The following is a 136556-nucleotide window of genomic DNA, read 5'->3' on the forward strand; positions in this document are numbered from 1 at the left end:
CATACATACATATACATATACACATACATACACATATATACACAAACATACACACATACATATACATACACACATACATATACATATACATATTCATATACATATACACATACATGTACACATACATACATATATTCTATCAGTTCTATTCTTATAGAAAACCTGAGTAATACCATAAGCACTCTACCTCTACCCCTCACCCCATTCTCTGGTTTTTAGAGACAGGGTTTCTCTGTGTAGCCCTGGGCTATCCTGAAACTTTCTCTGTAAACCAGACTGGCCTCTAATTCAGAGGTTTGCCTGCCCCTGAGTCCAAGCCAACAATAAAACTATGAACGGTGACAATGTCCCACTGTGGACAACCTGGGGTCTGGCTTTATGATTCCTGTTCATGAGGAAGGAGACGCCGGCTGCTTCAGGCTTGCACTAGGTCAAAGAGGTCCTTCAGAGCCAGATCAGGAGAGCCGGTGAGGGCAAGGATTTCAGGGCAGGCACCAGAACCTTGTTATGCAATGTTACACACCAGCTTGATTTTGTCCAAGGCTGTTGCTTTTCTATTTGAAGACAGGACAGAAGTTAGTATCAGTTCATGCCAGACATGCAATCTAGTAAAAATGGATTGTTTTATAAAAAAAAGGGGGGGGGGGCAAGGGAGTTCAAGGCAGAGCCTTGAAGGGAATACATTTCTCACGGATGTGATTTCTTTTTCTCTTTCTTTTTGTTTCCTAGACAGAGATTCAAACTGCCGCAAGCCCCGCCTGGACCTGGGATGGGATTTCAGGCCTGGATGCGTATGTTTCTTGGGTGACCAGGTACTGTATCGTGGTAATCTGTGATAAGGCAGAAAATGATATTCCAGGCTTCCACATTTAGCGTGCCTGAAAACTTTTGTCATCCAAAAGCCTGTGAGAACATAGGTACTGATGGAGCAGGTCTGGGAGAAACCAGGAGTCTAGCCTGCTCCCAAGGGAGGCTGCTCCTTCTGGGAACATGGTGAGTGACTGAGCAGCAACCTCAGCTGTGGAGGGCGGCCAGGGTCACATGATTAGGAAAAAAAAAAAAGGTGCTTAGTGCACCTTAATGTAAACCAGAATATAACTGCAAAGTGACATCTGAGAGTCTGACTGCATTGAGGAAGTAAGTCTGTCTGTCTGTCTGTCTGTCCAAAGAGAACTCGTAAGTTTGTTCAGTTTGTCTTCATTGTGTCTCCTTGTGGTCAGCATCCAATTCGTTCCTCCCAGCCTACACTACTCAAATAGAGAGAGCCAAGGAAAATCACCAGGCAGTGTATTTGAATGCTATGTCCTGCATTTTTCCTGAACGGGCGTCCGTTCAAAGGCTGTTGTTCCGTCTAGCACCTTCTGTGGGATCGTAAACCTTTATTTTTGATTCAGAAAATATGGTGCCTGAATTAGTTTTGGTGGGCTGCCCGGGGTTTCTGCTGTGGCACTTCACTAGTAAGCCTGGAATTAGCTGGACCAACCCTCCTTGTGGTTCAGACCCTGAGCCTCCATCCTGAGCCCTCTGAATTCTTAGGACGGAGAGAATGACCAGTATGGAGAATATTTGGCGCTCAGACAAATTCATTCTAGCCACATGGGATGAGACTGGCTCACTGGTGAGACCACCCCTGGGACAACCACCAGAGGGGCTATGTCTCTAGTTTATAGAGATGTGAAGACTCAGAAAATGTCAGTAAGCTGTTGATCAGAGAAAGAGCAGAATTCCAAAGGTCTGCAACCCCTCTACGTTGCAGATAAAGATCATTATTATACATTGTCTAGACAGATGTATGCATCGCTTGCTGGCATTTGTGTATACTCCTGTGCTGTGTGTGTGTGTGTGTGTGTGTGTGTCTAAGAAATACCAGAGCACCTGGTCACAGGAAACATCATGGCCCGAAGATACTCATGCCAGCGAGTATCTTCTGATCAGTTGCTGTTTGTTACTTCTGAATAAGGAACATGTAGCAGTCTGTTGCTTAAGGTTATCACTGAGCATCACAAGTGAGTAATTTATAAAGAAAATAAACTTATTTCTCAGCAAGGCAGAGGGCAGCCTCTGGGGAGGCCCCCTTGCCTGGCACTCCATGGCTAAGCCATCCTCTAAGTGAGAGAATACAGAGCCAGGCCGGCTGTCTCTCCAGCGCCCGGTACCTGGCACAAATTCCCGATCACCTCAAATCTTCCACTAGGCACCTTTTTCCACAGCAAAGAGACAAGGGACTGGGTTGTCAGCCTTTGACTGTTGAGGGACTTGTTTAAACCATGGCAGTAGCCATACCAAAAAATTCATTGACACCATCAGGATTGTTTGGTCTGCTTTTTTAAAAGATTTATTTATTTATTATAATACATGAGCATACACCATAACTGTCTTCAGACACTCCAGAAGAGGGCGTCTGATCTCGTTATGGATAACCATGTGAGCCACCATGTGGTTGCCTGGATTTGAACTCAGGACCTTTGGAAGAGCAGTCAGTGCTCTTAACCGCTGAGCCATCTCTCCAGCCCCTTGGTTTGCTTTTGTAATGGAGGGCAAAAGTGTCCTGTGATGGCCACCTTAGGTGGCATATCCAACTTAAATTCAAGTTGCCGCACAGGTCCGTGGGCCAGTACAGAATTCCCTCCATCTGACGTGAACAGCCTTCATTTCTAGTCTTAAGTTGAAACAGATGTTAATTGTGTTCTTGGTCTGTGTGGATTTGTGTGTGAAATAAAAACCCTGCTATATATATGTCAGCATGTTTAAGCAAACAGTGATTTTATTTCTTTTAGTTTGAAAGAATTAAGCCAACGGATGGGAAGGACTTTGGAAATTTAATTTGCATTCTGAAGAAAGCCACTTTTGGAAAAAAAAAAAATCTTAGGTGACATCCAAGATAGAGCAAATGACTTAAGCACAGACAGACATAAACCAGACATAAAGATGGGAATTGCCAGAGGACTCCACAGCTGTGGGTGGCTGTCCCCCACCCCCAACCCCCTTGGCCAGCAGAGGAGTCTGTTCTTGCTGTCTCTCAGAGTGAAGGAGCACATCACAGGGCACGCTGACATACAGTTTCAGATTTGCACACTTTCCACGGGACAAATATTTAGAATCAACCACTCCTGTTGAATGTCTTGTCATGACAAATACATGGTGTTAATACAGGTTGCAGAGAGAGCTCAGTGGTTAAGAGCATGGGCTGCTCTCCCAGAGGAGCCAGGTTCAATTCCCAGCACCATCGTGAATGTTTCAACTCCAGTTTTGTGGTATCTGGTGCCTTCCCCTGGCATCTGCAGTGTCTTAGAAGCTGGCTTCCATGCCCACTGTTTTTCTTACACCATCTTGGAATTCTCGGATGTAATTTCAGGGTCACCCGGAGCAGGCTCCCTGGGGCTGATAAGCCACCTTGGTGATGCTCTCCTCCTCCCTGGAACGCCCTTCCGTCAGGGATCCTTCCACACGGCCAGATTGTCACCCTTCATCTCACAGAGACTCTCTACCCATCTTGAGCCCTGAGAAATTCATAACCCTAATCTGCCTCCTTTTTGAGGGATTTGAAAATGACCTCTAGAGCCTGGGAACCAAGTGCTAAGCTCTAGCCTAGAACTTCTTTCAGCCTTCAACCTGAACAGAGAGTAGGTGCCTGATGTGTGTACTCTTGTACACACACACACACACACACACACACACACACGAAGCCCTCAGAATACCTGTATTGGCTGATTTTGTGTGTCAACTTGACACAAGCTGGAGTTATCACAGAGAAAGGAGCTTCAGTTGAGGAAAGGCCTCCTTAAGATCCAGCTGTGGGGCATTTTCTCAATTAGTGATTAGAAGGGAGGGCCCCTTGTGGGTGGTGCCATCCCTGGGCTGGTAGTCCTGAGTTCTATAGGAAAGCAAGCGGAACAAGGCAGGGGAAGCAAGCCAGTAAGAAACTGTACAGAGCCATATTGGGGTATCATGCCACCTGGTAGGAACTCGACAACGATCAAGATAAACTTCAACTCCCAGCCTTTGTTGAGCAGGGATTCCTGTGCTAGCCAGGATCCTGCTCCACCTAGGGTGGAGAAGCTCAGAGTGAAGGTTAAGTTCTTTGTTCCTCCAGGTCTACAAATTCCTGAATTAAGCAGGTGACCCACCCAGCTGACTGAGCAGTGGAGCCAACACCCAAGGAACAGCAAGACCAGTTCCCCGGAACACACCCTGGAGTTTGGGGGAAGGGACTCGCCCCAAACCCTTAAATTGTCAGACCCCAATTAAACTTTGGGCCTCGATCAGCAATTGGGTTGTCCCGGCCTTCTCTTCTAGGGACCCAGTTGGCTATGGCTGCGGGTAGTTACAAGTAACAGCCCTCCATGGCTTCTGCATCAGCTCCTGCTTCCTGACCTGCTTGAGTTCCAGTCCTGACTTCCTTTGGTGATGAACAGCAGTGTGGCAGTGTAAGCTGAATAAACCCTTTCCTCCCCAACTTGCTTCTTGGTGGTGATGTTTGTGCAGGAAGAGAAACCCTGACTAGGACACTACCCATGCCCTGGCTGCCCAGATAGGAGGAGCACTGTGCACAAGACCCTCTCTTCCCGGTGCTTCACCCAGTTCCACAAACATCCGGTACACAGGTTCCAGAATGCTGTGAGCTGAGGACCCAGGCCGGCGAGGGGCTCCAGCGTGGGCTTCATCATGGAGGTTAATCCCAACATCTAACAAGTCCCACATCCAATCCTGACATCTAACAAGTCTTCTGTTGATCACCGTCTAGCCCTCCAGTCCATCTCTTTCCTCTCCTCAAAGCCATTCAGAAATGTCCTGATTTCCACACCGTGGCTGTTCGGTCTCTGAATGACTCTCAAGTCCTTCCCTGGCTCCTTTTGATTGTCGCCATTTCTGCTGTCTCTCATGGGACACTGTGCCAGTCCCTAAAATGCACCAAGTTGTTTTCTTAGCGGGGGGGGGGGGGGGGGGGGGGCTTCCTCCATCTCTGCAATCCTTTTATCTCAACTGTCCCCAAGAGGCATCTTGTCAGCGGTACACACCGGCAGGAAGTTCGTCTCTGGCCCTGTCACACTGTCCTAGACACCCACGCATCTGGAGGCATTCAGTAAAGACTAGGCTTGGTATGGAGCTAGAGAACATCATACTAAGTGAGGTAACCCAGACTCAAAAGATCAATCATGGTATGCACTCACTAATAAGTGGATATTAACCTAGAAAACTGGAATACCCAAAACATAATCCACACATCAAATGAGGTACAAGAAGAAAGGAGGAGTGGCCCCTTGTTCTGGAAAGACTCAGTGAAGCAGTATTCGGCAAAACCAGAACGGGGAAGTGGGAAGGGGTGGGTGGGAGGACAGGGAAAGAGAAGGGGGCTTACGGGACTTTCGGGGAGTGGGGGGCTAGAAAAGGGGAAATCATTTGAATTGTAAATAAAAAATTATATCGAATAAAAAAAATCTGAAAAAAAATGCTCAACTTCATTAGTCATTAGGGAAATGCAAATCAAAACAACCCTGAGATTTCACCTTACACCAGTCAGAATGGCTAAGATTAAAAATTCTGGAGACAGCAGGTGTTGGAGAGGGTGTGGAGAAAGAGGAACACTCCTCCACTGCTGGTGGGGTTGCAAATTGGTACAACCACTCTGGAAATCAGTCTGGCGGTTCCTCCGAAAACTGGGCACCTCAAAAAAAAAAAAAAAAAAAGACTAGGCTTGGACCAACTCAGTGAACGCCACCCCCAACTTCCAGCCGGTGCCTCATGCATGTGAGGAGAACTTAACAAAGACTTAGAATGGAGGAAAGTCTTTATCTTTGACAGTAAGAATTGCACTGAGTAGGATAAAACCAGATTAAGCGGTGTCCACGAATAATTAAGAAATGGCTAAGAGGAAGTCTGTGTATATTTCACTTATTATGCATATATTTATAGATCTTAATATATCATAGATTGACCCTGATGGCAAAAATCACATCTGTTTACAAAGCACACATGTGCTTTTTTTTTTCTTTTTTTTCTCTTTGGTTTTTGGAGACTAGGTTTCTCTGTGTAGCCCTGGCTGTCCTGGAACTCACTCTGTAGACCAGGCTGGCTTTGAACTCAGAAATCCGCCTGCCTCTGCCTCCCAAGTGCTGGGATTAAAGGTGTGTGCCACCACTGCCCATCTCATATGTGCATTTTTAAATCGCCAACAATTTGACTTGAAATGAAATAATACCATTTGTGTAGAAAAGTGTCTTTACTCATTCAAAGCTGCATCTACCCTATGACAAGGCAGGTTTGATCAATCAGAGTGTTTCCAGTCTCAGGTCACAACAATAAAAACCCATGATCAAAATTATTGCAAGTTCACCATAAAGGATAGCGTGGCCCGAATCGACTCAACATAGATCATAATGAAGAAATTAATGATTTCAAGTCACAAGAATTCCAGAGTTATACTGTACCTCATAGTTGGCAAATAGCTTCTCTGGGCTATTTTCGTAGGCTAAAGAATTAATTTTTATAGCCACTTATTTATTTTTATTGTATGTGCATTGTCTGTGCATACAGTCTGTAGATGACCTGGAACTCGAGTTACAGACTGTTGTGAGCTACCATCTGGTTGCTGGGAATTGAACCTGGGTCTTCTGGAAGAGCAGTCAAGGTTCTTAACCACTGAGCCATCTCTCCAGCCCTGTGTTAACATTCTTTAAATGTCCTTAATTGCCTTATCTTATGGGTTTGTTCTTTTGAAGTTGGGTGCCTTGTAGCTGTCCTGGAGGTCACTGTGTAGTGCAGGCTAGCCTCATCATCTGGAAGCTAATGCCAACATCTAACCATTCTTTCCACGTTTGGTAGCGGTCTCCTGGTCCCATCAGCCACTCTCCTGTTGCTTGTAGGGATGCTTTTAGGGCTGACCATTTGGTGTTGGATGACTAGTTAAAGGGTGGCTATCCCTTGAAGAGACTGATTATGCAGTTTGTAAATATCACCCCAAGACACAGACAACAAGAGCAAAAGCTGACCGGTGAGATTCTACCAAACTCTCACGCTTCTGTACAAGAAAAGGTTCAATACACAGACTACAGAGACATTCGCAGAAGATGAAAACCTCTCTATACTGTTGGCTTAACTGTGAATCCACAGATCTCAACAACTCAAAGGAAACAAAACAAAACAAAAAACAACAAAAAACCAAAACCAACCAACCAAACAAACAACAACAAAGGGACCTGACTTAAAATGCACATTTTCTTTTGAACACTGAAGAGCTCCAAACTTGAGAATCTTCATCTGAATCCCTCTGGTTGTAGTTCTAGTTCTCACGTTCTAATGGAGACTGAGCTGGGTTGGCTCTTGAATCTGAGTTCCTCTCAGTGGTTACTGGGGTCCCAGACAGTCGTCTCAGCCGGTTAAGCCCGGTTTCCGTGTTTCTCTCTCCATCCCAGCACAGACCTGACCCTGCAGTCCCGTGCACCTCCTGCAACGCTTCCGGGGTGAATAGCCAGTCTCAGAGTCCTCATAGCGGAGGCTTGTCAATCCTGGCTGTGGCCTTCTCGTCCCGCCCCGCAGTTCATCACTCATGACGCTGCTCTCCAGTGCCGCATCTTTCTCTAAGCCTTGAACGGGCTCTGATGTGGCTCCAGCCTCATCCGCAGGAACCGGGGCCTGCAGAGCGTCCTGAGGCGCCCCCTGCTGGCTTCTTCCGGAATGTCTGTGAGGTCCATAGACTTCAGCATCCATCCCGGTTGGCCTGCGGTCTGAGGCAGCTGATGAACTGGGCCTTGAGGGATCAATAACACTGATCCCACGGAATCCAGCAGCTCAGCACATCGGAAAAGGAGATCAGGAAGACTGGAAGGGCGGTTCTCACCAGCACAGCACAAAGTCCCTACCAGATATCTGTAACCTGGAGGCCAGGACTCCCGGAACAAGGGCCTCCAGGTCCCGGTTGGGTATCCAGTCGCCCCTACGTCATTCTTTCGTGGAACCCCATTTCCACCAAGATTCTACTCTTCCCCACTTAACACAACAGAGGGCCAGGATGAAAGAAAGCCGGCTGTCTCCAGATAAGGCCCTGGGTCTCAAACCTTTTCTTGATCATTTATTTTGTTTTGCGACAAGGTACACCCAAGCTAGCCTCTAACTCAAGGCAATCCTCCTGCCTCTCCCTCCTTGGTTCTGAGCTTACAGATGTGTACCACCACCCCGGCCAGATTTTGAATCTTCCCAAAGTAGGAAACCTGGACCTTTATTTTAACAGCTCTGCTCTCCTCTCCCTCTTTCCCCTCCCTGCAAACAAAATAAAACAAAACAACAACAACAAAACAAACAAACAAACAAAAAACAACAAAGAAACTGTTCAATGGTCAGGAAGAAGAACCCGGAAGCGGAAGTGCCCTGACGGAAGGATGGTCTTTTTCACTTACTTAATCATTAATTATTCATACATTTCAGCCAGGGATACCGTTCAGTCAGTAAGGTACTTGCCATGCAAACACAGAGACCTGAGTTCAAATCCCCAGAACCAATCCAAAAAAATGCTGGAATTCCCCTAATGATCTCTCCGACATTACGCACGGGATCTCTGACATTTACTACACGGTGATCTCTGACATTCTCTTTACCGCTAGGAACGTTTTATATCTGTCTAGCATGTGAGATAGCTTCACACAGGTGACAGGAAATTTTTCTATTTTCTTTCTTTCCTGGGGGACTTACAATAAGGCTGTCACATGCCTTCTTTCACACATCTGAAGGCGCTGAGTTGAGTTAATCATGTCTTAACAGTGACGCACAGCTGCCCGGGATGTGGGATTGGAGTCACAGAGACCTGTTTGTCCGGCCCAGAAGACCAGAATCACCTGATTCTCACCGCTCTTGTGGAACTCGTCAAATTTAATTCTTAAAACAACTTCGACAGTACGTGCTGCCCCTGCCTGAAGAGAGCAAACCAGGAAACCATTTTCCTAGCTGTGCAGAACAGCTCTGTGTGGGGAGACTGCCCAAGAGTAGCTCTGGAGTCGGCAAACAGGCAGTGTCCAGCGATGGGGGTGACCTCGCCTTCACAGCTGTGTTCCTGAGTTGCAAAGGCACAGTACAACTTTGGCTTTGTTTAAATCCCCAGTTCCTCCCTGACCCCTTTGCCCAGTCATAGTACCATCACAGATATTCCTAGCATTGACAGAAAACCCATAATATTTGTAAGCCATCTCTCTTGACATTTTGAGCTCTCTGCTACTGATGCTGATGTCTTCCTGGACTTGGGATCACCGTGACTGGGGGTGGGGTTGTCCTATGAGGTATTTCCAGAGAGGTTCAACTGTGGAGGGAAGATCTACTCTGACTGTGAATGGTACCATCCCACAGTACTAGCCTGACTGCGGACCCCGTGAGACCAGCCGTCCAAGGCTCCTGCTACTGCTCCGACTCCCTCACAACGGCGTGATGCTCCATTAGACCATGAGTCAAACCAAACCGGTCCTTCCTAAAGCTGCTTCTGTCAGGGATTCTGCCATTGGCAAGGCACCGCCTTCCGGAGCTCCTTACAGTGTGCTGCCAAGCTACTCTTCTAGGGAAGACTACTCAGCTGACAAAAGACACCCACACAGGGACTGAGGGAGGGAGCAGTGTTTCCCTTCTGCCTGGCCACAGCCCCAGGCCTGCCTCCCGCTCCTTCCACGCCGCTTCTGTAAGAACTGGCCCACCATCTGACCCCAGTATGAGTCCCACTCTCCTTGGCCTCTGCAGTCTGGCTTTAGTCTTCTGGTGGGGATGACATAGAGGCATCCTGGTGGCGTGCATTAATCTTGCATCCCTTCAACTCTGATGGCATGGAGCGCCTCTGGGCAGCCCAGCTCCCAGCCCTGCCCTGCAGACTCCCTGATCTTTGCTTGTGGAAGTCGCTCTTCCACAAGATTCCCTGGGACTCCTCCCTACTCTGACAATCACAATCTCTTAAAAATCTGAGCCGGGCAGTGGTGGTGCACGCCTTTCTTTAATCCCAGCACTCGGGAGGCAGAGGCAGGTGGATTTCTGAGTTCGAGATCAGCCTGGTCTACAGAGTGAGTTCCAGGACAGCCAGGGCTACACAGAGAAACCCTGTCTCGAAAGACCAAATAAATAAATAAATAAATAAATAAATAAATAAACAAATAAACCAGAGACTTCTACGGTGATAGGGGAACTCAGAATTCGTCTTGTGTAGCCACTGTCTACTGTTTGCCCTTGACCCCGGGAGTTGATGACCAGAGCCCATAGAACACTGGCAGTTCCCCCACGCAGAGGACAGCACAGCTCCACCCAGACCGGATGGCCAGAGCTCTAGGCTGACCTCCTGTAGCTTCCTCCCCCTCCTCCACCCCGACCCCCATCCGCCGTCACAGAGAACAACCACCCCAAGGTCCCTCACCACCACCCCAAGGCTCTGTCCACTCCTCTCTTCCCCATATCCTCACAACGGAGGTTTCTTCTCTTCAGACAGCAGCCACACTTGGAGGCAGCTCACGGAATCCTCCCTAGCCATCCATTCACCCACCAGAGACTCTACGCTGCTCACCTCGGAGGCTCTATACAGAACTCCGCCCAGATCTCCCCCAGACAACTCGGTCCCTAGAATCCATAGCTGTGGGGTTGGCGAGACGCTGGCTCAGCAGTAAAGAGCGCTTGCATTGGTACCTTTAATTCCCCTGGATCCAATCCCCTCCTGACCTCTGAGGCACAGGCATACATGTGGACAAAACACATACGTAAAATAAAAATAAATTGAGAATGTCGGATTGTGTCCTCGGGACTCTGCAGTATCCCTTCCTTCTTGCTCAGGTTTCCCAGAAGGCTTCCCGGCACCCCACACTGTCTGAGCGTATGAGCCCAACATCAGCCCCCACACTCCAAAGACTAATAATGTTAATAGCAAGACAAAGCCCCTAAGTACAGGAGGCTTCACAAAACGGGCTCGGTATCGCCATCGTGTGGCCATGTGGAATACTGCAACTTCGGGCCAGCTGCACCGGTTTTTAACCTGGGCACGGAGGTTTCTTTGGTCCATATATTACCCTCGGGACAGCTGCTGCTTTGGCGACCATGCAGTTTTGTTGGTCCACAGCACCTGGGTGCTAATGCCTGGTAATTCAGTACCTAGGTCTTTCTCTCCTCCCTTAATTCACACCCTTTAGATAAGTATGAGAAGCAACCTTTCAAACTTTCAAACTTTCAATGCAACACACAAAATCCACACTCTCTGGTTTTGTTGCTAGGCAGACTGGGGTGTTTTGTAAATTCTTTCTTTTTATCGTGTGCACCTGCAGTGTTTGAAGGAATTCCCGGGTATCTCCGTGTTGCAGATCCACTGAGGTGTTAGTTTTCAATGACATCAATCTCTGATCTTTAGGAACATTATATTTCCCTACCTTTTCCCCACCCCTCGCTGTCCCTTACATTTACCCTCCCAACTGTCTAGTGAGCCTATCCGGCGAGCTCATAATTTCAGTCCATCCATTTTTATCCCAGATCTCCATCTTCATTTTGGGGATAGGGGAGATAGATGGTCTCTAGGCTGAAGCCTTGAACATACAACCTCTGCGTCCTGAATGCTGCAGTTATAGGTACGCACCACCACACCAGGCTTACACACGACTTTTTTTAATTAATTAATTAATTATTATATGTAAATATGCTGCAGCTGTCTTCAGACACACCAGAAGAGGGCGTCAGACCTCATTACAGATGGTTGTGAGCCACCATGTGGTTGCTGGGATTTGAACTCAGAACCTCTGGAAGAGCAGTCAGTGCTCTTAACCTCTGAGCCCTCTCTCCAAGCCCCAACTCATATTTTTTTATCAAGACTTATTTCCTGTACAGAAAATATGGGCTTCGTTATTCCATTCTACACCATGTACTTTATTTTAATCAGATGTAACAGTTTTCTGGTGGAGTATTGGGGGTGGAGGGATAGGAGGTCCCCCAATTATAGAATCATATCATCAACAACTAAAGATACCTCATCTTTTCCATTCCTATTTGTACCTCTCATTTCTTTCTCTTGCCCCTGTCTCCTCCGATTTTATCGTTTTTCCCCTGTTTAGTAAAATGGTCTCCGTGTGGATTTGTCATACAAAGTCCCTGTATTACGGTGAGGTGCGGCCCTTCCTTCTCCTAGTTGCCCAGGGTGTTTGCTATGAGAGAATGCTGAACCTCTCCTGTATCTATGAGATTACGGTGACCTTTGACCTTAGCTCCTTCCTGTTTTCTTGCATTGATTTTCTTTGCTGTGCCGCCTTTGCTTTCCCTGGGATGGCACCAGCTCGGCCGTGGTGCACGGATGCTCCTTTCATATGCTGTTCGATTCTGTTTGCAACTGCTGTATTGTCAATTTCTGCATGCATATTATCTCAGAGATGTTGTTCTTGAGATTTCGTTGTTGTTGTTGTTGTTTTGAGACCGGATTTCTCTGTATAGCCCTGGCTGTTCTGGAACTCTTTCTGTAGACCAGGCTGGCCACAAACTCAGAGATCTGTCTGCCTCTGCCTCCCAGGTCAAATTAAAGATTAAAGATGTGCACTCCCCCCGCCCCCCACTGTCACCTTCGGGATTAAAAAAATTATTTTTAGCTATATGTATATCTGTATGGGCATTTGTACACACAAGGATACAATGGAGGCCGGAGGTTTCGTGTCTTCTCCTTGGAGCCAGAGTTACACGCAAGTCGGAAACCGCCCAACGCGCATGCGCTGGGACTCGAACCTGGGTCCTCTGCACTTGTAACTACTTGGTCATCTCTCCAGCACCTACAGTTTTCTGTTGTTTCCTTGGCTCCCTTAGGTGTCAGGGTAACACTGGCGCTGTAGAAATATTTCCTGGTATTCTTTATCTTTCCTCATGTAGTAACCTGAGAAACACTGTGTTGTTCTTTAAGGGCTAACAGAATTCAGCAGCTATGCTCTGCAGCCTCGGGCGCTCTGCGGTTGGGAGACTATTCCTGTGTCCATCTCACGGACCATTACCCATGTGTTTAAGTTGTTTATTGTATCTTTTGATTTTAACTTTGGTAGTTTATATATATATATGAACATGCATATATATGTGTGTATATATATATATATTCAAACTTTATCTGGTTCTTATAGACAGTCTTGATTGATTGGAATTTAAGGTTTTTTGTTTTAAATTTTATTTTGTGGGAAAATGGCACACGTGTGGAAGTACCTAGGGTGGCCAGCAGGGGGCGTCAGCTCCCCGGAGCTGGCGTTACAGGCAGCTGTGATCCGGGCAGTGTGGGTGCTGCCACCGGAACTCTCCCCCACCAGGTTTGCTTTTTGAAGCAGACTGTGTGTGTGATAACAGCTAATGCATACCTTTCACCGCTGTTCACCCTCCCTGCCGGGTTGGAGTTCTGGCCGAGCATCCTGGCTTCAGCCCTCTGCTCTCAGGTGCTGGCCCCAGCTCCCCTGGGTCATAATATCCGCCATGTTTCCTCATTGGCACCAAGGTGAGTCTTTTTCCCCCCTCCTGTGCAGGTATTTTGTCTGTGGGTCTAAGTAACGTGTATTTATAATCGCAGGTGGTTTTGACAGATGCTCTGGGGATCAGGATATTCCAGGGGACAATCTCTGGAGCAGATCAAATAGAAGGACTCTTGCAAATCAAGTATTATTCAGGGAAACTACCTAGAAATTCTCGAGTTACTTCCAAACTTTGGTAGTGATGTGTGCATTTCGTGGGCTTTAAAATTAAATTAAATTTAAAAAGCCTGGCGGTGGTGGCCCAGGCCTGTAATCCCAGCACTTGGGAGGCAGAGGTAGGCAGATTTCTGAGTTCGAGGCCAGCCTGATCTACAGAGTGAGTTCCAGGACAGCCAGACCTATACAGAAAAACCCTGTCTCGAAAAAACCAAATCCAAAAAAAAAAAAAAAAAAAGACTTTTGAGCACACCTTTCGGTGCTAATGGTGTGTGTCCACTCCTCTAGCCTTCTGCCAATTAAAAGCCAAATGTCCAGGTGAAAACTGGAAGTACTTCAAAGTAAATGCGAGCTACCAGATCACGACGAGGAAAGCGCTGGAGGGATTCCATACAACCATGCAATGGTGCGATCAAGCAATCCAATGATCTCCCTGGATCCTTACCAAGGATTCCAAGCCAATAAAATGAAGACTAGTTATTTTCAGCAAACAGTGCTGGTTCAGACAGATACCCATTGCATAAAGGATGTTCGGATTCCCTTCCACGCACCACACAGAAAATCAACTGAAACAGACACGTCAACAATCAAGACATAAAAGCTCCAACCTCTTATGGAAAACACTGAAGTAAATCCTCACGACTTGGGCAGTAGTGGGTCCTTAGACACCAGAAACACAAGAAACAAATGGGAAAACTAATCAGGGTTATGAGATGACTCGGCGATGGAGACGCTTGCTGTACAAGTGAGGCGCTCTGCGTTCCAGCCCTGGAACCTACGTGAATGTGGGAGAAGAAAACAAACTCCAAAAAGCTTATCCTCCAATCTCCGCACTCACACTGTGGCACAGGTGCACACACAATATCAGCTCATTGTTTTTAGTTTAAAGGGCTAGAGAGGTGGCGCAGTGGTTAAGAGCACCGCTGCTCTCCTAGAGGACCTGGGTTTAATTCCCAGCACCCAAAGGCTGCTTCGCAACCATCTGCAGCTCCAGTCCCAGATGATCTGACACCTTCTTGCCTCCACCAGCACCGGGTACCACATGAGGTGGGCGCACTGACATGCATGTATATCCACAGGAAAAAATACTGATGGGGGGTAAGGGGGTGCCCATGTGTAGGGGGTTGGTCTGGTGCTGCTATGTATTCAAATGCTAAATACTGGCCCCCAAGATCTGCTGAGGAAATTCTCACATACACCAGCTTTTGTTGGGCAAACCTTGATCCCCCAAGTTAATAGGTCAATAAAAGACTAAAGCCCATGCTTGGGCAATAGATAGAAATGGGCAAGTTTTCAGCTACCTGACTAGGGGTTACAGGTAGAGATAGGGAAAAAGAAGAAAGGACAGCAAAGGGGGAAGAGGCCACTGTGAGAAGAGATGGACCAGGAGAAACAGGAAGGACCGAGGGACACACGGCTGGGAGGGAAGTCAGAATAGCTTCAAACCTGCCCAATCTAGGCTTCCAGCTTGTAAGTAAAATATCTAGATTGAATGGGCTAGCTAGGACTTATATATATTTTTCACACCCATACATATAATTTTTTTTAAAAAAATCAGTTTTAAAGAAAAAATAATAAATTAGACCTTGTTAGAATTTAAAGCCTCATACATCAAAGAACCCTCCAGGGGCAACGAGCTGGCTCAGATGGTAAAGGGAACCTGAGTTTAACCCCCTTTGAAGAAGAGAACCAACTTCAACAAGCTGCTCTCTGACCACACACACACACACTCATGCACACACATTTTTAATTTCTAAAATAAACTACCAGAAAAGAAAAGTAATAAACCCTAAACTCAGAGAAACATTTGCAAATCATATGCCCAACGAGGTATTTTTTTCTCTGAGTATATAGAGTCCTGACAACTCAACAATAAAACCAGGTTTTCGGGTCAGTAAAGTATTTGAATGGGCAGCCATTCTTCCCTGGGTAATGTAGAAATAGCCAATAAGGGCCCTGAGAGACACCATTTTCACTGGCCAATAGGGCAACACTATCAAAACCAGAATCAGGTGCCACCCATGTACACTGGTATCCTTAAAGCAAAGGAGAAGGAATTCCGGGTGAGGATGTGTATAAACCAGGAGCCTCCTGCATTGGCAATGGGATGAAAAACAGTATGGAAGTTAGAAAAGGCCTCAGGAATTCTTCTAACTATTAAACAGAGTCACTGTTCTGCTCAGAATCTCTACTCCTAGAAATAAATCCCCCCAAAAGGAAGATGAACATTCACATTCACGTGAAAATCTATACAAAGGTTCACAAATACAATGTGTGTGATGTTCCCCGCAGTAGAAATGGCTCCTATCTCTGCTGGAGGATAGTTGGAGAGACAAAACACAATGTTTCCATGCAGTGAAGTACTCAGTAGTAAGAAGAAATAACATTCTGTTACATGCTACAATCTGAGCTGAGTGCAATGTTGGAAATGTTGAAAGAGAGGGGCCAGTGGTAAGAGACCACACACCAGACGATTCTGCTGCTGAGGAATATCCAGAACGGGGTTGTTTAACTTTGGTCTCCTATCGCTGTGATAAACACCATGACCAAAAGAAAGCCGTGTTCCTTTCAGCTTACAGTTGTAGCTTGTCCTAAGCCGCGAAGTCAGGGCAGGGACTCAGGCAGGAACCCGGAGAGCAGAACTGAAGGAGAGACCACGGAGGAACATTGCTTATTATTCCCATGGCTTTCTCAGCCTGCTCTATATACCCCAGGGCCCTATGCCAAAGTACGGCACCACCTGCAGTGGCTTGGGCCTTTCTTTACCGATTGTCAGTCAAGAAAATGCACCACAGACTTGTCTATAGGCAATATGACAGAAGCCTTTTCTCAGCTAAGGCTGCTCTTCCAATTTTACTCTAGCTAGTTTTGTTAACATTGACAAAAGCAAACAGACAAAAAAACCCAACCAGGTCAGGCATAGGGAGAAGCAATGAAACAAAACAGACTCCATGGTTTGTTTGTGTATGTGTGTGTGTGTGTATGTGTGTGTGTTTGCTTTTTTGGGGGGTAGTTTTCATCTTAATGTTTTCTAGCTTTTTCTTTACTTTGGTTTTCATTTCTTATTTTTTGCTGTTTTTCCCCTCTTTTATTTTTTGAAACGGAGATAGAGGAAGAACAGGAATTGGGTGGGTTAGGGGGGTAGGAAGGGTCTGGAAGGAGTCAAGGGAGGAGAAAGAATATAATCAAAATATATAATAAAGATAATTTCCTCTGTGTGTTTAGTACATTAACAGCATGAATTGAAGTTTAGCTTTCATGATGCATTATTTTTTAAATTATGTTGTTTAAATTTTTTAATGGTCACTAATTTCTGGAAAATAAATCTCATACCTTGGGGGAAGGGGGGACTGGCAGATCTATGTGTTAATATAGAACGAGCTATAAATATAAGTGGTTAGGCCACAGAATTTGAATACAGTCTGTAGTTTAGTCCATAGGGCTATCCTGTGAGCTTCCTGGCCTGTTACTCTGAGGCAAAGCTGGGCAAAGTTTCCTTGTTATTCTTGCAACATTGTCAAAGATTAAACATACGGGGCCGGAGAGATGGCTCAGTGGTTAAGAGCACTGACTGCTCTTCCGAAGGTCCTGAGTTCAAATCCCAGCAATCACATGGTGGCTCACAGCCATCCGTAATGAGATCTGACGCCCTCTTCTGGTGTGTCTGAAGACAGCTACAGTGTACTTGCATGAAATCTGGATCTCTGAATAATGCACATCTAAGTAGGAAGGAGAAAGGAACTCCTGTGTGCGTGTGTGTGTGTGTGTGTGTATGTGTGTATCTATGCCTGTGTGTTTCTGTATGTCTGTGTCTGTGTGTGTCTGTACCTATGTGCCTGTGGGTGTCTGTGTGTCCCTGTCTGTGTCTGTAGGTGTCTGTGTGTGTCCCTGTCTGTGTGTCTGTGTCTATCTGTTTCTGTATGGTGTGTGTGTGTGTGTGTGCCTATGCCTGTGTGTGTCTGTTTGTATATCTGTGTTTATATGTCTGTGTGTGTGTCTGCATGTCCCTATCTGTCCTATGGGTGTCTCTGTGTCCCTGTCTGTGTCTATGTGTCTGTCTCTGTGTCTATCTGTCTGTCTATTTCTGTGGGGTGTGTGTCTGTCTGTCTTTGTGTGTGGAGTGTATGGGTGTGTGTGTGTCTCTGTGTGTTGGGTGTGTGTGTCTGTCTGTCTATCTCTGTGTGTAGGGTGTATGTGTGTGTGTAGTGGTGGGAATAACTTGCACTGTTTCCCATTCACCTCATCAAGTGCTCGCTACATGACTCATTGAAAACACTGCTCAGATTCATCGCATAATACATTGTTGAAAGGGAAGCACATGGGAAATGCAGCCCCAAGAACCCGACGAGTCTCCATGATCGTGCCCATCTCCCTAACCCTGCCCTGAGTTTCCAGAGTCAGTTTGTTGCTCAGAGGCTCCTGAACCACCTCAGGGGCTGCCAGAGCTCACTCTGCTGTTCTATCAATGGAAGGAAAAGAAGTCAGGTGAGACCCAGAGGTGGCATCCCCCAAGGACCATTTGTCACATGACGAGATTGCCGTTCTTTCATGAAGACGCCATCTGCCATTCAGGAAGGAGACCCTCTCTCTGGCCCACGCTAGTGTGAATGGGTTTTCTCAGCACAGGTAATTCATGGATTCCTTGGAAACGGTAGCTAGTCCCTAGCAACCACACATCATTTTCCCTAGGCATCTACAATCGCCCCGCAGAGACAGTTTCTTTCTGGCTTCGTTCTTTGTGTGAAGTAGACAGAAGAAAACCCCGGCATTTCCCTTATCTGGTCAGCATAGGCTTTTGTGTTCCGTGTCAAAGCTGGAACGCAGCCGTGGACTCAGGGCTGCAGATAGCCTGGTCACTCCTGTGTCGGAAGCCTAAGGGAACCCTGCAGGAGTCAGCTCCTGCCAGGAACCGACTTGGGTCCCAAAGCATAATAAGCCAAGTGGGGTGCCCGAGAGCAGTGTTCCTTCCTGATACTCATGTCAAAGATCCGATGACAGACACAGACACACACAAAGAGAGAAACACAGAAGGCAAGCTTCACAGCAACAACCATTTAGGAGATTGCGCAGGAGAAATTTGGACCTGGGTCCTGGCAAACCTTGCTCTAAACCAGTGGCTCCTGCCATGACTTCTGGTTCCTAGTACTCACACTAGCAACCTGTCCTTACCTTGCTGAAGCCCCTCCCCCCCCACCTCAGCTTTCAGCCCATCAGCTTGGGTCTTCCTGTTTCCGGTCCATCAGCTTGGGTCTTCCTGTTTCCGGTTCATCAGCTTGGGTCTTCCTGTTTCCGGTCTATAGACACTAGTTTCCAGGGATCTCATGCCAAGTCCTCTTTTCAGCAGACTACGGAAGTCTGTCTATGAGACTTCCCATTCTCTAACCTCCCATCACGCCCCAAATTTCCACCGTGGAGATTGTTCAGTGGGCAAACGGCCTGCCCCCCAAGCATGAGACTGAGTTCAGATTCCCAAAACCTGCCCGGAAAGGAAAAGCCAGATGGTGGTACAACAGTGTACACCTGTAACCCCGCCTCTAGGGAGGTGGATTTCCACTCATGTGCTCAAGTAACCAAGTGGGGACAGTGTGTCTCCAAGGCCGCTGAAGTGGTTGCTGGACAGGTGCATTTGAAAGTTGCTAGTTACTGCAGCCATACTATCCAGAACGTGCCCAATCGCATTTGAAAAAAATCCCCCGTTAGCCTCGAACTTGCCACCTAAATAGATCCCAGTCCTCTGACCCTCTCCTGAACATCCTCCAGCACACTGTAATGTGCCTCTGCCTGCCTGCACCTCCTGGCAGACCTGGTGCTAGTGTGAGCGAGCATTAGAGGCCGGAAGTCATGGTGGGAACCAGAATAAGACCCTGGCTTAGAGCGAGGTTTGCCAGGACACAGCTCCAGGTTCCTCTGCCTCAGTCTCCTAGGGGACTGTCACTGTGAATCTTGCCTTCTGAGCATCTCATTGGCTCTTTGACATCAGCACCGAGAAGACACTGTGCACCCTGCACCTCACTTGGCTTTATTATCCTTTAGCGCACACATAGATTCCTGGCAGGAGCTGACTCCTGAGGGCTTCCCTTAGATTTAGGGACCTCCCAGTGTTCCTCCCCTCCCCCCCCCCTCTCTCTCCTTCCATATGTTTCCTTCTTGACAGAAACCCTTCCTGTTCCAGGGAACAAGCCATGAAGGAACCTTTCCACCCAGCTCTACCACAGTCACCGCACGGAAGGCAGAAGCAAAGACGATCGCTGGGTGCCGCTGCCCAAGCTTCAGCAGCTGGGGCCATGGCCACATGCAGAACTCTCAGGGAGTCTCTGAGAGTCAGCAGGGAGCCTGCGAGGCAAGGGAGGGGGTGTCTGGAGCAAGTAGACACGGGCCACCAACTAGATCAACTAACGCGCCCTCACTGATCCAAAGCTAAGGATTTTCCGCTTATGTGGACAACATTCCGTGGTCTCGTTCCTTGAGTAATGGCTTCCAGAGATGCCCAGTGACCACAGTGTGAGAATTAGCACCTTCCCTCATTGCTAGACAAAGCCACTCTCCTCACAACACCGATCCTAATCACCTAAGTCTAAGAGGATTGAAGGAGAGCATGCCCTGGCGAAACTAAACTTCGGTTAAGTAAACGCTGGGTCTGAGACGCTCCTGAACCAGCATCGCTGCAGGGACCCCAGCGCAGCACAAAGGCATGAGCAACAAAGTTTCACTCCGAAACAAAGTTTCCAACAAAGCAACATAGTTTCACTCCTCCGCAGTGCTGAGCACAGACCTGGAATACAGAAGCCTAGTCACTTCTGGGAGGAGGGTATGTGACACATACTGGGTGACATGTGCCGAGACCAAAAGGAGACAGGAAGAAGATGAAGTCTGGAGGCCTCGGCACAAGGGCTCTTTGTGAGCTGGGAGGTCCATGGCAGACAGAGGCAGCCCAGGCTCTGGACCCAGATGTGAGTTAGAGATTGCATGTCCCACTTCTCGGTTCACATTGATTATGCATTTTTACTGAGCAGCTGTTCATCTCTGAGATGTTTTTCTCATTGGCAAAATGGGATTGGAAGAAATCTTGTGTGTTTATGAATATGTATACTATTTTTATGCATCTCAGTTAGCCATTAAAGACCACAAGTGTCCTATATGCTAATTTATATTGTATATGTGTATAAATATAAATGTGTATACATATATGTGTGAACATTCTATCAGTATACATATGTAGATATTATATATGCACTTCTAAATTTATGTTTATTGAAATAAAGAAGCCTAGTAGGTGCTGTGTGTGCATAAATGTGTGTATTTACATATGTGAATGTGTGCATATACACATATGTGGCCATTCTCTTGTAGCCTACCCCATCTGGTCCCCAAAATCACCCACAGCAATCCAGACAGTTATAGATATACAATTGTACTGTATATAATATATAAATATGTAAATGGACATGCACATATGTGCATATATTGTATAGGAATGAATATTTAAATGTGTACTGCAAAATGAATACATGTGTATGTATTAATATGAATAGTTTACATGTTTATGTGAAGATATGTATCTGTGCCTATACAAATGTATATGTTAACATGAATATATGTATTAATGTGCATGAAGTGTGCATGTTTACATGATTTTGATTTTTTTTTTTTTTGGTTTTTTTTGAGACAGGGTTTCTCTGTGTAGCCCTGGCTGTCCTGGAACTCACTCTGTAGACCAGGCTGGCCTTGAACTCAGAAATCTACCTGCCTCTGCCTCCCAAGTGCTGGGATTACAGGTGTGCGCCACCACGCCTGGCTTGTTTACATGAATATATGTCTATTTGAGTGTATGAAGGTGTATGTGCATGCATGTGTGAAATGTGTGCTGTGTTCACATAGATGTGTGTGTAAAGTACCCACAGCACTTCATATAGTGCAGTCTTTCCTTCCCCCCAACCCCCGAGAGAGAGACCTGAGGGGTTGTGCCATGCTCTGATGGACACAGCAATCTCTGCAGGAAATAGGAGCAGTCATGTCCCTGGGTGCTTAAGCTTGGCCTGACTGCCCCCTCCCCCAGAGAAGCCCCCAAAGCTGGCCCTCTCACCCCACACATCCCAGCTCACGCACTCCCGCGGGTCTCCGCCCCGCCCTGTGCCTGCCTTCACCACTCTCTAAACCCTGTACATTTAAACCTTCACAGCTGTGTTGATACATACATCACCGTGCTGACTCCTTCTATGTCAACTGGACTGGAGCTAAAGTCATCTGAGAGGAGGGAAGGAATCTCAGCTATAAAAATGTCTCCATAACATCAGGTTGTAGGCAAGCCTGCAGGACATTGCTTAACTGGTAATTGATGGGGGAGGGCCCAACCTATGTGGTGGGTGGTGCCATCCGTGGGTTGGCGGTTCTAGGTTCTAGAAGAAGGCAGGCTGAGCAAACCGTGAGGAGCAAGCCAGTAAGCAGCACCCCTCCACAGCCTCTGCATCAGCTCCTGCCTCCAGGTTCCTGCCCTGTTTGAGTTCCTGTCCTGACTTCCTCCAGTTATGGAAATGTAAGCCAAATAAATGCTTTCCTCCCCAAGTTGCTTTGGTCATAGTATTTTGTCACAGCAATGGAGACCCCAACAATGACATACAAAGACACGACAGAGACATATAATGAAGACAATGGCATTTGGTAGAATTAATCAAATGTATGTTTAAATGGCATAGATATTAAACACATATTTAAATGCACACTTACACAAGTTTGATGGTGTGTACTCCAGGAGGGTTGCAGTCAAAAGTGAACACATCCCTCACACCCAAACACGCTCTCCCGTGACCCATCTTTCCTCCCATCATGCTCTGCAAGCTACCACTTATGCCATCTCAACCAAATGAGCTTGTATTTTGTGAACCGTTAGACAGACATGACAGCATATATGTTAAACTGCATAGCTTCATATACACAAGCTAATCACCTTGAGATTCTTCCCTTTGTTGCAAATACCAATCCTCTATCCTTTCTCATTACTAAGAAGTATTTTACTGTGTGGGTACACCACAGTATGCTCAGATGTTTGTCTGTGATGGAGATTTAGGCTGGTGTGGGGGCTGAGTGTGCTAAAGGGTTGTGCAACGTGTGCATGCTACTGTTTCTGGAAAATAAAATTCCCCTTTTTGGGGGGATAGATGTCTTGGTCAGGGCTTCTACTGATGTGATAAAACACCATGACCAAAACCAACTTGGGAAAGAAAGGGTGGCAGTCTATCACTACGAAGGTCCAAGGCTGAGCTGGAGAGATGGCTCAGTGGTGAAGAGCACTGACTACTCTTCCAGAGGTCCTGAGTTCAAATCCCAACAACCACATGGTGGCTCACAACCATCCAGAATGAGATATGATGCTCTCTTCTGGGTGTCTGAAGACAGCTACTTACATATAATAAATAAATAAATAAATAAATAAATAAATAAATAAATAAATAAAGCTTTAAAAAATAACAAGAAAGTCAAGGCTGAAACCTGGAGAAGCAGAAGACATGGAGAAATACTGCTTTCTCTCCACGGCTTGTTTAGACCAGCCAGGACTGCCAGACCAAGGATAGCACCGCCCACAGTGGGCTGGCCCCTCCCACATCAACTATTAATCAAGAAGATACTCCACAGGTTTTCCCACAGGCAAATGTATGGAGGCGTGTTTTGTCAATTGAGCTTCCTCTTCTTTCTTGCTGTTTGTGTCAGCTTAACAGATAATATTACTCTTAAGCCATAACCTTTCCTTTCTTGTCCATCTGAATCTTTCATGTTAATATTAACATCACAATATAAAACACTTCATGTTGGAAGCACAGAGATCCTTGGGCTCACAGTTAGCACTAGGAAGACCAGGAGCATTAAATACCCAGAGCTCTTTTCAAAGGAAAAAAAAAAATCTTTTAAAGATCTATTTATTTCATACTAACCCATACTGAGTTAACCCAGTCTCAAAAGATCAATCATGGTATGCACTCTCTGATAAGTGGATATTAGCCTAGAAACGTGGAATACCCAAGTCATAATCCACATATCAAATGATGTCCAAGAAGAATGGAGGAGTAGCCCCTGGTTCTGGAAAGGCTCAGTGCAGCAGTATAGGGCAATACCAGAACAGGGAAGTGGGAAGGGGTGGATGGGGGAACAGGGGGCAGGGAAGAGGGCTTATGGGACTTTCAGGGAGTGGGGAGCCAGAAAAGGGAAAATCACTTGAAATGTAAATAAAAAATATATTGAATAAAAAATCTATTTATTTATATATTATTAAGATTTTTTAAAAGATACATTTATTTGCATTTATATGAGCACACTGTAGCTATCTTCAGGCACACCCCAGAAGAGGGCATCGGATCACATTACAGATGGTTGTGAGCCACCATGTGGTTGCTGGGAATTGAACTCAGGACCTTCTGAAGAGCAGCCAGTGCTCGGCTGAGCCATCTCTCCGGCCCTGAACTGGATAGTTTTAAGGCACACTTGGTAGATTCTGTCCTTCTGTATACCTTCTCTATCACCCTTATATGGCTCCAGCCTTAGCAACAATGGCCCCAGGGAGATGGCTCAGTGGGTAAGGTGCAAGGTGCCTGTTGGGCAAGTGTGGGGAGCTGAGTTCAAGTCCCCAGCACTTACATGGAACTGACTGTGGTAGCATGCTTGTAATGCCAGCACGCCTGTGGTAAGGCGGGAGACGGGGATGAGGAGATCAAGGAACAGCTAGCCTGATGTCTGCAAGAGTTAATAGCAAGAGACCCTGTCTCAAACCAGGTAGAAGGGGAGATGGATAACTGACGTTCTCTTCTGACCTCACGGTGCACATGCCTGAATTCACGCATAAACATCCAACACGAACATCAACCTTACACACGTATAAAGATTTAAAATAACAAAAACCACTGCGACTTCCATCAGCTCATCCTAATTACAGAAAGAAAGGGATAGGGGAAGAGGTGGTCAAAAGCAGTAGATGCGAGAGGCAGGGTTAGGGCCCAACCAAGTGAAGTAAAATAAGAAGAGTAATCAGGTAGAGTGCTGGTCACAGTGGTGCACCCTTTAATCCCAGCACCTGACCCAGAGGCAAGTGGGTCTCTGGGAGTTCAAGGCCAGCCTGATCTGCAAAGCAAGTCGGGGGACAGCCGGGGTTACAGAGAGAAACCATGTCTTGAAAAAAACCCAAAAAAACAAAAACCTGAAGATGAACTCTCACAAACTAGATCCAACAGGTATAGTAAGGAGAGAGCAAAGAACATGAAAACGGGAAACAGCCTCCCAAATGAAATGATAAACTAGTTACAAGCTTAAGATACTCTGTTTTGAAAGTGTGCTCTTAGCCGGGCGGTGGTGGCGCACGCCTGTAATTCCAGCAGCACTTGGGAGGCAGAGGTAAGTGGATTTCTGAGTTCAAGGCTAGCCTGGTCTACAGAGTGAGTTCCAGGACAGCCAGGTACACGGGGAAACCCTGTCTCAAAAACCAACAAAACAAAACAAAAGTGTGCTCTTTACATTGAGAAGCCCACAGTAGACACCAAATTTGACCCAATGACCCATAAGATACTGGAAAATAGTTGTAAAGAATTAAAAAAAAAAAAAAAAGCCAGATGGCAGTGGTGGTGCACACCTGTGATCCCAACACTCTGGGAGGCAGAGGCAGCAGATTTCTGAGTTTGAGACCAGCCTGGTTTACAGAGTGAGTTCCAGAACAGCTAGGGCTACACAGAGAAACCCTGTCTCCAAAAAAAAAAAAAAAAAAAAAAAAAAAAAAAAAAAAAAAAAAAAAAAAAGAATAAAAAAATGGCTGAATAGCTATCGTCCTGTGCCCAAAATAACAACCAGGGCTGTTCCCCACTCTGCATCAGTGGAGCATGGTCCACAGATGCCCCGCCAGAGAACAGGCTCTGCATGGACAGTGGGCTTTCACAGCCAGCCGAACTACTGAAATGTTGAAAGAAAAAAACAATCGAATCCCAGCAGGTTACTTTGTCCGTATAGAAAAGTTAATTCTAAACTTCAAATGGAGATGCAAAAGACCATAATGGCACTGGAAATAATAGTTAGACTATATATCTTCTATGACATCGATGCATAGACTAAAACCATCTGCACCAGTTCTGAATTGCCTGTTCAAAAATTGCATAACAAAATAAAGTGCTGAAGAAAGATACAAATACCCAGTGTACATATAAGCATTTCAGTAGGGCAGTGGTGGCACAGGCCTTTAATCCCAGCACTTGGGAGGCAGAGGCAGGTGGATTTCTGAGTTCAAGACCAGCCTGGTCTACAGAGTGAGTTCCAGGACAGCCAGGGCTACACAGAGAAACATTGTCTGGAAAAACAAAAAAAAACAAAACAAAAAAAAAAAGCAGATTAATAAACATAGGTTAAATTAATGAAAAATACATTTTATATAAAATCTATAATGCAAATAGAAAATCAAATTGCAGAAGGATTCTTCTGGAAATATCAGAGGACTTCAAGATTTAGCTGAGAAAAGAACAGAAGGTGAGTGTCTGTTATGGAAAGACATTGTGTCAGAAAGAGGAGTGGGCTATAAAGGAAATGAGCAGAAAAGACAGGCGACATGTGTGCGCCCAGCTGTCCTTGTCCTCAGTGGGGCAGAAATGAAGCAAGGCTCACAAAGCAATTCGCTGCAATCCAGACAACAGGGCCAGCACGCTTCTTGCAAACCTTTCACACATGGTGTGGACATGTTTCCAAATTCCCATGCTAGAACCAGTGCTTACTGGTTAGATAATAAAACCTGAAACTACAGGGCTGGTGAGGAGATGATGGCTCAGCAGTTAAGAGCACTGTCTGCTCTTCCAGAGGTCCTGAGTTCAATTCCCAGGAACAACATGGTGGCTCACAACCATCTCAAAGGGAGTCTGATGCCCTCTTCTGGCTTGCAGGTGTATATGCACCAGAGCAGTCAGACAATACATATTTTTTTTAAATTTAATAACAATTGACAGTCTTCTGTAAGTTCTGACAATGTTTGTAGTGTGAGCTTTGTTTACTGCGATTGTTTTGCTTTTAATGTTCTTAATCTATTAGCACTCTTGGAAAAAGAAACAAAGTTAGATTATTCCTAATTATAATATAAGTGTGCTCTTTCCTTAACTTCATCTCAATATATTAGATGGCAATATACAACCAAATTATGGTCATTTTAGTTCACAGGAATATTGCTCTTTGGACATCTTATTGAAGGTGCACATACTATCCAAAACCTTCTCCCAACCTGAAGTGAAAGATCAAAACCAGCCACACAAATGCTTGTTCGCAGCCTCTGCAAAGAGACATTTTACAAAGCCACCAAATACAAGTCACCGTTCAAGCCATGCTTAATTATCCAACCAGAAATAAATCAAAAACTACTATCACTGCTGCGTCGATAGACTCACCACCTCCTGCTTCCCAGTCTGCCTTCCATCAATCACTCGGACACAGGAATTTTCCTCAGTGCCCTCTGAACCATGTGTCCATGAGGACATTCTCCTACCTAGATGAGGAATGCCATGCATTTTCCACAGTTAGCCTCTAAGACCAGAGCACACAGCACCAGCCTCAGGCGGCAGCTGCCTGAATCCCAGACAGGGCAAGAAGCCAGGGCCACACTACACAGTGTGCTCACCACACTGCCAGACCCACGGTGCTCACAGAGGGACCTTTGTCTCTGTTTGGGACACTTCCTCACCGAAGCAGTACAAACCAACAAAATGTGCATAACAAAATTTTAGTCTTCGACAGGAAAGTGGCATTTCCACATATTAGACAGAAAAATCTCAGCTGTTTTATTTTCTAAGAGATTTTTGCTGGAAGTAGGTAAAATCTGGGCTGGAAAATAATTATTCTCAGACCAACGTGAAACTGTCTCTAGTCTGTATGTAACAACGTGGCAAATCACTTTAACTTGGCTTCTAACATATTAGTAAACAAAGTTACTCAGTGGGAAAATAAGGTAGAGATTTTTTGAATCAAGAAATGAGATGATACATCAAAGAAATTTTAAAAAAAAAGATTAAGAATGAAGCCACCACTTAAAATTACCATCTCCAGAAGGAACAAAAGGAGAAGGTCACCTCTATGGTGTTGGGGTCACAAGCAACCGTGCAGCCATGAAGCAGACGGCTACTCTGCTCACTGGAGAAACTTTTATAGTCAGATTCATATTCATATTCATATTCATATGTAAATGGAATTTATATTTACCTTGTTCAGCCTCTTACATCTTCTTTGAGATTGCTTGTGGTGGACCCACCACAAAGACAAGCAACCTAAGACTATGGCTCCCGTCCTGGCTGGTTTTGTGTGTCAACTTGGCACAGGCTGGAGTTATCACAGAGAAAGGAGCTTCAGTTGGGGAAGTGCCTCCATGAGACCCAGCTGTGGGGCATTTTCTCAATTAGTGATCAAGGGGGAAGGGCTCCTTGTGAGTGGAGCCATCCCTGGGCTGGTAGTCCTGGGTTCTGTAAGAGAGCAGGCTGAGCAAGCCAGGGGAAGCAAACCAGAAAGGAACATCCCTCCATGGCCTCTGCATCAGTTCCTGTGTCCTGACCTGCTTGAGTTCCAGTCTGGACTGTGATGAACAGCAATGTGGGAAGTGTAAGCTGAATAAACCCTTTCCTCCCCAACTTGCTTCTTGGTCATTGTTTTGTGCAGGAACAGAAACCTTGACTAAGCTCCCATATGTAAACTAATATGTACACACAGGGATAAATATCCAGATGTACACACACACACACAATCACCAAGCATTCAGAGTTGGATCCGACATGTAACTATAGGCTCATGGTTCAAATACTTGTCCCCCAGGAGGTAGTGAGATTTCAGTTGGGAAGACACAGGGTCTGCCTGCTAGGACTAGGCCGGCAGCGTGAAGTTTTGAAGGCTAAAGCCACCCCTGGCTCCAGCATGCACTCTCCCCTGCCTTCTGCCACATGCTTGTACTGAAGCACGCCAGATACCATGCCTTTCCACCACGAGGAACTCAGAAACCCCCATCCAAAATGAACCTATTCTCTCTTAAGGAATTCTGTCTGACATTTTGTAACAGCAGCGAGACGAGTAATTCATACAGGGAGTGCTTACCAGTAAAAGTGTTGTTGTTGTTGTTGCTGTTGTTGTTGTTACGATGTCTAAAGGTGTGTTCTTTGGGAACTACCGGTGAGAGTGGCATGGAAGACTTGAGAAATGAAGACTAGAACAGCCCTGGAATGCTGGATGCAAAGGTTTATGGGAAATTCTGGTGGGTTCTGGGTAATGAGACCACCAGTATCAGTGTGAAGCAAGGACTGCTCTGAAGGTTTCAGATGCAACATGACTCTACTGCAAGTTGTTCGACAGGCTACGCACATTAGGTCCTGACATAGGAGCTAGCTATCTGACCTCTGTCTAAAAAGGGAGGCGGAATTCAAAACAATGGATTTATTTGTGGTGGACTAAGTTTCAAGACAGTAACTGGGCACAGTTACGGCAGGCTGCTTTTAGACATATGTATAATGAGAGTCAAGAGGGAAATGTTGAACAAAGGGATTTGAAAATGGGAGTTATCAACACTATAGAAAAGTTTAATTGTTAGAAAGATGAATGATGGGGTTGGATACATGGCTCAGCAGTTAAGAGCCTTGTCTGCTCTTCCAGAGTTCCTGAGTTCAATTCCCAGCAACCACATGATGGCTCACAACCACCTATTCTGGGATCTGATGCCCTCTTCTGGTGTACAATGGTACATGCAGATAGAGCACCCATATACATAAAACAAATAAATCCTTTTAAAAAAAAAGATTAATGATACCATTGAGAGGATGAATTGCCATCAAAAGTCTCAGGGTACGAAAATGCAAATTCATTTGAGAGTGCCTGAAACAAACAAACAAACAAACAAACAAACAACAACAACAGAAAGACTCCAGGGCACCTGGCTAGATACTGTCCATATAGAGGAATGGTTTGAGGGTTCAGACACCGGCACTCAGAGGCCACTATAAGTTTGATAGGAAGCAACTCAGCTGTTTCTTGAACTGGCCACAGGATGTTGAAACATCTCTGTGATAGCTATTGGAAAGTGTTTATTCTGCCCCCAGGCAAGTGCCCTGGAGTCTCCAAAAGGACAGGATTCCTCTCAAGTAAAAGTTAACAGGGATGACTGGAAAAACCAAAGAACCTCTGAGCTAGATAAGGCTTAGGAAGAGTGCACTTGAATATACGGCTCTGAACAAACAGTTCTGATAAACCTTTCAGCAGAGAAAATATTCTACCACGTGAAGCCTTTCCCTCGTCCTTGTGCAGGGAAGACACCCCCAGACCTTGCCCCTGGGTTCACCCCCCACCACTCTATGATCTGATTCAAACTTGCTTTCATTTGTATTGTTCTTTTTTATTATTATTATTTGGTTTTTTGGATTTGGTTTTTGGATTTGGTTTTTGAGACAGGGTTTCTCTGTGTAGCCCTTGCTGTCCTGGAACTCACTCTGTAGATCAGGCTGGCCTCAAACTCAAAAATCCGCCTGCCTCTGCTTCCCAGAGTGCTGGGATTACAGGCGTGTACCACCACCTGTTCTTTTCTTTTCTTTTCTTTTTTTTAAGATTTATTTATTTATTTATTTCTATGAGTACACTGTAGCTGTCTCCAGACACATCAGAAGAGGGCTTCAGAGGGATTACAGATGGTGCTGGGAATTGAACTCAGGACCTCTGGAAGAGCAGCCAGTGCTCTTAACCATTGAGCCATCTCGCCAGCTTTTGTATTGTTTTTTAAAAGAATGTTTCTATCCATGTTAATAAACATCTTTAATTTGCTTTCCTTGTTTTTAGAATCAAGTTTGGGGACCAGAAAGGTGGCTCAGGGGTTAGAAGCACTTGCTGTTCTTAGGGGCCACCCGGGTTGAGTTCCCAGCATCCTCCCAAGCTTTAGACATTTGTCACTCTCCTAGGTATCTCTCTCAGGTGGCTTAGCTGGTCTGGGAATCCATGCATCAGTATCTCATCCCAAGACCCCATCAGCAGAGCTAGACTTACCGTTGTCCTGGAGTCAAAATCCTGCAACACTGGCACATCTGGCCTTCTGCCTATTCTTCAAAACTTCTCTCCCTTCTCACAGGCATGCTAAATACTTTCTCTCTGCTGTCACATGTACAGAGCCTGAAGTCTAGGAGGAGAAGACTAACCTCCTCAGGTCTCCACCAAGTAAAACGAACTAACAGGGAACTCCTCCCTCAGTCACAGAGGCTCCTGCCCACAGCAATCTCAGCCTAAAACATTCAGTGGAAAATTTCAGAAATGCCCCATTTATGAGGCTTAAACTGTGCACTGCTTTGAGTAATGTGATTTAAATCTTGTTCCGGAGGCTGGAGAGATGGCTCAGCAGTTAGTGCATGGGTCACTCTAGCAGAGGACCTGGATTCAGTTCCCAGCACCCATGTGGTGGCTCACAAGCATCTGGAACTCCAATTCCAGATGTAATACTCTCTTGTGGCCTCTGTGGGTACTGTACACACACGGTGTGCAGACGTGCATGCAGGCCAAGCACTCATAATCATAAAAGTAAATTAAAAATAAAAAGCAATCTTGCCCAAGCTTGACCCATCACACTGGGGTGAATCTTCCTTTTTTCCAGCCTTACACCCTACCCCAGCCCCTCCTAGACATCTGTGTAGACGTCAGGGTTACCCGACATACCAACACAGTGCTAATGATTAATCTTGACTCAGTAAGCAAATGAGTGGTGGTGACTTTATTATATTGTACTGTGATAACTGCTCACTTTAATTGCTATGTTTGTTAATCTCTTACAATGCCTACTTTTGGATGGGTGAGTGAATCAGTGATGGGCAGATGGACAGATGCATGGGGAAAACCATATGTACTCACACCACACATGGTTTTAGTCTTCTAACAGATCTTATTACATCACATCCCCTGTGGATGAAGGAAGATGGTTGAACTCAAATCCTGGTTCTTTCCATTGTATGGTCCCTTCTGTCTCCACTTTGTTACTGGAAAGATTGGATTATTAAAAAAACGGCTTCCATAACTGAAATCTGAATATGTTTATGAAGTTAAGCAGACTGGGAGCCATCCACGACTGTGCTTCAAACTTGCCCCACTATGACGCAAGGTTCATCTCAGAGAGGACAGAGGGCATCTCCTCAACTTACATCCCTAGGAATGACCTGCAGGCCCTTCAGTCCCAGCGGACACCACTGGGACAGTGACGGTCCTTAGAATAGAAGACCACACTCCCATCCGCAGAGTCAAGAGCATGATCACAAGATGGGACTCCATCCCAGGGTGGGAGGTGCTATCAGCATCCCCCAAGGCCATGCCCGCAATCTTAGCACCTGCTCCGGTGAGGACCCACAGTCAAAAACATAGTCTGTTTTGTTTTCCAGTTCTGGCAGTGGATTAATTAATTAATTAATACTCACCTAACATCTGGGCATGGGGAGTTCCACAGGATGCTTGTAGGCACAGCCCTCTCGGAAATGAATGCCAATTACACGGACAACACAGATCTTGACACTTAAATCCCACACACATCCCAGTGTTCAAGAAAGCAGCCACTTCCCATCCTCAAAGCTAGATGCCAATACTCCATCTCCAGCCAGGAAAGGGACCCAGAGATTCCGATTCTGGAACAGTGGGGTGATGAATTTTAATTCTCAGAGGATTGAGCCTGCCATCCTGCAACCTTGGTGGTCAGCATGTGGTCTGAAGAGGTCAGTGCTATGAGATGTACCCCCAACCCTCAGCCTCTTCCTAGTTCATTCTTAATGTGCGCATTTTCCGAGCAGGAGCCCTGCTTTACTGATGACCAAACTGGCCGGCCATCTGCAGCCTTAAGAAGGCAGAGGTTTAGATTAAACCAAAACCAGGGTCAGACTCCGGATGCTGCCAGCCACAGAGATTACCCCCAGGACACTGCAGCAATCTCCCCACTAATGGAAAAGAGCTGGCGATTCTAGGAGCCATGGGCAGACAGGTTCCTATGGCAACTATACTTAATATTAATCAACATTTATCAACTCATGTATGCCCTCTCTTGTAACAGGTGGCTATCCTGGATTTTACGACATTAGCAGGCTTCAATTCGGCCATGCACATTCGGCTATGATTCAACATTACTTAAAAAGTACATCGTTTCACTTTTTTAGCCATTAGATTGCATAAGGACACAAAAATGCATACCCTCAGTTTGGTAACTGAATTGGCTACAATATTAACACTCATAGCAGACTAAAATACACCTGGGGGAGAAAGCCAAATGAGACCCGTACAGAATAATCCACGAAGACCAGGTGCTGTATATTGCCTTTATTGTGCAGAAAAAGCTTTCTGCCGATTGTCTTTGGCTACTTTGTCAACAGAAAAAAAAAAAATCGCACCGTTGGCATCGCAATACAAAAAGCTACATGTGCTTAAAGCAGGCATCTTCCAGAGGGCAGAACAGTTTCCAGATCCATTACAATCTGCTGGCTGTGGTTTTTCTGTCCTCAGAGTTAACTATTCTAAAACAAGGGAGGACATTAGAAGTGTACCATGTGTCTCACTAAAGCAGGACAGGGAGTGGACACATTCCAGTATTTCAAAGTCACATATACATTGTAGAGAAACACGAGATATAGGACCCTAGCAAAGGGCTGTGTGCCTGTCACAGGAAATTGAACCACAGCCTCCTCTCTATCCCTGACTTCCCAATGCAGCACACACATCACAACTGCAGGTGTCAAAGCAAGAGGCTGTGGAACATGATAATAGGACATGTACTACTGTTCTTATTTGAAAATGGAGCTGTCAGGAGAAAGCTTTTATTTTATTTTTTCCCTTGTCCCAAGAGCCTGCCAGCTTGAGCCGAGAAGATCTGGTTGACACCGGTTGCTACGACAAGTCTCAGCCCGTGGAGGAAAGTTCAATTCACATGGACGGAGGTGACACGGGTGTCCACGAGGCTATGAGGAGGCTTTGGGCTGTGTCATACTGGCTGTCAGAAATGTCTGTGACTGTAGCAGCCCCTTCGTACATTGGAGAGCCAGAGGAGGAGGGCGTGGCAGCTGAGACCGTGTGCGTCAGGGGTGCATAAGGCGCAGGGGAGCCTCGAAAGAACTGAGCTCCCAGCCCGTTGGACACCCCAGCTGTCTGGGAGCCTGGGGTGATGGTACCATTGCTCACAGACCAGAGGCTGGGGTACTGGCTGAAATAAAGAACAAAGGCATCAGGGGCCTGGGAAGAAGCTGCAAATAAGCTACACATGGGTGAGATGAGGGGGAAGGACCAGTACTTAATTTCACCACATGGCTCTGCAGACTAGTTTTTTCATTATTACCACATGGATAGAAGCTACTGCATCAAACAAAAACAAGAAGGTGTCCACAAACACAGTGGAGTCCTGCTAAAAGAGACTCTGCCAAGTAACTCCGTGCTCATTGGCATACAGAATTTGTACCGAGCACCAAGGCTCATAGAGTAATGTGTTCCCAACCCATCCCACTGAAGAAATTATTCCTTAGAACGCCATCATTGCTGGCCCGGGCTCGTCCAGTGGACAGGGGTTAGCGTGTCAACATGGGGCAGTATGCTAGGGACTCCAGAGCTTGACCTTGCTCTGTGACTGTTTTTTCAGGGTGTCTTGTAATCTATAAGATAAGGGTGCCAGTGTTAATAAACCCTCTGGCCTAAACCCTAGAAATGAATTTCATTTCACTATGCTAAGGTTTTGTTGGGGAGAACACGTTCCTTAGAGTTCTTCTACAAACACATAATGTGATCTGATAAAAGATTATTTAACACACCATCCCATGTCTACAAAGGCATTTGAACTGGAGAGCAGGCCTGGGTAAATTAAGGCAGATTACTATTTTAAGCTAAGACACCAAACTGGGATGACTGGTCCGCCCTTGGCTGCCTGCAGATCATCTGGCTCCCTAAGCAATTCCCCAGGGCCATTGAGAAGTCTGTCATCTTATGTGTGTGTTTGCCTTAAGAGCAGGTTAAAGTGGAATTAGTAATACCTGCCAATAACCCCAACAGCTAAGGAGGTTGAGGCAGGAGAATCAAGACCTTGAGCTCTGAACTGTATATTGAGTTCAAAGCCAGCCGGAGACCCTATGTCAAAACCAAACAAAACCAACCAAACCACAAAGAAACACTAGGCAACTAAATTCTTATTAGTAAAGAGCTATCTCCAAAATTAAAGCAGCTAGGACCATAGACAGATGTTTAATATCCTAGACCACTAGTGCTCAATCTGTGTCTTGTGATCCCCTTTATCAGATATCCTGCATAGCAGGTATCCATACTATATTTCATAACAGAAAAAAATTACAGTTATGAAGTAGCCACAAAATACTTCTATGGTCGGGAGTCCCCACAATATGAGGAACTGTATTAAAGGGTCACAGCACCGGGAAGGTTGAGAACCACTGGTTTAGACATCTGAGGTCAAGGTTGCAGGGTGGCAGGCTCCCTCCTCTGAGAACTAACAGTTCATCATCACACGGTCCCTTTCCTGACTGGAGATGGAGTGTTGACATCTAGCTATGCAGTCCTTTGCTATTGTTTCAATACCCTGGTGGATTAATAAATCTGAAGGGAATGTATCACCAGCGGCTTATTCTATAATTTGTTGGACCGTCAAACCATCTTCATTCTTTACTGGTTCTCAGCATGGCCCCCTAAGGACTTTTATTCCTTTGTAAAAAGGAATAGCCAAGAAATGTGTTGCCTTCACTGAATAAAGGTTCTGCACTGTTACTTTAAACTACGCGTGTGTTACCAACTCCATCAGCCTGAGAGACACAGACTGAGGGCGGGCTGCCTAATATTGTTTTACACACAGTTGCTTGCCAGATATACATACCTAGAGCCAGTAGGTGGGCTGGTGTTATGACTCACAGGGAGCATGCTGGTGTGGGCAGGCACTCCGAGGCTAGACCAGTTGTCGTGGGACTGCAGCATGGATAGGCATGCTGAGGAATTGTCGGCATAGGCTAAGGGAGGTGGAGAAGAGAAGTTACCCAGCTGGTCTTTCGAAAGGGAAAAAAATGTGACAAAATGATACCAACTGAACCCGACCCAGCAAACAAAAGCAGCATGGGTAGATGCCAAGAGCAAACCTGCTTAGCTCATTGGCATGACGATGTTTATTGTCAGTGTTAATTATTAGAAAATATCCCGCTAAGGTGTCCTTCGAGACAGTGGTATTGCTATTTTTTTAATTATTATTTTTTGTGGTACTGCGGATCAGATTGGGAGCCTCTCAAATACTAGCTAGGCAAGTGCTGAGCCACTGTGTGACACCCTAGCCTGGAATGCTTAATTTTAGAAGTAAATTAAAAATATCTGCCACGTTAGCTCCACTCCACAATGACTCAGATAGGCTAAGGAAGCCCTGACCTCACCAAATTAAAAATATGATCTCCCCACCTCAGAGGCCAGCCTCTGAAGAGGAGTCTCCAAGGCCTTTCATTTTGAATCAGTTGTAATTGCTTAATTGTTTTATGGTGTTCTTTAGCCATTTTCTCCCCTCCCTTTGGAGCAGATAAAGATTGGTCTGAGCAGACAAGTGTTAAGAGAATCTGCCAGAGGTCTCAAGTTGTCCTGGGCCTGACAGTCCATCTTCTGGGTCCAGGGTGGACCTAAACTCTGTGTGGTTCTCAGGTGATACCCACACTGAGGGCCTGGGTTCTACACCTGCTAAGTCTTTGGTCTGGTCGGGAATATTTGTACCTGGCTAATCCAATATGGTCACTTTAGAGAGGTTTGTGGGACATCTAAACCTGGGACCAGTCTGGGGCAAGCTATGGCTGCGTGGGAAGGCCCAGATAGCTGTCTTCTGAAAAGCCTGGCACACGTTCTGAGGCACATAGATATTGAAAGGAAAGCCTCTGTGGGGATTCCTGGTTTAAACCAACACCTTGATCAAGTCTCTCCTGGAGTCAGGAGATGCTGGGTCTATCCTACACTCTAATAGAAATGCCTCTCCAGAGGGATCCGCCCCCGCCCCGCCCTGCCCCACCCCCCAGCCACTGAATGGAGGTACAGGACCTACTTGGAGAGTTGTTCCGATGAGCATAGGGGTTGGGGTAAGGTGATGACCGGTGGTTCCTTAGAGCCGGGTACCTCTCGCAGCCGTGTGTGGAGGGCAGGGACAGCGAGCCTCCAAACTGAGGGTGGGAGCTGGCAGGCGGGCAGAGGGTGCCAGCACCAGGAACAAGCCACCCCCCTGCTGTGAGAAAAGCATGCTGGGTAACTGGCCCTTGCTTGAGACTCAGCCCTGCCCTAGCTCTAACCCCGGGAGACTCCAGAACCGAAGAATAGCCAGAGTCCCTCCCCTCAGAGCAGACTAGTTTCCAAGTGTCCATTTGGAGTGGGCCGTCAGTGCAGTGGAGGGGCCTGAGCTCAGCCCATGGCCGTGTCTTCCAGGATTAGACCTAAGACCTCTCCCAACCTTTGTGAAATCTCAGTTCTGCAGACAGGTGGCTTCTGCAGACATGAGCAGGAATGAGATGTTAAAGGGATCTAGAATGATGAGAGAGGAACCTGGTGGGCCCAGACTGCTGAGGATGGCTCCGCCCACCGCCCCACCCCCGCCAGCTACTGAGGCCAATAGTCATGCTCCTGCCTCAAGAGTAAGTAGCTAGTGGATCCATTTCCTATTTCCATATCCATTTTCCCTGCTGTTTTGACTCCCCCACATTCTCTTCCCACTACACCTCCTAGATAGATCTGTCCACTAAAACCAGTTTTGCTCTCCACTTGACGAGACAGTTCTTCACACAGTACTTAAGGAGCATACAAGCGTCCACACTGGCTCCACACACCGTCCATTTCTTCCTGGTCAGGTGACTACCCAATGGGACACAATAGGAGCCCTGTTCATTCAATTCATTTGTTACATTTGTTTAGAAGATTCTCTAATATTGTTAATTCCTTACATTTGTTTAGAAGATATTCTAAGATGGTAAAATACCAGTTTAGAATAGCTGGTCGTAGTTTGAGGGCAGAACACTAGGCAGGTTTAGCAGCCACTGAATGGCCTGCAAGACCCTTCTACCCCTCAACAATGACTTCGATTGTTTGAAGATCCCTCCTTGGGAAAAAAAGGACAGAGACAGGCCTTTTCTCTCCCTGTGTGCCTGCATAGATCTGTACCCATTACTGCCCAGGAGAACTCCTAAAAGAGTAATTTTTAAAGAAGTAGCCACCATACAAGCCACCTAAGCCAGGAGCACCAGGAACTATGTGTCTCCAAAGATAGCCATTCCATTTTCAGCCACGAACAATGGAAGCCATCTCCAAAGGGGTGTGTGTAATAGCTGAACCTTCATCACACCCAAGTCTAAACTCCCGGGAGTCCACGCCACCCTGCCTGCTGCAGAACAAACCGAAACAAATCTAGAGTTATTTCGGCCTGCCAGCATCCAAAGCCCAAGATGGTTAGGCGGCTTCCAGAGCAAAGGACATGAGCCCAAGGCACAAAGCAGAGCCGTCCTGCTACCTCAACTCTTCCCAGAAGCCCAAAGCCTCCCCAGGGGTTCTGGTTTTAGCAAGTCTAGACCTGAAACAAGGCAGAGGGATTATGGAGGTGCAACAAACCGTACACTGGGAATACCCCGGCTGCTGGCAGTCCCCAGACTCCTCCACTACATCTTTGTGGTCGTTTCTGCCAAAAAAAAAAAAAAGGCATTTGGGATGGTCAAAAGAAGGCCTGCCAAAGGCAGTGGGTAGCCTTCTTCCCACAAGGTCCTTTGCCCCAGGAGTGCAGTTAGATCTCTCACCTTTCTTTGGCATCGAGGAAGGCTTTAGCAAATGGGTTGTATTTAATTTTAAGGGCTGTGATCTGAAAAACAAGAAAGTGTATTTCCTAATACAATGCTGGTTCCCACAGGATTTGATGGGGGAAGAAAAATGAAGAAGCATCCTAGGCCTGTCAGCCCAGGGATTAAGATGCTGAGGTAAGAGAACTGTGAACTGAAGGATATCCTGGGCTACATAGCAAGCATCAAATGGGGGTGGGGGTGGGGGGGGGACAACACTACCAAAGAAGAGAAAAAGGAAATTGAGAAGGAACAGAACCAAGTTAGAATGTGCAAATGAATCAGCCTTTGTTTTTCTATCTGTGTCTGAAAGCGCTGAGAAATTACAGAGAAAAGCAATTTCTGAGTGAAACTCCCAATAAACATATTCTCTCTCTCTCGTGGCTAGATATCATAACAGTACCAACACATCCTGGAGTTGCTGTGGTGTTAAGGTGAACAGCGGCAGCCCCAGGTGACTGATGACACATGTTCTGTGGTTTGGGGTTAGAAGTAAGGACCCTTGACAACTTTTGCTAGGAGTTCCTATTGCTGAGATTGGGGACTGTGCCCTGGCCTCTCCAGATCTTAAAACCGCAAAGTCGTGGTCCATGTTTCCTTCAAGCATGTTGTAGATGTGTCGTCTGAGACTAGCGACATGTTTGAATGAGTATTTTAAGCTTTTTCCCTCTTAGCCACAGAAGTGGAAAATCTGAACTAAATCTTGCCTGTCTTCGGTACTGTGGTTCTACCTCCGAGTCCCCAGGACTGACAGGCGGGGTGAGGGGACCCCCTTCGGAAGCCTCACCTCCTCATTCTGGTAGGCAGTCACAGCTATGAACTGGGTCTCGGGAAAGCAGTGGCTGGTGATCATGCGTTGCGGGCCCCCGACTCTCACGATGTGAATCCGTGGCTCATACTTATGCAAGGAGTTCAGCATGATCTGCAGGAGACAGCGAGAATGGAGAACTGTGCCTACCTTAAGGCCTGCAGCGTCCACAGGAACTGTGGATCCAGCCACAGAAAGTCTCCAGGAAATTGCCAGCAGTTATGCAGGGCATGGGGTGCATTTTCCACATCTGCTTCCCACAGATGGTCTGGAACTGGGATGCGAGGTATGCTACACACTATTAAACCCTGTCAGCAGAAGGCCACAAACTTTAAATGCCTGGCTTGGTGGCAACTTGGAGTGAGTTTTTCTGGAACAGGCCCGATTAAAGAGTTTTCAGAAGGGTGGCATGAGCATGCTTGTGTAGACTAACCAGTGTTCCCTTTGGACTTTTAAAGTGACCGAGAATCCAGAACCAAAGCTCACCTAGGGCCAGAGCCAGTTCCCAAGGACAGGCCTTCATTAACCCTTCCAGGGTGAAGGAGGACTCCCAGCTCCCTTCTCCAGGCCCTGGTCATCATCAGCTTAATATCACCCTCATCCGCTTAATATAAACAGTACTAAAGATTTAATTGGGGAAGGCGGCGGCCGGTGGCTTCTGTGGGGCTGACAAAGGCTCGGGGACTCTTCTTTCCAGGTTCCGGGCTCGGAGAGGTGAAGCCCTCCTCCCTCTGGCCTGGGGCCCAGCGGCTGTCGCCCGTGTTGGCTTACCTGTCCTCCCCCATTGAGTTTGTTGGTGAGTTTGACTTTGCTGAAAGACACCGGTGCCTTCATCCAGTGGGCCCCGAAATTGGGCGAGTCCGGGTGGATGTAGACGCAGCTGGGCGCCTGAGGCTCCGGCTTGCCCCCGGGCACCCACTCCCCGTTGACATATTTCCAGCGGTGGTTGTCGGCCGCCACAAAGTCCAGCAAGAAGGAGTACATGGCATTGGGGTCCAGACCTGACACATTGACCTTCAACACCGGGAACATCCTCCTGGAAAAGACAGCGCACGCCCGGCAGGAGGACCCATCCGTTGGAGAGAGGAAGCCCGCAGCAAGCGTTTGACGCCTGCCAGGCCACAGAGGACTCCCTGCAACCAGTCTCGCAAGCATCTTTGCCTGAGCTTTCTCAGTCCTTGAACCAAATCATCTGCGTCCCCCACCCCCGCGCCCACCAAACCCACGGGCTCTTGAGACAGCAGAGAGACAAATCCAGCCAAGGGTTTCGGCCCCCCAAGCAAATCTGGCCACACCAGTGTACACTTAGGAACCCTAGAGTTCGAATATCTCCTTCCTCCTCAGGTTTCGTCGGGGAAAGTTCCCGAGAAACCAAGGTTATGAATCCTCTGGGGTGGCTCAACTCAGCGGGAAGAAACGAAGTCGGCAGGTTGGGAAGAAAATATGCTCTCCCCGAGGGACACTCTCCAGCCCCCCACCCCCAGACTGCCGGCTAGCGGCACGCACCTACCTGCCGTTCTTGGTCACAATCATCTCGTTCGTTAGCTCTTTGAAGCGCAGCCACAGCTCGCTCTCCTCCAGCCCCACCCGTAGTTCGCGTTCGGTGGGGTCGCCCTTCTCGCTGCCCGCCTGCAGCTCGCTCTCCACGGCGCTGAGCAGGTGGTCCACTCGGTACTGCAGGCTCTTCCCTGCGCTCTCGGTGTCGGAGGAGCTCATCCTCCCGCCACCCCCTCCACCACCCAGGAGTCTTGACTCCCTACCCAACAGCCACCTTCACTTCTCTCGGCCACCGCTTTTCCAAGGGGGAAAAAAAAGATCACTCTGCGGAGCCCAAAGACCACACCTGGATCCCGGCACATTCGCCAAAGGAGGACCGGGACCGGGATGAGGGGGGAAGGGGGCGGGGATGGCGGAGAGGGGCTGGAGAGCCGTGGCTCCACTTGAACTCCCCGCAAGGCGCGACAAGAATAAGTCTCTGGAGGAGAGAAAATGGGTCCCCTCCCCATAAATACAGCCGAGGTGGCCTCGCAGGGGGGCGCGGCGGATTGGGCGGGACACCCTTTGAAGTACCGAGCGGCTGCCCATTGGTGGTGCGCGGCCATATCAGACCGGCCGGGCGGGCCCGGAGGCTGGGGGGCCAACAATGGGCTCCCGCGCGCGCTTCCTGTAAGGAAAGCGTCGGGCGCAGTCCCGACACCCCCGCCCTCCCCCAAATGTTTGCACCTCCATCAAAGCGGCGGGGCGGACCCTGGGGGTGGGGGGGAGGGCGAGAAGCCGGGCAGGAGTCACCCAGGCCCCAGAGCCGCTGCTAAACTCTCCACTCCCACGCGCTCTCCAAGCGCACCCCAGCGCCTGCGACTGGGCCCCGCGGAGTGTCCACGCTGCGCGCACCTGCGCGGGACTACGGCGGATCGGCGTCTCCCGGGTCTCCTTGACCTCTCCGAAGCCTCAGCCTCCCGAGGTGTGGAAGCTTCGGGACACGTCCCCCCCCCGTGGATTGCCACTAACTCCCACCTCGGCGACCGGGTCCCCCACGACCTTCACCTGCGTGGAGAGGGAAATAGACGAACAGATAGCGACCCCAGTAGGAGGTGTTCCTCGCGTCCCACTTAAAAGCTGGACTTGGACGGTGGATGCGCCTGCACCGGGCCCCGGGAGTCCCTGGTCTCTTTGCTCCGGGGATTGTTGGAACGCACGCTGCGCGCGTTTCCCTACCCGCCTGCCTCGCCATGCGGTGTAGGCAGCAGTTGGTTTATTACCTCTCGGTGAGAACCTCTGCCGGGAGAGTGAGGGGAAGGTGACAAAGAGCAGGAAATAGTTCAATGGGGTCTCTTTAAACAATAACATTCCTCTAAAACGGGAGCCCAGGAAGCGGAAAGGAAGGCAGAGCTCGCGCCTGACTCTTTAACGAGGGGTCTGGGTTCCAGCCTCCGTTTCCTCGTCTTCCACTCGCCCATCCCACCCCGAAGCTCCTTGGAAGAGGCCCCTGAATCAACTGGGGGCACTCAATTCTGAATTCGTTGCCTCTCTGAGAGTTTCCCTGGGAAGTCTTTTGGGGGTCAGAGTTGTGTATCAAGCTACCCCCCCCACACACACACACACACTCGGCTCCGGGTTCTACCTGCCCCTACTTCTGGGAGAGTTTTCCAGGCGCCAACGTCGGAAGGTGGGAGTGGGTACTCCGGAGTGGGTTGGGAACATGTCCCGGACTACCCGTTCTCCGCCCTTACCCACTGACCACTGGGTTGCTCCGCTGCTTTTCTGTAATCTAGGTTACAAAGAAATGTCGGGCTGAGCGGAGGGGCCACGCTTCCTTCTACAGAGACACCAAAAGGCTTGGGTTTGTGCCCAACCCCGACCCTCCAGCAACTCCCACCAGCCAGTTTGGGTTATGGATTTGCAGAAGTATACAGGGGAGATTCCACCTTTTCTCCCTTGGAGACGCTAAGGCCTGAGACTCCCCGGAACTTGGAATAAATCTAGAAGGAGCAGAACGTGAAAGTCGGGGGAGGCTGGGTCCGAAAGTGCCTGACGGGACGGTGTCTAAGCTCTGGTGTGAAGGCTGGTCTGGCCCCGGGGGATGTTGTTGCTCAAAGATGGATTTTCTCCGTCGTCCAGGAAGCTGGTGGAAGATTGCTCTGAACTGTTCTCCAAACAGGAGGAGGCAAATAAATAGTGTTACTTTTTCTACCGTGAGCAGTGAGATCTCTCCACCCCATAGTGAGTCAGTGAAGCCACATCCGTGCTCTAGGGCTAGAAGAGACTCTGATGAGGCTTTTGTCCCTACCCTCTTCTCTGATTAATTTCTGATCTTTGTCCCCAGAAAGTCGTCCACAGCCTTTTCAAGGAGGGCTGTGGTGCATGACAGTTTACAGCCAAAAACATCCCTGGCCAGTTGTAAAGAATTCCCAGTTAATAACCTGAGCTTCCTTGGTGAGAGGCGTGGCCAGGGTACAACTCGCTGCTTCTCTCTCTCAAGTTGGCCAGTCCTAGGGAAGCCTCAACTTTCCCAGGAAAGCTTTGTGCCTGGGCCTCCGCACGGCAACATTCCCACCAAGAGCAAACAAAGAAAAAGGCCCAGGAACCATAAATGTATGTCCGTGGCAATTCCTGGGGTGGGGTGGGGGGCAGTTTCCCAGGTCTCACTCCTTTTCAGACAACAAAGCCCCCTTTCCTTTGGAGCTGCTAAAGAGGAGAGGAGCCATCCTGGGTCCTAACCTCACAACTCCAGAGTTTTCTTTCTTGAAAGAAGGAGAAGGGGAGTGGATAACATATACCCATGTTGCAGAACACAGACACATGAGCCCTAATAACTTTAGGTTCCAGTATACCCACCTAGTCCTTCTCCACTTCCTGTTTCCCCAAGCTGACCAGACAGACACAGATTCCCCCCAAATCCCAGGTCAGAGCAGAGACATCTTCAACGAAAACAATCCTGTCACCAAACAATGAAAGAAAAAATCCGGTGGTGGCTTCGGTGAGGGCTTTTTAAAGGGCACAGTTCTTCAGACTGCTTAACACTGAACTTTAATGGGAACGTTAGGTTATCGTTGGTGGCTGTGGGTTTTGTAGAAAAGAAAATAGAAGGGCCTTTGAAATGAGCCAGCAGGACTATATGTCGCTGGTCACTGTGACTGTGGGGACAGAGTCCCCGGGCTCTAGAGGTTTTAAAACTGCAAGCAGGAGAGTGGTGCTGCCCTGTGCAAGGGCAGAACTGGGCGAGGGGCACCTGAAGAAGGTGTTCTCAGGTCCAGTCTTATCCTAGCTGTCCTCATGAGTCAGGGTTCTGGTGGTTCAGGGACAGGAGTTGACACATTGAAAACAAACCAGCCAACATTTCTTCCAGCACCTCCCCACTCTTTGAATCCAAGGCTCAAGAGGGGACTCTGTGGCCACTGGCTTGGCACATTCTAGGACAGGTAGTTTGAGTCTCTTCAGCTTCCACACCTAAGCTTTCCATGCCCAGTGGGTCCAGGATCCTTCAGGAGTAAGCCAAGTGCCTCATTCTTGTCTCCAAGGTCTCTGGGCAAGCCTCCAGGTCCTCTGTGCCTGGGAGTGGCAGCCCCTGCCTGTTTTCCATTTCTCCTGCTTCTCCCCTGAGGTGTTTCATCCCTGGTCCTTCTGCATGGATTGAATGATGTGTGAAGTATTTGCACCACACCACCCTGTCAATTTGTCTCTGAGTCACTCTTGGGTTTTACTGCCCCCCATGCGGATTTTATTTCTTTGCTGTCCCTTTGAGTTTCGGGCAGTGCTTGTCCCCCTAGTCTCTGCCATGCTGTTTATGCCATGGTCTTCTGTGTCAGCCTTTTGCTCCTCGAGGCCACCAGGTTCTGCCTTCTACTTAAGCCTGACAGCTGTTCTCAGGTGATCACTGTTGGCGATTTTCAAAAGTCTGCGCTCTTCTCCTGGCCCCTCCCCCAGCCTTTAGCCCTTTGGAGACACCATGTTGTCTCTCCATCTCCCACTCAACCCAGGCTTAAGGCTGAGATCATTGGATCTTGCACAAGCGACTCCACTCAGATGAGGTGCCTCATCTCTCATTAACTCTGCGGTGGTCATGGAAGGCAGATGTCACTGTTTCCAGGAGCAGCGGCCACTGTGCTAAGACCCACCCGCAAGTGGTGTGTGGACCACAGCCAGCCGACCCAGACCTGGAAGGCGTGCACGCCTTCTAAAGGCAGGTGCCACCGAGGTCCGTGTATTTGTATTTTTCCATCTGTGCTGTTGTTTCCTATTAACTGAGCCCTCCAGAAAGCTCTCTCAGAGAAAGCGGAGGTAGACAGAGGCAGGCTCACATATAAAGCTTCGCTAGGTCCCGGGGCCACTGGAATCCTCGACGCCTCGAGCTCTTGAGGAAGCTGAACACACACACACACACACACACACACCACCACCACCACCACCCAGAGGAGAACAGCAAACTGAGACGGAGCCTAATTTAAATGACAGAGAAGACTCAGCAGCAACCGAGAAAGAACTACAGAGGGGAGGTCGGAGCTGCAGATCTTTTTGGGAGACGCTTGAGAGCTGATAAAGGACAGGAAAGCTGAGGGAAGAGCCCAAAGTAGGACTCTCAGAGGGTAGACGCATCTCAGGCTTCTCCCACAGGGGGGATTTGGTGACCTCCCGGGTCCCGGTTGAAGGAATCTGAAGTCCCACAAAAATCCTGGAAGCACACCGATTTAGAGGCTTTCAGGAGGAATTTCCAGGGAGCATTCGAGTAACGGGAGCAGGAGAATGATGGAATTGGGAGAGTATCCCAGGTCCGCGACCAGCGGGGGAGGAGGGGCAGAAACCCGCCCGCAGCTTCGAGGAGGAGTGGGCGAGAGGAAGGAGGCTGCGCCCACCTGCAGACAGCCAGGCAACCGGAAGGGCCAAAGAGGAGGAGAGGTAGCGAATGCCCCCGGGGGAGCTTTGCCAAGCAGGAAGCCAAGCCGGAGGGTTAAGAGAAATCTCCCCACATATCAAGGGCAAGACTGATAAAAATGGGGAGGGGCCCTTGACACACTCCTGAGAACCGATTCAGAAGACTCCATCAAGCTGAAGAGCCCGGAGAGGAAAGCCCACTTGCAAGTCAGAATTAGCGCAAGCTACGACCCACCAGCCGCCTTCCAGACACCAGTCCCACCTCTGAACACCAGAAAGCCTGTTGTCTGCAAGGATGAAGCGGGTGCGTGTCATTTAGAGGAACAACCCCGAAAGAGGGCAACAGTCTTTCTGTAGATAAGGCGACTAAAGCTCTAGAGAAGAGTGGAAAATGAGAGGAAGTTTTCATTTCAAATTTATCTCCATTTAAATCTATTTTATTTCCACAGAAGCACCTTAAATATCTAGAAAAGTGAGGTTTCTTTGCCTAGCTCACCATGTTCACGCATATAGTTACAAATGGAATTTGACCTGCAGAAGGTAAAGGGAATGATGGACTTGGCTACTTATTTTTTTTTTTAAGACAGGCTCCCACTATGTAGCCCAGGCTAGCCTGAAACTCACAATACAAACTAGGCTAGCCTAGAACTGCCACTGCTTCCTGAATTCTATGATTAAAGATCTTTCCCATCATGTCCAGCGATTCCATTTATTTATTTATTTGTTTGTTTATTTATTTATTTATCTATTTATTTTTGGTTTTTAAAGAAAGTGTTTCTCTGTAGTCCTTGGCTGTCCTGGAACTAGCTCTGTAGACCAGGCTGGCCTCAAACTCACAAAGTTCCACCTGCCTCTGACTCCCCAGTGCTGAAATTAAAGGCGTGTGCCACCACCGCCCAGCTACCAGTGACTTCTTAAATCTTAAAAAAAAGGGGGGCGGGCAGTCTATGCTGTCCCCAAGGAAACAATTCCCAGAGCATCAGAAGATTTGATTTCACCTCAGTGATGCTGGTCTCCTCCTCCTCCTCCTCCTCCTCCTCCTCCTCCTCCTCCTCCTCCTCCTCTTCCTCCTCCTCCTCTTCCTCCTCCTCTTCCTCCTCTTCCCCCTTCTTCTTTTTTTGAGACAGAGTTTTTCTGTCCTGGAACTCACTCTGTAGACCAGGCTGGCCTTGAACTCAGAAATCCACCTGCCTCTGCCTCCCAGAGTGCTGGGATTACAGGTGTGCGCCACCACTGCCCTGCTGATGCTGCCACTGGTCTCTTCTCTCTCTCTCTCTCTCTCTCTCTCTCTCTCTCTCTCTCTCTCTCTCTCTCTCTCTCTCTCTCTCGTTTTTCTGAGATAGGGTTTCTCCGTGTAGCCCTGGCTGTCCTGGAACTCACTCTGTAGACCAGGCTGGCCTTGAACTCAGAAATCCGCCTGCCTCTGCCCCTGCCTCCCAAGTGCTGGGATGACAGGCGTGTGCCACCACTGCCAGGCTTGTTGGTCTCATCTTAATCACAGCTGATTCTTCAGCCCCACCGGCCTGAAACACAGAATCTTCATCGAGATATCGAATAAATGGCCGGAATAGTTTCTGCCTCCATCTGGAGCTTAGGGCCTCTGTGTATGCTCTACCGTCCCAGGCTCCCACAGGGCACAGAGCACTGAGCGGAGTGCTGAGTGCCTTTTCCAGCCCCAAATCCAAATACCACCAAACACACAGTTAGGCCTGTCGCAGCAAAGCCCCACTCCACCAATTTCTATATTAAAGTTTCTATTGCTGGGCTAAAACAGCAGGGCAAAAACCAATCTGAGGAGAAATGGTTTATTTCACTTGTGACTTGTACTCTACCCTCCAGGGGAGTCCGGGCAGGAGTCTGAAGGCTGGAGCTGAAGCAGAGCCCTTTGGGGGAGTGTGGCCTAGTGGTTTGCTCCTATATGACTTCCTCAGCTGGCTTATTTACACAATCCAGGAACACCAGCCCAGGGCCAGCATTGCCCTCCCTCGTCAATTATTAATGAAGACCACGCCCTAAAGGTTTGCCTACAGGCTGATTTTTATGGAGGCATTTTCTCAATTGATGGGAAAGTCATCCTCTTAGATGACTCTAAGGGCATCAGGTTTACAAACCAACTGGGGATAGTTCAAAAGACAACATCAGCAGGAAAACCTGTCTTCTCTCTTAACCATTATTTTTTTCATTTGTGTGTTTTATTTTTGATTATGCATGATGGTACCTGAATAGTGTGTGGGAGGGGCCCCGGATTAGACACAAATCACATCCAAAAAGACCAGTTTCCAACACAGAGTAATCCTTTATTAAGCAAGGCAAAGAGGCAAGGTGTCTGAATCTGGCTGGAGCAGCGGTAAACAGCTTTGCAGGAGTTAATTTGAAGAGGAAAGAAGAGAAAGTCTGTGTTGGGATGAGCTGGGTGGGTTGGTAGGCCCTGGCTGCGTATTTTAATTAAGGTAGCTAAATGGATGTGTTCTTGGTGGCTGGGCCTTGGTGAGGAGACCTGCGTCAAGATGAGGCAGCGGAAGACAGTGGTCAAATAAGGGAATAAGCCTTGGGAGGTAGCCTCAGGAATGTGATCTAACGGTTTAAGGGAAGGGCAAGGCCTGCCTGTGCTGTGCGTCCTGCTCAGGCCTGCGAGAACCCTTGAGTGTGTGTGTGTGTGTGTGTGTGGTATGGTGGTGTGTGTGTATGTGTGGGCAGTGTATATTGGACTGTGTATGTGTGTGTGTGGTATATGGTATGGAATGAGCGTGTATGGGTGTATGTGTATGTATGTAGTAGGGTGTGTATGTTACGGTGTGGTATGTGTGTATATGTGTGCATATGTGTATATGTGTGGTATGGTATGTGTGGTATGTGTGTGTGTTATGATGTGGTCTGTGTGTATGTGTGTGAGCATATGGTATGGTGTGGTGTGTGTATAGTGTGGTGTGTGTATGTGTGGTGTGTATAAGTGTGTGTGTTATGGTATGATATGGTGTAGTGTGTGTATTATGTGTATGTATAGTGTGTATGTGGTGTGGTGTCTATGTATATGTGGTATGTAATGTATATTGGACTGCATACATATGTGTGTGTGTGGTATACGGTATGGAATGTGTGTGTATGTGCATGTATGTATGTATGTAGTATATAGTAGGATGTGTATGTGTATATCTGTGTAAGCATGTGAGCATGCACTAGGGCACACAGGTGCCTACCAGAGGCATCAGTTCTCCCTGGAGCTGGAATTACAGGCAGTTTTGAGCTAACCTGGACACCGGGAACTGAACTCCTCTGCAGACTCCCAGAACTTGGTTTTAGAAAAGAATTCATCGGGTTGTTTGTTTGTTTGTTTGTTTGTTTGTTTGTCAATCATGGCAGTGCACAGGGCAGCAGAGGAGGCAGATCTCTGTGAGCCTGGGGCTAAGGCTGGTCTACACAGCCAGTTCCAAGCCATTCAGAGCTGTGTAAGGAGACATAACATTGTGTGCACATATGTGTGCATGTGTGTATTTATGTGTGTGGGCTCGGCACTCACTATGGAGGTGGAGAGTGCAAATTATGGGAGTCAGGTCTCTCGTTCTGCCTCGTGGACTCCAGGAATCAAATTCACACACCCCAGAGGAGAGCTTTAAATCCCCTGAAACTTAAGCCACGATCTGGCATGTGTGAGCTGGGACTCAAACCGAGTCCTCTAGAAGAGCCACTCCCCAGCCCCTCTGGCTTCAGTTTTAATTGACCATTGAACACCGCTTGGAGGTTTGTGCCTCTGTTGATGATCACACCACAAACAAATGACAGTCCAAAGAGGGCCCTGGGTCACCCCCCAGACCACTGGTAAGTGTGGGGGGTCCATGCCAGCTGGGGACCCAGAGGTCTTCAGAAACGGCATCAGGAGAGCCCGCTGAGGTTGCTCTCCTACCCAGCCACCATCTCTACACAGCCACGACAAGGTGGCTTTTTCTCGTTGTTGTGACCATTTTATAGTTTATTTTACCTTATTGTCCGTCTAAGTATTCTGCCTGTGTGGAAGGTAAGCGTATCATATGTAGTGTAGTGCCCACGGAGGTCAGAAGAGGGCGTCATGCTGGGTGGTGGTGGTGCACGCCTGTAATCCCAGCACTCTGGGAGGCAGAGGCAGGCGGATTTCTGACTTCGAGGCCAGCCTGGTCTATAGAGTGAGTCCCAGGACAGCCAGAGCTATACAGAGAAAGCCTGTCTCAAAAAAACCAAATCCAAAAAAACAGAAGAGGGCGTCAGACGCCTGGAGCTGGCCTTATAGATGGTTGTGAGCTGTTGAGCTATTGTGTGAGTGCTGGGAGTCGAACCCAGGGCTCTTTGCAAGAGAAAGAAATGCACTGAGACCTCTCTCCAGCCTCGGTGACAAGGGGTTTCGGAGACATTTGTTGAGAGATACGGAACCAATAAAGTCCATACAAATACTCCAAAGCCTAGAAGACTCATGTCATACACACCTCTGGTCACAAGCGCTTCAGCCAAGCGATCCTCGCCTTGCATCAACAGGCTTGGCTAGCTTTCGACCTTCTGGGGTCTGTGCTGTGTTTGCAGACCTCTGGTGTTCGGAACAGGGCTAACAGGCTATACTCAGACCAGTTCTTTTCTTGCTCACGGCTGGTGAGGAACCAATGTGGCAGCCTGCCTTCCTTCAGCTCCTCCCTCCTCCCACCTGTCCTCCCTTCTGTCTCTCCTTCCTCAGTACCATGTTGACCAGGCTGGTCTCAACTCATCTGGGATTCCTATTCATTTTCTCTCTCTCTCTCCCCTCTGCTCTCTCTCACCCCACCCACCTCTCTCTCTTTCCCTCCCACTCTTTTCCTTCTTTCCCCCACCCATCCTTCCCTTCCCTCCCTCCTTCCCTTTCTTTATCCTCGTTCTTCCTTCTTTTTCTCTCTTCTTTCTCCCTCCTTCCTTCCCTCCCACCCTGTCTCTCCCTCCCCCACCTCTCTCTCTCTCTCTCTCTCTCTCTCTCTCTCTCTCTCTCTCTCACACACACACACACACACACACACATACACTCTCACATACACACCCTTCATGAATATCCTTACTGAACCAATGACTTGCTGGCTGTACTCAATGTATTTATCAGCGTGGAATGAAGAAACTCTGCAGCCTTCTTATTTTCTGACCCCATTCCTAGCTCTACTGTGTAACTAGCTTTCAGATTTTCCAAAGAGCTCCGACAACCCGTCCATGGGAATATACACTTCTACAGATTACAACTGTTTCCAATAGGACTGTCAAGTTCATTTTCCTCGTTACATATTTATATCATTGTCCCTTCAACTTCATCAAAATCTTCCAAGGTGGCAGCTTTTCTTACTGTCTCTTAAGGTTAAGCACAGACAGTCTCCTCGAAGGTCTATACAATGAAGAGGGTGGTTCCAACCTCCAACCGTATTCCTGAAATGCCAGCTGGCTCCCAGGTGGCCAGTGGTGACGCGCCTCAGAAGGTGTGGGCAAGAATGCAGTCCCAGGAGCATGGCTGCTGCTTTCCTTCTGAGGAACCTGCAGGCGCCAGCTCCGAACTTGGGTCTGTCTTCTCCTCGGGACCTTCTGAGACTGAGACGAGAGCCTCATCTAAAGTTAAAAGGCACTCAAGTATCTTTAAAGTTCTATTTACTGGACTGGAGAGATGGCTCGGTGGTGCAGAGTATCTTTACTCTTGAGAGCAGCCAAGTTTGGTTCCCGGCACCCACACGGTCCCTAGTTCACAACCACCTGTGATTGCAACACCAGGAGATTGGATGTGTCTGGTCAATCACAGACACACACACACACACACACACACACACACATTTAAAAGTTAATATATCTTTTTAATTCTGTTTATTCATAGAAGAAATGTTTGCAATAATTTGTCCATTCCCCCACAGCATTGAACACAGCTAGGTTTTCCAGTAGCATGTAAACTGTATACGACGGAGCTGGAGAGATGGTTCAGAGGCCAAGCACACTGGCTGCTCTTCTAGGAGACCCAGACTCCATTCTCAGCCCTGACACATCAGCTTACAAGCACCTGTAGTCACAGTTCCAGGGGATCCCTCAGCCCCCTCAGGCACTGTGTGTATGTGGTTTGCAGATACCTGTACACATACAATAAAATAAAAATTCATAAATGGTGATAGTGTCATCCTTTTTTTTCCCTTGTGTGGGTCAAGCTTCTTGTACAATATTGCACAGGAGTGGAAATGAAGTGAAGCCTTGGGCTGTTCCTCACTTCAAAAGAAAGGCTACATTAACTCACTGTAGAACTCACCTGCAGTTTTTAACATATATTTAAATGCATGCTTAGTTCAAAGATTTCCTCCCCTCCTTTCAAAATTTGTTACTGTGTTTCTTTTATTTTTTTTCTTCTTCCTTTTTTTTAATCCTGAGAAGATGTTTCCAAGATGGGCAGAAGGTTAGTAGATTTGGTTGCTGGTTGCTACTGTGTTTTTAGGAGTGTTGCCTGCCTGGGTCATGAGGGACAACTGTGTAGCTCTGGCTTTGTGACTGAGGAAACGCTGCCCTCACAGGAGGAGCTGGGAAGCGCTGGTTCCTTAGGCCCTTTCTCCAGGGAATTTATGTTTGAGTTCTATTTGTCTCCTCTTTCTGCATCTGCAGGCTTTGATGGCTGAACCGGTGTACCTAACATTTTTTTTTTATTTTCTTAGAGGGTAACATTTTCTTATTTTCTTAGAGAAAAAAAATAGTGGGTTTGGCTGAATTGGTATAGGACCGCTAAGGGTTTCTACCTCTTAGAAAGATTCTCTAAGAAACTGCTGTTTCGCCCACGAGGGAGCTGTCTGCACTTTGGGGGCCATGCCTCGATGGGACCCGCCTATCTCTTTGGCTCCTTTAAGGACCTCCATTGCTCTTCTGAAAGCTTTTTTTCTTTCTTCTTTTTTCTTTTTTAATCCTCCCTCATTCCCAGTAGACTGGGCCTTCTAGCCAGGGGAACTCCCTCTATAAACCATGCTGGCCTCAAAATCAGAGATCCATCTGCCTCTGCCTCTGCCTCCTGAGTGCTGGGCCACGACACCTGGATGAATTTAAAAAACAAAAAACAAAAAAACTATTCATCTTTTACCCATATGATGTGTTGTCTGTGTACCGTGTGCATGCAGTACCCAGGGAAGCCAGAAGAGGGCATCAATCCCTTGTCACTGGAATCACACTGTGAGCCACCGTGTGGGTTGTGGGAACTGAATCCAGGTCCTCCGCAAGAGCAGCCAGGGCTTTTAAGTGCTGAGCTATCTCCTTGTACATTTCATTAGTATTCTTGAAATGCTGGGGATTGAGCCGGGCGGTAGTGGCACACGCCTGTAATCCCAGCACTCTGGGAGGCAGAGGCAGGCGGATTTCTGAGTTCGAGGCCAGCCTGATCTACAGAGTGAGTTCCAGGACAGCCAGGGCTACACAAAGAAACCCTGTCTCAAAAAAAAAAAAAAAACCCAAAAATCCAAAAAAACAAGAAAAACCAAAAACCCGAAATGCTGGGGATTCAACCCAGGGCCTTGAGCATCAAGTAAAGCACTCTTCCACTCAGCCACGCCCCCAGACGGTGCTGCCGTTTCTACTAGCATTTGTGATTGGGGCGGGGGGGGGGGTCCCCTAAATCTGAGGGTTGATATTTTTCACCCTTTCTGGAAATCCCTTTCTCTTCAGCACAGCGCCTTCCACCGCTTCCCCACCATCGCCGCTGGACCCAGGTTCATCTCCTCTGGGCTACTAAGGCCAGCACTTCGTCTCTTAGTGATACACACCCGATCACGTCTCTGGCCTCTCTGGCTCACGAATTCCATCTTCGGGGATGGAATCCATCCCTTGTTGGAATCTACTTCCGCTCGTTGTGACTTCTTACTTGTAATGCTCATTTCATTTCATCAAACGTCCTTTCTTTATTTTCATTCCTCCTTATCCTTACTCATAACTTGAAAGGTGTTTTAAAAATAATTTTTAAGGCCCTTCCAGAGGTCCTGAGTTCAAGTCCCAGCAACCACACGGTGGCTCACAACCATCTATAAAGAATTCTGGTGTCCTCTTCTGTCATGCCTGAACATAGAGCACTCATATGCATAAATAAATACATCTTTTTTAAAATTAAGAAAGAAAACAAACTTATTTTATTTAAGACCCTGCAAAGAGAGCACCAGGCAGAAGGACGTAAGTTAGAAGAAGTGACAGCCTTGGGCGGAGCCTCATGTTTGAGTGTCCTGGCTGGGTTTGTGTTAACTTGACACAGGCTGGAGTTATCACACAGAAAGGAGCTTCAGTTGGGGAAATGCCTCCATGAGATCCAGCTGTGGGGCATTTTCTCAATTAGTGATCAAGCAGGGAGGGCCCCTTGTGGGTGGTGCCATCCCTGGGCTGGTGGTCTTGGGTTCTATAAGAAAGCAGGCTGAGCAAGCCAGGGGAAGCAAGCCAGTAAGAAGCATCCCTCCATGGCCTCTGCATCAGCTCCTGCTTCCTGGCCTGCTTGAGTTCCAGTCCTGACTTCCTTTGGTGATGAACAGCAGTGTGGAAGGTGGAAGCTGAATAAACCCTTTCCTCCCCAATTGCTTCTTGGTCCTGATGTTTGTGCAGGAACAGAAACCCTGACTAAGACGTCGAGTCCGCTCAGCCTGCTGCTGCTGCCGCCGCCGCCGCCGCCCACTGTGCTGCCCGTCTGACCGGCTCCATCCTCCAAATTCACAGTTCAGGCTATGCATGGTGGTGTCACCTTTATGATGAAAGGAACGAAGTGCCAGGCATCTCAGGTCAGGAGCGTCTTTACCAGATCCCAACCTCACTGCTTATCATAATGCAGAACCAAGGAAAAAGAAAGCTGTCATTTCCTGTTTGGATTTTTATCTAATGGCTGTTTTAAAGAAAAGAAAATCTTATTCTTCATCCACATAGTTCACCCAGTATCGACTTGCAGCCTTGGCCTCCTACAGTGAATGAAAGGGAAAAAAAAGATAACAGGTATTTACATGAAGTCTTTTGTTGTTCCCAACAATACCCTCTGAGGGTTGCAGTGTGCGCTAACGTTGCTAATACACACTCGCCCAGAGTTATGGGCTCCAGCTTACCCAGGGAGTTGGAAGCTATTAGAGGGCTATTCATTCTTCTGTGGTGCCTACCATTAGCCTGACATCTTCCAAACTTTATCTCTAGGCTGCTGGCCCATCTAATCTCCAGCCTGGAAATCCTCAGAAATCTCACACTTGCTGTCCTCCTGCTCTGCCCCTGCCCAACCCCCTACCCTCCAGCCCCCTTCCAGCTTCTCCTGCTCTCATCTGCCCTTTGATCTCATGGAGAGCTATGGCCTCCACCCAGCTCAGGCAGAGAGAAAACAGGAACCTACCACCACGGGATGGGTCTGGATCGCGTATGCGAGGGTCAGGGGTGCTTTAGGTCTGGGATCTGGGGTCACCCCGGCACGAGCAAGCTTGCCTCTCACATGTTCTGCAGGCACTCTGGCAGGAGCAGGTGTGCCCCTCTCGTGTTCTGAAAGCTGGCTCCTAAAGGAAAGAGAGGAGAGGAGAGAGTCTCTTACAGATGACATTCAGACAGTTTTCTATACACAAACTCAAAATGCTCTTTTTTTGTTGGTTTGTTTGTTTTGTTTTTTGTTTTGTTTTGGATTTGGTTTATTTGAGACAGGGTTTCTCTGTATTGCCCAAACTGTCCTGAAACTCACTCTGTAGACCAGGCTGACCTCGAACTCAGAAATCCACCTGCCCCTGCCTCCCAAGTGCTGAGTTAAAGATGTGCGCCACCACTGCCCAGCCTCAAAATCCTCTTAACACCAGTGCAGACTGTAAATAAAAAGGTTTTTTACCCCTCCATATTATTCATCTTTATGACATTAACTTTTGGGACTCACAGACTTCCGCTATGTAGGTTTTCTTTTTTTTTAAGATTTATTTATTATATGCAAGTACACTGTAGCTGTCTTCAGATGCCCCAGAAGAGGGCATCAGATCCCAATACAGATGGTTATGAGTCACCATGTGGTTTCTGGGACTTGAACTCAGGACCTTCAGAAGAGCAGTCAGTGCTCTTAACCGCTGAGCCATCTCTCCAGCCCTCAATGTAGTTAAAAAACAATGTAATGTGTATGAACACTTGCCTGCATGCATGAACCTCACACATGCAGTGCCCATGGAAGCCAGAAGAGGGCGCTGAGTCCCCTGGAACTGGAGTAGTAAGCAGTCGTGTGCTGCCATGTGGGTGCCGGGAATCGACCCTGGATCCTCTGTAAGAGCAGCCAGTGGATGCTTTTAACTGTGGAGCCATCTCTCCAGCCCTGTCAATGCCATAATTTAAAAAAAAAATCCTCTCTCCAAGATAATAGCATCCACAATCAAATGGGGTATGTTTTAAGGAGGGTTTCTCCTCCCCAAGGCTATGGGACTTAACCATCTCACTCCCAGAGAGGCTCCTTGGTTCCTTTTTCCCTGGGCTCTAAGCTCTAAGCATCGCTCTCCTCGTGTGTCTGCATAGAGTATGACAACCACGGACTCTAACCTCTCTCTGAATAACTTCAACCCACCAGGATATTTAAGGCACAAACTGGAATTGGCCATGAACAAAGTCACAAGAACCCCAACTCTCACAAATCCGATAAAGTTTGTCCTGGTATTCTGTACTCAGTGGCAGATGGTTTGAGAGTCAAAGATGCTAAGATAATGCCTGCTTCTGGATCCTTCTTCCAATCCTCATCGGGGGTCCTTATCAGAGAAATGGAAGCAAATGTGAGAATAGCAAGTGTGAGAATAGGTGTCTGTGTGTGAAAGAGTATGTGCATATGTGTATGTGCGTGTGTGCGCATGTGAGGGCATATATCTACTGTATCTGTGTGTGTGTGTGTGTGTGTGTGTTTGTGAGGGCATATATCTATGTGTATCTGTGTGTGTGCGTCTGCATGTGTTTCTGTGAGTTACTTTATATTTCTGCATGTGTCTGGGTCTCTGTGTATGTGTTTGTGTATGTCTGCATGTGTGTATCTGTGTGTGCATGTGTGTGTGTGTATGTGTGTAAATATCAGCTGTCTTGAGACTTGCATGAAAATCCAAAGAAATGAGAGATTTTTTTTCCCCTCAGTTGTGTTGGCATAAACTTAAAGTCACTTTGTGTAGGTGACTCCTGGAGACCTTCTAGAGAAGAGTACCACAGGGTGATTTCTCACAAAGGCGGGCATCGGAGTCAAATTACTCTGGCCCTGCCTGTCCACAGTCACGGTGCTGCCAAGGAGCCCAAGAATGGGATCTATGTCACTTTGGAGACCAGAAATCAGAGTAGCTCTAGAATGGACAGGAACACTGGTCCCCACATGTCAGCACCTGCATGGTGCCAGGGCCTTGGTAGCACTTGGGACTCTCCTGTGCCGCCTAAAATAATCTGGCCAGAGAGCTGCGTTGATTTAATTTTTTTCAGATTTATTTTATGTGTATAAATGTATTCCTACCGGGTACGTGTATCACGTGCATGGATGGTGTCCTCAGAGGTCAGAAGAGGACATCTGATCCTCTGGAACTGGAGTTACAGATAACTGTGATTGTTGGGAGTTGAACTTGGTTCATCTGCAAGAATAGGGGCTCTTAACCCCCGGACCATCTCTCCAGCTCTGGCAAGCTGCTTTCTAAGGTTAAGAAGGTGTGTGATAGCTTCATTCTTGGTTCCAATGTGCTTTGCTGAAACGCCAGTTTTCCTCATTACACTCAATCTAGAAAGGATTCCAGACAGAAAAGCAGATGTGTGTTTCCTTGAGGACTGGAGAAAGCACTCTATTGAAAAGCTTTCCCAAGCCTCACTAGGCTGGAGTACAGCCAAAGTGGCTGCCCACAAAACCACCCTGCAGGGCATCAGAAGGCATCAGGGGCCAGACTGAGGCTTGGCAGGAAGAATTTGCTCAGACAGCACTCAAAATGAATGACCTGGGGGCTGGAGAGATGGTTAAGTGGTTAAGAGCATCAACTGCTCTTCTGAAGGTCCTGAGTTCAAATCCCAGCAACCACATAGTGGCTCACAACCATCCATAAATGAGATTGGTGTTATGGTTTTGGCACCAATGTTGTGATCATAAAAAGAGAGGTTTAGAGAATGTGGTATACGGTGTGGTGTTGGGGGAGGGGTGCCTCAGTGGACCCATACCAAGGCAATCCTTCCCCTGAGGAACCAGACACACACAGACATGGTATAGAGCGTATTCAGGGCAGAGGATGGGAGTTAATGGGGTAGTGGAGGCAAAGAGAGGCAGAGAGAAAGAGAGAGTAGAGAAGTGGAGAGAGGGGGAGGGGAGGAGAGACCAAGAGGGGAGTAAGAGAAAGAGAGAGCAAGAGAGGAAGAGAGAAAGAGCTAAGAGAGCAAGAGAGAGAGGAGGGGCTGCGCAGCCCTTTTTATAGTGAGCCAGGCCTACCTGGTTGTTGCCAGGTAATTGTGGGGTGGAGCTTAGACAGAACCTAGTGGGGGGAAGAGAGTGTGTTGGGTGGAAGCAGGGGGAAGGAAGAGGTGGGAGAAGGTTGGGGGTTTTAGGGGAGGGGAGATATCGGGAAAGGTTTTACCATTGGCAATGTAAACAAATACGATATTCAATAAAAAAAAAAAAATAATAAAAGAATCCTAACAATTGGATACCCTTTTCCGGTGCATCTGAAAACAGCCACAGTGTACTTACATATAATAAATAGATAAATCTTTTTTTAAAAAAAGGATCCTAAGTTCTACCTAGCAGCACTGTAATAGCAATTAAAATCAATCAATCAATTAATTAATAATTAATTAAGTTTTTCCACAAGATGGAGTTTCTCTGTGTCACTCTGACTGTCCTGGAATTCACTCTATAGGCCTCTATAAAACTAAAAGAATCTCACGGGGTGTCTCCCATGAGTAGGAGGTGTCAGGCAGGAGATGGCAGGTCACACACTTTAACTCGGGTATGAAAACCTGTTATGGAGTTTGGAGGCAGCAGGGATAGGTACCTGCCCAACCCAGGGCCCTTGGGAAGGACAGTGGAGAAAGTGTCTGAGGCTTGCAGAGTCCCAAAGTGGGGGGACCTGGGGGGTGAAATCCGAATTACTCACCTCTCATGTCTCCCCCACTCCAAATTCTTCTAAGGCCACGGGAGAGTTGTTTACAGTTCTGTGTTTACTCATTTACTTTGGCAAGGTTCTCACTTCTGACCTATTTTTTACATTTATTTAGTGCATGTGTGCATGTGTGTGTGTGCACTGTGTACATGTATGTGTGTGCATGCATATGTGTGCACATGCATGTATGTATGTGTGTGCATGCATGTGTGCATACCTGCATGTGTGTGCGTGTACATGTGTGTGTACATGTGTGTGATGTGCTTGTATATGTGTGTGCATACTTATGTGTGTACATGCCTACATGTGTGTGCATCTGTTTGTGGAGATACATATGTGTGCATATGTGTGTGTGTGTGTGTGTGTGTGTGTGTGTGTGTGTGTGTATACACCAGCATGTGTGCACAAGGATATGTGGAAGTCAGAGAGCGGCTTATGGGAGTTGGTTCCCTTTTCCCATCACGCGTGTTCCAGGGATCTCAGGTAATGAGGCCCGCAACAAACCCTCTGCCCTCTGAGCCACCTCCCCGGGTCTGTTCTCATGGCTTTGATGACTCACATGCCACACAGGGTCACTTGGGGTCTTCCTGTCTTCAGGTGGGGACTTCTCTGTGGCCTTCCTGGGCTCTGGCACTTCAGAAATCGGAGGGCAGGTCCTGCTGGAGGCTGCTGGCCGGGGGCTGGGGACCCCTCCTCCCCGGGTTCTCTTGGTGGGATATCTGCCTGTGGACGTCCTCTTGGGACCATGTAATCCAACTTGGGAAGGAAAAACACTTGCATTTTTGTCATCATCATTGGGAACATGAGAGATGGATCTCAGATCAGAACCGGGGTGGCAATGATCTATATATTCATATTTGAAATGTTTCGAAGTCTAATATGTGCCACTGTAAAAGCTATACCTTATCACCAACAGCTACTACTTGGGTCTTCCTTCATGCTTGCTACATGAGTCCACACGCACATGCACACACATGCATGCAGGCATGCACACACATAGGTATGCACACACATAAATGTGCACACATATACACACATACACAAGCACAACACATACACACATGCATGCAGGCATGCACACACATAGGTATGCACACACATAAATGTGCACACATATACACACATACACAAGCACAACATATACACACATACATGCACATGTATATACATGCACATGCACACACATATACATGTACACATGCATACATATGCACACATGCAGGCATGCACACACACGGTCTCTATAACCAGTCCTATTGACCCAGTGTAATGTGGGAAAGAGCAGAAGACCAGGGAAAAGTGGGGTGGTTTGGGCTCTGTACTGTTTTTTTAAGGTACACATGATAATTTTCTTTTGAGACAGAGTCCTCAGGTAGCCTAGGCTGGCCTCACATGCACTGTGTTGCTTAGGATGACTCTGAACTGTCAATTTTCCTGCCTCTACCTTTCCAAGTCCTAAGATTACAGGTACATGTCACCATGCCCTGTTCACATGACGCTGGGGTTTAGGCCCGAGGTTTCCTGCAAGGACTCGATTAACTCAGCTATATCTCCACCCCTAGATTTCAGATTCGACTTCACTACAACCCAAATGGACCTTTGTTTCTGTCCCTGGCCACTGCCACAAAAAATCCTGATTTGAGGGACAATTCCAGGAAAATGGAACTGGAACTTACAGCCAGGGGACAGTGTGCATTCTGTCCCAGCTCCCTCTCTACCTCCCAGATCTACGTCCAAGCAGGACTCGATGCCGTCGGTGCGACCCCTGGGCCCACAGGACACTGACCAGGCTTCCAGCCCTGCGCTCGGCGTCCATGTCTGTGAAGCGGCCATCTCTCTCCAGCAGTCTTCCCCGGGTGGTACCAAACAGAGAAAAGCAAACACAGAGGAAGCCGTCAGGCTCAGCACCCCTTGAGTACACAGAGGCTGTGGTCACATGTCCCCAGGCTGTGCGCCCTGGGCTGGGTCATCCTGCCGGGACAGCTCTCTCACAGCATGCAGTTAGTTATTCAGAACAAGTGGCTTGAATTTCAGGGGACATTTTTTTAACCATGTATTAAAAATAAGGTTTGTCATAAAAATGGGTGTCTTCAGGGAGAGTCTGCACACTGTGGTGGAGGGAAGGCTCCTAGAACAGACTCATGGGAGAGTGGCCTCTGAAATGGTTGACCGTGTGCTTTGACGGACCCTACTAGTTTCCCCAAGGCTAATTTCGGCTCTGCAGTGAATGAGGAGGGCTGCCTGACATTCTAAAAATGCTCAGATACAAGCTTGCCTCACGTGCCTCACGTGCCTCACATACTGTTTATCATGAAGGAAAGGTGCACCTGGCACTCAGCATTCCTCACCTATACTGAGCACACACACACACACACACACACACACTACTGTGCGTCTGTGTGGGTACATGTGTGCACAGATAGGTGCGCATGGATGAGTGTTTGTATATGCGTATGTGTGTGCAAGCAGGTGTATGCACTTGTGTGTAGGTACACGCATGTGCACCTACAGGCATGGTGGGGAATTTCTTTAATACCTTTGGCTAGCTCCAGGAATCAGGGGAACCTGCATAAGCCTCAGCTCTGTCCCAGGTTAAAGTATAGACTTCGTTGGGTAGTCTCAGGACGTCCCCCCATTAACAATCCTCCTGGGAGCTCTTACGGGTTCTCACACCAGCTCTGTGAAAATACAGGCTTACCAAACTGGGACTGGGTTTTTTTTTGTTGTTGTTGTTGTTGTTGTTTTGTTTTTTTCTGTTTGTTTTCATCAGAGAAGGTTCTCACTACATAGCCCCAGCTAGACTACTACTAACTATGTAGACCAGGCTGGCCTCAAACTCACAGAGACCTGCCTGCTTCTGCCTCTGGAGTGCTGGGATTAAAGGCCTCTCTGTGTTACCCTGCCAGGGCCCTGGGGCTGCTTTTGAGGTCCTAGGTTAGAGAACCCATAAATAACCACACTGTGTTTCTCGGCTGCGGGAGTGCAGCCACCGGGGACAAGGCTTGAGGATGCTTTCTGCTGTATCCCTCCTGTGCTGCTCCTAGTGCACCTGAGGCAAAGAAGCAGCCACCCATGCCCAAGGGGCTCAGCTGAGCTCACAACACAGCTGGGGGTCTCAGGGCTAATCTGTGGGGTCACCAGGGGGCAAAGGCAAGCCGTCTGGGCTGGATTCTGCTGAGCTAGGACAGGACAGGTGACATCTGCCCTTATACACAGGGAACACAGGGAACGGCAAACACCTAGCTGTTTGACAAACTGCTTTCCTCGGAGAAGACCCGCCTCTGGGAGGATGCTCGCTAATTAGGACCCTGGGTGGCTCCTTTGAGGGGCCTCACTGTCAGAGTCCCAGGGGTGGGTGGGAGAGCGCTGTCACGCAAGGCCTCAGAGGGTGGCCAGCTCCCATTTCCGGAGTGTCTGGAGGGAGGGAGGCACAACTGTCTACACAGACACAGAGACAAGAGTTGCCCGGGACCCAAAGTAGGCTAGGGCTGGAGCAGACCACAACTTCCTTTTCCCTCAGTGTGGTCACCAGAAGTCACTTCCATTCTCAAGAATCTCCCATCTTTATGTCCCTCTGTGCTCAGTGTAAGAAAATAGAAGCCGGAGCGCCAGCTTAAAAAAAAAAAAAAAAAAAAAAAAAAAAAAAAAAAGAAGAACATGGAAGATTTCTGAATATGCCCTCTTCCTTCTTTTTAACCTAAAACATGAAGCTTTTGTTCCTTTACCAAAGTAATAAAAGTCATTTACACTCCCAGATCGTGTAAAGTAATTACTGCCAAGAGCTGTACTTCATTCCGTGCCCTTGAAGGGGCCTTTTTACCTGTCGGGCTGTGAGCATGAAGTTTTTAGGCTATCAGCCTTCGAGTGGGCCCGTCCCTGGCCTCAGGCGCCTCTTGTGGGAAATGGGGATCGGTCAGCAGATTGGCTGTATGGCCTGGACCTGCTACGCAGATTGGCTTAATCCAGACAAAGAGAGTATTTTGACGGCACTGAAAGAAGTTCTGAGGGAAGCGGTGGCAATGGGCAGGGGTCCCCCAAGCCCCAAGCGCGGCTGCATCTGGGGCTCTCGCACGGAGGGGGCCTTCGAGGTGGACCTGGTAAGCGCTCCCAGACCAGACAGCAGCAGCTGCCTTTTCCCTCCTTCCAGCTGATTAAAGGACACCAGAGAACAACTCCTTAAATTGCAACAACAAAGGCTTGCTTTTTCGGTTCAATCAAAACAACTCGGCTGCCCGATTCAAATGCTAATAGTGGGGTCAGAATTGGTCCCCTAAACGAGGGGAAGCCCACCCAAGGCCCCACAAATGACCAGAGGCTTCTTTGCTACCAGAATCTGTTAAGCCCAGGTGTATGCTCTGTTAAATGTTTTCATGGGAAACACCGGTGAGAGAACAGATTTCCCAGAAAGGGGGTGGGGGTGGGGCGGTGGTGCCTCCATCCACACAAGCCTCTGACTGGAAAAGAACTTGATCTCCTGTAAGACCCCCTCCTACGCAGCAAACACAGGGCATTTTAACAGATTGGGTGAAGCTTTGTGGAGGAGGACCACAGCCCCAGTTTATCACAGATTCTGATGGCCTCTCATCTGTGGACTCTGATGAGGGACTCGGTTTCTCGGCTCTCTGGGAGCCAGCTCCCTATCTGTCACGGATACTGGTATCCACAGCCCAGGCCAGACTCACAAGGCCCAAGTTCAACTCCTAGGTGGCAGCTCGGGACAGGTCCTAGACCATACATTGGGGTTCACCGCATCTTTGGTCAGGCTGGGGAAAGCGAGGGCAGTGCCCGCATCTCTGTGCTGTTCCAGAAAAGTGCCCTCAGCCTGTGCAGAGGCTGCCTCTGCCTTCAGTACAGTGTGACTGCTTGTAAATACTTCGCTCACCTCTCTGCCTTGCCTATGACTACAAACGATGTGCCCTCTGACCTCACACCCTTTCGCCCCACTCAGCAGTCTGGGCTCCAGGGATCTGTGCACAGAAGTCCTGCTGGTGCGCAGGTAAGTTTGTGTCTGTCTCAGTGGTAAGTGCTTTCCACCACTGAGTGGGTACACAGCCTTCAAGTTCACATCAGGGAGCTTCTGTGATTCCCATTCTGGGTAATGATGAGCCCTGGCCTTCTCCTTCCCATATTCCTCACAGCTTCCCATGCTGAGAGAACCTTTGCTTCCATCTTTCACTAAGCCAGGCTCTCCCTCGCGATTAGATCATATGCTCTTTGTAAGAGGGCCGCTTGAAGGCTGTTTGGTGATGACAATTCCTTAGTGGCTATGTGGGGGGAAAAGGTGACTGTAAGGAGACATTGAAGCAGACACTAAGGCCCTTACCTATGTGAGCCTACCTTAGCCAGGCTTCGGGGTGGGGGGGCTGGAGAGGGGGAGGTTAGGAAGGAAGCAAAGAAGGAAGAAGGGAGGAAGAAAAGGAAAAGGGATGGGAGGGAGAACCTAAGGGCAGTGTTCACATCATAATTCAGTGGGATTTTGAGTTTGGGCTGCAGAGTGAACCCCCAAGACCCCGTCTCACAGGGGAAGGGAACTTACCTTCTGGAGAATTCCATGTTAGCAAGGGAAGTGAAATACATCTGATACAACCGGCTAAGGTACATCTTGCCCCGGGACTCAGTCTTTGTCTTACACATTATCTTGCTCTGTAAGATGCATTTCGCCACCGTGAGCACATCTCACAAATGCAGCTAGCATTTGAATGTGTCAAGCATCGGGGCAGACACAGACCCTTTTGTACTACCCTGGTAGAGCCTGGCAAGCAAGCCTCAGGCGGTAGCTGCCCCTGTCCTGCTTTTCATGACGGCTAAGTGGTGGCACGTCCTCTCTCTAGCTTCGGTTTATAGTGCCTGTGGTGTGTGGACATTTCACCCTCGCCTTTCTCCTGAGTCTCACATTCCTGGAGGTGTGATGTCAGTACTTAAGCGAGTCTGCCTTCATCTCAAAGGGCAGCACGAAGAGATGGAGCCCCCAGGGGCTCAAGAGAGCCCGCCCCAGCCTGACACTGGAAAGAACAAATGCCATTTTTTTTTTTTATGATGGCTAAAGGTAGCAGCCAGCGTGTTGTTTAGGATAGTATTTTAAAAAATCTAAACACACTGTGATGAGCTACACTGCTCTTTAAAAGGTGAGAACAATATTTATATTTATCTAAATATTTACTTTTGTTCCAGTGCTGGGGTATCAAACCCAGGGCTTCAAGCATGCTAAACCTCTACTCAAACACTGGGCTATGTCCCCACGCCAGAAATTGCTTAAAAAACAACAAAAGCAAAAATTGTGCATAATTAGGTTGCAAACGTAGACGGCTAGATGGGAGGATGGTCTAAAAATAAGAAAATAGATCTTGAAATTATGAGACTGTGAAGCTGAAGAGGAAGGGCAGAGGGAACAAATGCCTGAGCTGGGGAGTGTGGGGGTGTGTGCTCACACGCATGCACATGTATGTGTGTGTATGTATATGTGTGTATATTTATGTATATGTCTGTGTATGAATGTATTTGTGTATGTGTATGTGTATGCATGTATGCATATGTGTATATATGCATGTGTGAATGTATTTGTGTATGTGTATGCATGTATGTGCATGCATGTATGCATATGTGTATATATGCATGTGTGTATGTACGTATGTATGTGTATATGTATGTATGTGTATGTGTGTATTGTATGTATGTGTGTATGTGTATGCATGCATGCATACATGTGTTGTGTGTATGTGTGTATGTACGTGTGTATGTACGTGTGTATGTATATGTGTATGTATGTATATGTGTATGTATATGTGTATGTATGTGTGTATGTATATGTGTATGTATGTATGTGTGTATGTATATGTGTATGTATTATGTGTGTATGTATGTATGTATGTATGTAAGTAATAGGCATCCTCACTGAGACCTCTACCCTTTGCCAGGGCTAAACTTGTTCTCAAGGCTCAACAGGGAAGAGATCACCCACAGACGAGGTGGAGTCCCATACATTCACCTCCTCAGGTCCTCGATGCAGCCTCTGGGCAGCTTCACGCTGTCGGCATCGTTTTCCCCATTCCGTGAGCCGCACGAGAAGACTCTTGGAAGAAAACAAGAGACGTCTTCTTAAAAATGTCTCTGATGGGCCCTTTGCATCAGGCCTGGCAGCTATGTGCTGGCCCCTCCACCTCTGTCCCCTCATGACAGCCCCGCCCTCAATGCAGGACTCGAGGCTGTGTCCACCCTCACTGGGAGAAGTGAGCCGGCTAGACCCCACCTCAGAACATCAGAGAGGAAAGCGGGACATAGTAAGAGAGATGGGAACGGAGGGAAGAGATCTCATGGGCTCTTAGTGTCACACTAAGATACACATAAACACTTCCCACAGGGGCTGGGAGGGAAAGCAAGAAAAACTTAAAGCAATAGAACTCAATGAGAATACAAGACACAAGGTCAACACGCCATTTAGGGCAAATAGATCTTCTATAGAAATTCAACAAAGCACACAGAACACACATTTCAATGTTATAAAATGTTGCTGAAGAAATCTAAGATCTAAATATTAAAAAAAAAAAACAAACAAACAGCTAACTGTGTTCCTGGATTGGATCAATTAAATAAAATAGATCTATAGGCAGTCTATAAGAGTCTAGCTGGGAGCTGAGGAGATGTCTCAGTAGGTTAACTCCAGCCTCACAAACCTAGTTCAAATCCTGGAGCCCATATGCAAAGCTTGTATTTAGGGGTGCACACATCAATGGTGTACATCTGTAATCCCAGCATGCCTCAGGAAAACAGTGGGTGGAGTCAGGAAGACAAGCCATGGGCCAGCCACATAGCCTGAAGCACACAGCACAGCAGCAGCAAGACGAGGGAGACCCAGCCTCAAAAAGAACCAAGTCCTATCAGTTGCCCTGTTACCTCCACATGCACTCTGTGGCGTGCACACAAGTGTACACGTGCTTGCAGGCACACACATACACACATGCCCACATACACTCAGGCACACACATGCATGCACACGCATGCCCGTATGCACAGTGCACACACACATGCACACACACACACAGGCACACACACATACACATGTCCACACACATGTGTGCACATGCACACGCGCACACGCATGCAGGCACACACATGTACAGAGTGCACACACACACATGCACACATGCATATACACTAATGTATACACACACACTAAATACATAGATAATCTTGAAAAGATTCCAGCTCAATCTTTATAAACAAGACCAGTCTACTCTAATCTGTATGAAAAAGTAAAAGCCAGAAAGAGGATAAAAAAAATTAGAACAAAAAGGACAGGTGTCGTCCTTCCAACAGGAAAGTCACTGATGAGTACTGCATGACACACACACATATAAAGTAGAGACACACACATGAATGGGGGGGGGAGGAAGAAACGGACCATCCAGAATGAACCTATGAGCCATGTCCACGTGATAACATAGGCACACCCTTTCCCACAATGCACCTGTGAACTGTTCCCTTGTGACAACAAGGGCACATAGGCACATCCTTTCCCACAATGCACTTGTGAGCTGTGCCCACGTGTTAACAAAGGCACACCTTTTCCCACCAATTACACTTGAGCAAATGAGGAACCATGGACAAAGGTAAGCACATAGTTAAAACAAACAAACAAAACTTCAGCCAACTAGAAACCTGCCCAGATGTCCGCACCAGCGACCCCTCCACACCCACCCAGTCAACCCCGCCATGATGAACTGTATCTCCTTCAGCCATGAGCCGAAGTCAACCTCCATTTAGTTTCTTTAGCCAGGTTATTTTACCACACACTGGGGGGTTTCAGCAAGGGCGAAGGGAAGCCCCAGGCTTCTGGCTTGCAGATCAATCCTTTATCCTCCCACAGAAATTCTCACAACACAGTAATTCTCACAACACAGTAATTCTCACAACACTCCACCCTTCACCTTCTTGGGCTTAGGGTGAGACAGAAAATGGGGGCTCGGGGACTCCTGATGCAGTAGAACCTGTCAGACACAGATTTACCTCACAGGTCCTCAACGTTAGCAGCTCCCAGAAGTAAGTGTTGTTGAGTGCTCTCTCTGTCTCTCTCTCCCTCCTCCCCCTCTCCTCCCTCCATGCCTCCCTCTTCTTCCTCTCTTCCTCTCTTTCCCACCTCCTCTCCTTCTTTCTCCATCCCTCCCTTTCTCCTCCCTCCTCTCTCTATCCTCCTTTCTCCCCCTCCCCCTCCCTCTTTGTCCCCCCTCCTCCGTTCCCCTCCCCTCCCCCCAGACATTTCATGGTAAACTGTCAAAAAGTGACAAAGAAAACTAAACTCCTGGAATTCTTTTATAAACAGAAAAAAAAAAAAACCCACTACAAACATTGTAGAAAGGAAAGCTATCGACCATAAACTAAAACTCAGGTTTGAAATGAAGAAGAGAAATTGCACCACGGGCTCACAGTTCAATCCACTTGGTCACCAGCCCTCCTCCTGAGTTCAAGGAGGCCAAAAGCAGAGGAAATGCATGGGGAACATACAGGAAGAAAGCACGCCCAGCGGCATCTTCCGAGTTTAAACTCTGACTCCAGAGTGTTCCCTGCACACGCCTGTGCATTCTCAGTGTGTGGATGGCCCTAGCCAGGGCCCTTCTCTGGAACCTGTAGTCAAGTGTTCCCATGTGGTCAGCCCCGGGCTCCCGTGAGCCGCCATTCAGAGTGTATTAAACACTAAGGACGCAGACCTTGGGGACGGAAATGCATCCTTCCTTGTAAAGCTAGCTGGCAGTTGCTCTCAGCACAATAATACCTGGGCACCCGGCAAAGAGGAAAGGAAATGGTCAAAGTCATGCATTCGCAAACTTCAAAGGTCGCCCCTCCCCCTCTTTACATTTTACTGTCTGGGGAGCTAACTCGTCTGCAGCTGTCCTCAGAGACTGAGTCCCTGTGTCAAACCTGCCTCCTCCCGGGCTCATAAACTACAGCAGGGAGGTGGGGACAGGTGTGGAAGGGGAGGAAGGAGTGTCCTAGTGAAGTCCCTAACTCCTCCGGGAGGAGTTGTTGGAGGCTGGGGAGGGGGCGGGGCGGGTGCAGGCCTAGGAGGGCTGGAGAGGTATCACGCACACACTGTGCGCACTTGCGCGCACACACACACACACACACACACACTGTGCATCTACGTGCTGGGTTCAACCCTGTGTTACACCTGGAATAAGATAAAGATCCCGTCCTTCCCATGTCACACTCCACCCAGGCACAGTAGGACTCCTGTGTGCCTCCCGGTAGAAACCCCTTGCATGCAAACTTCTGAACCAAAGACCACTGGAGGCGGGCAGAAGCAGCCGCCAGAGATCTCAGAGGCTTCTCAGTCCAGGTTCTGAGATGGGTTGAGAGCAAGCACGAGTGCTGGATTGACATTCCTCAGCAAGAGACATGAGCTGAAGGGAGTGGCACCCCCACCCCACCCCCCGAATCCTAGCACTTGGGAGGCTGAAAGAAAGAATGTGAGTCCCAAGCCAGCCTGGGCTACATAGTGAGCCATCATCTATACACACACACACACACATACACACACACACATAGGAGAGAGAGAGACAGACAGACAGACTGAGACAGAGAGAGACAGAGAGACAGAGACAGGGAGACAGAGACAGAGATAGAGTCAGGGAGATGAGACAGAGACACAGAGAGACAGATACACAGAGACAGAGACAGACACAAAGAGATTTTAAAAATCAAATATGCATGTTTGCCAAGAAAGCAGGCTTATGCTGCTACTCACACAAAACCCTTTGCCTTTTTTCCAATAGAGAACCTGTACTTATGAACTAGCCACGAGCCTGCTGATAGGACATGTGGGTGGACTCTTGGCCATTATTTCTGACTCATTTGTGGATGTCTTGAGGGAGAAGAGAAGAGGGGAAAAGAGAAAACTGATTTATTTATAACACTATTTTTTTTTTTGATTTGGTTTTTTTCAAGGCAGGGTTTCTCTGTGTAGCCCTGGCTGTCCTGGAGCTCACTCTGTAGACCAGGGTGGCCTCGAACTTAGAAATCCACCTGCCTCTGCTCCCAGAGTGCTGGGATTACAGGCGTGCACCACCACCGCCCGGCTTATTTATAGCAGTATTAGAGTTCTTCACATTGGTTTTACTGGGAAGATTAAAAACGAAACATGTTTACTTCTTGTACACATTTTTATTTCTATTTGTTATTATAATTATTATTATTTAATTTTTTTTCAAGACAGGATTTCTCTGTGTGTAGCCCTGGCTGTCCTGGAACTTGCTCTGTAGACCAGGCTAGCCTTGAATCCCAAACACCATGCACCACCACCACCCAGCAATTTTTGATTCTTCTGAGAATTTCACATTAATACAGAGTGTTCACCCTCTGCTCCCCTCTTTACCCTTTTTCCCCAACTCCATTGCCTGATAGCCTCTTATTCTGTAATTATTATTCTCTCTCTCTCTCTCTCTCTCTCTCTCTCTCTCTCTCTCTCTCTCTCACACACACACACACACACACACACAACCTACCAAGTGTGTTTTGCTCTGCTTATATGTACATGTGATAAACATACTTCTGTCATGTGGGTGCTGGGGACCTGAGCTCCGTCCCATGCTTACCCCCCAGCAAGTGCTTTCTTTATCCTGTGAGCTATTGCCCAGGTCCTTCACTGACTCTGTCATTTCCTCAGACACATGACATTATTCCTAATGAAAATGTCACTCTGATGAGCATTTCACCAAGGTCCTGACTGACACGGACAGACCACATGGTCAGAACAAACCTATTTTGGATCATCTAAATCTCACCAAACGCCCTCAGGCACCCAACCCCTCCAACGACCCCCAGCCTCCACAGCCTCCCTCCCCCCAGCCTCCACAGCCTCCCTCCGTAGACCAGGCTGGCCTCAAACCAGAGATTCACCTGCCTCTGCCTCCTGAAAGCTGGGACTAAAGGTGTGCACCACCACACCCAGAAGATCATCCAAATTCATAAGGTCAATTGTTTCTAACTGCAGGGAATCACCAGGCCAGTTTCCCTTGGGGACAAGGCACGTTTCAGCTAAAACCGAGGACGCACCCATTTGTCACAGAAACCGTAGGCATAGCTTCTTCATTGTGCCTGCACAGCTTAAGCAAAGCTGCATCATTCCCTGCCAGGATAATGCAGAGAGTGAAGCCACCCGTGTCTGCTGAGAATCTGCACTCCAGCTCTCTATTACTTGGGGACAATCAGCCATTTGAACTTTTACATTAGCTTGAAGCACACCGGGTGTGAGTGGAGAGCCCCAAATTTTTGCAAAATTAAGGGAAAAGCTATCGGCCTCTATAGACCCAGAAGCAGAGACAATGGTAGGGAAAGGAAATCAAACAAGGAATTCATTTGAGGCTCTTCCTGGTTTTATGAACCATCTAGTCACCAAATACAAACGTAACGAAAACCATTTCCTGAGATCAGATGGACCGTGGTCGTCCTGTCTGAGAGCGGAATACCAGAAGTCCCTAAAAGCCATGGGGTCCCATTTGGCTTCTGTCTTTTCAGGTCACTAGTGCCATTTGTACTGTGAAGGACTATGGCACATCTCAGAGCCCTGGGACCCAACGGGGACCAGCACAGAGTTGCACAGTGTGATAGACCTATAGGGTCTGAGTCCCGGGCATTTTGTCCTCCACAATTAGGTGACTATCTATAAAAGTGCCCGACGGCAGCTGCGAGAGAGGGAGAACCAACAACTGGTTCTGAATCTGGTTAAGTGCCAGCAGATCTCAAAGCGACCACTGCCCCCATCTTCACAAAGCCCAAATCTCGACAGCCCCACGGGGGGGGGGGGGGGGGGGGTCTGTTGGGTTTCCGGGTTTGGTTTTTTTTTTTTTTTTTTTTTAAAGATTTGTTTTGTTTTGTTTGAGAGACAGGGTTTCTCTGTATAGCCCCTGGATGTCCTGGAACTCACTCTGTAGACCAGGCTGGCCTCGAACTCAGAAATCTGCCTGCCTCTGCCTCTGCTTCTGCCTCCCAGGGTGCTGGGATCACAGGCGTATGCCACCACTACCGGGCTGTTTCCAGGTTTGGAAAGAAGACGTGCTTCCAAATAGACTGTTCGTTCATGATACTGCCGGATACTGAGGGCATAGGAGGCTGCTAGCTGATGTCTGTTTCTTTGACTTTGGGGGGGAAATATTCAGAAACATGAGTGGAACTCTCTTTTTCTTTAAATGGTCTGAGGATTGATCCCAGGGCCCCCTCCCCACATGGGTGAGTGGTCCGTTGCATCCACGGGGTGTGGGGAGGATGTGTGCCCCGAGTGAACTGGTGTTAGTGCATCTGACCAGCAGGGTTGCTGGGCTTGCATCCTTGAAGCTGTAGCTCTGAGCCCAGCTGAGCATGGGAAGTTGAAAGGTCAAACAAACCATGGCTCTTTTGACTCAGTGAGGCCCTCTATCTAAGGCCCTCTGACCAGCGAGCACTCTCCACTCTGCTCACATAGGAAGGAATGGCCACATGATCAACTGCACAGGAAGCCCTCCTTTAAAGACAGGACCTAAGTACAGAAGCAGCTATGGCATTATCTGGAACCTGGGTTTATTCTGAGTTACCACAGCGCGGGGGCATGGGGAAGGGGTCCGGCAGGACCTCTCCTCTTGACTTTTCTTTCATTTTTCATTCCCCAGCCCAACCAAAAGTTGTGATAAATGTTGCTTGGCTTTCTTTTAAGTCGAAATAAGGTGTAGAACTACTAAAGGAAGTTCTTTGTATATGCTTTCTATAAATTGATGTGTTTATTAAACAGAGTATCCCAGTGGGAGTTCAGACCCTCAAAGGGCTAGTTAGTTCCCAAGTTAGACATAAGAAAACTGAAACCTGGAGGAAGCAGGGATCTGCCCAAGGTCTACAAAACCCTGCAGGAAGAACAATGGTGGAGGGAAAAAGCAGCTGGTCCTTCCTTCCTTCCTTCCTTCCTTCCTTCCTTCCTTCCTTCCTTCCTTCCTTCCTTCCTCGAATTCGGTTAATGGCTTATGAGCTGTGCTTGGCACTGTTATCATAGCAAAGGAAGAACCATCCCCAAATGAAGAACAGAAGTGTTAGGGCCCAGGAGGCCACACCAGGAGGCCATGACAGCAGGCCACTCTGAGCAGGTGTCTGCTTACCAACCATCTGAGAGGGACACTGTGTACTTGACAAAGCCAAAGCCAGCCACATGACCTTAGTCCCTTCTGAGCTCCCCTGTAACTAACTGACTGTGAGTGCATGGGAAAAGCCAGCAGGCCAGAGCCAGCGAAAGGTAAAGGCCCTGGCTGTGGCCTTGGAAATACCACTTCTCAATTACAATCCCCGGGATGCATACGGTGGTGGACCAGCATGAAGACTCTTCTGCCCTGGAAATATTTTCAGTCTAAATCAGATGATATGGGCTGAGGATGAAAGAGTGCATGGATAAAAATGAGGACCCTGCACAAGCAACAAGAGATAGAAAAGATCTCGGAAACAAAGAAACAATGATATACCAGCCTGGATACTGAGTGATGGGGACCTGGGGTCAGGAGCATGGATGCCCCCACATAAAGGACTCCAGGCCAGGTGGTGGTCCACACGCCTTTAATATCACGATTCCAGAGGCTGAGTCCCAGGACAGGGAAACCCTGTCTACAAACAATCAAATAAGGAGTGTGGGCAGGAGCCCCAGCCAGGCAATGTGTCTGGATGCTGTTCTGGGCTACTCTGGGATGATGCAAAGACCCATGGGAAACCAAGGGGCACACACCAGCCCAGGGACCACAAGAACCTTGAGGGGAGACGGAGTGTCCTTCCACCGGAGCCCACTGGGAAGGCTTGCAGAGGGACTAAGGTATGAGCATGGCCAGAGGACATCTGCAGGGGTAGGGAGGCAATGGCAGGCGGGGGCAGAGGGTGGGGACAGCTCCTTCACTTGGGGCAGCGGGTGACAGAAAGCCCTGCCCGCGCGCTGAACTTGTCTGTATCCTCATGCACACATGCAGACAGGGTATTTATGTGCAATTTATCTTATGCACACATGCAGACACAGTACATATGTGAAATGTATCTTATGCATACATGCATACATAGTACATATGTGAAATGTATCTTACACACACACATGCAGACATAGTACTTATATGAAATGTACCTCATGCATACATGCAGACATAGTACATATGTGAAATGTATCTTATGCATACATGTAGACATAGTACATATGTGAAATGTATCTTACACACACACATGCAGACATAGTACTTATATGAAATGTACCTCATGCATACATGCAGACATAGTACATATGTGAAATGTATCTTATGCATACATGCAGACATAGTACATATATGAAATGTATCTTCTGCACACACACACACCACACATGCACAATCATATATGCATCACATATTCTCACACATATGCAACACACTTGCACAGAGAATACCACACACAGAGAGAACACACACTCACATACACATAGCTCACACACAGCACATATAACACACACACAACACACACTCACACATTATACATATTCACACACACATACACATGTTCATACCCACACCACACACACACTCACATACACACCATACACACTCACACAACACATATCACACACATGTGCACACATATAAACACACATACACACATGTAGACACAGTACGTATGTGAAATTTTTCTTATGCATGCATACATACACAATATATATGTGAACAGAGATGCATCATCAAGGCACATTCTTATCATCTCTCTGGTCTTTGTGACATACAACGCTCAAATGCTGAATACCAGACCCCTCTCTGCACACTGGAAATACAGTGATAAAATGAACAACAAGGAAAATAGAATAAAATGTAAACTATGTCCAGAAGAGGTAAGAGCTAAAAAGGGAACTAAAGACGCAGATGGAAATCCATCCGCAACACAGGAGAAGGCGCCAAAGGAGGGAAGGAGTGGGCGGGGACACGTGGCATTTCCAGGCAAAGGACCCCCGTGTGCTAAGGTCCAGGGTGGAGGTTTGTTGGGAGAATGAGGAACAGCAAAGGGCAGACCGAGACCACAAAGAGCAGACAGCTAATGGGAATAGAGCACGAGGTCTGCAACCTAGGAGATGAGACCCCCAAAGGGACAGCCAGCAGCAAACCAAGCAGTGCTGACACAGCAATGGCATGACAAAGGGACCTCGCTTTCCGCTGCGATGCTAGGCCTGCGTAGACGCTCTTGATTCCTTTCCCAGAGCAGGGACGTCAGCTCAGTTCCATTCCTAATACAAGACATGAGCTGAGCGAGTGGGACAGACTGAGGTCTCTGCAGACCTTCTCTCAGGACCAGGGAGGCTCTGCAGGGCAAACACATTCTCTCTCTCCTCTCTCTCTCTCTCTCTCTCTCTCTCTCTCTCTCTCTCTCTCTCACACACACACACACACACACACACTACACACACACACACACACACTAACACTACACACACTCTCACACCACACATGCACAATATGCATCATATATTCTCACACATATACAACACACTTGCACAGAGAACACACACTCACATACACACAGCTCACACACAACACACACTCACACATTATACTATTCACACACATACATAGCATATACATGCTCATACCCACACCACACACACACACTCACATACACACCATACACACACTCACATACCACACATCACGCATACTCACACAACACATATCACATACATGTACACACATATACACACACATATACACACCACACATATAATCAACACACACCACACTCACCTATACACACACACATCAGACATACTCACACACACACCACACACACTGACACGCACACCACACACACCACACACCACACACACTCATGCAATAGACACCATATATACACCACATATACACTCAACTCTCTCTCTCTCTCTCTCTCTCTCTCTTTCTCTCTCTCTCTCACTCACACACACACACACACACACACACACTCCCTCCCCTCCACTGCCTCGCAAGCTGGTCTGGGGCCACAGTGTGCTCTCCTGAGCCACCTGGACCCCAGCTTTTTCTCAAGCAGAGAGTGGCCCAAGCTGTCTGTGAGAGGCAGGGAGCAAAGGTTCTCCTGTCAGGGCCTCTGCCCTGAGGAGTCAGGGAGGAAGACTGAACGGGGGTGGGGGGGTGGGGGAGTGGGGGGTGGGGGGGTGGGGGGGTGGGGGGGGTAGGGGGGTGGGGGGGTGGAGGGGTGGGGGGGGTGGGGGGGGTGGGGGTGGGGGGGGTCTGTGGGCAAACCGAATCACCTTAAGCTGAGGGTAAAGCACGGTGTAGTGCTTACGAGCTGAGGCAAGTGTCCAAAGATGCTGGGGGCATGGAGAACAGATGGTGCAGTGGAGAGGCAGGGGTGGGGTGGGGAGGCAGGGGTGGGATGGGGAGGGAGGGGAGGGGAGGCAGGGGTGGGGAGGCGAGCCAGGGGGTGGGGTGGGGAGGTAGGGATTGGGTGGGGAGGTAGGGGTAGGTAGGGAGGCAGGGGTGGGATGTGGAGGTAGGGGTGGAATAGGGAAGCAGGGGTGGGTGGAGGCAGGGGTGGGGTGGGAAGGCAGGGGTGGGGTGGGGAGGTAGGAGTGGAATAGGGAAGCAGGGGTGGGGAGGCAGGGATGGGGGAGGGGCCAGTGGGATTATAAACCTACATACCATATCTATTTTAAATGAGAGATTTTAAATATATATTATTCTTAAATGTTTATTTATTTGGGGGGGGGACACCACATGCATGTAGTTCTGCCTCTGCCTACAGAGTTCTGGACCGCAGAGCGTGACACTGAATGTCGCTTTTTACGTGAGTTACAGTGACCGATGTCAGACCACCAGGGTTGCAGACCAGCATTTTTGACCACTGAGCAGTTTCACTGGCTGTAAATGAGAGATTTTTAATGAATGAAGGCAAGGTATATACACAATGAGTATATAGGCAGGCTGATGGGCAGGGGACAGGGAGGCTGATGTGGGGACAAGTGGATAGATAAGTAGATATTCGAGTGGAGAGGAGGAGAGATTTGGATTTGACATTTTTATAATATTAGTAAATAAATGTTGATTAGGGCTTAGAGGAGAATCTGAATTATTTTAGAATGGCTGCCAACATACTTCTGCTATTATTGTGTGTATATAAAATACTTATACATATATATGTATATATCTACATACATATATATGTATATCACATATGCACTGAATATGTTATGTCCTGAAGGATCAAATATTCAATGTAGAATTAATTCTTTATGTAAAACAAATAAGGGACAATCTCATTAGTATGCAAATTTGTCTTTAATAAATAGTGACATGTGCTAACAAAAATTGTTAACATAAATGTCATTATGATTTACTATCTACAAATGAATTGTGTAAGGGCTTTAGGACTTATACACCCAGGATCATATAAAAGGTCTTGAGCAATAATGGATCACAAGAGGAAAAAGGTTTCTCTCTCTCTCTCTCTCTCTCTTTTGCATTTGTAGTATGTCCGCCTATGTATTTGCATGTGTGAGTGTGTGTGTATGTGAGTGTGTGTGTGCATGTGGGTATCTGTGTGTAAGAGTGTGTGTGTGTCTATGAATCTATGTGTCTGTTTGTGAGTGTCTGTGTATGTCTTTGTGTGTGTCTGGTCTGTGTATCGGTATTGTGTTTGTGTCCAGTGTGTATGTGTTTGTGTATGTCTAGTGTATGTGTCTATGTGTGTGACTGTGTGTCTGCTATGTGTCTATGTATGTGTGTGTGTACCTAATGTGTGTATGGTGTAATGTGCGCGCGCGCATGTGTGTGTGTGTGTGTGTATGTGTATATGTCTGTATGTATGTCTGACATGTGTGTGTGTGTGCCTAGTGCTTGTGTATGTGTGTCTATTGTTAGTGTGTGTGTGTCTAGTGCATGTGTGTGTGTAGATCATGAGACTAGAAAGGGTACAACACAAGAGAGGAAAGAGATCTGAAGGAAGGGCTGACTGGGTGTGGCTAATAGAATTCACAAGAAGCACAGAAGAGAGGACTTCTGGGAGAGGACAGGGCAGCCAGAGTGGGGGAGGGGAGCGAGTCGGATGGAGGACAGCAACGTGCAATGGCGCATGCGTGGAGAGGCAAGAAACCTGCTGCTTTGTATGCTGACTTAAAGTCTTCCCACTAGACAGGGTTTCTCTGCATAGACCAGGCTGGCCTTGAACTCCCAGATCTGCCTTCCTCTGCCTCCCAAGTGCAGGGGTTAAAGGCCTGCGCCACAGCCACCTGGCTTAAAATATGTAAAACAGCTTTTTAGTGTTGAACAAAATTCAAGGATGGACACAAGAAATAACATAATTAGAAAAGTTCATTTTTTTGTTTTGTTTTTACAGTTTCAAAACCATCAAATTTGTTAAGTACCGTGTTCTGAGCACACAATATAGTTAAGAGGAAATTGTTCCCATGAAACCCATCACTGCACAATGAATTTCCAACAAAACATAAACTATTAAATAAAGGAAGAAGGAACCTAACCACAGAAAGTCAGAAAATGGGGTAAAATCTGGCGTTAGGATACACAAGTTTAGCTGCTGCTGGTGGCGGTGCAAGCCTTTAAACCCAGCAATCAGGATGCAGAGGCAGGTGGACCTCTGTGAGTCTGAGGCCAGTTTGGTCTACAGAGTTAATTCCAGACAGCCAGGGCTACATGGAGAAACCCTGACTTGGGAGTTAGGAGGAAGATATGCAAGTTTATAAAATGACTACAGGCTCTGTCATCCTTGAGCCCCCCACAGACTCTCTGCAAGCAGGGTCTCCTCCCTGCCAGGAAACCGCGTGCCATGACTTTTTTTGGATGTTTTACTTTCTGATTGGGTCTTTCTATTTCAGTCTCTTCCTATTCCTTGCCCCAGAGTCTCCTCTCTCATCTGCCTAGCTTCTGGGCGGAGTGCCCCGTTGGGTTGTCTGTCTGAGCTACACACCATTCAGGAAACGGCGAGGGCAGAGCATTACTGGCCATGCGCACTGTGCTCTGACCTCACTGGCCTATCAATCTGAGGGAAGGGATGGAGATGAGAAATATCTGAGGCCAGGGGGCATGAGGCTACCCTCCATTTGATTTGGAAGCATACTGGAGCACTTTTAGTGACCAGTTTGGTCATTGTCCCTGTCTTCGTCAGGGTTTCTATTCCTGCACAAACATCATGACCAAGAAGCAAGTTGAGGAGGAAAAGTTTATTCAGCTTACACTTCCACACTGCTGTTCATCACCAATGGAAGTCAGGACTGGAACTCAAACAGGTCAGGAAGCAGGAGCTGATGCAGAGGCCATGGAGGGATGTTTCTTACTGGCTTGCTTCCCCTGGCTTGCTCAGCCTGCTCTCTTATAAAACCCAAGAATACCAGGCCAGAGATGGCACCACCCACAAGGGGCCCTCCCAACTTGATCACTAATTAAGAAAATGCCCCACAGCAGGATCTCAGGGAGGCACTTCCCCAACTGAAAGAGAAACTGGAGTTTCTCTGTGATAACTCCAGCCTGTGTCAACTTGACACAAAACCAGCCAGTACAGTCTCACTGTGCAGGCCATGTGCGGAAGGGCAGTGGCTGTGGTCTGACAGGTTGTCAGATCCACCTGTTGGAGGTAATGCCTGGTGCAGCAGCTGCTAAAGGTGGGACTCATCAGGAGGCGTTCGGACCACCAGGCTCTGCCCTTGGGAGTGGGTCAGTGGGGAACTGGCAGAAAGATTAGTGTGTGCACACAGGTGCCTTATTCTCTCTCTCTCTCTCTCTCTCTCTCACACACACACACACACACACATGCACGCACACACACACACCTTCTTCCAAAGAGATCAATGGATGCATCTAGAAAGTTCTCTCCATATGCAAGTCCCTTGACCTTGAACCTCCCAGCCTTCAGAAGTGTAAGGAATGAATGGGCTCAGATATTCCATGACAGCAACACAACACGGACACACACACACACACACACACAAGTGTAAGTCTCCCTCTGCTTTACACACACACAAACACAAATCTAAGTCTTTCTGTTTTACATGCACACATCCACAACACACACACACACAAGTCTAAGTCTCCCTCTATTTAACACACACACACATACAGACACAAATCTAAGTCTCCCTCTGCTTCACGCACATATACATACACATACACACACAAGTCTAAATCTGTTTTACATACACACACACACACAAAACATACATACAGGTCTAAGTCTCCTTTTGCTTCACACACACACACACACACAAATCTAAGTCTCTCTCTGTTTTATACACACACACACCCACAACACCCACACAAGTCTAAGTCTCTCTCTCTCTGTTTTACACACACACACACACATATACACACAAGTCTAAATCTCCTTCTGTTTTACACACACACATACACACACTCACACACAGGTGTAAGTCTCCTGCTTTACATACACAAACACACACACACAAAAGTCTAAATCTCCTTCTGTTTTACACACACACACAAAACACACAAAAACACACAAACAGGTCTAATTCTCCCTCTGCTTCACACACACACACACACACACACATACCCCACAAGTCTAAGTCTCCCCTTCCCTTCCACCCTAAGGTCTTTCAACACCCTGTGGCCACTGTCCCTCATACATTCTACATAAACTCACAGTCTTAGCTTTAGCCCAACAAAGCGACTTGGCCTCATGTGTACTAGAGGAAGGTGACTGATATATATGCTCAGTGACAGTGCAATTGGTTACCAAGGTGAGGTCCTACCATTGAAAACCAAAGCCACCAGTATTGCCGGTATTGCCAAGTCTTTTGCAGAGAATGCTGGGATGGGCCACACCCACAGTCCGGGGCTCCTTAGGCTGAGGCAAGGCGGCCAGTCTGGGAGACTGTCCAGTGAGACCTTTGTCTCAAAACCTGATGTAATGACAACTGAACACTTCCCTGGTGTGTCCCATTGACCCTAGGTTCCAGGACGGGGTGGGGGTGGGGTGGAGTACGGGAAAATCCACCAGTGAACAAGTATGTCGAGTGGACACGTATTTCGCCATTCCCCATGCAAGGCCAGGGACGTGTGACAGCAAAGCTTGAGAGGTGCTACACAGGGCTGCTGTGCAGAGCACAGAAGTCAGGCAACTGTCCTCATAGATCCAGAACAGAGCTCCCAATTCAAGGTGGTGTCTAATGCCTGAGCTGGCCTGGTGCCTAGCTAGGGTCACACAGCAGAAGTCTCTGGAGGGTTGGCCCAAGTCCCCAGTTTCAGACTCAGGAAGTTCGTGAAGCCAGCCTGAGGATTGACATTCTAACATAACCCAGGATCACTAATCCATATCACTCAACCATACTTTGTAGCATGTCCTGTAGGATTGGTGGACTTTAGGGCTACTGCCCCACCTGTGTAAATAGTGACCCCCTGTGCCATTTTCCTGTGTGAGGGCCACCTGCTCTAGGACAGGTATGTAGAGAACACCCCCCCAGGGGGTGACCAGCATTTGATCATCAGCTAAACTGGCCCAAGCTGCAGTTTGCTGCAAAAATGGCGGCTCTCTCCTTTAACATATCAAATTGACCCTCAACTGCAAAGGGCTGCTGGCAAGGTCGATGGGCACGCGCTGTTTGAAAGCAAAGCAATACCAAAGAGGTGACGGTGGTCACCAGTGAACACCGAAGTGCCATGCTCCCACAGTGGCGTGCACAGTTCCCACAGTGGATAGACACAGCAGGCAGGCAGACAGACAGACAGACAGACAGGTAGGTGATGGCTGCCCTCAGGCTCTCCGAACCATTGGCATCTTGCCTGCGTCTCTGCAGGTGAGGCGAGACGCGGCTTTCCCCGTGGGGACGTGGCCTCTGGTCCACACAGTCAGGCTTAAGCCTAGCACATAACGGGCACCATGGAAACCCTAATTCAGAAGCCCCGAGTCTTGGTGGTTACACCTCATTCAGACCTCAGGACACACAGACACAAATCTCATCTCTAATTGAAACCGCATCGAGCACCGAGGATTTAGACAACTTCGTGAGCCCACACACATGCGAAGGCGCACACGCTGTGAAAACATACCGCTGTGTCCCCTGGGTACTTGAGTGGATCCAAGCTAGGTTGGTGTGGGCCGCGTTTTTTTCTCTCCTTCTCCTCAGGGCTGTCCTCCACAGCTTCCTGTGCTCTCCCTGGATGGTCCTGGTTGTTGACAAGATGCCAGCCATTACCTTAAATTCATTTTGGATTTAATTTCAGAGGCACTTCTTCTCCTTTTCATGTTTAAAAGAGTCTTGCTTCATTTCAGTTTTATTTTTTCTCACCTTGCTGTGAACCATCCCCTCCTCCTGAGTCACCATGTGGACCCCAGATGTGTGTGCCTTACTCCTTCAGACCAAACAGGAGCCTGGCCTCCCGTGGGCCAGGCCAGATTAAAGGAGGGGAGGGGCACTTTCTCACAGTTTGGTGTGAGCTGCATCAGCCTCAGTATGGAAACTAATTTCAAATTCACCTGACTCTCCTCAGCAGGGAGGCTGAAGCAGAAAGCAATTTGAGGAAGGCCTCTCAGGCTTAAAAGACAGCTCTGAATGACTCATAAAGTTTGACATTGGAGACTGGAAAGAAGAGGGCTCAGTGGCTGAGAGCTTACTGTGCTTAAAAGGGACCAGAATCCAGTTCCCAGCACACACTGTGGCTCCAGCTCTGGGGGATCTGACACCCTCTCTTGGCTTCCTCATCAGGTTCCCTCATGCATATGCACATAGAAACACACACACACACACACACACACACACACACACAATCAATAAAATGCATCCTTAAAAATAAATAAATGCGGGGCTAGAGAGACAGCTCAGCGGTTAAGAGCCCTGGATGCTCTTCCAGAGGTCCTGAGTTCAATTCCCAGCAACCACATGATGGCTCACAACCCTCTGTAATGGGATCTGATACCCTCTTCTGGTGTGTCTGAAGAGAAAGAGGGAGAGTGTCCTCACATATATGAAATAAGTGGTTTTTTAAAAAAATAAATAAAATAATACATTGTTGGAATCATAAGCTCACAGTCAGTGTCCATGAGAAGTTTCCCACATGCGCTGTCCTGTGAATCTGGCAATCCCCACTGTGGGGAGACAGCACACAGTTAGGCCAGCCTATGGGCTTAGTGATAGGCTAGGTTTGAATCCAGGGCCATCTGTCATATGGTGACACGTGTGACCGGCTTCTCCCATGATCCTTTTCCTGGCCTCTAAAGTGAGCCTGCTAGAAATTTCAAGTACTCCACTTTCCAGGCTGAGAGGGCAGATTAACCAAGACAGTGTCCAAGGACCAGGCGTCTGCTCTTCAAACACTTATCCAGGACACCACTTATTTTTAATTTGTTATCCAGAGTCTTTTCCCAAAGCACTTTAATTATTATAGATGGTCCTTTAAGAAAACCCTATTTAAATTCTGAGGTAATAATAATATTAACATCCCATAGAAAGCAACTGAATTGAAGTTGGTTATGATGACACAGGCCTGACATCCCAGCTAAGACAAGAGGACCAAAGGTTAGAGGTCATGGGGTGGAGAAATGACTCAGATGTTAAAGGCAGCTGCGGCCTCACCAGAAGACCTGGGTTTGGTTTTCAGAACCCACTAAGAGGCTCACAAGTGTTTGCAATCCATTTCCAGAGGCTCTGACAGGTCTTCTGGCCTCTGTAGACAGTGCATGTTCCTGGTGTCCCCACATCTATGCAGGCAAAACACGTGCACATATAAACTAAAAAGAAAAATAAATAAATCTAAAAAAAACTGATTAATGAGTTATACAGCATTAAAAAGGATATATCTTGGGCTGGAGATATAGATGGCTCAGCAGTTAAAAGCACTGACTGCTCTTCCAGAGGAGTCAGGTTCAATTCCCAGCACCTACATAGTAGGTCACAGTTGTCTGTAACTCCAGTTACAACTCCAGTAATTTCCAGGGGACCCGACCCCCTCACACAGACATCCATGCAGGCAAAACACCAATGCACAGAAAATAAAAATAAATTATTTAAAAACATACATATCTTATCCATGAAGTTTCTTTTTGCAGCAGGCGGAGACCATTTCAGAAATTCCCTGATGGTCAAAACACAGGGAACAGCTGACCAGCCCTTAGCGGTACATCTACAACGTAGCTCCTACAGCCAATGCTCAGAGAGTATCACAGACAGCAGGGTGGAAGGAGTGTCAGAGCCACAGGCCTGGGACATCGCTGCAAGATCGAGTCTTGTCTATTCAGCAGGGAAGCTGCACCCTTGAAATCTCAACCATAGGGTCACCTCACCAAATGATGACATCTCCAGCTGACAGGCCAACATAAAGACGCCATCACCATTTGACGTGCCAATCTGAATGGGGAAAATCTCCCAAGGTCCCACCCCTAGAACTGTAGGTAATTTACAGGTGCTAAGACAGATGTATTAGGACACCACATTATATGTTCATTTTTCTAGTTGCTTCTGTCTTATATCTAAGTTATTACACATTTTGAATTAGATGAAGCTTTAAGGGACTCTTCCTGTCATAACACTATGCTCTGGGGGGGAGGGAAGTATACCCACAACCACAGGGTCAAAGTCAGCCTGGCCAAGGACCCCACCCAGCCCTCTTTGTGAGACACAGTCTCATTCTATAGCCCAGGCTGTCCTGGAACTCTTGCCTCTGCCTTCCAAGTGCTGGGCTTAAAGGCCCTTGCCAGTTGTCAATAAACAAAAGAGAACCCCGCCCATATTGATCTGAAATCCCCTGACCTTCCCATGGGCCCGCTTTCTGGTCTCTGAATCTGACCCAGGATGAAGAAAGACTCATGCAATGTGTATAGTGGACTCTTGTCTTAGCTCCAGCGGCCATCACGGGCTGGGTTGTTTAAATGGCAGGAATCTGTTCTCTCATAGTTCAAAAGGTGGAAGTCAAAGATCATGGAGCCAGCGGAGAAGGTCATAGGGATGGCGACAGGCGCTGCCCCACTGTGTGCTGGCATGTAGATGATGGGGAGAGCAAGACTCCCCTTCTGAGGACTCCCATCATAACCTCACACCCCCACCTACTCCCAGTCACCTCCCACCCACCGGCCTCCAAACCGCATCTGCTGAGATTTCTACAAAGATGCTCAAGATGGTGATTGTCTTCAGCTAGTGCCTGTTCCTACCACTCGTGGAGAAAACCACCTTTCCTGAACTCTAAGAGTTATTTTGTTTCAAAATTACTAGACGATCTTGGTCTATAGTCAAGGGCCTGTCTGACCTCTTCCAGCAACTGCAGTGGGTAAGTAAACTAAAGCTGTGTCTGTAAGTTAAACCTTCAGCCAATTCAGCCACATGACAGACTGCCCCTCCTCAATACGGTCTGTGTGGCAGACTGAAGATGAGGTGTTCCTTGCACCCGAGTGTGAAGCTGTCTTCTACAAGAGCATGGCTGAGCTGTGCTTGCAGACTGGACAGGACAGAGTGTGTCTAAGTGTGTTGGCTCCCTCTTGGGCTAAAATAGCTTTCTGGTAGAGAAGTTCAAAACACAACACATTGAGTTAATAAGATTATTTAAGCTAAGTATCATGGCACCCATCTACAACCCTGACATTTGGGACGCTGAGACAGGAGGATTGCAATTTTGAGGTCCAACCTAGGGCTATGGAACCCCTATCTCAAAAAAAAAAAATCAAAGTTCACACAAACATCCTGTGGATGAAAAAAATATCCTCAGTGACAATTCGGTCTTCATGCTTATCCTATAAGCATGGTATTTCCATTTTACTTGCTTAAATTTTAGCCTATACACGTGTGGTGACATGTATAGGAAAGGTGGTTTTCTCCATGAGTGGTAGGAACAGGCACTAGCTGAAGACAATCACCATCTTGAGCATCTTTGTAGAAATCTCAGCAGATGCGGTTTGGAGGCCGGTGGTTGGGAGCAGTTGATACTAGGACTTTTGCATGTGGGCCCCTCTTACAAGGACCTGATTTACTTATCTATTTATTTACTTACTTATTTCTTTGCTTTGTTTTTTGAGACAGGGTTTTATTGTGTAGCCTTGGCTGTCCTAGAACTCATTCTGTAGGCAAGGCTGGGTTTCAAACTCATAGATCTGCCTGCCTCCCAAGTACTGGGATTAAAGGCCACTCTCTGCAGACACCACCACTTGATTTTTTTTTTTTTTTTTTGGATTTGGTTTTTTGAAGACAGGGTTTCTCTGTATAGCCCTAGCTGTCCTGGAACTCACTCTGTAGACCAGGCTGGCCTCGAACTCAGAAATCCGTCTGCCTCTGCCTCCCAGAGTGTTGGGATTACAGGCGTGTGCCACCATCGCCCGGCTACCACCACTTGATTTTAAGAGAACCTTTTAAACAGACAATATTTCTGTACCTCTAGGAAGACATGCTGTGGGGGTCACGACCCAAACCACCTGTCAGGGAGCAAGGTCAAAGGTCAAACTCAGATCTCCTTCCCCAGGACTAGGTTTCTCCATCGTCACCACACGTGTATAAGCTAAAATTTAAGCAAGTAAAATGGAAATACCACTGTCAAGCGCAGCCTGGACACACATGCATGGTCCACACTGACTCCTGAGAGTCTTTAGTCTTCAGTATCCAAACTGTGGCCCTGAGGCTCCTTAGTGCGGTGTCAGTTAGCTGGAGGGAACGGAGATACAGAGAACAGCTGGGTAGGGTGAGGCTGGAGGCTTGTAGCGGATCAGATCACCAGCCCCATGTCCTGCAGCAAAGTTGTGTGTGTGTGTGTGTGTGTGTGTGTCCCCACCTGCATGTGCACAGTGCCCACAGAGGCCAGAAGGCATCCAATCTCTTGCAGTGGGGGTTGCAAGCAGTTGTGATCTACCTGATGTAGATGCTGGGAACTGAACTAGTGGTCTCCTGTAAAAGCAGCAAGTTCTCTTAACCACTGAGTGTTTCTCCACCCCCAAGAGGGCTTCCTGGACTTCTTGTACTATGGTTTTATAGAATAAAAACCTGAACAATCTTCTTTCCAAACAATTGCTGTCAGTCGACCGCTGTGGTGGTTTGACTATGACAGGTTCCCCATAAGACGTTCATGGTGCTCATTCCCTGGCTGCCAGCATTATTGGAGAGATTGTGGGCCATTTGAGAAAGCAGTGCCTGGCTGTTGGCAGTATTGTCCCCAGGGATGGGGCTCTGAAGTTTCCCCTGGGTTCAGCTGATCTCAGCTTCCTGGTCATCCATGATGGGAACCGCCTCACCACAGGCTGTCTCCGACGTGAGCATCATGCCCTCCCCACCGCGGTGGACCCAGAGTCACAAGAAGTACGTATTCTGTTCCATTGTGTCTGATGTTTTGGTCCTAGTGACGTCGAAGTAACTAACTCACACTGATCTTGCTAACCTGACCCCTTCCCTGAGTCACTTTGATTCCGTGTTTTTTTTTTTTTCTCCCAAGATGCACCAGGAAGGCGGGAATCAAGAATGTTTTTGTTGTACGTTCTTCACATGAAATTAGGTAGGCGATGTAAAAGCATTATTTCTCAAGTAGTAAGAATTTTAAAATGCAGGTCACTCCAATTGCTTCCTTAAATGGCTATTTTACTGCTAAACAAAAACAACAGTGGGGCACACACCTTTCATCCCAGCACTTGGGAGGCAGAGGCAGGCGGATTTCTGAGTTTGAGACCAGCCTGGTCTACAGAGTGAGTTCCAGGATAGCCAGAGCTACACAGAGAAACCTTGTCTTGAAAAACAAAACAAAACACAAAACAAAAACAACAACAAAAACAACAACAAAGGACTGTAATGTAGTAGACAAGAAACATTTTTCCCTTAACAGAGAAAAAAAATTGCATTGAAAAAATGCATTTTTCACACTGGGAGGACCTCTTACCTGTGTCCCCTGGCATGCCCCACTGTCCTGGTCAGTAGTGGCCTGCATCCTAATCTTCCTTCTCCTGGGAGCAGCTGGCGGGCACGGCCTGCGATTCATCACTGGGGAGAGAGACTAGAGGGTTACCAGCAGCCAAATTTATACCTGTATAAATGTTCATTATACAAAGTGTGAATTTGTGTTGAGATGGCCTGCTTAAGGTTAAAAATCCAGCTCAGGGCTTGAGCAGACTGCTCCCTTGGGCCTAAAACTGGAAAGTTACAAGCTTTTAATCTATACAGGACTTACTTTTGAATTTCGGCATTTATCTATCTAATTGGTATATCTAAATGATATTGGATATTTTTATATGTGGAGCTAAGTGTGGCATCCCATGTCTGAATCCCTGGTACCCAGGAAGCTTAGGGGAGACTGCTAACGGAAAGGGCAGGAGTTTGAGAGAAGCTTGCTATGCAACATACACACAGAGACCTTGTCTTTCAAAATGCTTGACGTCATAGAGCAGGGGCAGCCAGTGGCAGACTGCAAGTTTGAAGTCAGCCTGGGCAACCTAGTAAGACTGCCTGGAAATGGTTATTGTTGTTGCAATTGCTTTTGTTTGGGCTTTGCTTCAAATAAAGAGCAGAGGGTATAAGTGTTAGAATAGTTGTCCAACGTGCTTGTGAACCTGGGTTCAATTGAGAGCTCCTGGGTCCAATTGACATGCAATAAAAAAGATGCCACTGTTTTGTATGTGTCTGTGTGTGTGTGTGTGTGTGTGTAGGTGTATGTGGGGCTGTGTATATATGTGTGTGCAGGTGTGCATGCATGCCTGTGTGTGTGTGTGTGCACAAGTATACAGGTTTGTGTGAAGGCTAGAGATTGTTATCCTGTCTGCCTTAATCATTCTCCACCTTAAAAAAATAGTCTCCCACTGCCCAAGAGTTGACCAGCCTTGCTGGGCAGCCAGCTCTCTGTCTCCTTGATGTGGGGATTACATGTTCCTCTCCACTGCTGGCTTTTACATGGATGCTAGAGATTTTTTTGCTTTTTACTTTTTTGAGACAGGGTTTCTCTGTATAGCCCTGGCTGCCCTGGAACTCACTCTGTAAACCAGGCTGGCCTCGAACTCAGAAATCTGCCTGCCTCTGCCTCCCAAGTGCTGGTATTAAAGGCGTGCGCCACCACTGCTGATGCTAGAGATTGACCTGAGAACTTCACGCTTACATAGCACGCTGAGCTGACTTCCCAGCCCCACATGGCTCTTTTTAAAATATAGGTAATCGCTAAGGGCCAAGAGCAGCTTTGACTGCAGATACACTTCTAAACTGGCCTTGGAAATTACACATTTTATCCTTACACAAAGGTGTTTTCAACAATGAAAACAATTTGCCTACTCTAACTAGTGCGGACGCTTTAAACCCTTTGCCCAAGCTGCATGGCTATGTGTGTTCATCCAGAAAGGCTTAGGGCCTCTGAGTTCTCCCTCACACTTCAGTCCCCACGTCACACTGACAGAAAGCTAGGCCACCGTGTACCAGCTGGGTCACCTCCCTGGAGCTTCAGGAAGAAACTGTGCTGCCTTCAGGGCAGGGCACCCTCTGACACAGGCCAAGGATCCTTCCCTCTAAGACGCTGTGCATTTGTCACATGCTTGGCTCTTAGCAAGAGGCCAACAGTCAATAGTTATAGTAAGGAATCTCTTCAGTGTGAGAGACAGGCCCCGGCAAGATCCAAGGGAAAAACTATGTAAGTCTACTTAGCAGGGACTCCGTTCCCAAACAGGGCCAACTCTGCTGACTCATCAGGAGAAAGGGCATCACTGGTACCCATTTTATCAAAAACAAAAACAAAAACAAAACAAAAAAACCAAACCTTTGTTGTGTTAATACAATTTTTAGAAATCAGTACAGCTATAAAATCTCTACCCACAGCTATCTTGAGAGCACAACCCAGAAGACAAACAGATCACTGTGCTGTTTTCTAGAACTGCATTGCTGTGGAAGGAACAAAGATCCCCCCAAGGCAGGATTTCTTCCCCCCCCCCCATCGGGAAGAAATATACAAACACTTAGATTTTATCTTCTGCAGCTTTGCTTTAGCTTGCACTCCAAGAGCTTCCTCCTGAACCAGTTTCCAGAAATCCTCGTAGTCGCTCATGTTCTTCAAGATCCCGCGTTTGGTCAGCTCGTTTTGCAACCCTGTGATCTTATGTCCAAAGAGAGCAAGCACACAGATAAACACATACTGCGGGACGACATTTGAGATGGCTGACCGGAAGCCAGAAGCCAAGCGAAAGCGTAATCAGAGTGTGACTTCTGGGTAACCTTGGCTTACTCAGCTCAGGCTGACTGCCAAGAGGGACCCAAGAATTCATACCACACATCACGCGTTTGAAGTTTTCTCTCCCTGAATTCTGTGCATTCGCTTACATTTTAACAATTAAGGGGACCAACCAGAAGGCAGGCAGCCCCAGAGTTCTATTTTGTTTTTGTTTTTGTTTTTTTTAAGCTAATCAATAACAACCCGAAGTTAACACTGGGAGATGCTTGGCTGGGAGGAGGGCTGGTCTGAAGGCAACCTGAAGAAGTGAGCTTCTAACATTACCTGTCCTCTGTGACCTCCACCCTCTACCCTAATTGTCACCTAAGAGCATGCTTGCGGTGATGCTGATTTAGCAGAAAGGAAACCTTGGGATGTTTCCTCTTCCAAATATAGTTCTGCTTTGTAGGTATGGGGTCCATCTCTAGGGCCACTCTTAGAGGAGTCTCAGACAAATAGAGGACCTGCTGCCTCCAACACTGGTGTGGGGAGAAGCCTCTGAGGAACCCGGGGACTTAGAACTTGGAGGCGGCCAGTTTATGAAAAGGCAAAAGTGAAATTATATTTAGCAACTTTCCCCACCCACCCAATGGGCTATTACTTGTCTCCGACCATATATTTTTAAAAATTAACAGTCTGGTAAATGATAAAGGACCTAAGTTTCATTCCATGTTCCCACACCCTTAACTTGTTTGTTTGTTCCTATAGCCTGTGTGCTCAAGTTGAGGTTTTCAAGCCTAAATCTGCCTAGACAAACTCATTTTCTGTCTGTCACCACAATTTAATCCATTGCTGCCAGCGTTCTTACTCTGATGCTAGCATCTTTACTAACCAAAGTAATATACTTTCCTCTACCTATACAACCTGTCAAAGCTACTTAAGATTCCCATTCCTATCCTCTCTTGACTATTGCTCTCCTATCTTGCACTCAATCTTGTCAGAAGTTTGTTATTAAATTTAAGACAGACAGAATTCCCAAATTCCCTAGCTTCTCCCAGGAGGTCTCAGAAGAAAGATATGGACACCGCCACAGGATGCTGCCTAAAAGAGTGCAGTAGACAAGACCAGATACCTTGAGTCAAATGATTTAGCTAAACAAAGGTAAGCCATTTCTCATGTCATGGGTATCCATCCCACAGAGAAAAAAGCCCTGCATCTTCTGTGCTTGAAAATCAGATTGACAGCCAAAGCCGCCGTGGAGACCAGAGACCACAGAGAACTGCTGGCTACTGGAATCTGTCACTTTTTACCAACAAAAAGTACCACTTACTATCCTGGGTGGCTTTTATATGTGATTCTAAGCACCAAGCAACCAAACCCACAGCTGTTTGACAGAAAGGCCATTCCAAAGTCACTCTCTGTACAGAGATTAACTCCTGGACTTCTTGGGAAGCCTCGGGTAAGGGAATCTCTTCTAGAAGCTGGCAGACACAGAGCTTAGCTGGAGTTCATGACTACTGTGAAATATAATGTAGCAAGGAGGTACCTGGTGGGCCCATGCCAAGGGATAGCCCTGAGAAATTATGCCAGGCAACAGGTCTGGTATAAAGGGGCCTTATTGGGGGGGGGGGGAAGTAGTGACCTGGGAAGGGGTAGAGGCAGGAATCAAACCTGGAGGACACACAGAGAGGTACAGGGACGGTGAGAAAGGGGACTCAGGGGACAGAAGAAAGGGGCGGAGAGACCGCCAAGAACAGAAAGAGCTGGGTCATCTCTATATACATAGCCCCCTGTGGCGCACCTGGCATCAGGCAGATGATGGCTTAAGTCACTGCAAGGTCCCGGAGAGGAACCTACAGGAATGGCCTATAAACTAACACTGCACCTGGCATAAGAGATCTTTGGGTTTGATCTGATTTGTGGTGGGACAAGCGAGCAGGCTCTCCTGCAAAACTATGTGGCCTGAGATTTAACAAATCCAAGAGTAAAAATAAAATCCGGCCGTGCACTGCCCCGTAGCCACGGGTTGGCTAGAGTTCATTCGTTTGTTTTTGGGTGACCAATATGCATCTTACAATCCACAGACACCACCCCCCCCCCCAATCTAATATCTGAAGCAGAAATGGGAGGCGCGGTTAAGCTGGTTTTCTGTGGAGAGGATGGACTACCTCAGATTCAGGCTGTGTCTTTCTAAAGGAAGAACTCTTACCCCCTCTGCAGGAAGTGATTAAAGGACCAGAGCTGGGGTTTGGGGGTCCCTGCTTACTCGAGCCTTAGAACCTTGGAGAGGTTCACGGTGTGAAGAGCTTGGGTAGAGGTGTCGGGTCTCTCTCCCCTCTGCCTGTTGGGCAGGTGATTGGCGGTTGTCTCTGGTGAGGGGATTTATGACAAATGCCTGCCTGGCACAGCACAGCAGGGATCAGGTCCCCCTTTCCCAGGCCTTTGGGATGCACAGTGTACTCCAGGAGTACATGCGGATGTCCCGGCTTACCAGGTAGGCGTTGGACCTGGGAGGGAACCCGGTTGAGGCCTTGGGCAGAGATGCTGGCCAAGCTTCGGGCTGCGGCTGCGCCTGCAAAACCAGCAAAGAAAGGTGGTGAGCCAGGCGAGCGGTGGCCAGGAACAAAGCCTCGGGCAAAGGAGAAGTAAACAGGCAACCACAGGACGCCATTAAGCAGAGTGGGCGCTAATGAGTGCGCGGCGGGGCCCTGCGAACCCGCCCCCGCCAAAACCACCGGGGACTGCCTCGCCGGGCAATTTGGAGCCCAGAGCCCCGCTGGCAGGCTATAAAGCTGTTTGTAGTCTCCATCGGCTCCCCCTTCAAGTTTGTGTCGTTAGGGAAGAGGAGGAAAGACATCGGATGCTGTGATCTCCTCTCAGGACCTGCAGTTGCGGGGGCGGTGGGGGGGGGCAGATGGGGTTCCAACTCCAAGGTAAAGGACTGCTTGCCTCCCACCCCACCCCCAACACACCCTTTGCTAGCCGTGGCAGGAGACCAAGGGTGTTAGGTCTACCTTCCAGAGTGTTTTGAAACGGTTACTCCTTTTAAAAGAAGTCATTTGACTTCCCAAACGTTCTTCAGAGTTTCCGCCAAGTTGTAAATCATGCCTTTAAGTTGCTTAAAGGAGCTTGTCCAAGATATTTCAAAATGCTTACCGCTGGGCTGGAATTCTTCCAGGGCAGTCCCAGACTCTTGCTAACGCCATAGGGGCCGCCCAACTTCTAGCGCACATTTCGAGCATCCTCAGGGATGCGGGTCCTCGCATCTTCTTGTCCTTACAGCAGCGACGCCTAGCGGCTATCCTTCGCACCTGCCATTCCCGGTCCTGGGTACCCAGAACCTTAGACAACCTCACAGGTCCTTGTCAAGGACATTTCCCAAGGCCACACACACAGAGAAAGGTTTAGGAATGCCCAGGCTTCCTATCGCATCTGAGATAGTTCAGGAAGTGTAGGGGGAAATCAGTTGAGGATAAGTTTCAGGAAGTCTTTAGATGTATGTGCAAATGTCTTAGAATCGCTTAAAACTTGTTTATGATCCTTTACAAGAAGATAGGGTGTATCATATAAGTAGATCACAGTAAACAACTTAGATGTATTTAAAGAGTCACAACAAATCACTTTAAACGACCCCAGTGGGAACTGTGGTAAAGAGTGGGTGTCTCCTGGGGTTCCTGAGTGAACCAGTGCACACATACCTTGCTGGGGTCCCTGAGTGTGTGCACACATATATGTGCACACACGCCTTCACTTTCATTTCTGTCAATTCATTTTGCTCAATGAAAATAAATTCAAGAATATTTTCATTTGTATATTTCATGTGCCATGCACTGAACATTATAACAGCATAGTACCAGTTTGTAATGGGACTCCTGGCATTAATTTTAAATGAACTAGCAGGAATTTAATACAGGACACACACACACACACACACACACACACACATTCTTTTGGTCCTGAATCTACAACTTAGATTTCTTGGATTCAGTGCCTTCTTCAGCCCCTAATGTAGCTAGGAGATGTAGTTCCTAGTAATTTTACTTAAGACATCACAGTACAGGTGTGTGGTTTGTAATAACTTAGAGATCTTAAAACATCAGATTCCCTACCTCACCCCCATGCAAACTTACAGTGGCCATAATCTCCCGAGGTCTGTGTCCATGTGACCAGGCAAGGAATGGAAGACTAACCACTGTCCAAGGGTGTGTACCCCGCCTTCTCCTCCCCCTCTTCTCCTCTGGATTATGTAGTTCTGACAGGTTCCTTCTCGCTCATTGTGAGAACTGTGTCAGAACAATGCAGGGCAGCCGGAGACTCTTCCTTACACAAATCTCAGGTCTCCTTGGAGATTCTCCTTTATTGTTTGAGGACAGTCACACTAATTCCTCAGAATTCTCCACATTAGATCCTCCACCTCAAAAGAAGTTCAGTAGCCTGATGGTTTGCTGGCTTACATCTGTAACCAGAACTTTCAAAGCCTCTATACCACACCCTGTACTTCATTTCCAGGACTCACACCTGAAAGGAAAGTTAAATCCATCCACAGGATAATGAAAATTCAAGTACCATGGGAAATTTCAGCTCCCAGCTGTTATAAATATTAGTATCTATATGCTATTATTTTTATGGGGTTTTTTGGGGGGGTTGATTTGGTTTTTTCGAGACAGGGTTTCTCTATAGCCCTGGCTGTGCTGGAACTCACTCTGTAGACCAGGCTAGCCTCAAACTCAGAAATCTGCCTGCCTCTGTCTCCCAGAGTGCTGGGATTACAGGCGTGCGCCACCACTGCCTGACACGCTATATTTTTATAAAGTAAATTCTGCAATGCAAAGTTTGACTCTTTCAGTAATATATATTATATATAATATATGTTATATGCTATATCCTATATGCTATATGTTACATGTTTCATTTTACACATTAATTATTATATTACATATTACATATTATATATTACACATTACATATTATATATATATATATATATATATATATATTTGTTTTGAGAGTTGTTTTTGTTTGTTTGCTTGTTTGTTCCTTTTGAAGACAGGGTTTCCCTGGCTGTCCTAGAACTCTGAATATCAGGCAAGCCTCAAACTCAGAGACTACCCTGCCTATACCTCCCAAGTGCTGGGATTAAAGGTGTGTGCCACAACCACACACCTGACTCATTCAATATTTTAAGAAAATATTTACCATAGAAACAAAGAAAGAAATGAATAAATACAAAAAAATTTAAAGATCTTTTTCTGCTGTGGTAAAACTTGGAAAGTTAGAAACTTTCCAAAAACTTGGAAAAAGTTAGAAAAATAGTTGGTGCTGGCAGTGGTAAGAAAAGTAGCCGGAGCAGTGGTGGTGCACGCCTGTAATCCCAGCACTTGGGAAGCAGGGGCAGGCGGATTTCTGAGTTCAAGGCCAGCCTGGTCAACAGAGTGAGTTCCAGGATAGCCAGGGCTACACAGAAAAACCCTGTCTTGAAAAAACCAAATCCAAAAAACAAAAACAAACAAACAAAAAACAAAAAAAAAAAAAAAAAAAGATAAAGAAAAGCAGGAGGGCAGAGGGTGGGGCTGGAGAGATGTTCAGCTGCAGAGAGAGTGGGAGTGGTCCCTCGCCTTCAGAGACCTCGAGTTTCCTAAGCCCACCACTGGCAGCTCACAACCTGTTACTCCAGCTCTGGGAAACGTGGTCCCCTCTTTTGGCCTCCAAGGGCACTCATACATGCACACACTCACACACGAGTACATATAAAATCTTCCTAAAAGCCAGAAGTCAGGACAGCAGTCCTGTGATGTCAGGTAGATACGCTCTTTAACCTGCTCGTGAAGCAGGTGTCTATGGTGAGACTCGTGATTTCCCACTGATTTAACTGGATCCTGCATCCCAAACTGGAACTTCAGCTAAGATTAGAGGTAGCTAAGATTAGAGGTGACGATTTCTTTCCATTGTAAACACAGCTACACAGGCTGTGGTCTGCGGTCTTTTGGGGTGATAACCTGTTTTACATCATGGACAAGCATGATTCAGCCTTTCTCTTATTGACCACGCCGTAGTCTTCATATACCAACTCCTTTAAACTCCTCTTCTCATTTTCATTGGTTCTCTCAGAGTCTTGTACAATGCATTTGGATCATTTTTACCCACCCCCCTTTCTACCTACCCAGTTTTCTGTGGTTTTATTTTTTTGTATGTTTGTTTTAAAATTAAAAAAAAAGTTTTGAAAGATTTATTTATCTGTAAGTAAATGTATATGTAAATTACGTGTAAATTTATATGTAAGTACACTGTAGCTATCTTCAGACACACCAGAAGAGGGCATCAGATCTCATTATGGATGGTTGTGAGCCACCATGTGGTTGCTGAGATTTGAACTCAGGTCCTTCGGAAGAGCAGTAGGTTCCCTTAACCACTGAGCCCACTCTCCAGCGCCCTATATGTTTGTCAAGTACGCTTTGCCCATACACTCACAGTGTTATGACATTCACTAGAAGGTGGTCTCTCCACCAGGGGCCACACCCTTTGTCTTGGTTAGGGCTTTACTGCTGTGAGAAGACACCATGACCAAGTCAACTCTTATAAGGACAACATTTAACTGGGGCTGACTTACAGGTTCAGAGGTTCAGTCCATTATCATCAAGGAGGGAGCATGGCAGCATCCAGGCAGACACCGGGCTTGAGGAGCGTAGAGTTCCACCTCCTGTTCTGAAGGTGGCTAGGAGAAGACTGGCTTCCAGGAAACTAGGATAAGGGTCTTAAGGCCCACACCAAGAATGACACACTTACTCCAACAAGGCCACGCCTACTCCAACAAGGCCACACCTCCAACTAGTGCCATTCCCTTGGCCAAGCATATTCACATGAACCACACCCTTAAAACTGACTCTCTCTCTCTCTCCAAGCCAGGGTCAGCTGCGAGTAGCCCTTAGCTAGGGGTGGGAAGGACTACACGCTACCTCCTCTCCTCAGCGCTGTAATTTTGTCTGAGCCTGAGCTCTATGCACAGTCTCAACTGCTGTGGAGTCTTATGTGCAGCTGCCCTGCTGTATCCAGAATGTATTGTTTCCTTGTAGTCATCCATCCCTATGGCTCCCATAATTGTTCTGCTCCTCCTCCTTGGGTGGAAGGGCTGTGATGGAGGCATCCCACCCAGGGTTAGGCCTTTCAGAATGTCTTATTCTCTGCACATTGGTCAGCAATAGGTGACTATTAATTGATTACCATCTACAGCTGATAAAAGCTTCTCTCGTGATAGCTGACCAATCCACTAATCTATGGGTGAATTTCCAAAGGAAAGTTAAATACTATGTCTCTGAAGCCCATGACCTGTCTAGCTACAGGTGCTTGGCTCTGATAATGGGGTTTGGATTGGTGGATTAGGACTTAAATCCAATCAGAAAATGGTTGGTTACTCCCAGAACATTTGTGCAACTATTGCACCTGTGGGCAGGACTTGTTAGACCCGTTATTACCACAGCTCACAGCGTTCTTGGCTGGGTAAGGCTGACGACTCCTTTCTTCCTCTGTTAGCATGCATACCACTTTCCAACTCTATAAAAGCTATCCAGTAGGGATGAAGTTTCTAAGTTAGTACCAGCATGATTTCTCCATGATATATATATATGTGTGTGTGTGTGTGTGTGTTTCTTTTATGTATACGAGTGTTTGTTTGCACGTATGTAAGTATACCGCATGTATGCAGTCCCTATGGATGTCAAAGAGGGTTGTCAGAACCCCTGGAGCTGGAGTTAGAGATGGTTGTGAGTCACCATGTAGGTGCTGGGAATTGAACTTGGGACCACCACCAGAAGAATAGAGTGCTCTTAACTACTGAGATGTCTCCCTAGCCTCTTTCTGTGGTCTATGACTCGACTGTGGGGCATATTAGTGATAAGGTCTTACTGTCAAGTTCTGGAGGATGACTGAGAGCATTGGCTTAGTCTGTAGATGGTGGGTCCTAGAGCATCAGCCTGTACAGCCTGTAGTGTTTGTAGGTCCTAGAGTAATGTAATGTTTGTGGGTCTAGGGCTTCAATGACCAACAACTCCAAAGGAAAGTCAGCCTCAGCATCTAACTAATCCCCTTGGCAAATACTTTGTTGAATTAAATCTTTGCCGTGCATATTTTGTTAAAGATTTATTTATTGTACCATGTGTGTATGAATGTTTTACCAGCATGCATGCATATGCAGAGAGAATATCTTGTGTTTTGTATGGACGCATCATCTGTCAATCAAAAAGCCTACGGCCTATGGCTTAGGCAGGAAATAGAAGGTGGGACATCTGGGAGGAGGAAGGATTCTGGGATAGAGCCAGGTGCAGGAAGATGGAGAAGATGAACACGTGGTTACCTGAGCACAGGTAACAAGCCACGTGGCAGAATGTAGGATAAAATAAATAGGTTATCTTTAGTTATGATCTAGTCAGAGTAGAGTCTAGCATTTGTAAATATATTTTGAGCTTGAGTCTTATTTCTGGGGGCATGGGCCCTGGGAGGAAGAACCAGGCCTAAGTTCTACAAAATGGTGCTCAACTTACAGCAGTTAGAACCCAAGTTTACAGCCTGAAAAGGCCAGAGTAAAAGGCTGGAAGAAGTGAGGCTAGCAGGACAAGATGATGAACAATAACTTTCATGTGGAATTGCTCCAACTGTGGCAAGCTAGCCACCAGTCAAAGAAAATGTCCTAACTTCATCTATAGACAAAATGCTGTCCAGAAAAGACAGACACAGGGAAGTCAACTGCCTAACTCTGTCTGCCAAGACAGAGTAAGAAAGTCCTTCATAATCCCTGCTTCACAAAAGGTCAGTCAGATATTCTGGGCAGAAGATAGATGCTCTCCCATAATAGAGAATACTGCGGTCTGTCCAGGCAGTCAGCTGTCTCTGTCATTTCTATCATTTCTGAAGCAGTGTCCCAGGACTTCCTACATACTCAGGTAGTAGTTATTCCTTCTCACGGCTCTGATGAGGTTGAAGACTAGAGAGTCATAGTGTTACTATAAGCTTAAATTGTTTAGGATTTGAAAAGATGTTTTTAAGTTTAAGAAAGTACTTTTAAATTAATACTACAAATTAGGATAGAAATTGATTTAGATGCAGAACTGTAAGTTCACCAAGATAGGATAGATAATAGAAATTTTTCCTTGATTGCCAAATACCACAGATTGGACATTATAAATGTATATCATATCTTATAGTTTTCATACTTGTTTCATAATAATTATAGTTGTATTCGATTTATATGATAAAGGGAGCCTTTTATTGGACTAAAAAGGGGAATTGTAGAGAGAATATCTTGTGTATTGTGTATGGATGCATCACCTGTCAATTAAAAAGCCTATAGCCTATGGTTTAGGGAGGAAATAGAGGTGGGACATCCTGGAGAGAGAAGGAATTCTGGGATAGAGTCAGTTGCAGGAAGATTACCCTGGGAAGATGTGTGGAAATGAACACAGGGTTACCTGATCACAATAGCCAATCACACTGTAGAATGTAGGTTAAGAATAAATGGGTTATCTTTAGTAATGATCTAGTCAGAACAGAGCCTAGCTATCTGGCCAAGGTATTTATAACTGTATTTTGAGTCTGAGTCTTATTTCTGGGAGCATGGGGCTGGGAGGAAGAACCAGGCCTAACTTCTACATGCATACGTACTATGTGTACACCCGCTGGCTCTCCTGGATCAGCAGTTATAGATGATTGTGAGTCACCATACAAATGCCGGGAATCAAACCCAAGTTCTTTGCAAGAGCAACAAGCGTTCTTACCCTCTAAGACATCTCTCTCCAGTCCTTGTCATGTTTAGTCTGCGGGAACTGTTTTCAGCTTTGTGAGCAGTGACAATTAGAGACATTAGAATTGCAAGGTGGTTTCACATCACAGTGTGTTGATTCTGCTTCCTTATCCCTGGGTTCTCTTTCAGGTACCGCCAAGGGAGAAGGAGATTAAAGGCCCACTCCCCGCAGCGCAGGCTATACAGCTTAAAGCCGTCTGTTACTGTTAGGGTAACAATGTATCTGATGCTGTTTTTTTTTCTTTTTAACGATTTACTTATTTATTATATATAAGTACACTGTAGCTGTCTTCAGACACTCCAGAAGAGGGAGTCAGATCTCTTTATGGATGGTTGTGAGCCACCTTGTGGTTGCTGGGATTTGAACTCAGGACTTTTGGAAGAGCAGTCAGTGCTCTTAACCGCTGAGCCATCTCACCAGCTTCCTGATGCTCTTTTTGTAAATAGAGAATATTCTTTGAGATTTTACTCAATATTTTTGTATACTAGTATCAATTCAATTGTAAGAACTAGCATGTTTTCACATTTACTGATTTGTTTGTTTGTTTGTTTGTTAGGTTTCTCTGTGTAGCCCTGGCTGTCCTGGAACTATCTGTGTAAACTAGGCTGGCCTGGAACACACAGAGATCTGCCTGCCTCTGCCTCCCAGTGACAGGACTAAAGGTGTGAGCCCGCACTGCTTGGCTCCATTTACATTTAAGTTTTTTCACATTTTTACATTTCATTGGCTTTCTTAAAATAGGAAAGATGTTTTCATCACATACCAAAGTCTTCATAATGTTCTTTGGGGAAGCCTAAAATACTATCCCCAACAGGCAAAAATAAGCATCCCTTCCAACATTTAAATGAGCAAATTGAAATTTTGCTTTTGGGGGCTGGAGAGATGGCTCAGCAGCAAAGAACACTGACTGCTCTTCCAGAGGTCATGAGTTCAATTCCCAGCAACCACATTGTGGCTCACAACCATTTGTAATGGGATCTGATACTCTCTTCTGGTGTGTCTGAAGAGAGAAATAATGTACTCACATACATAAAAGAAATAAATCTTTAAAAAAAGAAAAAGAAAATGTGCTTTTGGTACTTGAAAACTTACCCACTTAAAAACTGATTAAAAACAGCTTTGGTCCTTTGGGAGCCTGCAAGGTTGCTCAGTGAATAAGGTGCTAGCTGCAGACACTCACTATCCGAGTCTCATCCCTGGGACTCACAGGTTGGGAAGGGATAACCCACTCCCCTAAATTGTCCTCTGACCTCCACCTTAGTACCACGGTCCATGTGCATGCACACACACACACACACACACACACACACATACACATGAAAATAAATACATACACTAAAAAATATCTATCATCCCATCGGTGGTTAGGATCCAGTGCATGGAGCCGCCAAGCTGGGAGAGGGCCCTGGCTCCATACTACTCCCTTCTCTGCCTCTGACTATCCCAGGCTTGTAGTGTATACTGGACTCTCGCTGCTCTCCCAGGGGTCTAGAGCTGTCTCAGAGGGTGCTGTGGGGTGCAGAGGCCCCAGGTCACCTGGGTGATGGTGACGTCCAGCCACCCGGCTAAGCTTCCCTATGGCAATGGTCTCAAGCGCGGTCACAGGTCACAACGGCCTGGCCTTCTCTCTCCCAGGCCCCTCTCCTCTGCCAATCTCCCTGTTCTCATCTCCCGAGCCTTTCATTTTGGCTGGATGGAGAAAAGTAAAGAACTGTGGAAAAGTGAAAACAGTTAAATTGATCCATTTGGCGGTGTTTCATTGCTTAATAAGTCTTCGAATAGCGCCTTCAAGTCAAAAGACTGGAGAGAGACATCGGTACAATGCACTACTGAGGAGATAACCCACTTAAAAACTGCAGCTGACTGAAAACAGAGTTTATTAAGGGTCTAAGAGATTTTCCTGCCGTTAGTATAATTAATTAAGAGATGAGCACAGGTTTGTGCTGTTCCTCTCAGTTAGATGGTAACACACAAACGCCTGTGACCCTTGGAGACAGGAGACCATCTGGGCTCTGTAGAGTTAGCTCTTGGGCCTAAAGAGACAGTTCCACAGTTAAGAGTATTATCTGCTCTTGCAGACAACCTTGGTTTAGTCCCCAACACCAAAAGGGAAGCTCACAAGGTCAGTTCTGGGGATCTGACACCTCTCCTAAGCCTCCATGAACACTGCATGACATGATATGCAAGTTCGTGTGTGTGTGTGTGTGTGTGTGTGGTGTGTGGTGTATGTGTGTATGGTGTGTGTGTGTGGTGTGTGTGTATGTGTGGTGTGTGTGTGTGTGTGTTCGTTCAGGCAAAACACTCATACACATAAAAATAAATCTTCATTCGAGTTAGTTCTGGCTTAGATGACATCCTAGGGCCAAGGATTGAACTCAGCAGAGAGTGTGAGCCTAAGCTTCAGGCCCTGAGATTTTACTCCTGGTTTTTATTCCCCCAAAATCCAAATCAATTAAAAAATATCAGAGTGGAAAAGCTCCTTCCTCTCACGCACTTAGATAGCCCTGGAGCCAACTCACTGCTCTTCCTCCAGCCTGACACCAGGGCCTTCAAACCCTGCACCTTCTTATTGGACAGTCACTCTAAGTACGTCCCCTGCAAAATGGCTGTGCGACACCTGTCTCTCAAAGGTCAAGCTTACGAATGTCTCTGAAGGTGGTGCCCACCATCATCACGCCGAAGTATCCAGGGAACATGTGACCTTTGAGTTTTGTTGCTAAAGTGGGCAGTGGGAGAGACTCAGAGACCATGCACCCCACAGTTGGTCCACAATCTCCCCGAATATACCAGCACCCCACCCCTGACACAGTGCATCTCAGCAGCAGGTGAAAGGCCAAGGAACCTTACATTTTCAAATACTAAAATTCAGATCTGGGCTCCAGGGTTTCACTGACATAGATCTCAAACTCTACTGAGGATTTTTACAAACAAATGCAGATGACCAACACCTGCAGTTAACCAACACAGCAAAATGAAGTAGGAGAAGGAATAGTACCAGGCCATCCTAGGGCTGTATAGCCAGACTGTGTCTCAAAGACAGACAGACAGACAGACAGACAAGAGTGCATATGCATCTGTACACAGACAGGCAGACAGATAGACAGACAGACAAGAGTGCATGTGCATCTGTACACAGACAGGCAGACAGATAGACAGACAGACAAGAGTGCATGTGCATCTGTACACAGACAGGCAGACAGATAGACAGACAGACAAGAGTGCATGTGCATCTGTACACAGACAGACAGACAGAGCAGGGCCTAATTAGCCCCTTTAAGGAGGAGACCTGTGAAGGACCCAGGCTGAGGTATACACACGCCATGAAAGTACCCGCCAAATCACTGCTAATTTGCAAAACAGCAGATGGCTTTACTGAGCAAAAATGGTTGAATATTATTCCAAAAAGTAATCAATTATGACGCTGTTCATTCAAAATATCCAGGTTGTGATTTCACCTTCTCATAGCTGCTGACAAAGTCCTAGACTGTCTGTCTTTGCTGGAAAGCAAAAAAAAAAGGGGGGGGGGAGGGTGGATATATTTTAAAAGTTTGTGGCATTTCAGAAATGTATTTGGTTTTTATTTTATTTGTTGTTGTTCACTTGCTTTGTAAAAATGAGGTCACTAACAAGTTGTTATAACTTTATGTCTCGAATAAATCTGTCTCAGAAGCAAACTGTAGCTCAAATAAATCATTTTGGTGCCTTGGAAGCATTAACCATTTGTCTGTCAACTGTGTCTGCTGGGGGCAATTATACTCTTAAAGCACGCACACCCGAGTCCCTTCTTTCCCGTCTGTATCCTCCGTGGGTAGCACTTAAAAACACAATCATGGATGATGGAATTTCCAGCAGGAAACCCACTCTTTAATACCCACAAATATTTCGTTAAAGATATCATACATATATTTATGGGAATATTATTGGGAGCATACAATATTTTAGTAATTATTACACACACGCCACAAACCCGTAAACACGACTTGAGCGTTAATTATAGATTCCAGACAAAACACAAACCCTTTGTAGCTCCTAAATTCCCCATGGATATATATGAGAATCTCACCTTCAGCCTTAGAGAGGGATCTGGATCCCAGAAAGGGCTGGTGGGCTGCACTCAGCTGTCGGGGGATGTGTGTTTGGGGGCTGTGTTTGGGGGGGGGTTGGGGGGCTCACTTTAAAATGGAGATTCCCTTTCTTTTTAGGAAGGAAACTGAGGAAGTTGTTTCAAAACAAAATAAATGTTCAGGCTGGAGCTTGGAAAGGGTGTGAAGGAGAGCCCTTTGATTTCCCAACTTGTGTATCTGGGCTCAGACCACATCTTATGTGCATACTAATCAAATGGTAATCCTAGGACTGCCGGCGTTTGACACGATGTCATCCTGTCAACAGAAGGGCAAGGGACTATTTGAATTCCAGCTAGGGAGGGTGGGTGGTGGTGGTGGGGTGGGAGATTCAGGGTCGGGTTTGGGAACCGACTCGGGCCTGGAGAGGCGCGAAGGGAGGAATTATTTCCATATCAATGACCTCTTTGAAAGGTGTGAACTTTGCCCTCTAAGCTTCCAGGTAAGGTACCTACCCACCCTGCGCTGGTAGAGGTTCCCAAACTTGAGGTCTCCACCCCAGGAGGCCCAGCAGCAGCTTGGGGGCCCCTGCTAGGAAAGGACCACATTAGCGTCCAGGGGGCCCAAGCGCTACTGTTCCCTCAGATGTGCAGAGCCTCAGTGTGGCCCCACCGATCCGCTGGTCGCCAACAACAGCCTCCAGCTCATCCTGTCCTCCTGCCAGCAACATCTGGAGGGGACCCTCAAGGTGAAGTGGCTGGGCTGGGAGGCTACAGACAGCTGTAGCTTGATTTTTGTGCCTTAGTGGCTCTTAGAGGGCTCTCCTGTACCAGACGGGACAAGCTCTCACACAGCTGACCACTGTGGGCCACAGTGGTCTTCAAGTTGTGTCTCCTGTACTTTAATTTAAAAAGAAAAAAAAAAGTTATGGGGCTGGAGAGATGATGGCTCAGTGGTTAAGAGCACTGACTGCTCTTCCAAAGTTCCTGAGTTCAAATCTCGGCAGCCACATGGTGGCTCACAACCATCCGTAATGAGATCTGATGCCCTCTTCTAGGGTGTCTGAAGACAGCGACAGGGTACTGGAGGGGAGCCCGGGAAAGGGAATAACATTTGAAATGTAAATAAAGAAAATATCCAATAAATGGGAAAAAAAAAGAAAAAAAAAGTTATTGTGTACTGTTACGAGTACTGTTCCAGATTGTTTTCCGTCACAAGCTAGAGTCATTTGGGGAGAGGAAATCTCAATTGAGAAAATACTCTCCACCAGATTAGCCTATGGTACATGTTCTTGCTTAAGGACTGATGTGGGTGGAGCTGCCCCCGGCTGGTGGTCCTGGGTGTTTTAAGGCAAACTGAGCTAGCGGTGGGGAATCAAGCCACAAGCAATGTTAGCATTTCCTCTAGGCTCTGCCTGACAGTTACCTAGCAACGGCCAGGTACAAGCCAGAAGCCAGGACTGCTCAGGGTAGATCCCTCTTCCTCTTCCCCTCCCCCTCCCCCTCCCCTTCCTCCTCCTCTCCCTTTAGTTCTCTCTCTTCACCCTTTCTCTCTCTGTCCTTCCCTGTCTCCTTCTTCCTCTGCCTCTCCTCCCTTCTCCAGACCCCCTTCCCAGGTCCCAAATAAATGTCCTTCTATACCTGGCCGGCACCTCGTGTGTGTGGGGGGGTGCCTCTGCCTGGGCCCGCTAAGGCACCCCCTCCCCTCCGGCCGCATCATACCGCGTTTTATAAAACACAACAAGCAGGACTCCTCTGTAGCGTATGTGCCAGTTCCTGCCTCCAGATTCCAGCTCTTACTTCATGCGATGGCTTCCCTAAGGGTCCCTAAAGGACCAACCCTTTAGTCCTCGAGTTGTTTGGGCCACGGTGTCTCAGCACGGCCATAGAAACGCTAACGACAGGAAGGTGTTTAACCAGCATGTGTATTTACACACCACCTGTCTTCCAGTTGTGGCAGAGACCACAAAGCGAGTGTCAGATGCCCCGGAACCCCAGTCAAGGATGGTTGTGAACCACCATGAGGATGCGAGGATGCTGGGACTCCAGGCCAGGTCCTCTGGGAGAGCGGCACTCTTAACCACTGAGCCATCTCTCCAGCCCTGTTTCTCTTTATTAAATAAGTGGTGTAAGAGTGTGTGTATGGGTGTGCACGCGCACGTGTGTGCTCCAGTGTGTATATGTGAAGGCCAGAGTCAACCCTGGGTGCTGTCCCTCAGGACACCGTCCACCTTGATTTTTGAGAGAGGGTTTCTCACTAGCCTGGAATGCACCAACCAGGCTAAGTTGGCAGCACAGTAAGCCTCAGGGGTCCAGCCTCTCCCCTTTCCCAAGGCTACAACCACAGGTGCGCACTCACACCTGGCTGCTCTATACAAGTTTAGGGGACAGAACTCAGATCCTTATCCTTGTAAAGAAAGCACTTTTGCTTTTACTTTTTACTTGTAAAAAGTCATTTTTTAAAAACAGGGGACTATGTACTCTGAAGGCCGCATGATTCTCCACCCTACCCCGTGGAGAATCTTGGCTTCTGTCTCGCCATCTTCTATTATTTTACCGGGTTTTTCAAGACACAGATTTCCTCTGTGTATCCCTGACAGTCCTGGAACTCTGATCTATAGACCAGGCTGGCCTTGAACTTACAGAGCTCTGCCTGCCTCACTCCCCAACCCCCAACCAAGTGCTGGGATCAAATGTGTGTGCCACCCCCCCCCCAGCTTGGCCATCTTTTAAAATATGTCTTCATGGCCTCTCTCTCTGTGTGTGTGTGTGTGTGTGTGTGTGTGTATGAATTCATACATGTGTGCATATGTGCAGACTTTCAGGGGTTGTGGGATAGGCATGAGGCGTAACAGACTAAATCTATATTTTTTCTGGTACTGAAACATGGTGGTTTGGTTTTTTTTTCAGAAATCCATGGGTCTCTCATTAGTAACCTTTAATCCGTGAACAATAATAAAGGGGGTGTTTTCTTCATTGCACTTAATTAGAAATGTAGTCAGCCGTGAGATACAGAAACCTGGGACCGTTGGTGACTGTGCTCCACAGGTCTCAAATACCTCGGTGTATCAGGTGAGCAGGTCAAATGGATTCCTTCCCAAATAAGATGACTCCCTGTCGAGAGCACCAGCTCAGCTCCTAAGGTTCTTGAGACAACTCCACGGTTCCAGTTCTTTCTCTGTCAGCCCCCTTTCTTCTGTCTACGCTGGTGCACAGGCCCTAAGCTCACGGAGTCCCTTAGCACAGCCCCAGACCATCCACCTGCCAAGCAGAGGGGTCAGTCAGTACTGCGTGGGCCCCAACAGCAGGATCGAGGTCCCACAAGCTTAGCAGTGCCCCTGTGCCCTGCAGCCCGATGGCTACCCGATATATGCAGCAGCCACGTCTGATGCTACCCAGTGTCTCCGATCCACCACCCACCTCAGTGGCCAACTGGCCTCCTTCAAAGGGACCAAGTCCCCTCCACCAAGTCTCCCAAACTAACTGCCCTTTGTTAGCTGGTGATCCGAGGAAGGAAGGGCCCTCCTACTTAGAACCTTGGTCTTAGTATCTTCCTGAGGTAGATACAGAATTTTCCCTCTAGATGTCAAGTTTCTGGATTTTGAAACTCAAGGGTAAAATAATTAAAATTGAAAGAAAGAAAGAAAGAAAGAAAGAAAGAAAGAAAGAAAGAAAGAAAGAAAGAAAGAAAGAAAGAAAGAAAAGCCAGGTGGTGGTGGCACATGCCTTTAATCCCAGCACTTGGGAGGCAGAGGCAGGTGAAGGTGAGTTCTTGGCCAGCCTAGTCTACAAAGGGTAGCGGAGTCTACACAGGAAAACCCTGTCCCGGAAACACACACACACACACACACACAAACACAAAAAAGAAACGAGCAAACAAAAGAAATCAAGGTGGATTCACAGAACGCAGGAGATTTGCAGAGTTTGACCGTTGGTGTCACAGTGACTGGAACAGAGGCCAGAGAAGCATGGTTTCCAGCCAAGTGTGTCCCTTGCTTCCGAGATGCTATTTCCTCTCAGCCCCACCAGAGGGCGCCGTAGAACAAGGAGCCTTTGTTCATAGACTTTCCTTTACAATTCTTTTGGGTGATTTTTGATTCACCATGCGACCTCGGATGACAGACTGAGGCTGACTTTAAGAAACAAAAACAACCTTGTTGTAATGTTGTGTTCTTAAAGTTTTAATTGTCTAGAGCTACCGGCCGCGGGTTCTAGGAGTGCGGTGGTATGTCCCGTGCTTATTGTGTGTGTATGTTTGTTTTGGGTTTTTTTTTTTTTGTTTTTTTTTGTTTGTTTGTTTTTGTTTGTTTTGTTTTTTTTTCTTTTTGTCGTCAGAGTACGTACCGAGACGTTAAACAGAGAAAGATCAAAGACAAGACTACCTCCCTTTGTTCACAATGACACAAATAGTGGCTACCTGTTCCGGCATGGTCTGCTGTGCTGTCTTCTCTTTGTCCTTCACTTGGGCGTGACGCCCCCTGTATTTCTTTGGCGTTATTAAATGGTCTCTCAAGATCTGGGACATCCTAAGTCACAGGAACAACAACAAAAACAACAAAAATGCACGTCAACTTTTGAATTACAGCATTTAAAAGATAGAGTTAGACTTTTTTTTTATATACTGTGACAGGCTGGACACTTAGCTTGCCTGTGCCCGTGCGTACCCCAAAACAAAAAGCTACACAAGCCAGTTCTGGAAGCAGTTGGGAACGCGAGCAGACAGCCCTTTCACAGAGTGCACTGCAAACAGCAGCTCCTTGATGCTGCAAACTGGCTGTCTTCCCGTGCTGGCTGAGCCTCAGTGTGGTCGCACAACAGGAACAGTTACAGGGGTAAGGAAGCAGGCAAGACAATTCCGAGCCTCCCAGACGCCGCTGGAAAGGAAATTGCTTTTCTAAGCGCAGCAGCTGGATGGATCCTCGAGGCCAGGAGGGGCTGTAGGGCCAAGGCCGCCGCCAGGCTCGGGCTGGCCACACGCCCCGCCCCAGCCCCGCCCCCCCCCCCCCACGGAGCATGCGCCTTCTGTTTCTTGGCTTTGTGATCCCAGCAGCAAGCCGTGCTCTGGTTTCTGCAACCCGGGCTGGGGGATGCTGGATGGTGGAGAGAAGCCCTAGCAGGTGGCTTGTCAAAGACGCTGGAAATGGGGACAGAGCATCCTTAGGGCTTATATGGGCAACCATCGTAGACAGCTATCACAGGGCTCCTGAAAGACGGTCTTCATGGGCCCACCCTTCCCTTCCCTTCTTTTTCCCCATAACCACCTATATGCCCTCTTCTTGACCTTGGCAAGATGTTTTCTTATATAGAAGGTTGAAATAGGAAATGGATAGACACCTCAGCGACTAAGAGCAGGCTTGTCCTTCCTTGCAGAGTAGCCAGCACCCGTGTCAGGCAGCTCACAACCATCAGCTCCAGAGATACCTAATGCCTGCATGCACACAAACATACCCCCCACACAGAGAGAGACATGCATGCATACACGTAATTAAAAATAGTTTTAAAAACCGAGGCATGTAATTCATATACTCAAAACTCACCCCTTGAAAGCTTCTAACTCCATGGGCTTTGGTGGGGGATATCGGAGCTTTATCTAAGCTCTGGCTTTTGAGATGTTTCAGGCTGAGGCACGGTCCCAAACAGTCACAAGTGGAAGCCCCCACCTCAGTACCTCAGAATATGACTGCATTTGAAAGAGGCCATTGAGTTAAATGACGCCACAGACTGAGCCCCGATCTAACCTGATGTCCACGGGTTAGCATCACTACACATGATGCCCACGAGGTAGCACGGCTACACAGACACACGCGTGCATGTGTGAGGAGCATGGGTCACCAGCAAAGGGCGGCTGAGAAGAGAGACTTTCATCCCCCACACCCTTCTGTGTAAGTTCCGCTGACCACTTACTTACCCAACTCCACTATGAAACCGGGGGCCCAAATAAACCTTGACTTTCTTATTTCCGCGGGGAATTTTGTCATAGCGATGGAACCCTAAAACCTCTTCCCACCTCTCAGGATCCCTCCAGAATGCTACACAGAAGCCGGGAGCCTGCAAAATGAGCAGGTGAAGACGCTGGGGTATCTGGTGGGGGAGGGGCAGTGTCAACTTGACAAGAGCTAGTGTTATCTGAAAGGAGCAAACCTTAGCCGAGAAAATGCCTCCCTAAGATCCGGCTTTAAGACATTTTCTTTTTTTGTTGGTTGTGTGTGTGTGTGTGTTTTGTTTTTTTACTAGACAATTAAGCAAACTTTTATTGAAGCTCACATTGTGGTACAGAAATACATTTCAGCTGATTGAAAGTCTAACACCAACAAAGAGAAAATTATGGCAGCAAAACTTCTCCGCCTGTCATTACCCTAGATCACTGGTCCACCTATAGGTTTTCTAGGCTTGGTTCCGCACAAACCTATGCGATTCTCAACAATGGGATTCTTAATTTTTATAAGATGGGGGAATCGGACCTCAAGCCAAAATCTACTGGGTTACAAAATCCATCTTAAACAAGCACTGGTCCTCCAAATAGCAATTCAAAATAAGTGTTGTGCTCATTACAGAAGCAGACTGATAAAGTTGATTCAAGGCTTCCAATGAAGCAGTCAATCAACACTGGGTATACAGTAAAAATCCAGACAGCATTCCAACCACTGGATCTCAAACCAAATAGATTCTATGTTTAGAAATGCTAAAAAAAAAAAAAAAAAAAAAAAAAAAAAAAAAAAAAAAAAGTGTTATAAATACGGACGGAGCAACACTTCACTGTGTCAGTCCAGAAACTACCAAAAACAAAAAACAAAAAACAAAAAACAAAAACCAACAGTAGGAGGGCAATAAATAGGGCGTTTAGTCCAGTTGGTTCTTTTCTGTTTAAATCCCACAGTATTTGCAAATCCCACTAACATGCGACTCTTGAAAGCCCACATTTCTAGTGCCATTCAATACATTCAGAATATGGCGCCATTCCGTCCTTTCATACATTCACGGTCTGGCTGAGTAAGCTGGGGAGTCCTCCCTCTGGTCAGCCATTCCTCTGATCATCTGAACACCATGGTGAAAGGAAGATCAGAGGTCAGCAGACGTCAGGACAGAAAGAAACCACAGATTCTCCTTTGAATCAAAATCTCCTCTAATAAAAACGGGTGGCGACGGCAGTGCTTACCAAGGTGAGGATTCTCTCTCTGCGTTGACATAGTGAACATTCCTGTCACTAAGTTAGTGAAGGCACGGCAGGCACTCCATTAATGCTAATTAAAGTACACAGCAGAGCCTGTCGTTCCTGTGGGGTTGCCTTTTTTAATGGGTTCTCCTTGCTCATTACCCCTGGAGACTCGAGTTCTTTTCATTTGGCACATTCCCTTTTGCCATTTATCTTCCGCAGAAGTTCATGCCAATAAGGAAGCCACATTCTTATGTCTTAGGGGAGAAAAAATAAGCAAGGGACCATCTCCAAACTCTCATCTGGGGTGTAAGATTATACTATAAGCCCACAGTGTAACAGTGTCTTCCTTCATCAGGGGTGGTGAAGCAGTAGAACCACGCCGACTGGAATCGTGTTCTTACAAAGACTCAACTTGTGCAAGAAAAACTGTAACTGCCATTGCAGGAAACACCTGTATGGAGTAAAAGTTGGTTTTTAATAACATTCCTAGAGAATGTGCTCTAGAAAGTGGAGGTAACTGGATGTAGGGAAAAAAAACTCTGGTGGTCATTGAATAGAGCAGTTGCAGATGGTCAGCTGGGTCCGCATCAAATGGAGACAAAGGCCTTGTCTGTGGGGGATTTTGGATAATGCCTACAGAAATATTATGCTGCGCATAAAGCAAATTGAATAGGTTTCACAAGTGTCGTAAAGACTCATACAGTCAAAGTTCTTTTCTTTTTTTTTTTTAAGATTTATTTATTTTATATATGAGAGTACACTGTCGCTGTCTTCAAACACACCAGAAGAGGGCATCGGATCCCATTACAGATGGTTGTGAGGCACCATGTGTTTGCTAGGAATTGAACTCAGGATGTCTAGAAGAACAGTGCTCTTAACTGCTGAGCCATCTCTCCAGCCCCAAGGTTCTTTTCTACATGAACTTCAGTTTTACAGCAAGAGTGGCATAGAACACCTAAACACAGAAAAGGGCATCCATGCAAGATATCTAACTCCTGGGCCTGGCAGTGGTGGCGCATGCCTTTAATCCCAGCACTTGGGAGTCAGAGGCAGGTGGATTTCTGAGTTTGAAGCCAGCCTGGTCTACAGAGTGAGTTCTAGGACAGCCAGGGCCACACAGAGAAACCCTGTCTCGAAAAACCAAAAAAAAAAAAAAAAAAAAAATCTAACTCCTTGAAATAATAATGCATACACTTCAAAATGATTACACTATCATTACACCTAGGGCTTTCTGCAACCACAAGGTGGTCATGGTCAGCATGGCCCTCAGGATCAGCATCCAGAAAGCGACCACCACCTCCTGCGTGTCTTCTTCTCTTTTTGTGTCTCTTTCTCCTTCATTTTTCTTCATCGACTCTGCTGTTGTTGCTGTTTCTTAGCAAAACTGGTATTAAAAAAAAAAAAAAAACAACAAAATTGCAATAGTTGAGCACAGCACTCTGTCAATCAAGATGTTTAAACCCTGTCTCGAAAAACAAAAACAAAAATTAAAAAAAAAATTCTGTCTTCTGGGCGTGAAGAAAGCACTGTGGGGTGCTTAGAACTCTGGTTAACAAATGAGGTGGTCAGGGCTCTTAACCACTGAGCCATCTCTCCAGAGGTCCTGAGTTCAATTCCCAGCAACCACATGGTGGCTCATGGCCATCCATAATGAGATCGGATGCCCTCTTCTGGTGTGTTTGAAGACAGCGACAGTGTACTCACATATATAAAATAAATAAATCTTAAAAAAAAATAATAATAAGGTGGTCACAAATTTTCCTGGCTTGAAGACTTCTACAGCCTTCCTGATCAGGTCATCATGGGAGGTGTAACTTAGGTTTGTTTCAAAGCTAACATAAGAAAATTCTGGTTCTGGGGAGATGTGAATGGTCCAATATGCTCCGTTTGATTTCATTCCATTCATGGGGTAGCCACAAGGATTGAACGGTGTGGGATCCATGACAGACCCTGGTATCAGGTCATGGATGCCACCCTCACGAGTGGCATCCTTTGCAGAAACACCATCTTCCTTCCTTCCTTTCTTTCTTTAAATATTTTATAAGATTTATAGATTTATTTATTTTATGTACATGAGCACACTGTAGCCATACTGATGGTTGTGAGCCATCATGTGGTTGCTGGGAATTTTGAATTCAGGACCTCTGTTCGCTCTGGCTTAAAGATTTATTTATTGTTATATCTAAATACACTGTAGCTGTCTTCAGACACACCAGAAGAGGGCTTCAGTTCTCATTATGGATGGTTGTGAGCCACCATGTAGTTGCTGGGATTTGAACTCGGGACCTTTGGAAGAGCACTCAGTGCTCTTAACCGCTGAGCCACCTCTCCAGCCCAATGTTGTCTTTCATGAAGGACTAGCCCATAACTGCTGGGCCAAGCTCACTCATCAGAGGTTCCAGGGTTTGATCTGGCTGATGGATTACTCAGCTTTCTGGGGAAATCCAAAGTATACGAGTACTAACAGTCAGAATTCATATGGATATGTTGCTCCATTTGGGAAAATTGCATTAAGAAACTCGATTTCTTCTTGGAAATTCCAGTGTGGATACCCTTGATGAGAAGGCTTCGTGAAATTCTTATGAGAATACAAAAAGCTTTGAATGGAGTCAAGTCTTACCAGTGCTTTCGGTAAGAGGGTGTACCACACATTCTCACTGAGTAAGTACATGAGCTTCTTGCTTGTCAGTGTTTATCACACTTACGACTGAGCACTGCATATCCTTCAAAAGGACATCCCACTAGATCTCAGGATGGTACGAAGATCCCTGGCTTTCGTCGACTGCTGTCTGGGAAAACCAGACCTCCCACAGTTTCTCGGTCCCCTCACAAAAACACGCAGCTCCCATTAACGTGACACTAAACAACCAACAACGACAGAAAATCAACTAAATTAAATCTCTTCCACCGCTCCTGCCGCCACCGCTGTGGATTGTTCCAGCCGTGCTTTTTTTCCCCTATAATTTTATATTAACTTTTTTTTTTAAAGAAGGACTAATAAAGTTTCCCTGGCTATTTTCGTGAGCGCAAGTTGAATGTGAGTCTGTTGGAAATAGAGGCAGATACAGTTCAGTCTCTTGTAGCCCGATGCTTTCTTGTTAGAGAGAGTTGCAGGAGCACTACCTAATGTCACCGGCCATATCGTGTAAGCAAGGGACCTTTTCTTAATCATCTGTAACCATCTGTAATGAGATCAGATTTAGGTGTGGATTTAGTATCCCGGTCCCAAACAAGATTTCACTGAAGATTTAGAAGTAGATATATATTAAGTCTTTCCACACTCTTTATCCTGAATTTCTTCCAAGACTACTTTTATGCTAGTCTGTGACAGAGCTGCTGCTTTGTACGCATGAAGCCCCATGTTGGATATCTTCTAATAAATAGAGAGGGACAGAAATGAGGAGGAAAGGGGGAAGAAAGAGGAGAGAGAGAGAGAGAGAGAGAGAGAGAGAGAGAGAGAGAGAGAGAGAGTATTGGATCTATATCAACAAACTGGAGTTTGACTGTGCTTCTTTTAATGAGTTATTGGGTTTACAAAATCCTCCTCTTTTGATAGTTGGCCAAACAACGAGGAAGGGACGCGGCTTATGAACAATGGGATGGAGGAAGGACTTCACACCTGCATCATCTTTGGTAGACTCCTTGGAAGAATGACATTAGCCAACCCCTCCCATTCCGCCTTGGAATGGGGAGAGAGGAGGGGGGGGGTCTGAGCAGTCACTTGTCAAGCACATAACTTGAACAGGGTATCCCAAACTATGAAACCACTGGGGTCAAGTAAGTGTGGCCAGCAAAACAGCATATGTAACAGAGAAAATAATGTACTCTGTTCTATATAATATGGGAAGGCTTTTTCATTTACACAGTGAGGGTGAACATTGTCTCACTAATCTTTTGTTCTAAGCGCGCACGCGTGCACACACACACACACACACACACACAGGATCACTATGTAATATACATTTGCACTGAGGGCTGGGTCACAGACAAGGTCAGAACAGCATCCTGCTTAGAAAAGGAGGAGAACCAGGAAGAGGTGGAAGAGCAGGTGCTTGGGCCCAGGGTGCCTCAGAGACTTCACAGCACACTGGTGCAGCCTGGCATTAATTAGCTCTGGAAGTGAAGCAAGCACCGGAAGAGCAGAGCCTGCAGGGCTGAGCAGAGACGGCCGCAGGTTAGTGTTGTCATGGCGAGAGAGCCAAACCGAGGACAGACCAGGCACCAGATGTCTGGCCCGATTTTCTCCTGAATTCAGTATCGTAGGTGAGTCTGGGCAGGAGGGGAAGTATGCCAGCCAACAAAATACTGACAAAGGCAGCGTCTGTAGTATGTATGCTATGATGCAGCATCCCAAGAGAGGCCTGCTGCTGTGTTGCCATAGCAACATCTTCCCACCCTGTCATCATTATCATGCCCCTTCCTTTGGCTGTGAAAACTGGCTGCCCCTAGGCAGGGGCTGGCTCCACAAATCTCCAGCCCCCACAAGCCTCCACCCCCACCAAAGCCTCCAGCCCCAACCCCCCCACACACCCACCCCTGCAAACCTCCCATTGTCACCACCACCTCCACAGGGCAGGTGGGAAGGGAGGCAGGCATCTCAAGTAGGTCTACACTGGCCTAGCCCTAGCAGCCTTCTCTGGCAGGTCTTCTGCCTTGTGTCAGAGGCTGGTCTAGAGATCCTGGGGTAGGGGGTGGGGATGGGGGTGGGGAGCAAGCATGATCCTGCTTCCTCAGTGACAGCAGAAACTTGGATCAGGGCCCAGCAGTAGATTCAAACCAGTTCTCTGCAAGTCAGCAATGGTGAACAGAAAGAAAGGAAGAAGACCCGGTGACTCAGTGGCTCCAAGGATAACAAAGGCCACCCCTTGCGGACACCAGAGACAGCTGCAGGCGCTAGCGCCTAGCACGCACAGAAAGGGGGACTGACTGGCTTTTGCATTAGGGTCTGGCTTCCATCCATTCCCTGCCTCGTGGCAGCACGCATTTGCATATTGATGTTTCAGTCAGAGAGGGAAGAGAACTCAGGTTCTTAAAGCAAAAGCAACAATGAAAATGTTGTAAGCAGAACAAGAACTGCAGTTGCTCCTGCATCCAGACCTGTGGGGTCTGCATTGTTACACTTGCCTTCCGGGGAACTGAGTCCTTCTGTTACAGGGTCTTTGAGTGTGGCAGCTGGTTTCGTGGCTTAGATGGATTTAACACAATGAACGAGAGCTCTGGAAATACAACGGCCACCCAAGTCACTCTGAGGCAGATTGGTCATTCAATTGGTACAGCGTGGTACACAGACAGGCAGGAGAAAACAATGATATGTATAAAGTATTTTAATGATTTATTTTTTATTGTATGCACATTGGCATTTTGCTTGCATGTGTGTCAGAGTGAGGTGAGGGCAGTCAGATCCCCTGGAAGGCAGTTTTGAATGGAAATTGAATAAAGATTCCCCCGGAACAACAGTCAGTGCTCTTAACCGCTGAGTAGCAAGTACTGCTGGGTGTGGTGGCACACAGGTTTAATTCTGGCAAAGGAGTGGCAGAGGCAGGCAGATCTCTGTGAGTTCAAGGCTAGGCAGGCAAGTGGGAACAGTGGAAGATTCAGCAACAGTTTACTCAGGCAGAGTGGCGGGGCATGAATCTGGATGGGGAATAAAGGAGGAATATTCAGGCTCAGCGAAATCCTATCAAAAGCACTTGGGAAGCAGAGGCAGGCAGATTTCTGAGTTCGAGGCCAGCCTGGTCTATAGAGTGAGTTCTAGGACAGCCAGGGCTACACAGAGAAACCCTGTGTCGAAAAACCAAAACCAAAAAAAAAAAAGTTTTGAGAGGGAGAAAGAATCAGGAAACAAGAGAAAGAGCTGGTAGTAGTCAGATGCTATCTGGGTGAATCTGGGCTTTTAAAAATCTGGGTTAAGTGGTGGGGCACACCTTTAACCACAGCACACACTCAGGAGGCAGAGGCAGGCAGATCTTTAAGTTTGAAGCCAGCCTGGTCTACAGAGCAAGTTCCAGGACAGCCATGCATACACAGAGAAACCTGTCTCGGAAAACCAAACCAAACAAAAACTCTGAGCTAAATCTACAGAGAATTAAGTTATCCCCGGCCCGGTGCTCTGAGGCCCACTTCTGTTCTCACGTGCAGGAGGAGGGTTTCTAAGCGAAGTTTCCAGCTTCTCCGCAGCGTTTGGGACCCAGCTTTTTACATTCACCATCTGTGCAGAGTTCATCGAGAAAGCTGCTAGTTTGCAGGTGTCTCCCTCTGGGATAACCTTAGAGCCTGTGCCTGTAGGGAGCTCACCAGACTGTCTGCTTGTAGCAGAAGTGTGTAGGTGTGTGTGTGTGTGTGTGTGTGTCTGTCTGTCTGTCTATTGGCTGGTCGGTCTAGGGTCCTCTTATCCTATTCTGACTGTCAGAAAAGGAAACTGCCTTCCTCAGATCTCCATCACTTTCCCTTGAGGTCAAGTGAGACTTCAGCCTTCAAACGGGCAAGCTAGCGGCTCCATGGCAGCACCAGGGATAAAGCGCTTGCTGCACATGCCGGAGGACCCAAGTTCGATTCCCAGAGCCCACACGACCAAGGCTGGGTGCAGTGGGATGTATTATAACCCCAGAACTGAGAAGGCAAAGATGGGTGAATCCCTGAAGATCCCTGGCCAAGCAATCTGATGTTACTCAGCAAGTCAGGCTGGGGTCAAGACAACAACAAACACTAGCTGAGAGACGTGTGAGGACTGGAAGTGCTGGGGATTGTCACACACCCATACACACACACACACACACACACACACAAAATATCAAAAGTATCTGTTAATGAAAAGATGTAGGAATTTGCAACCCCACCAGCAGTGGAGGAGTGTTCCTCTTTCTCCACACCCTCTCCGACACCTGCTGTCTCCTGAACTTTTAATCTTAGCCATTCTGACTGGTGTAAGATGAAATCTCAGGGTTGTTTTGATTTGCATTTCCCTAACGACCAATGAAGTTGAGCATTTTTTAAGATGCTTCTCCGCCATCCGAAGTTCTTCAGGTGAGAATTCTTCTGTACCCCACTTTTTAATAGGGTTGTTTGGTTTTCTGGATTCTAACTTCTTGAGTTCTTTATATATATTGGATATTAGCCCTCTATCTGATGTAGGATTGATGAAGATCTTTTCCCAATTTGTTGGTTGCCGATTTGTCCTCTTGATGGTGTCCTTTGCCTTACAGAAACTTTGTAATTTTATGAGGTCCCATTTGTCAATTCTTGCTCTTAGAGCATACGCTATTGGTGTTCTGTTCAGAAACTTTCTCCCTGTACCGATGTCCTCTGGCGGTTCCTCCGAAAACTGGGCACCTCACTTCCAGAAGATCCTGCTATACCACTCCTGGGCATATACCCAGAGGATTCCCCACCATGTAATAAGGATACATGCTCTACTATGTTCATAGCAGCCCTATTTATAATTGCCAGATGCTGGAAAGAACCCAGGTATCCCTCAACAGAAGAGTGGATGCAAAAAAATGTGGTATATCTACACAATGGAGTACTATTCAGCCATTAGAAACAATGAATTCATGAAATTCTTAGGCAAATGGATGGAGCTAGAGAACATCATACTAAGTGAGGTAACCCAGACTTAAAAGATGAATCATGGTATGCACTCACTAATAAGTGGATACTAACCTAGAAAACTGGAATACCCAAAACATAATCCACACATCAAATGAGGTACAAGAAGAAAGGAGGAGTGGCCCCTGGTTCTGGAAAGACTCAGTGAAGCAGTATTCGGCAAAACCAGAACAGGGAAGTGGGAAGGGGTGGGTGGGAGGACAGGGGAAGAGAAGGGGGCTTACGGGACTTTCGGGGAGTGGGGGGGCTAGAAAAGGGGAAATCATTTGAAATGTAAATAAATTATATCGAATAAAAAAAAAAAAGAAAAGATGTAGGGATGGCAGGGTGGTGGTGGTGGTGGTGCACACCTGTAATCCTAGCACTTGGGAGGCAGAGGCAGGCGGAGGATCTCTGTGAGTTCAAGACCAACCTGGTCTACACGGTGAGGTCTCAAACATCCAAGGCTACTCAGAGAAATCCTGTCTCAAAAAAAAAAAAAAAAAAAAAAAAAAAAAGCAAGAAAAAAGAAAAAGAAAGAAACTAAAAATAGATTAAATCAACAATTTACTGTGAGATTCTACTCCACCCAAGAGATAGCCCGTGGACACAAAGCCGCAACCAGCAAGCACACCGACACTCTGTTTGAACAGCCCTGACTAGAAACAACCCAAGTGTCCATCAAGATGTGACTGGATAACCAGGTGAGGCAGGGCACCACACAACTCCAGCGAGATCAGCTCGCCAAGACCAGCATGACCGAAGATTTTTTTTTTTTTAACATGGAGAGTTCTACACAATGCAAACTTAGCTACCGTGAGTGAAGGTCACTTGGAGGTGGTTCTAGTGTAGAACTGGAGGAAGCAAGAGGAGGCAGGCACCTCAAGGGACCTGGGCATGGGAGTAGAGGCACATTCAATGTTTCAGCGTGGGGAGGTCCGCCCCATGTGTCCGAGCCCAGGCCTGGGGAGGTGCAGTGCTTTGTGTGATTCCGCAGCCCAGAAAGACCATGAAAATCAGCCAGCGCCTCTCCTAGCTTCTGCAGGCTCCACCCCACGGTCAGCTACCTGTTCTCTGCTTCACCTGGTCCCTACTGTGCTCCAGTTTCTACTATACACCCCTTGGGACACGCGTGTTCCGTGTAGCTTTACGCTCTGCCCGCCTTTGCTCCAGGAAGTGGCTGGGCTACCAGTCCCCTTCCCAGTGTTCCTTGAATTCAAGGATAAAAGACACAACCGCAAAGTTGTTCCTTTTCAACCCGCCTTCTTGGCACAATTGCTGGGCGCTGACATCTCCTGCCTGGAAAAGCGCCCTTATCAATTTCTCATTTCCGTCTCTCCCACCTGCCTTAAACTTCAGTTGCTAAACTCCCCCAAGTACCCACCACATAGTTCTTGGTTCTTCTCTCTCCAAAGCATGACGAACTCTGTTCCCCTCCCTTGCATCTCCCCTTGCCTCCTAGGACCTGGAAGTCCCGCCTGTCCCTTCTGCCTAACAATTGGCCCATGGCTTTCTTTACTGACAGATCAAGGACCAATTTGGGAAAAGGACTTAGCATCACAACCGCTCCCTGCATATATTTCTTCTCTTGGCCAAGGGTAGGCTATACTGTAACTAAGGAGTGGCAGTGTTTGGATCAGTGCGCCAAACATCCCATGGTCTTCAAAAACAGCCCCTACTATGCCTCAGCTCCGCCCTGCTACAGCCAAGAGTTCTCATGCTAAAACACCAGCGGTGTGAGATGGAGAAGCCCCAGCCGAGAGGATGTGACCATCTCCTCAACGGGCCCGCGCCTTCTGCTGGCCTCAGCCATTTCTGCCTCCCCAGTCCTACGTCCACAGAGGGAAGGTGTTCCTGGCTTGCTGGTCCCTGTGTGTGCAGCTCCGTGTATGTGCACACACAGGGAGTGTGTGCAGCTCCGTGTATGTGCACACACAGGGAGTGTGTGCAGCCCTGTTACCTGCACAGCTGGCATCCTCATTACCAAGTCTCTCTCCTCTGTCACTTGGTAAACTTCTCTAGTCGTCCCCACCTGTCCTGGGGTTTCCCTGTACCCCTTTGTGTCAGCCGTGCCTCCTCTGTGCCTGCCTCTTCTATAGGATGCAGGGCCGATTCCTACAGTCAACCCAAGCTGCCCAAACAGCATTTCCCTGGCTGATTCCACCCACTTGGCCTGTTAATAGTCAAGGCTTGAAATGTGCTTCCTGGGAAGTCTCAGAGCTTGTGGCCGTGACAATGAGGATACCATGACCCAAGTGTGCACTGGTATGGTACAGGATTTCAGCAACCCTGGCCATTTCTCTAAGAGAGCTCTCCGGATCTCTCTTGCTTTCTGCCTTGTAAGGATCTGGACCAGCTGTGGGCATCGGCACAGCTCATGGATCATTCTAGTCTGGCATCCCGAGCCTCAGACCTGTTGTGGGATAGACTTCTGTCCTTTGAGAACCAGCCAGTGTGTGTGGCTCTACTGTAGCCCCACAAACAGACCAAGAGAGCTGGCTTGCGCTTGTATCGGCTCTGTCCCGGGTCTGTCCCTGGGGCTTCATCTTACCCTACCTATCTTAGTTTTCTGTGTAATTTTCCACTGAAATGATTAATTTTTTTTCCAGTTTTTCTGAGACAGGGTTTCTCTGTGTAGCCCTGGCTGTCCTGGAACTCACTCTGTAGACCAGGCTGGCCTCAAACTCAGAAATCAGCCTGCCTCTGCCTCCCAAGTGCTGGGATTAAAGGTGTGTACCACTACTGCCCAGCGAAATGATTAATTTTTAGGAAAGGCACTGTAGCGTATGCTTTTAATCACAGTCCTGGGGAGGGAGAGGCAGAGACGGAGGCAGGTGGGTGTTGCAAGACATTTCCTATCCATTCACACTGAGGCAGTGAGAGGGCAGTGATTGGAGGGGAGAGAGGAGGAGGAGCTAAGAGAGGTAAGGGGTGGGGGGAGAGAGAGGGGATGGGATGGGAGGGAGGGAGACATGGAGGGAGGGAGAGAGGGAGGGGGAGCTCAGTGGATGAGATGAGCGGAGCAGAGAAGGAGGCGCGGATATCCAGATGGCTTCAGACATATTTCTGGTGTTTTGGAGAGGTTAGATAATTTGGATAAGACTTTATCATTGTATATATTGGTCTTATGCAATTGGGAGTTTTATATACATAAATATATTTGTTTAACTATTCAAGTTTAAGAGTCATGCTTTACCAGATTCTTGCGGAATTCTTAATTAATTAGATAACACTACAGGTGGATATCTGAGTCCAAGGTCAGTCTGGTCTGAAGCATGAGCTGCAGGACAGCCAGAGCTGCACAGAGAAGCCTTGTCTCAAAAACAAAGATTAGTCGCCCCTTTGTTCCCTCTGGACACTGACGTCAATGTGTGCAAGTGTGGGCTTGCCTTCTCTGGCTTGTGAGCAGGAGGTGCCTGTTGCCTGACCCATGCTGAGGTAAAGCTCCCAGCTTCAACTGTGTCTCAGAATCTGTCTGGGAACACACTTGGCCTGCTTAGGAGGAGGCAACACACGGTCCTGGCTGCCCCATAAGACCCAGCAGCACCTCTAATCGTAAATTCACACCTGCCTGATCTGTGTACAGAAGGACCCTCGGATTTCCCTCTTGATAGCTTTTACTCAACAGATGTTTAGTGTTCTCTTTCTAGTGTCAAGAACGTGAAGGAATCCAGGCTATACCAGTCCCACTGTTTGTCTACACCCAGTAGTGTTAACATCTGGGTAAAATTTAAGCAAAACAATTGTGTGTGTATGTGTGTGTGTGTGTGTGTAAAACTTAACACACACACACATATATGTATGTGTGTATGTAAAATAGAAGGCTGTATATAAAACTCCCAATTACATAAGACCAATATACAATGATAAAGTCTTATCCCAATTATCTAACCTCTCCAAAACACCAGAAATATGTCTGAAGCCATCTGGATATCCGCACCTCCTTCTCTGCTCTGCTCATCTCATCCACTGAGCCCTCCCCTCTCCCTCCCTCCGTGCCTCCCCCCCTCTCACCCCTCTTTCTTTCCCCACCCCTTACCTCTCTTAGCTCCTCCTCCTCTCTCCCCTCCAATCACTGCCCTCTCACTGCCTCAGTGTGAATGGATAGGAAATGTCTTGCAACACCCACCTGCCTCTGTTCTGCCTCTCCCTCCCCAGGACTGTGATAAAAAGCTTTCACTACCATGCCTTTATTTTAATCAGGGCAGTGGTGGTACACACCTTTAATCCCAGCACTTGGGAGGCAGAGGCAGGTGGATTTCTGGGTTCAAGGCCAGCCTGGTCTACAGAGTGAGTTCCAGGACAGCCAGGGCTACACAGAGAAACCCTGTCTCAAAAAAACCAATCATTATCATTATCATCATCATCATCATCATCATCTTCATCATTTCAGTGGAAAATTACAAAGAAAACTAAGACAGGTAGGGTAAGATGAAGCCCCAGGGAAAGACCCAATACAAGCACAAGTAGTTGTGTGTGAAGAGACAAAAAGAATAAATTGGATATCCTGACAGCGAAGATCAAACTTGCCCCCAGGAACTTGATATCCCTAACCAGCAGGAAGTAATATAATGGTATTGTCACTCCCTTTCCTCTCTATCCTTTCTTTTCTCTCCTACCTAGTGTTAGGGGGTTGAAAGGGTGGAAGACGAGGGGTAGAGAAGGGTGGAAGATAAAACAGCCCACAAAGTAACCAGAGTCTGTCTATACACACATGCACATAGAGACACATGCATAATACACACAGGTACACACACATCTATGCACATATGCACATATACATAGGCACACACATATGCAAACACTGACACACAAATGCACACACATGCACACTGAAAGGCAGACTGAGCTTCATTCACTTAGAAAGATGCTATTCCGTGTGGTCTCACAAAGGCAAGCACAGAGACTGGCAGAACTAGGAATGTTCACAGAAAAATCGAACAGAGAAACGTTCTGCTATATCTAATACGAAGATGAGTGGGCGTGTGTTTTATAAGTTCCTTGTTTCACCTAAATTTAAAATGTGGTTTAAAATAAATTTAGCATACAAATACCATATGAAATGGTATGTCAGAGACATAGCTGGACTTGGGATATACTTGGTGGGTGATTTCTGACTAACATGCACACAGTTCTGCATCCGATCCCCAGAGCTGTCCATAGGCAACCCAAAGCCTCTCTGGGAAACTGAAGGCACAATCTAGGTGACTCCAGGAGCTTGGCTGCCCACATGGGATGAGGGTCAGATGCCGGGAGGCAAAACATCAGAGAGGGCCGGCCGCATCAGCATGAGACACTGCAGTACCAAGGAAAAGGGGGATATCCCTGTTCAAGAATCCATAGACACCAACGAGTACAACCAAACATTCGGAACCTCCCAGCAGAGAGGCTGTACAGGAGTGGAGCTCTCTGTGGGGCAGAATGCTTCCTAGCCGAGGGAGTCTGGAAGCCAGTAAATCTAGGCAGGAAGGAGAGATAGATCTTTCAGCAGTAAGGTGTCCTTCCAGGTCCTTCAAGCTTTAGTCACTGAAGATGATGACCCACAGCCTGTGACACAGGTCCTCTGCCAGCATCAGAGTCTCCAGCATGAACATGGGGGCCGGGAAAGGGGCATGAGTGACCTGTGAGCTTGGTCAGTGAGTCCGGGGACAATCCAGGACCCAACTCTTCTCCTTGCTGGGGCCAAATATCTGATGGAAGCACTTAATTTTGGCTCAGGGTTCAGAGGGTCCATTGTGGCGGAACAGTTGGAGCAGCTCAGTCAGTGGCGGTGAAACTTGAGGCTCCGCACATCTCGGCGGCAGACAGAAGAACAGAAGAGCAGAGCCCCCTGCCCCTCAAAGACCTGCCTTCAATGACACACCTCCACCAACCATGCCCCCCACAAAGCCTACAGCTTTCATAGCCTCCTCCAACAGCGCCTCCAGCTGGGGAGCGAGTGTTCAAGCACACGGACCCGTGGCTGAAACTTTGCATTCAGAGGGCAGCAACTATCAGTCACGTTCTGGGGGGGAGAGGGGGAGGATGCATCTGGGAGGTTACAAATGTTACCAGATAACACAGCTGCATTGTGCGGGACTGCAGTCAAGGACAGCTGGGGGCTGGGGTCAGGACTGGAACTGGAGCCAGGTGAGGAGGGGGAGGGGAAGGGAGAGGAGGGGGGAGGGAGAAGAGGAGGAGGAAGGGGAGGAGGGGGAGGCGGGGAGGGGGAGGAGGGAGAGGCTCAAAGGGTTTGAAGAACTTATTCCTCAGGAATGGAATCATGCATGGTCTCCCCGCTCAGCAGAACTACAGCTCACAAGATGAAGATCACCTTGAGAGTGGGAACATTCTCTGTCTGAGTTTGTCCGGCTCCCCTGGGGTAGTGCTATTACTGGGCAGGCCGCCTCCCTTTGAGGAGGGTGGGTTAACTCTTTATTAGGCCTATTGTGCCCTCTTCTCCAACCCCAGCTTGGTTGAAAGTACTGAAGTCCTAGACACCATTCCTAAACCTTCTGACGTAAATCAGGTGAAGTCCCCCCGCAGTAGATATTTCCCGGAAGCTTCCAAGAGGCCCTGACGTGTGAGGTGTGTGTGTGTGTGTGTGTGTGTGTGTGTCCTGGAATACGGGTGGAATGGGCAAGAATATAATACAGTAGAAAGGCGAGAACTCTCAAGGTCGCTGAAACAGGGCAACAGAGTAATGACGATGAGATGACAAGGCGGTAAAGATGCAGAACAAAAGCGTCCCATTTGATGGGACACAGGGCTTAGGCTCCAGATACTGACATTCCTCGGAGGCTGTGGCTGTCAAAGGTGCCGGAGGGAAACACGTTCATTTTGTAACGCACCACCCCCCTTCCCCGGAAGCCTTCATTATCTCCCCTCTCCATGTTCTTCCCTCAGGCTTAACAACCTCCAGCCCTGAAGAGAGCCTTAAAGGAAAAGTCTAGGGTCCATTTGATGACTCAGCAGACAAAGGCAATTGGTGCCTAGCCTGAAGTCCTGAGTTGTAGCCTAGGGACCCACATGGTGAAGAGAGAAGGACTTCAAGTTTTCCCCTAACCTCCACGCTTGCTACATCTGCATCTGCACCATCTGCATCATCTGCATCCTCCTCATCCTCTTCCTCCTCTTCCTCATCTCTTTCTTTCTCTCTCACACACACACCAAGAAAAATAAGAAGAACAAAAGAAGGAAAAACAAACACAAACAACAATATGCGCAGGTCTCTGATCCAGGAACCAGCTTTGCTCTGGGCTCCCATAACTCGGCAGCCTGCTTCTCTCCAGAGTCTTAGCCTCCCAGGGGGACCTACGTGCTTCTGACACCTCCATGTATGTTGGTCTGTAGTGAACACACGTTATCTGGCATTCACTGTTGATTCCAAGGGTGTAACTGATAGACTCATCAAACGTGATTAAATATTAGTGCGGCACTATGGGGAGCATAAATACAAAAGCCCAGAAATACTTAAAAAAAAAAAAAAGCAAAATTTGACACTTAACCAAGCCACAGATGCTTGTGTCTTGACCTCTAATAACTTGTGATGTATTGGAGATTGGTGCTAATGCTTTGTCTTAATTTGAATCCCAAAAGCCATACTTCCAGAGGCTGAAGGTCCCTGCCCCCAGCTGGCTTTGATTGATAATAAAGAATCGCCATACAGCCAATCTGGGCAGGGAGATGGAGGCGGGACTTTTAGATTGTGAGGGCAAGGAACCCTCACAATTGTGAGGGGAGACTTGCCATGACTTGGAAGGAGAGAGATCAGATCTAAGAGCTGCAGGAGACTCTCTTGTCTGCTTGCACTTCCTTGCCACCACATCTGTTGGAACCTACTTCTACAGAAGACCAGCTGACACAACTAGCCTCGCTCGCGGGACTGAGCAACTGCTAGAGTCTTGCTCTTCCCATCCAGGGCCACCCATTGTTGGGACAGTTGGACCACAGACTCAGGAACTGCGCGGCTCTAACTTGTGACCTGCTAGTAGAAGTCACAGGAAGAAAACGGGACACTTTGAACGCTAGGGAGGCATACAAGCAGGACCAGAAGGGCCCTCTAAAGTGGAAAGGCATGGCAGAGCGTGGCATGACAAAGCAGGTGTGGGAGGGGGGAGGGAGAGGGAGGGGAGGAGGAGGGGAAGGAGAAGGAAAAGGAGGAGGAGGAGGAGGGGAAGGAGAAGGAAAAGGAGGAGGAGGGGCGCTTCCTGGGCAAGCGCACACTGGTTCAGACACAGGCGGCCTTCTTCGAAAATATGCAAGAGGAGCAGCAAACGGAAAGAATCCCGAAGAAGGCGTCAAAACCCCACAAGCAGAGGGTGGGTTGCTTGAAACAAAATGGTAAGTCTCAAGAAGAGCAACTTATGCTATAAAATTACCACTTATCAAGATAGTGCGGAGCCCTGTGGACCCCAGGTGACAAGACCCACCATCAGCCTCAACTGCTCTAAACATCCAGGGCCCCTCATTCATGCTACCCTCTCTGGGACTCACCTGTTGCCTCCTTGAATAGTTTAGCAAACATTCTTCCCTTTCTTGCTCTTGGTTATTCTTTTCGTTACCAGTTTTCCCTGTGCTTTTTCAAAAGGCTGGTAGGATGTAAGAGAAGAATAGTAGCTGCTCTCCTGGGTTTCTTATAGAAAGAAACTGAATGAAGGAAAGCCTTGGATGGGTACAGAAAGCCTTGAGCTGACTCCTGTAGGATTTGGGTGGGCAAAAGAGAGGAGAAAGAGCTTTGGCTAGAACAGCCCAGGAAATCAGGCACCAGTGAGGGTCTGTCTGGTAAAGAGCATTGTAGGAGAAGATGCGGACATGACCTGGCAGGCAGTCTACTTGGCACATTGTGCTTCGAAATAAGAAGCATAGCACATCCTGCTTCTGAAGTCAGAACACCGACATCTCAAGTAGTATGAGTCCTGCCCAGGAGTCTGCACACTGCAAGTCTTTATCCTGCTTAACCAGCATACCCATTCGGGTAGTCTGAGAGCCAGCTCACTATCCCTCCAATCCAAGGTAATATGCTAATCAGTCACAGTCGATAAGCCAATCCAAGGTAATATGCTAATAATCATGACTGATAAGCCAATCCTAGGTAATATGCTAATGAATCACAACCTGATAAGCTTCCACTATAGGAATAGTTGCTCATATGCAATAAAGCAAACAGTGTTTCCTGAAAATGTCTCCAGAATGGTTTAGCTCTGTGCTGTTTACTGATCCACAGGCACTGCTCTCTTGGTTGGGGATGCTCGTGGTGAGACGACGACCAAGGCAGAACCTCAGAGAAAGAGGGAGGCAGCAGGGGTCAGGGAGCAACATCCCATGGGAACAATGGGCCAGTATACTTGGTGCTGAGACCATGGAGCAGTGAGCTGGCTGGATGTGGTGGCTTCTTACAGGGACCAAGCACCATGTGGCTCTTGGAAATAGACTGTGGGGAACAGACCACCATGCCTCCCAAATCTGAGGGATGACTGAACCAAGGACAGAAAAAAAAGCAAGCATAGGAGGTCGCTCATTTCCTCGCATTTGTCTAAAACTGGGATACGGGTTTGGCGTGCCATTAAAATGTGCTGCCTCCTCCACCAGGGAAATCCACAGCTAACCAGCCATGCAGTTAGCCTGGAGGCCACACAGGGGAGTTCACAGGACAAGCTCCAGGGATGTAGCAAGTCGGTGGTTTTTTATCTACCCTGCTTTAAGCAGTTGCCCCTGATATCTTTATTGATTGGTCACAAACCAATTAGAAAACAGGACCTTAACATCGGAAACTACCCTCTACCCCAGACACCCACCATGTTTGTTCGCGGCCTCGGAAGGTGTGTGTTCTACTGTGCCTTTTAATTTCCAATTCTCTTGCCCCTGTGGGAGCCAGCGTGGGGCTGCTGCTCCGAAGTCCACCATTTCTTCCCGTGATATGTGCTGGTAATGTTAATAACCAGAAGGGCTGCTAGCTGTTTGTCCTTCTGTTTGTTTGTTTGCTTGCTTCCTCTCTGGGTCTCTTCTTTTGAAAAATTGTGTGTGTGTGTGTACCAAATGCACGCCTGGTGCCCTCGGAGGTCAGAAGAGGGAGACTGGAGTTATAGATGGCTGTGAGCTATGTCTGAGCACCTCTGTGAAAACTCTCATTCGCCAGGTCTGAGACCAGGCTGCTGCCCCTTGGATGCTCCTTGCCACAAGGCCAAAGGTGCCACAGTCTCTGGGTCTGTGCACCCTCAGATGTGAATATTCCAGGACAAAGGAAGGAAGTGGTCAAGCAGTCTGATGCTGGGCATTCTGGGACCCACATGCACTGGCTTTCCTCCCTGACAGGAACCCTGGTCAGAGCAGGGTAGGAACAAGAAGTCCAAGAACACGAGTCCCAAGAGGCAGATGCCATGTGGGTTTTTGCCACACCAACCCCAGTAGAATCTGTGTGACAAGTTCCACAGACTGAGGCATTAGACTTCAAAAGAAGGAGGTCTCCTGGAACTGGTTGTGGAACTCTCGGCTGGAGAAAACATATTGAACCGTAGTTCTCATGACAATTTTTCTGTTTTTTTCTCTTTCATTCCTTTACTTACCTACAGGTTCCTGGTAGCCCAGACCATGATCTTAAGCAAGAATAATGGGTACAAAACCACCTCTTGAAACGTGTCACTAGCATGACCTTATCCCTGGGGAAACCAATGCTTTACTTTTCAAATCGTTTACAATATTATTATGATAGATAAATACTTTCCCAGCAATAAAATTTCATATGGCTACACGTGTGTCATTGGAGATGGGTTTTGGTATATGGTAAAGAAAGCCTTAATTAGAAAGAATTAAAATAGTTTAAATTTATGCTTTGAAGATTTATAAAAAATCAGGCATTAGATGTTAAGCAATAATTAACCCAGGGGGCTGGAAAGTTAGCTCAGTGGTTAAGAGCACTGACCATAAAGAGTTATTAACCTGTTCCTGGGAATATGCCACTAGTCTTGAATGATCGGCCTATTAAATATATTCTTTTAGAATTGTTATATTTTGATGATGATATTACCTGTTCTGTCTGTGATTCACTGAACATGTAGTTCAGAGCCGTAATGCTTAGATGATTTTTGTATTTTACTGTGCCAAATGATTTCGTTGGTATTTGTAATTGTTTAGCTAGATACAGCTTCTAAGGGTTGTAGTGTTTGGACTTTTTAATATATAAAATCCCCTGCTTGAGAGCTGCAAAATACACTCAGATTCAAACTGCCTCTGTGTATGTTTCTGTTTGTCACCTCCGAGTCCTTACCCACCTGGACTTCAAGGACCCACCTGGGGTGGTCCGTGACAGGTTTTCCACTGGCGGAGCCACCGAGCCACATCAACCATGCCCAGCCTTGTCTCCTGAGGGCAGCTGACTCCAGGATTGGATGGTGGCAAGTGGAGTTCCAAGTCTCCCTCACCTCTGCCTCCTCAGAATGCTCTCACTCCTCCCTCTTCTTCTGGCTCCTCCTCCTCTTCCTGCTTCTCCCCCTCCTCCCTCTCCCCTCCCCTCCCCCTCCCCTTCCTCCTCCTCCTCCTGGCCTCACCATATCACCAGAAGGCACGAGTACCCGACAAGGAGGGTCTTAACTAGAACAGGACTTTGTTGTACCATGGAGTTGAGTTTGGTTTTACACACACACACACACACACACACACACACACTTGACTGTAAGGAGTTTTAGCTGTGCTAACATTTACTTGAGTACATCACCTCTGTGGCCAAGAGCTAGAGCAACTACGATTCTCTGCAGGCTTCAGTCATGGGACACACAGCTGTCCCTTCCTCTTAGATATAGTTTCGCATCCTCTCTGGCCGCTCATCATAGCAGTTACCTGTTGGTGAGGGCTTTGTGCTAGGCGGCTACTCAGGAGAGATGGATTCAAGCCCTTGTGGTAAGTGCGGAGGCCCGTGGCAGGCTCTGGGGAGTTACACCTGTGAAGACAGAGCACACTTAGCACAGGCAGGCCTAGAGCCCAGCCTCTAGCTGTGGAGAAGGAATGAAGTCACCTGACTCAAGAGTGAGGCTACAGGTGATGGGAGACTTGGGGCAGCAGTCCTAGGACTCAGGCATCTCAGCTCTAGCCTTGTGACTTTCATCTCTGAGCCCAAAGTCACTTGGCTACAAAGGACAAGTTCTCCACACCTTAGGACACTCTGTCTCCTGGTAGATCCAAAAGCCTCCTTGTTAAGACCCTGAGTCAATGTTCAGTTCTACCCTAGGACTCCCTATCTGCAAGGGGAAGGGCGTGTCCTAGCCAGACTCCTTATCAGTCCCGTTTACCTCACTCCTCACTACTGCTTTATTGACATTTCAACTGTGCAGAAACTCAGACAGCAGCTTCCTTCAGATTTATTGAGAACTACTTTTCTCTGGCGCTTCCTGTCCCCTCCCCGAGTGCTCCAAAGATGGAGTTTTCCTCCAGACTGTATCTTCATGAGGGGTGGAGAAGAAAGAACGGGGACTACAGGTTAGGAAGTGCCTCGTATGGTAGACTCGCTTTGGAGCCAAGGGCCATGCCCCGCCATCCTCCTGGAGCCAGATGCAATGCTACCTGCTGGCCTAGGTTGGTGGGTTTGTTGGTTTTTTTAACCAGCCAGGACTGAGCATGTCCGTTCCTCACACAAAACAGATGGGAAGAAAGGAAAGCGGTTTGACACTGTCGCTCTTTGTCATCAGAAAGGGAGTGGGGACACACATAATTACCGAGAGAATTTAGGGATGTGATCAAATATTTTGATACTGTCTTACATAGCCCAGGCTGCCCTCTCTAATTCATTATACAGCCAAGGATGACGTCATGCTCCTGATTCTCCTACCTGCATCCCCGCAGTGCTTGGGTGACAGGTTTGGGACCTCAGAGTTCATGCTCTGCTGCAGATTAAATCAAGGGTTTCATGCCTGGTTTAAGTAACCCACTCTGTTAACTGGGCTACAGCAGCAGGATTTTCCATGGCCAATCATATTAGAGCAGTGGAAGGCCTGTGATTGGACAGGGAAAAGGGAGGCGGAGCTAGGAGTTAGTGGGAAGAAGGTTGAAGGAAGAAAAGGGAGAGGAACTGAGATGGCTTCAGAGGACTGGAACCAGTGTGGTATTTACTAGCCACAAATAGCTAAGTTTTAGTAGAAATATTGGGATAAACCCTTTATCATGATCAACTGCCTCTTAAATTATTGAATTGGCATCTTGTAAACTGTGATATTATTTATAATAAATCTGATTGGTTAATCAAGCTTTAAGAGTTTTGTTTTATTTGGTTACTGAAGTGAGGGTCTGCCGATGGCGGAGAGGGAACACAGCTGCGATGCTGTGGGTGATAGCTAGGAGAGAATAGCTTGGCGGCAGAACACGCCGAGAGGGACCCCGCGGGACATGGTGTTGCAGCCTGGTGGGGCAGGAGAGATGGCGGGATCTTTTTTCATATTTCCCGCAACAGGATACAACCCCACCCCCTGATTTTTCTGAGTCTTCATGAAAATCAGAGGGGACAGCAATCTGACACTAGCAGGTAGATTTAATTTTGCAAAAGATACCTTTCCCCACCAGATAGCAAACTATCTACATCTCACTAAAGCCAGGGCTATGGTGCATGTCCTCACCTCCCAGGCCTGCTCCCCTCCCGCTCCACACCCCGGCCCCCCAAGCAGTCCCTAGAGAGACTCATCAGACCACAGGGCCATTCTGGGCTCACACAGTTGCTGTCCAAATGCCCTGAGAGCAAGTGTGTACCCAAGCTCCTTCTGCCGTGTCCCCACCCCCCATATCCCACCCACCTCTACACCAGGGATCTCAGTTGTGCCCATCCAGCAAGGCTGGGACCGTGTGGAGCCCACAGTCACATTCAGGCAGACTCGCCACGGGCTCCAAGGACACTCTGTTGTCACAACAAAGCAGCCCCAGTAACAAGACCTGGTGTGTCCTGCCTGCTCTGTGCTCAATCTCTCATCCTGTGGCACAATCTCTTTGGCTCTGGAGAGACTTGAGTTCTCCCAGCTGGAGTTTTCTTGCTCATTTTGGATATTTTCCCTAGATAATTGCACTGGCTGGTTTTGTGTATCAACTTGACACAGGCTGGAGTTATCACAGAGAAAGGAGCTTCAGTTTGGGAAGTGCCTCCATGAGATCCAGCTGTGGGGCATTTTCTCAAGTAGTTATCAAGTGGGGGGGGCCCCTTGTGGGTGGTGCCATCCCTGGGCTGGTAGTCTTGGATTCTATAAGAAAGCAAGCTGAACAAGCCAGGGGAAGCAAGCCAGTAAGAAACATCCCTCTGTGGCCTCTTCATCAACTCCTGCTTCCTGACCTGCTTGAGTTCCAGTCCCGACTTCCTTTGGTGATGAAGAGCAGTGTGGAAGTGTAAGCTGAATAAACCCTTTCCTCCCCAACTTGCTTTTTGGTCATGGTGTTTGTGCAGGAATAGAAACTAAGACAGTAATGTTCCTTTTCATGTTGGGGTTGGACTCTGGCTCTCAACTGCTTGTCAATAGTTCATATCCATGACCCCAGCCCCAACCTGACATACTGCAGGAAGCTACTGAGCACTGCCTACTGCTAAGATCCCTTCCACACCTAGTCAGGCTCACTGTGGAAATGCAAGCAGCGCTAAGTTTATTCTTCCACGTGGGAACAGGAAGCAACCACTCTGAGTTCAGTCGGCTGCCAGGCAGAGCTGTTACAGCCACGTTCCAGGGTCCCGACATTCCAAGTCTTCCATGTGATGTGCTTGCAATGATCCCAGCTCCCTCGGCCTTTGGGGAGCCTCTTCTTGGGGAGCATTTCTGCCAAGCACTGAGAAGATAGTGCTTGCTAGTGTCCCAGAACCCAGAGTAGGCTCATGTTACTAGGAACACTCCTGGGGCTGGAGAGATGGCTCAGTGGTAAGGGCACGCGCTGCTCTCAGGAAGGACCCGCATTCCGTTCCCATCACCCACATGGTGGCTCGCAACTGCCTATGAGTCCAGTTCCAGGGGATCCAATGCCTCCTTCTGGCGTCCCAGGCATCAGGCATGCACATGGTATAGACACTCATATACATTCTCTCTCTCTCTCTCTCTCTCTCTCTCTCTCTCTCTCACTCATGCTCACACTATCTGACTAGGCTGACAGGGTCATCTCTGGCTCCTCTTCTGGGCGGTGCCATGCTGGGCTGGTGCTCACTGAGCCACACCCCAACCCCTCTGGCTCAGCCTCCTCACCAGAGAGAGCAAGTGACCCCATGCATTTCTGTCTTAGCCTATCTGAAGGCAGAGTCCTCGTCTGCCTCTTCTTACCTTTCCCAGGCCTCTTCTAGACTGGTTTGCGGCTCTGGTCCTCTGGTCCCTTGTCCTCTGCCTGGCCAGTCTCCACAGGTGTTTCACGGGACACTCTCTTCAGTCTTTCCTCAGTCACCTTCCCAGTGACAATACTTGGAGTTCCTAGTTTAATCCGGCCCTGCCCAACAATGACTCTAATGAAACCTGATCTGCTTTTTCTTCCCCCACTGTGCAAGTCATCTAATCTTAAACCATTTCCACAGTTTACTAACTGCTGCTTCCTACCACAGGAACATCAGCCCTGAAGGCCTCCTAGGCTAGGGCCGCATCCATATCTTCAGCCCCTGCCTCATTTACAGCTGGGTAAGCAAACAGTGGACCCTACTGCCCCTTCTGTTCCCTTGCACTGCCTGGCCAGTTCCTCCCCTTCCCCTCCCCCCTCTACAGCACCAGTCACTCACCACAGAGCACACAAGCTGCCAGTGAACACCTCACTGCTTGCCTGTGAGAATCCGTGTGAGCACCCTCAGACCAGGCAGGTTTGGAGATGGCTGGTGGGCTGGCTAGTTGTCAACTTGACACAAGCTAGAGTCATCTGAGAGGAGGGAACCTCGGTTGAGAAAACACCTCCAGGAAAATTGGGCTGTAAGTAAACAAGTCTGTTGGGCAAGCTTTTAATTAGTGATGGAAGAGAGAAGGACTGTCCAGCCCACTGTGGGCGGCACCACTCCCTAGGCTTCTTATCCTGGCTTCCATAGCAAGCAGGCTGAGCAAGCCACGAGGAACAAGCCAGTAAGCAGCGCCCCCTAAGGCCTCTGCATCAGCGCCTGCCTCCAGGCCTGCCTCCAGGTTCCTGCCCTGTGTGAGTTCCTGCCCTGACTTCCTACAACATGAACAGTGATGTGAAAGTGTAAGCCAAGTTAACCCCTTCCTCCCCCTGTTGCTGCTGGCCATGGTGTTTCATCACAGCGATATTAACCCTAACTAGAGCTAGGTAGCTCCAGCCCTCCCCACAGTAACTTCTTTGTTCAGAAACATAGAGCAGGCCTTGTGTTTCCTTGGTCTTAAGACTTATGTGTCTGTAAGTGAGGACAGGAGTTACAAAGAAAGTTAGAAACCAAACTTGGGTCCTCTGGAAGAGCAGCAAGCCCCCTTAAGCTCAGTCAACTCTCCAGCCTGTTGTTGTTTTGGTTTTTTGTTTGTTTGTTTTTTTTTTTTTGTTTTTTTTTTTTTTTTAAAAGATTTATTTATTATATGCAAGTACACCGTAGCTGTCTTTAGACATCAGATCTCTTTACAGATGGTTGTGAGCCACCATGTGGGTGCTGGGACCTGAACTCATTACCTTTGGAAGAGCAGTCGGAGCTCTTACCCACTGAGCCATCTCTCCAGCCCCCTGTTTGTTTGTTTTTTGAGACAGTGTGTGTGTATGTGTGTACACGCGCGCTGTACTGACTGTTGTAAGCCATAATGTGGTTGCTGGGAATTTGAATTCAGGACCTACCTCTGCTTGCTCTGGTCGGCCCCACTCGTATTATTATATGTGAGTACACTGTAGCTGTCTTCAGACACCCCAGAAGAGGGCGTCAGATCTCTTTTACAGATGGTTGTAAACCACCATGCGGCTGCTGGGATTTGAACTCAGAACCTTCAGAAGAGCAGTCGGAGCTCTTAACCACTGAGCTATCTCTCCAGCCCAGCTGCTGTTGTTCTTAATGGTCATTCCATGGCACTGACATCTCCAAAATGTGGGGTTCCTTGCTGCAACTGGCCTGCACTTTCACTAAAAGCTTCTTCGGGGCCTCCATTCCTGCCGCACAGTGCCAAGCCCCAGCAGCCCTCTATGACCCCTTCATGCCTTCAAAATCAATCCTGCTTGGGTGACCCTTACAGTACCAAGTTCAGCTGCCAGGGCAAGGTACAGCTTCGGCTGCCTCTGGAACACAACTCCTGTGTGCGACTCTCAGGAAACACTTCCCACAAGATTTTGCCTCAAAGAGGCTGTTCTCTTTTTTTAATTTTTAGGTTTTTCAGTCTGCTCTCTTATAGAAGCCAGGACCACCAGCCCAGGGTTTAAGCCACCTCCCTCCTCCCTCAATCACTAAGAAATGCCCTACAGCTGGGTCTCCTGGGGACCTCTCCTCCACTGAGGCTCCCTCCCTCCTTTCTAATGACTCCAGCTTGTGTCACCTTGCCTGAAAACCAGCCAGCACAAACCGCTTCCAGCCTGTTGTCTTAGAATTCAAAACTTCATCTTTCCTCAACCTCTCACTTGTTTTCCCAACTAGATCTCTGTGAGTTCTCCACAGTGGGTGGAGCCACACACTAGGAAGTGTGACAGACAGGACGATGTCTGCTTCCCCGGGGCCCCTGGGTCACTGTGTCTGATTTCCTCCTAGGCTGGTGTGAGAGCCCACACCATTCCCTTACCTGCAACTATAACGCTCTTAAATCCCTACACAAGTGCCCATCATGCATGGGGCATCAGCATGGCGTAACTGAGGGGCTGACTGCTAGTGTCAGCCTGGACACACTTCTAAATGGTCTGACAAGGCACCACCTGTAGGAAGCACACACCCTGGGAGCCCTTAGGGCTGAAAACTCTGAGAACGCCATAGTGGTTGCTATTGTCTGTGGCGTCCATGTTTCTGTGGTTTTCGGCATTTATACATGTGAACTTGAATCCGAGGGTCTCTTTAGACGACATGTCTGCTGTTGGTGCTTCTCCAAGGACCTGACACAGGAGTGGGAGGTGATCAAAGGGCCCTTTGTCTGAAGTCACTGTGCCTCTGGTGTGTTTTGTCCCCGAGTGTGACGTCACCGCAACCAGAGAATTCAGACAGGGGCAATTGTCTCAGAACTCTTTAGCTTGATTGTCTCAGAGTTGCACATACTGTGGTCAAGTGAGGCTCACAACCTGGGGTGGTGCCAGAGAATTAGACACCGTGGGGGTGGAGGACAGGGAGGATCATGCTATCGTGTGCCAGGCCCGGCCGCCACACTTGGGGGACAGC

At 47.6% G+C, this 136556-nt stretch overlaps 2 protein-coding genes and 1 pseudogene across 4 annotated transcripts; all 3 read right to left on the minus strand.

The window, feature by feature from the left end:
- Nucleotides 1–33545: 33545 nt before the first annotated feature.
- On the minus strand, nt 33546–40970 carry Tbxt (T-box transcription factor T). Of its 3 annotated transcripts, none has more exons than XM_052169921.1 (8): nt 40765–40970; nt 40026–40290; nt 39234–39368; nt 38408–38469; nt 38231–38292; nt 36679–36852; nt 35488–35617; nt 33546–33822 (listed from the first exon to the last, which is right to left on the minus strand). In XM_052169921.1, exons 1-8 carry the CDS (start codon nt 40968–40970, stop codon nt 33546–33548), a joined length of 1311 nt encoding a protein of 436 aa, XP_052025881.1. The 3 variants fall into 3 exon arrangements, with proteins under 3 accessions (XP_052025881.1, XP_052025880.1, XP_052025882.1); XM_052169920.1 differs by having other exon boundaries at nt 36679–36855; XM_052169922.1 differs by lacking the exon at nt 36679–36852.
- Nucleotides 40971–54487: 13517 nt separating this feature from the next.
- On the minus strand, nt 54488–108097 carry LOC127674075 (uncharacterized). The gene is made up of 11 exons (XM_052169923.1): nt 107990–108097; nt 92213–92287; nt 89529–89667; nt 87481–87581; nt 81691–81807; nt 65667–65750; nt 64218–64324; nt 60468–60528; nt 59241–59437; nt 54955–55111; nt 54488–54538 (listed from the first exon to the last, which is right to left on the minus strand). The coding sequence occupies exons 1-11, from the start codon at nt 108095–108097 to the stop codon at nt 54488–54490; spliced, it is 1197 nt and encodes a 398-aa protein (XP_052025883.1).
- A 1485-nt stretch (nt 108098–109582) lies between these two features.
- LOC127673735 (S-adenosylmethionine decarboxylase proenzyme-like) lies at nt 109583–113577 on the minus strand (annotated as a pseudogene).
- Nucleotides 113578–136556: the final 22979 nt, after the last annotated feature.

Source organism: Apodemus sylvaticus, chromosome 23, assembly GCF_947179515.1.
Source record: "Apodemus sylvaticus chromosome 23, mApoSyl1.1, whole genome shotgun sequence".
In the NCBI taxonomy this organism is placed as follows: Eukaryota; Metazoa; Chordata; class Mammalia; order Rodentia; family Muridae; genus Apodemus; species Apodemus sylvaticus.

Coding starts and splice junctions, on each gene's coding strand:
- Tbxt (XM_052169920.1), bottom strand. CDS start 40,970: ATGAGCTCCTCCGACACCGAGAGCGCAGGGAAGAGCCTGCAGTACCGA. Junction 39,369..40,025: donor AACTCAATGGGGGAGGACAG/GTAAGCCAACAC, acceptor TGTCTCCTGCAG/ATCATGCTGAACTCCTTGCA. Junction 38,470..39,233: donor CTGCCTACCAGAATGAGGAG/GTGAGGCTTCCG, acceptor CTTGTTTTTCAG/ATCACAGCCCTTAAAATTAA.
- LOC127674075 (XM_052169923.1), bottom strand. CDS start 108,097: ATGTCCCAGATCTTGAGAGACCATTTAATAACGCCAAAGAAATACAGG. Junction 65,751..81,690: donor AGTACCCAGGGGACACAGCG/GTATGTTTTCAC, acceptor TTTTCTTCCAAG/AGTCTTCTCGTGCGGCTCAC. Junction 64,325..65,666: donor TGCATCGAGGACCTGAGGAG/GTGAATGTATGG, acceptor TGCATCTTACAG/AGCAAGATAATGTGTAAGAC.